Source organism: Equus asinus, chromosome 27, assembly GCF_041296235.1.
Source record: "Equus asinus isolate D_3611 breed Donkey chromosome 27, EquAss-T2T_v2, whole genome shotgun sequence".
Taxonomy (NCBI): domain Eukaryota; kingdom Metazoa; phylum Chordata; class Mammalia; order Perissodactyla; family Equidae; genus Equus; species Equus asinus.
Window position 1 is genome coordinate 32103212 of NC_091816.1, and position 138576 is coordinate 32241787.

Genomic DNA, 138576 nt, shown 5'->3' on the forward strand with positions numbered 1-138576 from the left:
AGAGGCTGTCATTTGCTGTTCCTAAGGAAATCATGATTTCAGAGCTATGTGACTTTTATCTATCTCAGTCAGAGCTTTCGCTCAATTCGACACTGGGGATAGCAGGTGACTTAGCTGATATCTGTGCCCACCCCTCCAGTGGTTCTCAAAAGTGGCCGCCCATTGGAATCACCCAGAGAGCTTTGAAGACGCCAGGGCCCAGGAAACAAGAAAGACACCCTCAGTGGGGATAACGTGGAGTAGGATTCAGGCATGCATATTTAGTCAGACTCTCCGCCTGAGTCCAGTGTGGATCTAAGGGACGAATCTACCAAAGACCCGCTTGGGCACTCTGTCACCATGCGTGTATTGATGCGGTGGGGCTGGGTGTGTCAGAGAGCCTGTACTGACTGGGAAGCATGGAAGACACCAAGCTTCCCTTGACTCAGTGAACTCAACTGGGATCAGGCCGTCCGCTTTTCCAAACCATCGACACGCTTAGCAAAGAAAATGGCAGGCACAGGGTCATATTTGAGAGAAGTTTATTAGGATTGAAAGAACATTTGAAAACACAACTTACACAGGACATTTGGCCACGAAAATGAACAAAGCCATGAGAATAGTCCCCATCAGAATTGGCACCGAAATCAACCCACAGAGTCAAGGCATCTCATCCCAGGACAGGGAACAGTTTAAAGTCTGCAAAGCACGGCTTTGAAATCGTTTCCCATTTTCCCCAAATTCCAAAATTAGTGGAGAAAGAGACTCAATTGCTAGTTTCCCATTCTCCTCTAGTTCAAAGTCAGCCCGCGATTGGACTCCATGAGATCCAATGGATTTCAATTGAAAGGAACTTCTCATTCCAGTGTGAGAAGTCCCCTGGGGAAGGCGCCTTCTACTACCATAAGGAAAGCAGGCAGCGTTGGCCTGCGTGTCCCCAAGGATCATGTGGGTTTGCAGAATCTGTGCAGCCAGCAGCTCTGGGGAGTGGCTGCTTCCCGAGCAATAGGCTGCTCCCTGGGACTCGTCCTCCTGACTCAACAGTCCCCTCCAGGTCTGCTGGGGCCAGAGGACAAGGCTTCATGGCCATGAGGTGTCTCCCTCCCAAACGCTCTCTTCAGAGGAAGAGGAAACCTGAAGGTCCTCGTAGAGGACACTCGGTGGGACCAGGGAACGCTGTCCCTCAGACTTCTGTAAGATGGGAGGGCTTTCCACAGGACGGCTTGTCTTCTCAGCAGGATGGAAGGAGGGAGCTGTCAGGAACCTGGAGCTCCACCAGCCCTTGTCTGATCTTGTGAAGAGCATTCTGAGGGGCTGGCCTGGAACGTGGTGCAGTGGTGGACGATGGGGCACCGTGCAGGGCTGCACAGCGCTCAGGGGAGGCGTGTTGTGGCCAGGCTGGAGGCCACTGCCTTGCAGGTCGCGAGGAGCCTTCCTGGCGACTTGGGGTGCCTCGTCCGCTGAACATGGGGGAGGCTGGAGAGTCTGGACAAGACCCTGATGTGGTCTCTGAGGGCTCCTCTGGGGGCTCTGGCAGCGACCGAGTCTCGGTTTCTTTGGGAGGTTCTGGCCAGTGTGAATGGGGAGCCGAGGACCTCTCTTGCCTGCTGCCTGGATGCTGATTTTGCAGTGCCGGTCCCAAAGATGGGCAGCAGGCTGTTGGCAGGGATGCGACTGGACATCCAGAGACCGGGCTTGTGCCTGGGTGTCGGGGGTGTGGCCCAGGCCTTGCGTCTTGCAGGCGGCCTGGGGTTCTTCCGGGGACAACCAACTGGGCGTCTCGTCTCTTAGCTGGACCATGACGGTAGGGTCCTGGGCCCAATGTGGGGACGCTCGGGGAGGGCTTGGAGGGACAGAAACTTCCCTTCCATGCTCAAGTCCTCGAGGGGAGAAGAGGCTCACTCCAGGACTTTGGATGGCAGATCCTGCACAGCCAGTGGACGTCCTGTCGGGTGTCCTCACAGGCAGCCTCCACAGGAGCTCGAGGCCCGGCTCGGTTTCCCTCTTGGTTGTGTGGACCGGCAGTGGCCTGTTTGCATGCTGGAAGACAACACAACACACAGAGACCACATATGAGAACTGGCTCCCCTTCAAAGACAAAGTCAAAGCAACCAAAGAGAAAGGCCAGAAGAAAGCCAAGCACTTATCCCGTTCAACCGAACAGGACAAGCTGTACAAGTGATCCGTTGCAACGGGATGAGGGACTCAGCCTCAGTGGTGCCCAGTAGAGAATGAAGGACAATATTCCCTTGCTACGGGTTGACGTCAGAGAGGAAACGAGAAAGCTTCCTCATCGCCAACGTCTCCACCTGAGGAAGCGGACAGGAGCTCTTTCACACACTGTTGTGGGGAACGGACAGAGAGCTAAGGCTGTGGGGGAGGCAGTTGGGTGACTGAGGTGTTTGCAGGCCCCATTTGGGGGTGTGTGCCAGCATTGGAAGATGCCTCTTCTTCCATCACGGGTTCCACCCCGGGGAAGCTTCTGATGAAAGTCCCTGCACATCCCCCACGGCAGAGGGTTGAGAGACTTGCAAGGAATGGTGTCCAACCAGAGAAAGCAAGAGCAGGGACATCTGAAGAGCATGCTGACTGATCCCCTTGGCGGGCACGGGAGGGAACAAGTCCCTCTCCCAGCAGGGGCTGGAGGCAGATTGGGGCTCCCCAGAAGAGCGCAAGAGGGGGCACCTGGGGACACTCACCCTCACGTAGTCACAGGACTCTGTCCCTTCCTTCCAGCTCGGCTGCTGCCTCCCTTGGGGTCTCCTGGGAAACCTCTGCACCAGAGCCTTCCTCCGCTGCTCGTCTTGCCTGCACAAGAAAGCACGTGAGCTGGGAGCAAGTTCCTTTTCCCATCCCGAGTTGGGCCAGACCTTGAGGCGGCCCAGACCGCCTCCATGTGGTATATGGAGACGGGGAGGGAAGCCCTGGGCCTTTGTCCCACCCCCGATTCGTCCCCCTACCCCAGACAGCTTTTCTGGAGGAGTCCTTTCCGTTAGAGCCCGTTGCTCTTCTGTGGCTCTTGGGCGAAATTCCCAAATGTTCCCCACCCCCCTTAGGGACCGAGCCGGAGGAGAACCAGCTGCTGAGTGTGGACCCTGGAGGAGAGGGAGCTCCTTTCCCTTTCTCTCCATGTCGCTCTGCTTGTCTGGAGTGGCCGGTGTGCCCGGGGTGCAGGCGGAGGGACACGTGTGTCTGCTTAGATTTCAGCCCAAAGCTTGCTTCCAAGCTCCCAGGGTGCTCACCTTTGTCTTTGCTCCCTCTCTCTCTCCGCCTGGCTGGAGGGCCGCGGGATGGGCGGGACCTGCTGAGGCCGTGGTTCCAGGTTCTCCTTCAGCTTTCTGGAGCCCAAGGGCTGGGGGGCAAGGGCCCCGTGCCAACGCTTCATGGGGCACCTCAGGCTTCTCGCGTGGTGCCCAAAGGCTCCGCAGTCTTTGCACTTCACCTGCGGGGGCAGAAGGACATGGTCACCGAGGCAAGAGAAATCACAGGCCGCTTTCAAAGCGGGCTTTGTCAGCACACATTTCGAGAGGAGGCTATTGGCTTGGGACAGGGGACTTGACCTATGGCAGTGGGCGTCAGGACGGGGAAGAGGGTGTGGTGCCTCCCAGAGCCTAGGGTCGGGAGGGACACGGCAGGGAGGACTGGAGGTCTCAGGGTGAGGACGAGGAGCCCGATGGAAAGACTGAGACCAACACCCAGCTGGACGTGACAGCAAATAGGAAGCGAGCTTGTTCCTCCAAGTCTCTGAATGGACCCGTGGGCTTGGTTTGGAGGACCCAAGACAGCGGGGCCTTGCCCGCCGAAGGACAACAGACTTATGGAGACACAATGGTCCCTGTCAGACCCTGCCCCTGGAGTCCAGGCCATGCCCGCTTCCCCACAGACCCAAGCCCCCACTTACCCTGGGATCCTCCTCCTCTGCCGGGGGAACCCTCGGCCCCGCTGCTCCCTTGGGTTGCTTCTTCCGTTTCTGGGCCTTGAGCAGGCTGGAAGGCCAGTGCCGTGTGGAAGGATCCGCCATCTGCCCCACCTGTGCGGAGCCTCACCTCCGTCTCCCCGAGGACTTGCTTTCCGGGGTTCCTGAGTCCAAAGAAAAAGAAAACGATCAGACACACACACGGAAAAAAGTCCCTCTCGCACCTCCGTCTCCGAGGCTGGGTGAAGGGACCTCTTTGATCACTGAGTCCAAACACATTCGTCGCAAAGGCATCTCTCCCTCCCACATATGTTCTCACTCTCACATGACTCCCTCCCGCCCGAATAGGACTCTGACCGAGACAAGACCCAGGAGGCATCCATGGTGACTTTGGAATGGCCTCCTTGAGAGACGGGTTTGAGAGACTCGCCTTGGGTGCTTCGCGATGCGGTGTGCTTGGACCAAGGAAGACAGGATTGCGCCAGGTGTGCACGAGAACAGAGGCTAGATTTCACGCCTGGGCACACGTATCGGAAGATCAAAAGCAACGTATGCCTTCCTCTTGAAGGTTTGAATCTCCGCATTGACATCAAGGGATGCGATTTGGCAATTGAAATTCACACGCAAAAAAGAGTTGCCCCGCCACTGGACGGGAAGCTTCACAAGGTCGGCAGGGCCCAACCCGTCTTCTTTTCTGTTTGGCCTTCGTGCCCCATTTCTAACTACTTTCCAAACCATGCCAAATGAGTACGTTTGCACTAAATAGGAACAAATCCATTCACGAGGCTTGAATTGCCCATCGCCCAAGCCCCGAGGTTTCCCTACCTTTTCCCTCCCGACCCCTCACTCCTCAGGGTCTGTTTGCTTTGGAACTGGAGAAATGGTGTATTTCCTCAGTGGCTGTTCACAAGACTCCTATGAAAATCCCACAATCCTTGCCCTAGTGCCTAGAGCCATAGCCCTCCCCATTTGAGGACCACATTGGTAAAGGAAACCCACCTGAAAGCGAGCTGTGCTCCTCGTTCCGTCCGTAGACTGTAGAAAGGTGGGTGCAGGACCAACTGCCCAGGCCGTGGGGCAGCTTCCCAGGGGCCTGCGGAAGGGGGAGTGTGGGAGGGTCCTTTGCGGTCAGGCTTTTATAGGGTTTCCAGGTCACGTGACCTTGTGAGGGGGATCTCAGTCGATCCGTCTAATCTACCCACCCCCGGTCGAAGCAAGTCCTGAGGCCATGACCTCTCCTCTGTCGCTTAGCCTTTGCAGGCATTGGAAAATTTCGGGCACGCAGGTGCCTAATTTGAAGACTCTCTCTTCTCTGTAAGAAGAGGAAACGTTTGTGCCCATTCCCGTTTCTCTGCGCGCTTTGCCGTTTTGTTATTGTGGTAGAGTTTGCCTTAGAGGATTTGACTCTTTCAAGACCGGGAGGCCTAGAGTTTCACGGCATTGAGTCCATGCACGTTGCTGTGCGAACGTCCCTGTCCTCCATCTCCCCAGCTTTGCATTCTCGCCACCTGGAAGGCGTTATCCAGGAAACCCTACCCCTTCCTTCCTCCCTCCCTGCACATCCTCCCTCCCCCATTCTCCTTTGGATCTCTGTGAGTTGGATGACTCTAGGAATTCACAGCCAAGACCTCCTTCTGCATCTGTCCTTCCGGCACTGGCTTCCGTCATGCGGGTTCCTGTGAGTCAAATCACTGTATTGCTAGCATTGCCGTGGATCACCTGGGGCGTCCTTTCTGAGTCACCTCGGTCAGTGGTGAATATTGGCCTTCTGTGCCCCATTGCTCATCCTCCAGGGGTCAGTCTCTGTAGAGGGTTAGGCAGGTGTCTGTGTTTTGATTCGGACCAGGGGACAGTTAGGAATGGAAATCCCCAATGATCTCTCCCGGGCCACTTCTCCCGGCTGCCAAGATACCATCTCCCGCTCCAAAGCAGGTCACCCAGGATGGCTCCCACTCAGCGGAGGGGAGGGTCTCCATCGGATCCTCTTGTGGGCACCCTGGGGATTTCCCACAGTTTGTGATTTGCATCCCTTTGCAGCTGTGTGGACTTTTCAACTGGCATTTCAGTAATAATTTATGAAAGTGCTCCAAGGACCTGGGTCCGGGGCCCTGTAGCCATGGCGTAGTGGTCCCATCCTGGTGCCCTTCCCCACGGGCAGCAGGGTCCCTGCCAAATCTCCCGCAGTAGCCTGGGGAATCCAGGTGGCCTCCTTGCATTCCAAGGAATGTGTGGTGCCCCATGACCCTCCACTGGCCTTTAGTGTCCTTCGGGCCCTCCTTCCATTAAACCAGGCTGGCACCTGATCTTCTCATGACAACTCTCCCAAGCCCCAAGAACTTGGATCCTTTCTAAGAAAAAAAAGATACTACCCCGTCCCTATCCCTGTCACACCTGTACCTCTACCATGTTCCATAGACTGCTTCTGCTCCTCTTGTTTCCGTGATTCAGTTTTCCATTGTGTCCTCCTCTTTAGGAGAAGGCCCCCTGGGATTTATCACGGCATGGAAGCATGCCCCGTTCATTAGAAGAGAAAGCACTTTGCTCCTTCTTGACAGATGCGTGATGCGTTAAGGAGCACTTCTTTCCATTTCTATGCCTTTCAAGGAGAGGCATTTATAGTTTTGCAGAAAACTCCACAAGGGTTTTCCTAGATTGAATATAGACCTCTATTGACTTTGGGACGCAGGGCTCCTGTCAGCAATGCCTCTTCTAAGTGGTGTTTTTTAAGGAAATTCGACACGAATGGTACGTCTTTTGTTAGTTGGATTTAGTAGTTCGCTGACGTTGTTGAAAGAGGCTGTCCATCCAGAGAGTTGCTCTAGGATGTTGCTCGGATGTGCCATGTAGACAACAGTATCACCGGCCAACACCAACTCTTTGGGGTTTTCTAGGCAATAGTGTCTCGGGCCACCACTTCTCCTGCATCCGGGCCCTCGCAGAGGGTACAGCGCAGTGTGGAGCAAAAATAGACAGCGTGGGCTCCTTCTTTGCTTCCCTGTGTTTAGAAGCATGCCGTTGATCTGAAAGTGTGGTGTTTGGTCTGAGAATGTCCAGTGTTTCATCCGTCTGTAATTCATGCAGAGGTTCCGTCCTTTCTTTGCCCTCCTCCTAGGTTGAGAGTTATTTTCAGGACGATAATGGTTCGGATTCGCCTCCCTCTGTCTTTTCTCATCCTTGTTCCCCTTGGGATTCACCAAGAGTTGTCCTGGTTCTCTCCAGCATCGTTCTGGCTTCTACTGGTTAGTCTTCATCCTGCACAGTGAACAGAGCTGCTCTCTGTCTTAAGACCGTCTGCTTGCCTGAGGGTGAGGGTTGAAGTTCCCCATGAGATAGACACAGGTATTGCAGGTCCCAGACTCTGGTTCTGTGGAGAAGAACCTTTGGTTCTGATGGCATATGGGAAAGATGTCTTGTCCCCCTTGGCGGCAGATATCATCTCTGGCTGCGAGCAGGGAACTGGGAAGCATGTCCTTGGCTGCTTGAGTCTCTGGGCCAATCTAGACAGACCTCAGAGGCCCAGGGGTGGCTTGCCAGGGACAGAAATGCCAGTGCGAGTGTCCTTACCCAGCTGGAATCAGGAAAAACTGCGGAGTGCCAATCCAAACACTTTGGATTGCGAGAAATGAGGAGCACTGCGGTTTTGGGTTTGTCAGACTCCCTAATGGGGCAGGCTTGTGGCCGGGAGACAAGGGCCAAGGGAAGCAGCTCTGACAGGGGCCCAGGAAGACGGGAACCGTTTCAGAAGGTACGTCAGCGCGCTGCATGGCATCTTCACCTTTCCCTTCTCTTCCATGACCTTGCGCCCTCAACCAGAGGCTGCTGTGCTCCTGAGGCACAGACTCCTGCATAATGAGGGAAGCCCCTCTCAAAGGGTGGCCAACAGAGGAGACAGAGGCTGTCATTTGCTGTTCCTAAGGAAATCATGATTTCAGAGCTATGTGACTTTTCTCTATCTCAGTCAGAGCTTTCGCTCAATTCGACACTGGGGATAGCAGGTGACTTAGCTGATATCTGTGCCCACCCCTCCAGTGGTTCTCAAAAGTGGCCGCCCATTGGAATCACCCAGAGAGCTTTGAAGACGCCAGGGCCCAGGAAACAAGAAAGACACCCTCAGTGGGGATAACGTGGAGTAGGATTCAGGCATGCATGTTTAGTCAGACTCTCCGCCTGAGTCCAGTGTGGATCTAAGGGACGAATCTACCAAAGACCCGCTTGGGCACTCTGTCACCATGCGTGTATTGATGCGGTGGGGCTGGGTGTGTCAGAGAGCCTGTACTGACTGGGAAGCATGGAAGACACCAAGCTTCCCTTGACTCAGTGAACTCAACTGGGATCAGGCCGTCCGCTTTTCCAAACCATCGACACGCTTAGCAAAGAAAATGGCAGGCACAGGGTCATATTTGAGAGAAGTTTATTAGGATTGAAAGAACATTTGAAAACACAACTTACACAGGACATTTGGCCACGAAAATGAACAAAGCCATGAGAATAGTCCCCATCAGAATTGGCACCGAAATCAACCCACAGAGTCAAGGCATCTCATCCCAGGACAGGGAACAGTTTAAAGTCTGCAAAGCACGGCTTTGAAATCGTTTCCCATTTTCCCCAAATTCCAAAATTAGTGGAGAAAGAGACTCAATTGCTAGTTTCCCATTCTCCTCTAGTTCAAAGTCAGCCCGCGATTGGACTCCATGAGATCCAATGGATTTCAATTGAAAGGAACTTCTCATTCCAGTGTGAGAAGTCCCCTGGGGAAGGCGCCTTCTACTACCATAAGGAAAGCAGGCAGCGTTGGCCTGCGTGTCCCCAAGGATCATGTGGGTTTGCAGAATCTGTGCAGCCAGCAGCTCTGGGGAGTGGCTGCTTCCCGAGCAATAGGCTGCTCCCTGGGACTCGTCCTCCTGACTCAACAGTCCCCTCCAGGTCTGCTGGGGCCAGAGGACAAGGCTTCATGGCCATGAGGTGTCTCCCTCCCAAACGCTCTCTTCAGAGGAAGAGGAAACCTGAAGGTCCTCGTAGAGGACACTCGGTGGGACCAGGGAACGCTGTCCCTCAGACTTCTGTAAGATGGGAGGGCTTTCCACAGGACGGCTTGTCTTCTCAGCAGGATGGAAGGAGGGAGCTGTCAGGAACCTGGAGCTCCACCAGCCCTTGTCTGATCTTGTGAAGAGCATTCTGAGGGGCTGGCCTGGAACGTGGTGCAGTGGTGGACGATGGGGCACCGTGCAGGGCTGCACAGCGCTCAGGGGAGGCGTGTTGTGGCCAGGCTGGAGGCCACTGCCTTGCAGGTCGCGAGGAGCCTTCCTGGCGACTTGGGGTGCCTCGTCCGCTGAACATGGGGGAGGCTGGAGAGTCTGGACAAGACCCTGATGTGGTCTCTGAGGGCTCCTCTGGGGGCTCTGGCAGCGACCGAGTCTCGGTTTCTTTGGGAGGTTCTGGCCAGTGTGAATGGGGAGCCGAGGACCTCTCTTGCCTGCTGCCTGGATGCTGATTTTGCAGTGCCGGTCCCAAAGATGGGCAGCAGGCTGTTGGCAGGGATGCGACTGGACATCCAGAGACCGGGCTTGTGCCTGGGTGTCGGGGGTGTGGCCCAGGCCTTGCGTCTTGCAGGCGGCCTGGGGTTCTTCCGGGGACAACCAACTGGGCGTCTCGTCTCTTAGCTGGACCATGACGGTAGGGTCCTGGGCCCAATGTGGGGACGCTCGGGGAGGGCTTGGAGGGACAGAAACTTCCCTTCCATGCTCAAGTCCTCGAGGGGAGAAGAGGCTCACTCCAGGACTTTGGATGGCAGATCCTGCACAGCCAGTGGACGTCCTGTCGGGTGTCCTCACAGGCAGCCTCCACAGGAGCTCGAGGCCCGGCTCGGTTTCCCTCTTGGTTGTGTGGACCGGCAGTGGCCTGTTTGCATGCTGGAAGACAACACAACACACAGAGACCACATATGAGAACTGGCTCCCCTTCAAAGACAAAGTCAAAGCAACCAAAGAGAAAGGCCAGAAGAAAGCCAAGCACTTATCCCGTTCAACCGAACAGGACAAGCTGTACAAGTGATCCGTTGCAACGGGATGAGGGACTCAGCCTCAGTGGTGCCCAGTAGAGAATGAAGGACAATATTCCCTTGCTACGGGTTGACGTCAGAGAGGAAACGAGAAAGCTTCCTCATCGCCAACGTCTCCACCTGAGGAAGCGGACAGGAGCTCTTTCACACACTGTTGTGGGGAACGGACAGAGAGCTAAGGCTGTGGGGGAGGCAGTTGGGTGACTGAGGTGTTTGCAGGCCCCATTTGGGGGTGTGTGCCAGCATTGGAAGATGCCTCTTCTTCCATCACGGGTTCCACCCCGGGGAAGCTTCTGATGAAAGTCCCTGCACATCCCCCACGGCAGAGGGTTGAGAGACTTGCAAGGAATGGTGTCCAACCAGAGAAAGCAAGAGCAGGGACATCTGAAGAGCATGCTGACTGATCCCCTTGGCGGGCACGGGAGGGAACAAGTCCCTCTCCCAGCAGGGGCTGGAGGCAGATTGGGGCTCCCCAGAAGAGCGCAAGAGGGGGCACCTGGGGACACTCACCCTCACGTAGTCACAGGACTCTGTCCCTTCCTTCCAGCTCGGCTGCTGCCTCCCTTGGGGTCTCCTGGGAAACCTCTGCACCAGAGCCTTCCTCCGCTGCTCGTCTTGCCTGCACAAGAAAGCACGTGAGCTGGGAGCAAGTTCCTTTTCCCATCCCGAGTTGGGCCAGACCTTGAGGCGGCCCAGACCGCCTCCATGTGGTATATGGAGACGGGGAGGGAAGCCCTGGGCCTTTGTCCCACCCCCGATTCGTCCCCCTACCCCAGACAGCTTTTCTGGAGGAGTCCTTTCCGTTAGAGCCCGTTGCTCTTCTGTGGCTCTTGGGCGAAATTCCCAAATGTTCCCCACCCCCCTTAGGGACCGAGCCGGAGGAGAACCAGCTGCTGAGTGTGGACCCTGGAGGAGAGGGAGCTCCTTTCCCTTTCTCTCCATGTCGCTCTGCTTGTCTGGAGTGGCCGGTGTGCCCGGGGTGCAGGCGGAGGGACACGTGTGTCTGCTTAGATTTCAGCCCAAAGCTTGCTTCCAAGCTCCCAGGGTGCTCACCTTTGTCTTTGCTCCCTCTCTCTCTCCGCCTGGCTGGAGGGCCGCGGGATGGGCGGGACCTGCTGAGGCCGTGGTTCCAGGTTCTCCTTCAGCTTTCTGGAGCCCAAGGGCTGGGGGGCAAGGGCCCCGTGCCAACGCTTCATGGGGCACCTCAGGCTTCTCGCGTGGTGCCCAAAGGCTCCGCAGTCTTTGCACTTCACCTGCGGGGGCAGAAGGACATGGTCACCGAGGCAAGAGAAATCACAGGCCGCTTTCAAAGCGGGCTTTGTCAGCACACATTTCGAGAGGAGGCTATTGGCTTGGGACAGGGGACTTGACCTATGGCAGTGGGCGTCAGGACGGGGAAGAGGGTGTGGTGCCTCCCAGAGCCTAGGGTCGGGAGGGACACGGCAGGGAGGACTGGAGGTCTCAGGGTGAGGACGAGGAGCCCGATGGAAAGACTGAGACCAACACCCAGCTGGACGTGACAGCAAATAGGAAGCGAGCTTGTTCCTCCAAGTCTCTGAATGGACCCGTGGGCTTGGTTTGGAGGACCCAAGACAGCGGGGCCTTGCCCGCCGAAGGACAACAGACTTATGGAGACACAATGGTCCCTGTCAGACCCTGCCCCTGGAGTCCAGGCCATGCCCGCTTCCCCACAGACCCAAGCCCCCACTTACCCTGGGATCCTCCTCCTCTGCCGGGGGAACCCTCGGCCCCGCTGCTCCCTTGGGTTGCTTCTTCCGTTTCTGGGCCTTGAGCAGGCTGGAAGGCCAGTGCCGTGTGGAAGGATCCGCCATCTGCCCCACCTGTGCGGAGCCTCACCTCCGTCTCCCCGAGGACTTGCTTTCCGGGGTTCCTGAGTCCAAAGAAAAAGAAAACGATCAGACACACACACGGAAAAAAGTCCCTCTCGCACCTCCGTCTCCGAGGCTGGGTGAAGGGACCTCTTTGATCACTGAGTCCAAACACATTCGTCGCAAAGGCATCTCTCCCTCCCACATATGTTCTCACTCTCACATGACTCCCTCCCGCCCGAATAGGACTCTGACCGAGACAAGACCCAGGAGGCATCCATGGTGACTTTGGAATGGCCTCCTTGAGAGACGGGTTTGAGAGACTCGCCTTGGGTGCTTCGCGATGCGGTGTGCTTGGACCAAGGAAGACAGGATTGCGCCAGGTGTGCACGAGAACAGAGGCTAGATTTCACGCCTGGGCACACGTATCGGAAGATCAAAAGCAACGTATGCCTTCCTCTTGAAAGTTTGAATCTCCGCATTGACATCAAGGGATGCGATTTGGCAATTGAAATTCACACGCAAAAAAGATTTGCCCCGCCACTGGACGGGAAGCTTCACAAGGTCGGCAGGGCCCAACCCGTCTTCTTTTCTCTTTGGCCTTCGTGCCCCATTTCTAACTACTTTCCAAACCATGCCAAATGAGTACGTTTGCACCAAATAGGAACAAATCCATTCACGAGGCTTGAATTGCCCATCGCCCAAGCCCCGAGGTTTCCCTACCTTTTCCCTCCCGACCCCTCACTCCTCAGGGTCTGTTTGCTTTGGAACTGGAGAAATGGTGTATTTCCTCAGTGGCTGTTCACAAGACTCCTATGAAAATCCCACAATCCTTGCCCTAGTGCCTAGAGCCATAGCCCTCCCCATTTGAGGACCACATTGGTAAAGGAAACCCACCTGAAAGCGAGCTGTGCTCCTCGTTCCGTCCGTAGACTGTAGAAAGGTGGGTGCAGGACCAACTGCCCAGGCCGTGGGGCAGCTTCCCAGGGGCCTGCGGAAGGGGGAGTGTGGGAGGGTCCTTTGCGGTCAGGCTTTTATAGGGTTTCCAGGTCACGTGACCTTGTGAGGGGGATCTCAGTCGATCCGTCTAATCTACCCACCCCCGGTCGAAGCAAGTCCTGAGGCCATGACCTCTCCTCTGTCGCTTAGCCTTTGCAGGCATTGGAAAATTTCGGGCACGCAGGTGCCTAATTTGAAGACTCTCTCTTCTCTGTAAGAAGAGGAAACGTTTGTGCCCATTCCCGTTTCTCTGCGCGCTTTGCCGTTTTGTTATTGTGGTAGAGTTTGCCTTAGAGGATTTGACTCTTTCAAGACCGGGAGGCCTAGAGTTTCACGGCACTGAGTCCATGCACGTTGCTGTGCGAACGTCCCTGTCCTCCATCTCCCCAGCTTTGCATTCTCGCCACCTGGAAGGCGTTATCCAGGAAACCCTACCCCTTCCTTCCTCCCTCCCTGCACATCCTCCCTCCCCCATTCTCCTTTGGATCTCTGTGAGTTGGATGACTCTAGGAATTCACAGCCAAGACCTCCTTCTGCATCTGTCCTTCCGGCACTGGCTTCCGTCATGCGGGTTCCTGTGAGTCAAATCACTGTATTGCTAGCATTGCCGTGGATCACCTGGGGCGTCCTTTCTGAGTCACCTCGGTCAGTGGTGAATATTGGCCTTCTGTGCCCCATTGCTCATCCTCCAGGGGTCAGTCTCTGTAGAGGGTTAGGCAGGTGTCTGTGTTTTGATTCGGACCAGGGGACAGTTAGGAATGGAAATCCCCAATGATCTCTCCCGGGCCACTTCTCCCGGCTGCCAAGATACCATCTCCCGCTCCAAAGCAGGTCACCCAGGATGGCTCCCACTCAGCGGAGGGGAGGGTCTCCATCGGATCCTCTTGTGGGCACCCTGGGGATTTCCCACAGTTTGTGATTTGCATCCCTTTGCAGCTGTGTGGACTTTTCAACTGGCATTTCAGTAATAATTTATGAAAGTGCTCCAAGGACCTGGGTCCGGGGCCCTGTAGCCATGGCGTAGTGGTCCCATCCTGGTGCCCTTCCCCACGGGCAGCAGGGTCCCTGCCAAATCTCCCGCAGTAGCCTGGGGAATCCAGGTGGCCTCCTTGCATTCCAAGGAATGTGTGGTGCCCCATGACCCTCCACTGGCCTTTAGTGTCCTTCGGGCCCTCCTTCCATTAAACCAGGCTGGCACCTGATCTTCTCATGACAACTCTCCCAAGCCCCAAGAACTTGGATCCTTTCTAAGAAAAAAAAGATACTACCCCGTCCCTATCCCTGTCACACCTGTACCTCTACCATGTTCCATAGACTGCTTCTGCTCCTCTTGTTTCCGTGATTCAGTTTTCCATTGTGTCCTCGTCTTTAGGAGAAGGCCCCCTGGGATTTATCACGGCATGGAAGCATGCCCCGTTCATTAGAAGAGAAAGCACTTTGCTCCTTCTTGAAAGATGCGTGATGCGTTAAGGAGCACTTCTTTCCATTTCTATGCCTTTCAAGGAGAGGCATTTATAGTTTTGCAGAAAACTCCACAAGGGTTTTCCTAGATTGAATATAGACCTCTATTGACTTTGGGACGCAGGGCTCCTGTCAGCAATGCCTCTTCTAAGTGGTGTTTTTTAAGGAAATTCGACACGAATGGTACGTCTTTTGTTAGTTGGATTTAGTAGTTCGCTGACGTTGTTGAAAGAGGCTGTCCATCCAGAGAGTTGCTCTAGGATGTTGCTCGGATGTGCCATGTAGACAACAGTATCACCGGCCAACACCAACTCTTTGGGGTTTTCTAGGCAATAGTGTCTCGGGCCACCACTTCTCCTGCATCCGGGCCCTCGCAGAGGGTACAGCGCAGTGTGGAGCAAAAATAGACAGCGTGGGCTCCTTCTTTGCTTCCCTGTGTTTAGAAGCATGCCGTTGATCTGAAAGTGTGGTGTTTGGTCTGAGAATGTCCAGTGTTTCATCCGTCTGTAATTCATGCAGAGGTTCCGTCCTTTCTTTGCCCTCCTCCTAGGTTGAGAGTTATTTTCAGGACGATAATGGTTCGGATTCGCCTCCCTCTGTCTTTTCTCATCCTTGTTCCCCTTGGGATTCACCAAGAGTTGTCCTGGTTCTCTCCAGCATCGTTCTGGCTTCTACTGGTTAGTCTTCATCCTGCACAGTGAACAGAGCTGCTCTCTGTCTTAAGACCGTCTGCTTGCCTGAGGGTGAGGGTTGAAGTTCCCCATGAGATAGACACAGGTATTGCAGGTCCCAGACTCTGGTTCTGTGGAGAAGAACCTTTGGTTCTGATGGCATATGGGAAAGATGTCTTGTCCCCCTTGGCGGCAGATATCATCTCTGGCTGCGAGCAGGGAACTGGGAAGCATGTCCTTGGCTGCTTGAGTCTCTGGGCCAATCTAGACAGACCTCAGAGGCCCAGGGGTGGCTTGCAAGGGACAGAAATGCCAGTGCGAGTGTCCTTACCCAGCTGGAATCAGGAAAAACTGCGGAGTGCCAATCCAAACACTTTGGATTGCGAGAAATGAGGAGCACTGCGGTTTTGGGTTTGTCAGACTCCCTAATGGGGCAGGCTTGTGGCCGGGAGACAAGGGCCAAGGGAAGCAGCTCTGACAGGGGCCCAGGAAGACGGGAACCGTTTCAGAAGGTACGTCAGCGCGCTGCATGGCATCTTCACCTTTCCCTTCTCTTCCATGACCTTGCGCCCTCAACCAGAGGCTGCTGTGCTCCTGAGGCACAGACTCCTGCATAATGAGGGAAGCCCCTCTCAAAGGGTGGCCAACAGAGGAGACAGAGGCTGTCATTTGCTGTTCCTAAGGAAATCATGATTTCAGAGCTATGTGACTTTTCTCTATCTCAGTCAGAGCTTTCGCTCAATTCGACACTGGGGATAGCAGGTGACTTAGCTGATATCTGTGCCCACCCCTCCAGTGGTTCTCAAAAGTGGCCGCCCATTGGAATCACCCAGAGAGCTTTGAAGACGCCAGGGCCCAGGAAACAAGAAAGACACCCTCAGTGGGGATAACGTGGAGTAGGATTCAGGCATGCATATTTAGTCAGACTCTCCGCCTGAGTCCGGTGTGGATCTAAGGGACGAATCTACCAAAGACCCGCTTGGGCACTCTGTCACCATGCGTGTATTGATGCGGTGGGGCTGGGTGTGTCAGAGAGCCTGTACTGACTGGGAAGCATGGAAGACACCAAGCTTCCCTTGACTCAGTGAACTCAACTGGGATCAGGCCGTCCGCTTTTCCAAACCATCGACACGCTTAGCAAAGAAAATGGCAGGCACAGGGTCATATTTGAGAGAAGTTTATTAGGATTGAAAGAACATTTGAAAACACAACTTACACAGGACATTTGGCCACGAAAATGAACAAAGCCATGAGAATAGTCCCCATCAGAATTGGCACCGAAATCAACCCACAGAGTCAAGGCATCTCATCCCAGGACAGGGAACAGTTTAAAGTCTGCAAAGCACGGCTTTGAAATCGTTTCCCATTTTCCCCAAATTCCAAAATTAGTGGAGAAAGAGACTCAATTGCTAGTTTCCCATTCTCCTCTAGTTCAAAGTCAGCCCGCGATTGGACTCCATGAGATCCAATGGATTTCAATTGAAAGGAACTTCTCATTCCAGTGTGAGAAGTCCCCTGGGGAAGGCGCCTTCTACTACCATAAGGAAAGCAGGCAGCGTTGGCCTGCGTGTCCCCAAGGATCATGTGGGTTTGCAGAATCTGTGCAGCCAGCAGCTCTGGGGAGTGGCTGCTTCCCGAGCAATAGGCTGCTCCCTGGGACTCGTCCTCCTGACTCAACAGTCCCCTCCAGGTCTGCTGGGGCCAGAGGACAAGGCTTCATGGCCATGAGGTGTCTCCCTCCCAAACGCTCTCTTCAGAGGAAGAGGAAACCTGAAGGTCCTCGTAGAGGACACTCGGTGGGACCAGGGAACGCTGTCCCTCAGACTTCTGTAAGATGGGAGGGCTTTCCACAGGACGGCTTGTCTTCTCAGCAGGATGGAAGGAGGGAGCTGTCAGGAACCTGGAGCTCCACCAGCCCTTGTCTGATCTTGTGAAGAGCATTCTGAGGGGCTGGCCTGGAACGTGGTGCAGTGGTGGACGATGGGGCACCGTGCAGGGCTGCACAGCGCTCAGGGGAGGCGTGTTGTGGCCAGGCTGGAGGCCACTGCCTTGCAGGTCGCGAGGAGCCTTCCTGGCGACTTGGGGTGCCTCGTCCGCTGAACATGGGGGAGGCTGGAGAGTCTGGACAAGACCCTGATGTGGTCTCTGAGGGCTCCTCTGGGGGCTCTGGCAGCGACCGAGTCTCGGTTTCTTTGGGAGGTTCTGGCCAGTGTGAATGGGGAGCCGAGGACCTCTCTTGCCTGCTGCCTGGATGCTGATTTTGCAGTGCCGGTCCCAAAGATGGGCAGCAGGCTGTTGGCAGGGATGCGACTGGACATCCAGAGACCGGGCTTGTGCCTGGGTGTCGGGGGTGTGGCCCAGGCCTTGCGTCTTGCAGGCGGCCTGGGGTTCTTCCGGGGACAACCAACTGGGCGTCTCGTCTCTTAGCTGGACCATGACGGTAGGGTCCTGGGCCCAATGTGGGGACGCTCGGGGAGGGCTTGGAGGGACAGAAACTTCCCTTCCATGCTCAAGTCCTCGAGGGGAGAAGAGGCTCACTCCAGGACTTTGGATGGCAGATCCTGCACAGCCAGTGGACGTCCTGTCGGGTGTCCTCACAGGCAGCCTCCACAGGAGCTCGAGGCCCGGCTCGGTTTCCCTCTTGGTTGTGTGGACCGGCAGTGGCCTGTTTGCATGCTGGAAGACAACACAACACACAGAGACCACATATGAGAACTGGCTCCCCTTCAAAGACAAAGTCAAAGCAACCAAAGAGAAAGGCCAGAAGAAAGCCAAGCACTTATCCCGTTCAACCGAACAGGACAAGCTGTACAAGTGATCCGTTGCAACGGGATGAGGGACTCAGCCTCAGTGGTGCCCAGTAGAGAATGAAGGACAATATTCCCTTGCTACGGGTTGACGTCAGAGAGGAAACGAGAAAGCTTCCTCATCGCCAACGTCTCCACCTGAGGAAGCGGACAGGAGCTCTTTCACACACTGTTGTGGGGAACGGACAGAGAGCTAAGGCTGTGGGGGAGGCAGTTGGGTGACTGAGGTGTTTGCAGGCCCCATTTGGGGGTGTGTGCCAGCATTGGAAGATGCCTCTTCTTCCATCACGGGTTCCACCCCGGGGAAGCTTCTGATGAAAGTCCCTGCACATCCCCCACGGCAGAGGGTTGAGAGACTTGCAAGGAATGGTGTCCAACCAGAGAAAGCAAGAGCAGGGACATCTGAAGAGCATGCTGACTGATCCCCTTGGCGGGCACGGGAGGGAACAAGTCCCTCTCCCAGCAGGGGCTGGAGGCAGATTGGGGCTCCCCAGAAGAGCGCAAGAGGGGGCACCTGGGGACACTCACCCTCACGTAGTCACAGGACTCTGTCCCTTCCTTCCAGCTCGGCTGCTGCCTCCCTTGGGGTCTCCTGGGAAACCTCTGCACCAGAGCCTTCCTCCGCTGCTCGTCTTGCCTGCACAAGAAAGCACGTGAGCTGGGAGCAAGTTCCTTTTCCCATCCCGAGTTGGGCCAGACCTTGAGGCGACCCAGACCGCCTCCATGTGGTATATGGAGACGGGGAGGGAAGCCCTGGGCCTTTGTCCCACCCCCGATTCGTCCCCCTACCCCAGACAGCTTTTCTGGAGGAGTCCTTTCCGTTAGAGCCCGTTGCTCTTCTGTGGCTCTTGGGCGAAATTCCCAAATGTTCCCCACCCCCCTTAGGGACCGAGCCGGAGGAGAACCAGCTGCTGAGTGTGGACCCTGGAGGAGAGGGAGCTCCTTTCCCTTTCTCTCCATGTCGCTCTGCTTGTCTGGAGTGGCCGGTGTGCCCGGGGTGCAGGCGGAGGGACACGTGTGTCTGCTTAGATTTCAGCCCAAAGCTTGCTTCCAAGCTCCCAGGGTGCTCACCTTTGTCTTTGCTCCCTCTCTCTCTCCGCCTGGCTGGAGGGCCGCGGGATGGGCGGGACCTGCTGAGGCCGTGGTTCCAGGTTCTCCTTCAGCTTTCTGGAGCCCAAGGGCTGGGGGGCAAGGGCCCCGTGCCAACGCTTCATGGGGCACCTCAGGCTTCTCGCGTGGTGCCCAAAGGCTCCGCAGTCTTTGCACTTCACCTGCGGGGGCAGAAGGACATGGTCACCGAGGCAAGAGAAATCACAGGCCGCTTTCAAAGCGGGCTTTGTCAGCACACATTTCGAGAGGAGGCTATTGGCTTGGGACAGGGGACTTGACCTATGGCAGTGGGCGTCAGGACGGGGAAGAGGGTGTGGTGCCTCCCAGAGCCTAGGGTCGGGAGGGACACGGCAGGGAGGACTGGAGGTCTCAGGGTGAGGACGAGGAGCCCGATGGAAAGACTGAGACCAACACCCAGCTGGACGTGACAGCAAATAGGAAGCGAGCTTGTTCCTCCAAGTCTCTGAATGGACCCGTGGGCTTGGTTTGGAGGACCCAAGACAGCGGGGCCTTGCCCGCCGAAGGACAACAGACTTATGGAGACACAATGGTCCCTGTCAGACCCTGCCCCTGGAGTCCAGGCCATGCCCGCTTCCCCACAGACCCAAGCCCCCACTTACCCTGGGATCCTCCTCCTCTGCCGGGGGAACCCTCGGCCCCGCTGCTCCCTTGGGTTGCTTCTTCCGTTTCTGGGCCTTGAGCAGGCTGGAAGGCCAGTGCCGTGTGGAAGGATCCGCCATCTGCCCCACCTGTGCGGAGCCTCACCTCCGTCTCCCCGAGGACTTGCTTTCCGGGGTTCCTGAGTCCAAAGAAAAAGAAAACGATCAGACACACACACGGAAAAAAGTCCCTCTCGCACCTCCGTCTCCGAGGCTGGGTGAAGGGACCTCTTTGATCACTGAGTCCAAACACATTCGTCGCAAAGGCATCTCTCCCTCCCACATATGTTCTCACTCTCACATGACTCCCTCCCGCCCGAATAGGACTCTGACCGAGACAAGACCCAGGAGGCATCCATGGTGACTTTGGAATGGCCTCCTTGAGAGACGGGTTTGAGAGACTCGCCTTGGGTGCTTCGCGATGCGGTGTGCTTGGACCAAGGAAGACAGGATTGCGCCAGGTGTGCACGAGAACAGAGGCTAGATTTCACGCCTGGGCACACGTATCGGAAGATCAAAAGCAACGTATGCCTTCCTCTTGAAAGTTTGAATCTCCGCATTGACATCAAGGGATGCGATTTGGCAATTGAAATTCACACGCAAAAAAGATTTGCCCCGCCACTGGACGGGAAGCTTCACAAGGTCGGCAGGGCCCAACCCGTCTTCTTTTCTCTTTGGCCTTCGTGCCCCATTTCTAACTACTTTCCAAACCATGCCAAATGAGTACGTTTGCACCAAATAGGAACAAATCCATTCACGAGGCTTGAATTGCCCATCGCCCAAGCCCCGAGGTTTCCCTACCTTTTCCCTCCCGACCCCTCACTCCTCAGGGTCTGTTTGCTTTGGAACTGGAGAAATGGTGTATTTCCTCAGTGGCTGTTCACAAGACTCCTATGAAAATCCCACAATCCTTGCCCTAGTGCCTAGAGCCATAGCCCTCCCCATTTGAGGACCACATTGGTAAAGGAAACCCACCTGAAAGCGAGCTGTGCTCCTCGTTCCGTCCGTAGACTGTAGAAAGGTGGGTGCAGGACCAACTGCCCAGGCCGTGGGGCAGCTTCCCAGGGGCCTGCGGAAGGGGGAGTGTGGGAGGGTCCTTTGCGGTCAGGCTTTTATAGGGTTTCCAGGTCACGTGACCTTGTGAGGGGGATCTCAGTCGATCCGTCTAATCTACCCACCCCCGGTCGAAGCAAGTCCTGAGGCCATGACCTCTCCTCTGTCGCTTAGCCTTTGCAGGCATTGGAAAATTTCGGGCACGCAGGTGCCTAATTTGAAGACTCTCTCTTCTCTGTAAGAAGAGGAAACGTTTGTGCCCATTCCCGTTTCTCTGCGCGCTTTGCCGTTTTGTTATTGTGGTAGAGTTTGCCTTAGAGGATTTGACTCTTTCAAGACCGGGAGGCCTAGAGTTTCACGGCACTGAGTCCATGCACGTTGCTGTGCGAACGTCCCTGTCCTCCATCTCCCCAGCTTTGCATTCTCGCCACCTGGAAGGCGTTATCCAGGAAACCCTACCCCTTCCTTCCTCCCTCCCTGCACATCCTCCCTCCCCCATTCTCCTTTGGATCTCTGTGAGTTGGATGACTCTAGGAATTCACAGCCAAGACCTCCTTCTGCATCTGTCCTTCCGGCACTGGCTTCCGTCATGCGGGTTCCTGTGAGTCAAATCACTGTATTGCTAGCATTGCCGTGGATCACCTGGGGCGTCCTTTCTGAGTCACCTCGGTCAGTGGTGAATATTGGCCTTCTGTGCCCCATTGCTCATCCTCCAGGGGTCAGTCTCTGTAGAGGGTTAGGCAGGTGTCTGTGTTTTGATTCGGACCAGGGGACAGTTAGGAATGGAAATCCCCAATGATCTCTCCCGGGCCACTTCTCCCGGCTGCCAAGATACCATCTCCCGCTCCAAAGCAGGTCACCCAGGATGGCTCCCACTCAGCGGAGGGGAGGGTCTCCATCGGATCCTCTTGTGGGCACCCTGGGGATTTCCCACAGTTTGTGATTTGCATCCCTTTGCAGCTGTGTGGACTTTTCAACTGGCATTTCAGTAATAATTTATGAAAGTGCTCCAAGGACCTGGGTCCGGGGCCCTGTAGCCATGGCGTAGTGGTCCCATCCTGGTGCCCTTCCCCACGGGCAGCAGGGTCCCTGCCAAATCTCCCGCAGTAGCCTGGGGAATCCAGGTGGCCTCCTTGCATTCCAAGGAATGTGTGGTGCCCCATGACCCTCCACTGGCCTTTAGTGTCCTTCGGGCCCTCCTTCCATTAAACCAGGCTGGCACCTGATCTTCTCATGACAACTCTCCCAAGCCCCAAGAACTTGGATCCTTTCTAAGAAAAAAAAGATACTACCCCGTCCCTATCCCTGTCACACCTGTACCTCTACCATGTTCCATAGACTGCTTCTGCTCCTCTTGTTTCCGTGATTCAGTTTTCCATTGTGTCCTCGTCTTTAGGAGAAGGCCCCCTGGGATTTATCACGGCATGGAAGCATGCCCCGTTCATTAGAAGAGAAAGCACTTTGCTCCTTCTTGAAAGATGCGTGATGCGTTAAGGAGCACTTCTTTCCATTTCTATGCCTTTCAAGGAGAGGCATTTATAGTTTTGCAGAAAACTCCACAAGGGTTTTCCTAGATTGAATATAGACCTCTATTGACTTTGGGACGCAGGGCTCCTGTCAGCAATGCCTCTTCTAAGTGGTGTTTTTTAAGGAAATTCGACACGAATGGTACGTCTTTTGTTAGTTGGATTTAGTAGTTCGCTGACGTTGTTGAAAGAGGCTGTCCATCCAGAGAGTTGCTCTAGGATGTTGCTCGGATGTGCCATGTAGACAACAGTATCACCGGCCAACACCAACTCTTTGGGGTTTTCTAGGCAATAGTGTCTCGGGCCACCACTTCTCCTGCATCCGGGCCCTCGCAGAGGGTACAGCGCAGTGTGGAGCAAAAATAGACAGCGTGGGCTCCTTCTTTGCTTCCCTGTGTTTAGAAGCATGCCGTTGATCTGAAAGTGTGGTGTTTGGTCTGAGAATGTCCAGTGTTTCATCCGTCTGTAATTCATGCAGAGGTTCCGTCCTTTCTTTGCCCTCCTCCTAGGTTGAGAGTTATTTTCAGGACGATAATGGTTCGGATTCGCCTCCCTCTGTCTTTTCTCATCCTTGTTCCCCTTGGGATTCACCAAGAGTTGTCCTGGTTCTCTCCAGCATCGTTCTGGCTTCTACTGGTTAGTCTTCATCCTGCACAGTGAACAGAGCTGCTCTCTGTCTTAAGACCGTCTGCTTGCCTGAGGGTGAGGGTTGAAGTTCCCCATGAGATAGACACAGGTATTGCAGGTCCCAGACTCTGGTTCTGTGGAGAAGAACCTTTGGTTCTGATGGCATATGGGAAAGATGTCTTGTCCCCCTTGGCGGCAGATATCATCTCTGGCTGCGAGCAGGGAACTGGGAAGCATGTCCTTGGCTGCTTGAGTCTCTGGGCCAATCTAGACAGACCTCAGAGGCCCAGGGGTGGCTTGCCAGGGACAGAAATGCCAGTGCGAGTGTCCTTACCCAGCTGGAATCAGGAAAAACTGTGGAGTGCCAATCCAAACACTTTGGATTGCGAGAAATGAGGAGCACTGCGGTTTTGGGTTTGTCAGACTCCCTAATGGGGCAGGCTTGTGGCCGGGAGACAAGGGCCAAGGGAAGCAGCTCTGACAGGGGCCCAGGAAGACGGGAACCGTTTCAGAAGGTACGTCAGCGCGCTGCATGGCATCTTCACCTTTCCCTTCTCTTCCATGACCTTGCGCCCTCAACCAGAGGCTGCTGTGCTCCTGAGGCACAGACTCCTGCATAATGAGGGAAGCCCCTCTCAAAGGGTGGCCAACAGAGGAGACAGAGGCTGTCATTTGCTGTTCCTAAGGAAATCATGATTTCAGAGCTATGTGACTTTTCTCTATCTCAGTCAGAGCTTTCGCTCAATTCGACACTGGGGATAGCAGGTGACTTAGCTGATATCTGTGCCCACCCCTCCAGTGGTTCTCAAAAGTGGCCGCCCATTGGAATCACCCAGAGAGCTTTGAAGACGCCAGGGCCCAGGAAACAAGAAAGACACCCTCAGTGGGGATAACGTGGAGTAGGATTCAGGCATGCATATTTAGTCAGACTCTCCGCCTGAGTCCAGTGTGGATCTAAGGGACGAATCTACCAAAGACCCGCTTGGGCACTCTGTCACCATGCGTGTATTGATGCGGTGGGGCTGGGTGTGTCAGAGAGCCTGTACTGACTGGGAAGCATGGAAGACACCAAGCTTCCCTTGACTCAGTGAACTCAACTGGGATCAGGCCGTCCGCTTTTCCAAACCATCGACACGCTTAGCAAAGAAAATGGCAGGCACAGGGTCATATTTGAGAGAAGTTTATTAGGATTGAAAGAACATTTGAAAACACAACTTACACAGGACATTTGGCCACGAAAATGAACAAAGCCATGAGAATAGTCCCCATCAGAATTGGCACCGAAATCAACCCACAGAGTCAAGGCATCTCATCCCAGGACAGGGAACAGTTTAAAGTCTGCAAAGCACGGCTTTGAAATCGTTTCCCATTTTCCCCAAATTCCAAAATTAGTGGAGAAAGAGACTCAATTGCTAGTTTCCCATTCTCCTCTAGTTCAAAGTCAGCCCGCGATTGGACTCCATGAGATCCAATGGATTTCAATTGAAAGGAACTTCTCATTCCAGTGTGAGAAGTCCCCTGGGGAAGGCGCCTTCTACTACCATAAGGAAAGCAGGCAGCGTTGGCCTGCGTGTCCCCAAGGATCATGTGGGTTTGCAGAATCTGTGCAGCCAGCAGCTCTGGGGAGTGGCTGCTTCCCGAGCAATAGGCTGCTCCCTGGGACTCGTCCTCCTGACTCAACAGTCCCCTCCAGGTCTGCTGGGGCCAGAGGACAAGGCTTCATGGCCATGAGGTGTCTCCCTCCCAAACGCTCTCTTCAGAGGAAGAGGAAACCTGAAGGTCCTCGTAGAGGACACTCGGTGGGACCAGGGAACGCTGTCCCTCAGACTTCTGTAAGATGGGAGGGCTTTCCACAGGACGGCTTGTCTTCTCAGCAGGATGGAAGGAGGGAGCTGTCAGGAACCTGGAGCTCCACCAGCCCTTGTCTGATCTTGTGAAGAGCATTCTGAGGGGCTGGCCTGGAACGTGGTGCAGTGGTGGACGATGGGGCACCGTGCAGGGCTGCACAGCGCTCAGGGGAGGCGTGTTGTGGCCAGGCTGGAGGCCACTGCCTTGCAGGTCGCGAGGAGCCTTCCTGGCGACTTGGGGTGCCTCGTCCGCTGAACATGGGGGAGGCTGGAGAGTCTGGACAAGACCCTGATGTGGTCTCTGAGGGCTCCTCTGGGGGCTCTGGCAGCGACCGAGTCTCGGTTTCTTTGGGAGGTTCTGGCCAGTGTGAATGGGGAGCCGAGGACCTCTCTTGCCTGCTGCCTGGATGCTGATTTTGCAGTGCCGGTCCCAAAGATGGGCAGCAGGCTGTTGGCAGGGATGCGACTGGACATCCAGAGACCGGGCTTGTGCCTGGGTGTCGGGGGTGTGGCCCAGGCCTTGCGTCTTGCAGGCGGCCTGGGGTTCTTCCGGGGACAACCAACTGGGCGTCTCGTCTCTTAGCTGGACCATGACGGTAGGGTCCTGGGCCCAATGTGGGGACGCTCGGGGAGGGCTTGGAGGGACAGAAACTTCCCTTCCATGCTCAAGTCCTCGAGGGGAGAAGAGGCTCACTCCAGGACTTTGGATGGCAGATCCTGCACAGCCAGTGGACGTCCTGTCGGGTGTCCTCACAGGCAGCCTCCACAGGAGCTCGAGGCCCGGCTCGGTTTCCCTCTTGGTTGTGTGGACCGGCAGTGGCCTGTTTGCATGCTGGAAGACAACACAACACACAGAGACCACATATGAGAACTGGCTCCCCTTCAAAGACAAAGTCAAAGCAACCAAAGAGAAAGGCCAGAAGAAAGCCAAGCACTTATCCCGTTCAACCGAACAGGACAAGCTGTACAAGTGATCCGTTGCAACGGGATGAGGGACTCAGCCTCAGTGGTGCCCAGTAGAGAATGAAGGACAATATTCCCTTGCTACGGGTTGACGTCAGAGAGGAAACGAGAAAGCTTCCTCATCGCCAACGTCTCCACCTGAGGAAGCGGACAGGAGCTCTTTCACACACTGTTGTGGGGAACGGACAGAGAGCTAAGGCTGTGGGGGAGGCAGTTGGGTGACTGAGGTGTTTGCAGGCCCCATTTGGGGGTGTGTGCCAGCATTGGAAGATGCCTCTTCTTCCATCACGGGTTCCACCCCGGGGAAGCTTCTGATGAAAGTCCCTGCACATCCCCCACGGCAGAGGGTTGAGAGACTTGCAAGGAATGGTGTCCAACCAGAGAAAGCAAGAGCAGGGACATCTGAAGAGCATGCTGACTGATCCCCTTGGCGGGCACGGGAGGGAACAAGTCCCTCTCCCAGCAGGGGCTGGAGGCAGATTGGGGCTCCCCAGAAGAGCGCAAGAGGGGGCACCTGGGGACACTCACCCTCACGTAGTCACAGGACTCTGTCCCTTCCTTCCAGCTCGGCTGCTGCCTCCCTTGGGGTCTCCTGGGAAACCTCTGCACCAGAGCCTTCCTCCGCTGCTCGTCTTGCCTGCACAAGAAAGCACGTGAGCTGGGAGCAAGTTCCTTTTCCCATCCCGAGTTGGGCCAGACCTTGAGGCGGCCCAGACCGCCTCCATGTGGTATATGGAGACGGGGAGGGAAGCCCTGGGCCTTTGTCCCACCCCCGATTCGTCCCCCTACCCCAGACAGCTTTTCTGGAGGAGTCCTTTCCGTTAGAGCCCGTTGCTCTTCTGTGGCTCTTGGGCGAAATTCCCAAATGTTCCCCACCCCCCTTAGGGACCGAGCCGGAGGAGAACCAGCTGCTGAGTGTGGACCCTGGAGGAGAGGGAGCTCCTTTCCCTTTCTCTCCATGTCGCTCTGCTTGTCTGGAGTGGCCGGTGTGCCCGGGGTGCAGGCGGAGGGACACGTGTGTCTGCTTAGATTTCAGCCCAAAGCTTGCTTCCAAGCTCCCAGGGTGCTCACCTTTGTCTTTGCTCCCTCTCTCTCTCCGCCTGGCTGGAGGGCCGCGGGATGGGCGGGACCTGCTGAGGCCGTGGTTCCAGGTTCTCCTTCAGCTTTCTGGAGCCCAAGGGCTGGGGGGCAAGGGCCCCGTGCCAACGCTTCATGGGGCACCTCAGGCTTCTCGCGTGGTGCCCAAAGGCTCCGCAGTCTTTGCACTTCACCTGCGGGGGCAGAAGGACATGGTCACCGAGGCAAGAGAAATCACAGGCCGCTTTCAAAGCGGGCTTTGTCAGCACACATTTCGAGAGGAGGCTATTGGCTTGGGACAGGGGACTTGACCTATGGCAGTGGGCGTCAGGACGGGGAAGAGGGTGTGGTGCCTCCCAGAGCCTAGGGTCGGGAGGGACACGGCAGGGAGGACTGGAGGTCTCAGGGTGAGGACGAGGAGCCCGATGGAAAGACTGAGACCAACACCCAGCTGGACGTGACAGCAAATAGGAAGCGAGCTTGTTCCTCCAAGTCTCTGAATGGACCCGTGGGCTTGGTTTGGAGGACCCAAGACAGCGGGGCCTTGCCCGCGGAAGGACAACAGACTTATGGAGACACAATGGTCCCTGTCAGACCCTGCCCCTGGAGTCCAGGCCATGCCCGCTTCCCCACAGACCCAAGCCCCCACTTACCCTGGGATCCTCCTCCTCTGCCGGGGGAACCCTCGGCCCCGCTGCTCCCTTGGGTTGCTTCTTCCGTTTCTGGGCCTTGAGCAGGCTGGAAGGCCAGTGCCGTGTGGAAGGATCCGCCATCTGCCCCACCTGTGCGGAGCCTCACCTCCGTCTCCCCGAGGACTTGCTTTCCGGGGTTCCTGAGTCCAAAGAAAAAGAAAACGATCAGACACACACACGGAAAAAAGTCCCTCTCGCACCTCCGTCTCCGAGGCTGGGTGAAGGGACCTCTTTGATCACTGAGTCCAAACACATTCGTCGCAAAGGCATCTCTCCCTCCCACATATGTTCTCACTCTCACATGACTCCCTCCCGCCCGAATAGGACTCTGACCAAGACAAGACCCAGGAGGCATCCATGGTGACTTTGGAATGGCCTCCTTGAGAGACGGGTTTGAGAGACTCGCCTTGGGTGCTTCGCGATGCGGTGTGCTTGGACCAAGGAAGACAGGATTGCGCCAGGTGTGCACGAGAACAGAGGCTAGATTTCACGCCTGGGCACACGTATCGGAAGATCAAAAGCAACGTATGCCTTCCTCTTGAAAGTTTGAATCTCCGCATTGACATCAAGGGATGCGATTTGGCAATTGAAATTCACACGCAAAAAAGATTTGCCCCGCCACTGGACGGGAAGCTTCACAAGGTCGGCAGGGCCCAACCCGTCTTCTTTTCTCTTTGGCCTTCGTGCCCCATTTCTAACTACTTTCCAAACCATGCCAAATGAGTACGTTTGCACCAAATAGGAACAAATCCATTCACGAGGCTTGAATTGCCCATCGCCCAAGCCCCGAGGTTTCCCTACCTTTTCCCTCCCGACCCCTCACTCCTCAGGGTCTGTTTGCTTTGGAACTGGAGAAATGGTGTATTTCCTCAGTGGCTGTTCACAAGACTCCTATGAAAATCCCACAATCCTTGCCCTAGTGCCTAAAGCCATAGCCCTCCCCATTTGAGGACCACATTGGTAAAGGAAACCCACCTGAAAGCGAGCTGTGCTCCTCGTTCCGTCCGTAGACTGTAGAAAGGTGGGTGCAGGACCAACTGCCCAGGCCGTGGGGCAGCTTCCCAGGGGCCTGCGGAAGGGGGAGTGTGGGAGGGTCCTTTGCGGTCAGGCTTTTATAGGGTTTCCAGGTCACGTGACCTTGTGAGGGGGATCTCAGTCGATCCGTCTAATCTACCCACCCCCGGTCGAAGCAAGTCCTGAGGCCATGACCTCTCCTCTGTCGCTTAGCCTTTGCAGGCATTGGAAAATTTCGGGCACGCAGGTGCCTAATTTGAAGACTCTCTCTTCTCTGTAAGAAGAGGAAACGTTTGTGCCCATTCCCGTTTCTCTGCGCGCTTTGCCGTTTTGTTATTGTGGTAGAGTTTGCCTTAGAGGATTTGACTCTTTCAAGACCGGGAGGCCTAGAGTTTCACGGCACTGAGTCCATGCACGTTGCTGTGCGAACGTCCCTGTCCTCCATCTCCCCAGCTTTGCATTCTCGCCACCTGGAAGGCGTTATCCAGGAAACCCTACCCCTTCCTTCCTCCCTCCCTGCACATCCTCCCTCCCCCATTCTCCTTTGGATCTCTGTGAGTTGGATGACTCTAGGAATTCACAGCCAAGACCTCCTTCTGCATCTGTCCTTCCGGCACTGGCTTCCGTCATGCGGGTTCCTGTGAGTCAAATCACTGTATTGCTAGCATTGCCGTGGATCACCTGGGGCGTCCTTTCTGAGTCACCTCGGTCAGTGGTGAATATTGGCCTTCTGTGCCCCATTGCTCATCCTCCAGGGGTCAGTCTCTGTAGAGGGTTAGGCAGGTGTCTGTGTTTTGATTCGGACCAGGGGACAGTTAGGAATGGAAATCCCCAATGATCTCTCCCGGGCCACTTCTCCCGGCTGCCAAGATACCATCTCCCGCTCCAAAGCAGGTCACCCAGGATGGCTCCCACTCAGCGGAGGGGAGGGTCTCCATCGGATCCTCTTGTGGGCACCCTGGGGATTTCCCACAGTTTGTGATTTGCATCCCTTTGCAGCTGTGTGGACTTTTCAACTGGCATTTCAGTAATAATTTATGAAAGTGCTCCAAGGACCTGGGTCCGGGGCCCTGTAGCCATGGCGTAGTGGTCCCATCCTGGTGCCCTTCCCCACGGGCAGCAGGGTCCCTGCCAAATCTCCCGCAGTAGCCTGGGGAATCCAGGTGGCCTCCTTGCATTCCAAGGAATGTGTGGTGCCCCATGACCCTCCACTGGCCTTTAGTGTCCTTCGGGCCCTCCTTCCATTAAACCAGGCTGGCACCTGATCTTCTCATGACAACTCTCCCAAGCCCCAAGAACTTGGATCCTTTCTAAGAAAAAAAAGATACTACCCCGTCCCTATCCCTGTCACACCTGTACCTCTACAATGTTCCATAGACTGCTTCTGCTCCTCTTGTTTCCGTGATTCAGTTTTCCATTGTGTCCTCGTCTTTAGGAGAAGGCCCCCTGGGATTTATCACGGCATGGAAGCATGCCCCGTTCATTAGAAGAGAAAGCACTTTGCTCCTTCTTGAAAGATGCGTGATGCGTTAAGGAGCACTTCTTTCCATTTCTATGCCTTTCAAGGAGAGGCATTTATAGTTTTGCAGAAAACTCCACAAGGGTTTTCCTAGATTGAATATAGACCTCTATTGACTTTGGGACGCAGGGCTCCTGTCAGCAATGCCTCTTCTAAGTGGTGTTTTTTAAGGAAATTCGACACGAATGGTACGTCTTTTGTTAGTTGGATTTAGTAGTTCGCTGACGTTGTTGAAAGAGGCTGTCCATCCAGAGAGTTGCTCTAGGATGTTGCTCGGATGTGCCATGTAGACAACAGTATCACCGGCCAACACCAACTCTTTGGGGTTTTCTAGGCAATAGTGTCTCGGGCCACCACTTCTCCTGCATCCGGGCCCTCGCAGAGGGTACAGCGCAGTGTGGAGCAAAAATAGACAGCGTGGGCTCCTTCTTTGCTTCCCTGTGTTTAGAAGCATGCCGTTGATCTGAAAGTGTGGTGTTTGGTCTGAGAATGTCCAGTGTTTCATCCGTCTGTAATTCATGCAGAGGTTCCGTCCTTTCTTTGCCCTCCTCCTAGGTTGAGAGTTATTTTCAGGACGATAATGGTTCGGATTCGCCTCCCTCTGTCTTTTCTCATCCTTGTTCCCCTTGGGATTCACCAAGAGTTGTCCTGGTTCTCTCCAGCATCGTTCTGGCTTCTACTGGTTAGTCTTCATCCTGCACAGTGAACAGAGCTGCTCTCTGTCTTAAGACCGTCTGCTTGCCTGAGGGTGAGGGTTGAAGTTCCCCATGAGATAGACACAGGTATTGCAGGTCCCAGACTCTGGTTCTGTGGAGAAGAACCTTTGGTTCTGATGGCATATGGGAAAGATGTCTTGTCCCCCTTGGCGGCAGATATCATCTCTGGCTGCGAGCAGGGAACTGGGAAGCATGTCCTTGGCTGCTTGAGTCTCTGGGCCAATCTAGACAGACCTCAGAGGCCCAGGGGTGGCTTGCCAGGGACAGAAATGCCAGTGCGAGTGTCCTTACCCAGCTGGAATCAGGAAAAACTGTGGAGTGCCAATCCAAACACTTTGGATTGCGAGAAATGAGGAGCACTGCGGTTTTGGGTTTGTCAGACTCCCTAATGGGGCAGGCTTGTGGCCGGGAGACAAGGGCCAAGGGAAGCAGCTCTGACAGGGGCCCAGGAAGACGGGAACCGTTTCAGAAGGTACGTCAGCGCGCTGCATGGCATCTTCACCTTTCCCTTCTCTTCCATGACCTTGCGCCCTCAACCAGAGGCTGCTGTGCTCCTGAGGCACAGACTCCTGCATAATGAGGGAAGCCCCTCTCAAAGGGTGGCCAACAGAGGAGACAGAGGCTGTCATTTGCTGTTCCTAAGGAAATCATGATTTCAGAGCTATGTGACTTTTCTCTATCTCAGTCAGAGCTTTCGCTCAATTCGACACTGGGGATAGCAGGTGACTTAGCTGATATCTGTGCCCACCCCTCCAGTGGTTCTCAAAAGTGGCCGCCCATTGGAATCACCCAGAGAGCTTTGAAGATGCCAGGGCCCAGGAAACAAGAAAGACACCCTCAGTGGGGATAACGTGGAGTAGGATTCAGGCATGCATATTTAGTCAGACTCTCCGCCTGAGTCCAGTGTGGATCTAAGGGACGAATCTACCAAAGACCCGCTTGGGCACTCTGTCACCATGCGTGTATTGATGCGGTGGGGCTGGGTGTGTCAGAGAGCCTGTACTGACTGGGAAGCATGGAAGACACCAAGCTTCCCTTGACTCAGTGAACTCAACTGGGATCAGGCCGTCCGCTTTTCCAAACCATCGACACGCTTAGCAGAGAAAATGGCAGGCACAGGGTCATATTTGAGAGAAGTTTATTAGGATTGAAAGAACATTTGAAAACACAACTTACACAGGACATTTGGCCACGAAAATGAACAAAGCCATGAGAATAGTCCCCATCAGAATTGGCACCGAAATCAACCCACAGAGTCAAGGCATCTCATCCCAGGACAGGGAACAGTTTAAAGTCTGCAAAGCACGGCTTTGAAATCGTTTCCCATTTTCCCCAAATTCCAAAATTAGTGGAGAAAGAGACTCAATTGCTAGTTTCCCATTCTCCTCTAGTTCAAAGTCAGCCCGCGATTGGACTCCATGAGATCCAATGGATTTCAATTGAAAGGAACTTCTCATTCCAGTGTGAGAAGTCCCCTGGGGAAGGCGCCTTCTACTACCATAAGGAAAGCAGGCAGCGTTGGCCTGCGTGTCCCCAAGGATCATGTGGGTTTGCAGAATCTGTGCAGCCAGCAGCTCTGGGGAGTGGCTGCTTCCCGAGCAATAGGCTGCTCCCTGGGACTCGTCCTCCTGACTCAACAGTCCCCTCCAGGTCTGCTGGGGCCAGAGGACAAGGCTTCATGGCCATGAGGTGTCTCCCTCCCAAACGCTCTCTTCAGAGGAAGAGGAAACCTGAAGGTCCTCGTAGAGGACACTCGGTGGGACCAGGGAACGCTGTCCCTCAGACTTCTGTAAGATGGGAGGGCTTTCCACAGGACGGCTTGTCTTCTCAGCAGGATGGAAGGAGGGAGCTGTCAGGAACCTGGAGCTCCACCAGCCCTTGTCTGATCTTGTGAAGAGCATTCTGAGGGGCTGGCCTGGAACGTGGTGCAGTGGTGGACGATGGGGCACCGTGCAGGGCTGCACAGCGCTCAGGGGAGGCGTGTTGTGGCCAGGCTGGAGGCCACTGCCTTGCAGGTCGCGAGGAGCCTTCCTGGCGACTTGGGGTGCCTCGTCCGCTGAACATGGGGGAGGCTGGAGAGTCTGGACAAGACCCTGATGTGGTCTCTGAGGGCTCCTCTGGGGGCTCTGGCAGCGACCGAGTCTCGGTTTCTTTGGGAGGTTCTGGCCAGTGTGAATGGGGAGCCGAGGACCTCTCTTGCCTGCTGCCTGGATGCTGATTTTGCAGTGCCGGTCCCAAAGATGGGCAGCAGGCTGTTGGCAGGGATGCGACTGGACATCCAGAGACCGGGCTTGTGCCTGGGTGTCGGGGGTGTGGCCCAGGCCTTGCGTCTTGCAGGCGGCCTGGGGTTCTTCCGGGGACAACCAACTGGGCGTCTCGTCTCTTAGCTGGACCATGACGGTAGGGTCCTGGGCCCAATGTGGGGACGCTCGGGGAGGGCTTGGAGGGACAGAAACTTCCCTTCCACGCTCAAGTCCTCGAGGGGAGAAGAGGCTCACTCCAGGACTTTGGATGGCAGATCCTGCACAGCCAGTGGACGTCCTGTCGGGTGTCCTCACAGGCAGCCTCCACAGGAGCTCGAGGCCCGGCTCGGTTTCCCTCTTGGTTGTGTGGACCGGCAGTGGCCTGTTTGCATGCTGGAAGACAACACAACACACAGAGACCACATATGAGAACTGGCTCCCCTCCAAAGACAAAGTCAAAGCAACCAAAGAGAAAGGCCAGAAGAAAGCCAAGCACTTATCCCGTTCAACCGAACAGGACAAGCTGTACAAGTGATCCGTTGCAACGGGATGAGGGACTCAGCCTCAGTGGTGCCCAGTAGAGAATGAAGGACAATATTCCCTTGCTACGGGTTGACGTCAGAGAGGAAACGAGAAAGCTTCCTCATCGCCAACGTCTCCACCTGAGGAAGCGGACAGGAGCTCTTTCACACACTGTTGTGGGGAACGGACAGAGAGCTAAGGCTGTGGGGGAGGCAGTTGGGTGACTGAGGTGTTTGCAGGCCCCATTTGGGGGTGTGTGCCAGCATTGGAAGATGCCTCTTCTTCCATCACGGGTTCCACCCCGGGGAAGCTTCTGATGAAAGTCCCTGCACATCCCCCACGGCAGAGGGTTGAGAGACTTGCAAGGAATGGTGTCCAACCAGAGAAAGCAAGAGCAGGGACATCTGAAGAGCATGCTGACTGATCCCCTTGGCGGGCACGGGAGGGAACAAGTCCCTCTCCCAGCAGGGGCTGGAGGCAGATTGGGGCTCCCCAGAAGAGCGCAAGAGGGGGCACCTGGGGACACTCACCCTCACGTAGTCACAGGACTCTGTCCCTTCCTTCCAGCTCGGCTGCTGCCTCCCTTGGGGTCTCCTGGGAAACCTCTGCACCAGAGCCTTCCTCCGCTGCTCGTCTTGCCTGCACAAGAAAGCACGTGAGCTGGGAGCAAGTTCCTTTTCCCATCCCGAGTTGGGCCAGACCTTGAGGCGGCCCAGACCGCCTCCATGTGGTATATGGAGACGGGGAGGGAAGCCCTGGGCCTTTGTCCCACCCCCGATTCGTCCCCCTACCCCAGACAGCTTTTCTGGAGGAGTCCTTTCCGTTAGAGCCCGTTGCTCTTCTGTGGCTCTTGGGCGAAATTCCCAAATGTTCCCCACCCCCCTTAGGGACCGAGCCGGAGGAGAACCAGCTGCTGAGTGTGGACCCTGGAGGAGAGGGAGCTCCTTTCCCTTTCTCTCCATGTCGCTCTGCTTGTCTGGAGTGGCCGGTGTGCCCGGGGTGCAGGCGGAGGGACACGTGTGTCTGCTTAGATTTCAGCCCAAAGCTTGCTTCCAAGCTCCCAGGGTGCTCACCTTTGTCTTTGCTCCCTCTCTCTCTCCGCCTGGCTGGAGGGCCGCGGGATGGGCGGGACCTGCTGAGGCCGTGGTTCCAGGTTCTCCTTCAGCTTTCTGGAGCCCAAGGGCTGGGGGGCAAGGGCCCCGTGCCAACGCTTCATGGGGCACCTCAGGCTTCTCGCGTGGTGCCCAAAGGCTCCGCAGTCTTTGCACTTCACCTGCGGGGGCAGAAGGACATGGTCACCGAGGCAAGAGAAATCACAGGCCGCTTTCAAAGCGGGCTTTGTCAGCACACATTTCGAGAGGAGGCTATTGGCTTGGGACAGGGGACTTGACCTATGGCAGTGGGCGTCAGGACGGGGAAGAGGGTGTGGTGCCTCCCAGAGCCTAGGGTCGGGAGGGACACGGCAGGGAGGACTGGAGGTCTCAGGGTGAGGACGAGGAGCCCGATGGAAAGACTGAGACCAACACCCAGCTGGACGTGACAGCAAATAGGAAGCGAGCTTGTTCCTCCAAGTCTCTGAATGGACCCGTGGGCTTGGTTTGGAGGACCCAAGACAGCGGGGCCTTGCCCGCCGAAGGACAACAGACTTATGGAGACACAATGGTCCCTGTCAGACCCTGCCCCTGGAGTCCAGGCCATGCCCGCTTCCCCACAGACCCAAGCCCCCACTTACCCTGGGATCCTCCTCCTCTGCCGGGGGAACCCTCGGCCCCGCTGCTCCCTTGGGTTGCTTCTTCCGTTTCTGGGCCTTGAGCAGGCTGGAAGGCCAGTGCCGTGTGGAAGGATCCGCCATCTGCCCCACCTGTGCGGAGCCTCACCTCCGTCTCCCCGAGGACTTGCTTTCCGGGGTTCCTGAGTCCAAAGAAAAAGAAAACGATCAGACACACACACGGAAAAAAGTCCCTCTCGCACCTCCGTCTCCGAGGCTGGGTGAAGGGACCTCTTTGATCACTGAGTCCAAACACATTCGTCGCAAAGGCATCTCTCCCTCCCACATATGTTCTCACTCTCACATGACTCCCTCCCGCCCGAATAGGACTCTGACCAAGACAAGACCCAGGAGGCATCCATGGTGACTTTGGAATGGCCTCCTTGAGAGACGGGTTTGAGAGACTCGCCTTGGGTGCTTCGCGATGCGGTGTGCTTGGACCAAGGAAGACAGGATTGCGCCAGGTGTGCACGAGAACAGAGGCTAGATTTCACGCCTGGGCACACGTATCGGAAGATCAAAAGCAACGTATGCCTTCCTCTTGAAAGTTTGAATCTCCGCATTGACATCAAGGGATGCGATTTGGCAATTGAAATTCACACGCAAAAAAGATTTGCCCCGCCACTGGACGGGAAGCTTCACAAGGTCGGCAGGGCCCAACCCGTCTTCTTTTCTCTTTGGCCTTCGTGCCCCATTTCTAACTACTTTCCAAACCATGCCAAATGAGTACGTTTGCACCAAATAGGAACAAATCCATTCACGAGGCTTGAATTGCCCATCGCCCAAGCCCCGAGGTTTCCCTACCTTTTCCCTCCCGACCCCTCACTCCTCAGGGTCTGTTTGCTTTGGAACTGGAGAAATGGTGTATTTCCTCAGTGGCTGTTCACAAGACTCCTATGAAAATCCCACAATCCTTGCCCTAGTGCCTAAAGCCATAGCCCTCCCCATTTGAGGACCACATTGGTAAAGGAAACCCACCTGAAAGCGAGCTGTGCTCCTCGTTCCGTCCGTAGACTGTAGAAAGGTGGGTGCAGGACCAACTGCCCAGGCCGTGGGGCAGCTTCCCAGGGGCCTGCGGAAGGGGGAGTGTGGGAGGGTCCTTTGCGGTCAGGCTTTTATAGGGTTTCCAGGTCACGTGACCTTGTGAGGGGGATCTCAGTCGATCCGTCTAATCTACCCACCCCCGGTCGAAGCAAGTCCTGAGGCCATGACCTCTCCTCTGTCGCTTAGCCTTTGCAGGCATTGGAAAATTTCGGGCACGCAGGTGCCTAATTTGAAGACTCTCTCTTCTCTGTAAGAAGAGGAAACGTTTGTGCCCATTCCCGTTTCTCTGCGCGCTTTGCCGTTTTGTTATTGTGGTAGAGTTTGCCTTAGAGGATTTGACTCTTTCAAGACCGGGAGGCCTAGAGTTTCACGGCATTGAGTCCATGCACGTTGCTGTGCGAACGTCCCTGTCCTCCATCTCCCCAGCTTTGCATTCTCGCCACCTGGAAGGCGTTATCCAGGAAACCCTACCCCTTCCTTCCTCCCTCCCTGCACATCCTCCCTCCCCCATTCTCCTTTGGATCTCTGTGAGTTGGATGACTCTAGGAATTCACAGCCAAGACCTCCTTCTGCATCTGTCCTTCCGGCACTGGCTTCCGTCATGCGGGTTCCTGTGAGTCAAATCACTGTATTGCTAGCATTGCCGTGGATCACCTGGGGCGTCCTTTCTGAGTCACCTCGGTCAGTGGTGAATATTGGCCTTCTGTGCCCCATTGCTCATCCTCCAGGGGTCAGTCTCTGTAGAGGGTTAGGCAGGTGTCTGTGTTTTGATTCGGACCAGGGGACAGTTAGGAATGGAAATCCCCAATGATCTCTCCCGGGCCACTTCTCCCGGCTGCCAAGATACCATCTCCCGCTCCAAAGCAGGTCACCCAGGATGGCTCCCACTCAGCGGAGGGGAGGGTCTCCATCGGATCCTCTTGTGGGCACCCTGGGGATTTCCCACAGTTTGTGATTTGCATCCCTTTGCAGCTGTGTGGACTTTTCAACTGGCATTTCAGTAATAATTTATGAAAGTGCTCCAAGGACCTGGGTCCGGGGCCCTGTAGCCATGGCGTAGTGGTCCCATCCTGGTGCCCTTCCCCACGGGCAGCAGGGTCCCTGCCAAATCTCCCGCAGTAGCCTGGGGAATCCAGGTGGCCTCCTTGCATTCCAAGGAATGTGTGGTGCCCCATGACCCTCCACTGGCCTTTAGTGTCCTTCGGGCCCTCCTTCCATTAAACCAGGCTGGCACCTGATCTTCTCATGACAACTCTCCCAAGCCCCAAGAACTTGGATCCTTTCTAAGAAAAAAAAGATACTACCCCGTCCCTATCCCTGTCACACCTGTACCTCTACAATGTTCCATAGACTGCTTCTGCTCCTCTTGTTTCCGTGATTCAGTTTTCCATTGTGTCCTCGTCTTTAGGAGAAGGCCCCCTGGGATTTATCACGGCATGGAAGCATGCCCCGTTCATTAGAAGAGAAAGCACTTTGCTCCTTCTTGAAAGATGCGTGATGCGTTAAGGAGCACTTCTTTCCATTTCTATGCCTTTCAAGGAGAGGCATTTATAGTTTTGCAGAAAACTCCACAAGGGTTTTCCTAGATTGAATATAGACCTCTATTGACTTTGGGACGCAGGGCTCCTGTCAGCAATGCCTCTTCTAAGTGGTGTTTTTTAAGGAAATTCGACACGAATGGTACGTCTTTTGTTAGTTGGATTTAGTAGTTCGCTGACGTTGTTGAAAGAGGCTGTCCATCCAGAGAGTTGCTCTAGGATGTTGCTCGGATGTGCCATGTAGACAACAGTATCACCGGCCAACACCAACTCTTTGGGGTTTTCTAGGCAATAGTGTCTCGGGCCACCACTTCTCCTGCATCCGGGCCCTCGCAGAGGGTACAGCGCAGTGTGGAGCAAAAATAGACAGCGTGGGCTCCTTCTTTGCTTCCCTGTGTTTAGAAGCATGCCGTTGATCTGAAAGTGTGGTGTTTGGTCTGAGAATGTCCAGTGTTTCATCCGTCTGTAATTCATGCAGAGGTTCCGTCCTTTCTTTGCCCTCCTCCTAGGTTGAGAGTTATTTTCAGGACGATAATGGTTCGGATTCGCCTCCCTCTGTCTTTTCTCATCCTTGTTCCCCTTGGGATTCACCAAGAGTTGTCCTGGTTCTCTCCAGCATCGTTCTGGCTTCTACTGGTTAGTCTTCATCCTGCACAGTGAACAGAGCTGCTCTCTGTCTTAAGACCGTCTGCTTGCCTGAGGGTGAGGGTTGAAGTTCCCCATGAGATAGACACAGGTATTGCAGGTCCCAGACTCTGGTTCTGTGGAGAAGAACCTTTGGTTCTGATGGCATATGGGAAAGATGTCTTGTCCCCCTTGGCGGCAGATATCATCTCTGGCTGCGAGCAGGGAACTGGGAAGCATGTCCTTGGCTGCTTGAGTCTCTGGGCCAATCTAGACAGACCTCAGAGGCCCAGGGGTGGCTTGCCAGGGACAGAAATGCCAGTGCGAGTGTCCTTACCCAGCTGGAATCAGGAAAAACTGTGGAGTGCCAATCCAAACACTTTGGATTGCGAGAAATGAGGAGCACTGCGGTTTTGGGTTTGTCAGACTCCCTAATGGGGCAGGCTTGTGGCCGGGAGACAAGGGCCAAGGGAAGCAGCTCTGACAGGGGCCCAGGAAGACGGGAACCGTTTCAGAAGGTACGTCAGCGCGCTGCATGGCATCTTCACCTTTCCCTTCTCTTCCATGACCTTGCGCCCTCAACCAGAGGCTGCTGTGCTCCTGAGGCACAGACTCCTGCATAATGAGGGAAGCCCCTCTCAAAGGGTGGCCAACAGAGGAGACAGAGGCTGTCATTTGCTGTTCCTAAGGAAATCATGATTTCAGAGCTATGTGACTTTTCTCTATCTCAGTCAGAGCTTTCGCTCAATTCGACACTGGGGATAGCAGGTGACTTAGCTGATATCTGTGCCCACCCCTCCAGTGGTTCTCAAAAGTGGCCGCCCATTGGAATCACCCAGAGAGCTTTGAAGACGCCAGGGCCCAGGAAACAAGAAAGACACCCTCAGTGGGGATAACGTGGAGTAGGATTCAGGCATGCATGTTTAGTCAGACTCTCCGCCTGAGTCCAGTGTGGATCTAAGGGACGAATCTACCAAAGACCCGCTTGGGCACTCTGTCACCATGCGTGTATTGATGCGGTGGGGCTGGGTGTGTCAGAGAGCCTGTACTGACTGGGAAGCATGGAAGACACCAAGCTTCCCTTGACTCAGTGAACTCAACTGGGATCAGGCCGTCCGCTTTTCCAAACCATCGACACGCTTAGCAAAGAAAATGGCAGGCACAGGGTCATATTTGAGAGAAGTTTATTAGGATTGAAAGAACATTTGAAAACACAACTTACACAGGACATTTGGCCACGAAAATGAACAAAGCCATGAGAATAGTCCCCATCAGAATTGGCACCGAAATCAACCCACAGAGTCAAGGCATCTCATCCCAGGACAGGGAACAGTTTAAAGTCTGCAAAGCACGGCTTTGAAATCGTTTCCCATTTTCCCCAAATTCCAAAATTAGTGGAGAAAGAGACTCAATTGCTAGTTTCCCATTCTCCTCTAGTTCAAAGTCAGCCCGCGATTGGACTCCATGAGATCCAATGGATTTCAATTGAAAGGAACTTCTCATTCCAGTGTGAGAAGTCCCCTGGGGAAGGCGCCTTCTACTACCATAAGGAAAGCAGGCAGCGTTGGCCTGCGTGTCCCCAAGGATCATGTGGGTTTGCAGAATCTGTGCAGCCAGCAGCTCTGGGGAGTGGCTGCTTCCCGAGCAATAGGCTGCTCCCTGGGACTCGTCCTCCTGACTCAACAGTCCCCTCCAGGTCTGCTGGGGCCAGAGGACAAGGCTTCATGGCCATGAGGTGTCTCCCTCCCAAACGCTCTCTTCAGAGGAAGAGGAAACCTGAAGGTCCTCGTAGAGGACACTCGGTGGGACCAGGGAACGCTGTCCCTCAGACTTCTGTAAGATGGGAGGGCTTTCCACAGGACGGCTTGTCTTCTCAGCAGGATGGAAGGAGGGAGCTGTCAGGAACCTGGAGCTCCACCAGCCCTTGTCTGATCTTGTGAAGAGCATTCTGAGGGGCTGGCCTGGAACGTGGTGCAGTGGTGGACGATGGGGCACCGTGCAGGGCTGCACAGCGCTCAGGGGAGGCGTGTTGTGGCCAGGCTGGAGGCCACTGCCTTGCAGGTCGCGAGGAGCCTTCCTGGCGACTTGGGGTGCCTCGTCCGCTGAACATGGGGGAGGCTGGAGAGTCTGGACAAGACCCTGATGTGGTCTCTGAGGGCTCCTCTGGGGGCTCTGGCAGCGACCGAGTCTCGGTTTCTTTGGGAGGTTCTGGCCAGTGTGAATGGGGAGCCGAGGACCTCTCTTGCCTGCTGCCTGGATGCTGATTTTGCAGTGCCGGTCCCAAAGATGGGCAGCAGGCTGTTGGCAGGGATGCGACTGGACATCCAGAGACCGGGCTTGTGCCTGGGTGTCGGGGGTGTGGCCCAGGCCTTGCGTCTTGCAGGCGGCCTGGGGTTCTTCCGGGGACAACCAACTGGGCGTCTCGTCTCTTAGCTGGACCATGACGGTAGGGTCCTGGGCCCAATGTGGGGACGCTCGGGGAGGGCTTGGAGGGACAGAAACTTCCCTTCCACGCTCAAGTCCTCGAGGGGAGAAGAGGCTCACTCCAGGACTTTGGATGGCAGATCCTGCACAGCCAGTGGACGTCCTGTCGGGTGTCCTCACAGGCAGCCTCCACAGGAGCTCGAGGCCCGGCTCGGTTTCCCTCTTGGTTGTGTGGACCGGCAGTGGCCTGTTTGCATGCTGGAAGACAACACAACACACAGAGACCACATATGAGAACTGGCTCCCCTCCAAAGACAAAGTCAAAGCAACCAAAGAGAAAGGCCAGAAGAAAGCCAAGCACTTATCCCGTTCAACCGAACAGGACAAGCTGTACAAGTGATCCGTTGCAACGGGATGAGGGACTCAGCCTCAGTGGTGCCCAGTAGAGAATGAAGGACAATATTCCCTTGCTACGGGTTGACGTCAGAGAGGAAACGAGAAAGCTTCCTCATCGCCAACGTCTCCACCTGAGGAAGCGGACAGGAGCTCTTTCACACACTGTTGTGGGGAACGGACAGAGAGCTAAGGCTGTGGGGGAGGCAGTTGGGTGACTGAGGTGTTTGCAGGCCCCATTTGGGGGTGTGTGCCAGCATTGGAAGATGCCTCTTCTTCCATCACGGGTTCCACCCCGGGGAAGCTTCTGATGAAAGTCCCTGCACATCCCCCACGGCAGAGGGTTGAGAGACTTGCAAGGAATGGTGTCCAACCAGAGAAAGCAAGAGCAGGGACATCTGAAGAGCATGCTGACTGATCCCCTTGGCGGGCACGGGAGGGAACAAGTCCCTCTCCCAGCAGGGGCTGGAGGCAGATTGGGGCTCCCCAGAAGAGCGCAAGAGGGGGCACCTGGGGACACTCACCCTCACGTAGTCACAGGACTCTGTCCCTTCCTTCCAGCTCGGCTGCTGCCTCCCTTGGGGTCTCCTGGGAAACCTCTGCACCAGAGCCTTCCTCCGCTGCTCGTCTTGCCTGCACAAGAAAGCACGTGAGCTGGGAGCAAGTTCCTTTTCCCATCCCGAGTTGGGCCAGACCTTGAGGCGGCCCAGACCGCCTCCATGTGGTATATGGAGACGGGGAGGGAAGCCCTGGGCCTTTGTCCCACCCCCGATTCGTCCCCCTACCCCAGACAGCTTTTCTGGAGGAGTCCTTTCCGTTAGAGCCCGTTGCTCTTCTGTGGCTCTTGGGCGAAATTCCCAAATGTTCCCCACCCCCCTTAGGGACCGAGCCGGAGGAGAACCAGCTGCTGAGTGTGGACCCTGGAGGAGAGGGAGCTCCTTTCCCTTTCTCTCCATGTCGCTCTGCTTGTCTGGAGTGGCCGGTGTGCCCGGGGTGCAGGCGGAGGGACACGTGTGTCTGCTTAGATTTCAGCCCAAAGCTTGCTTCCAAGCTCCCAGGGTGCTCACCTTTGTCTTTGCTCCCTCTCTCTCTCCGCCTGGCTGGAGGGCCGCGGGATGGGCGGGACCTGCTGAGGCCGTGGTTCCAGGTTCTCCTTCAGCTTTCTGGAGCCCAAGGGCTGGGGGGCAAGGGCCCCGTGCCAACGCTTCATGGGGCACCTCAGGCTTCTCGCGTGGTGCCCAAAGGCTCCGCAGTCTTTGCACTTCACCTGCGGGGGCAGAAGGACATGGTCACCGAGGCAAGAGAAATCACAGGCCGCTTTCAAAGCGGGCTTTGTCAGCACACATTTCGAGAGGAGGCTATTGGCTTGGGACAGGGGACTTGACCTATGGCAGTGGGCGTCAGGACGGGGAAGAGGGTGTGGTGCCTCCCAGAGCCTAGGGTCGGGAGGGACACGGCAGGGAGGACTGGAGGTCTCAGGGTGAGGACGAGGAGCCCGATGGAAAGACTGAGACCAACACCCAGCTGGACGTGACAGCAAATAGGAAGCGAGCTTGTTCCTCCAAGTCTCTGAATGGACCCGTGGGCTTGGTTTGGAGGACCCAAGACAGCGGGGCCTTGCCCGCGGAAGGACAACAGACTTATGGAGACACAATGGTCCCTGTCAGACCCTGCCCCTGGAGTCCAGGCCATGCCCGCTTCCCCACAGACCCAAGCCCCCACTTACCCTGGGATCCTCCTCCTCTGCCGGGGGAACCCTCGGCCCCGCTGCTCCCTTGGGTTGCTTCTTCCGTTTCTGGGCCTTGAGCAGGCTGGAAGGCCAGTGCCGTGTGGAAGGATCCGCCATCTGCCCCACCTGTGCGGAGCCTCACCTCCGTCTCCCCGAGGACTTGCTTTCCGGGGTTCCTGAGTCCAAAGAAAAAGAAAACGATCAGACACACACACGGAAAAAAGTCCCTCTCGCACCTCCGTCTCCGAGGCTGGGTGAAGGGACCTCTTTGATCACTGAGTCCAAACACATTCGTCGCAAAGGCATCTCTCCCTCCCACATATGTTCTCACTCTCACATGACTCCCTCCCGCCCGAATAGGACTCTGACCAAGACAAGACCCAGGAGGCATCCATGGTGACTTTGGAATGGCCTCCTTGAGAGACGGGTTTGAGAGACTCGCCTTGGGTGCTTCGCGATGCGGTGTGCTTGGACCAAGGAAGACAGGATTGCGCCAGGTGTGCACGAGAACAGAGGCTAGATTTCACGCCTGGGCACACGTATCGGAAGATCAAAAGCAACGTATGCCTTCCTCTTGAAGGTTTGAATCTCCGCATTGACATCAAGGGATGCGATTTGGCAATTGAAATTCACACGCAAAAAAGAGTTGCCCCGCCACTGGACGGGAAGCTTCACAAGGTCGGCAGGGCCCAACCCGTCTTCTTTTCTGTTTGGCCTTCGTGCCCCATTTCTAACTACTTTCCAAACCATGCCAAATGAGTACGTTTGCACTAAATAGGAACAAATCCATTCACGAGGCTTGAATTGCCCATCGCCCAAGCCCCGAGGTTTCCCTACCTTTTCCCTCCCGACCCCTCACTCCTCAGGGTCTGTTTGCTTTGGAACTGGAGAAATGGTGTATTTCCTCAGTGGCTGTTCACAAGATTCCTATGAAAATCCCACAATCCTTGCCCTAGTGCCTAAAGCCATAGCCCTCCCCATTTGAGGACCACATTGGTAAAGGAAACCCACCTGAAAGCGAGCTGTGCTCCTCGTTCCGTCCGTAGACTGTAGAAAGGTGGGTGCAGGACCAACTGCCCAGGCCGTGGGGCAGCTTCCCAGGGGCCTGCGGAAGGGGGAGTGTGGGAGGGTCCTTTGCGGTCAGGCTTTTATAGGGTTTCCAGGTCACGTGACCTTGTGAGGGGGATCTCAGTCGATCCGTCTAATCTACCCACCCCCGGTCGAAGCAAGTCCTGAGGCCATGACCTCTCCTCTGTCGCTTAGCCTTTGCAGGCATTGGAAAATTTCGGGCACGCAGGTGCCTAATTTGAAGACTCTCTCTTCTCTGTAAGAAGAGGAAACGTTTGTGCCCATTCCCGTTTCTCTGCGCGCTTTGCCGTTTTGTTATTGTGGTAGAGTTTGCCTTAGAGGATTTGACTCTTTCAAGACCGGGAGGCCTAGAGTTTCACGGCATTGAGTCCATGCACGTTGCTGTGCGAACGTCCCTGTCCTCCATCTCCCCAGCTTTGCATTCTCGCCACCTGGAAGGCGTTATCCAGGAAACCCTACCCCTTCCTTCCTCCCTCCCTGCACATCCTCCCTCCCCCATTCTCCTTTGGATCTCTGTGAGTTGGATGACTCTAGGAATTCACAGCCAAGACCTCCTTCTGCATCTGTCCTTCCGGCACTGGCTTCCGTCATGCGGGTTCCTGTGAGTCAAATCACTGTATTGCTAGCATTGCCGTGGATCACCTGGGGCGTCCTTTCTGAGTCACCTCGGTCAGTGGTGAATATTGGCCTTCTGTGCCCCATTGCTCATCCTCCAGGGGTCAGTCTCTGTAGAGGGTTAGGCAGGTGTCTGTGTTTTGATTCGGACCAGGGGACAGTTAGGAATGGAAATCCCCAATGATCTCTCCCGGGCCACTTCTCCCGGCTGCCAAGATACCATCTCCCGCTCCAAAGCAGGTCACCCAGGATGGCTCCCACTCAGCGGAGGGGAGGGTCTCCATCGGATCCTCTTGTGGGCACCCTGGGGATTTCCCACAGTTTGTGATTTGCATCCCTTTGCAGCTGTGTGGACTTTTCAACTGGCATTTCAGTAATAATTTATGAAAGTGCTCCAAGGACCTGGGTCCGGGGCCCTGTAGCCATGGCGTAGTGGTCCCATCCTGGTGCCCTTCCCCACGGGCAGCAGGGTCCCTGCCAAATCTCCCGCAGTAGCCTGGGGAATCCAGGTGGCCTCCTTGCATTCCAAGGAATGTGTGGTGCCCCATGACCCTCCACTGGCCTTTAGTGTCCTTCGGGCCCTCCTTCCATTAAACCAGGCTGGCACCTGATCTTCTCATGACAACTCTCCCAAGCCCCAAGAACTTGGATCCTTTCTAAGAAAAAAAAGATACTACCCCGTCCCTATCCCTGTCACACCTGTACCTCTACAATGTTCCATAGACTGCTTCTGCTCCTCTTGTTTCCGTGATTCAGTTTTCCATTGTGTCCTCGTCTTTAGGAGAAGGCCCCCTGGGATTTATCACGGCATGGAAGCATGCCCCGTTCATTAGAAGAGAAAGCACTTTGCTCCTTCTTGACAGATGCGTGATGCGTTAAGGAGCACTTCTTTCCATTTCTATGCCTTTCAAGGAGAGGCATTTATAGTTTTGCAGAAAACTCCACAAGGGTTTTCCTAGATTGAATATAGACCTCTATTGACTTTGGGACGCAGGGCTCCTGTCAGCAATGCCTCTTCTAAGTGGTGTTTTTTAAGGAAATTCGACACGAATGGTACGTCTTTTGTTAGTTGGATTTAGTAGTTCGCTGACGTTGTTGAAAGAGGCTGTCCATCCAGAGAGTTGCTCTAGGATGTTGCTCGGATGTGCCATGTAGACAACAGTATCACCGGCCAACACCAACTCTTTGGGGTTTTCTAGGCAATAGTGTCTCGGGCCACCACTTCTCCTGCATCCGGGCCCTCGCAGAGGGTACAGCGCAGTGTGGAGCAAAAATAGACAGCGTGGGCTCCTTCTTTGCTTCCCTGTGTTTAGAAGCATGCCGTTGATCTGAAAGTGTGGTGTTTGGTCTGAGAATGTCCAGTGTTTCATCCGTCTGTAATTCATGCAGAGGTTCCGTCCTTTCTTTGCCCTCCTCCTAGGTTGAGAGTTATTTTCAGGACGATAATGGTTCGGATTCGCCTCCCTCTGTCTTTTCTCATCCTTGTTCCCCTTGGGATTCACCAAGAGTTGTCCTGGTTCTCTCCAGCATCGTTCTGGCTTCTACTGGTTAGTCTTCATCCTGCACAGTGAACAGAGCTGCTCTCTGTCTTAAGACCGTCTGCTTGCCTGAGGGTGAGGGTTGAAGTTCCCCATGAGATAGACACAGGTATTGCAGGTCCCAGACTCTGGTTCTGTGGAGAAGAACCTTTGGTTCTGATGGCATATGGGAAAGATGTCTTGTCCCCCTTGGCGGCAGATATCATCTCTGGCTGCGAGCAGGGAACTGGGAAGCATGTCCTTGGCTGCTTGAGTCTCTGGGCCAATCTAGACAGACCTCAGAGGCCCAGGGGTGGCTTGCCAGGGACAGAAATGCCAGTGCGAGTGTCCTTACCCAGCTGGAATCAGGAAAAACTGTGGAGTGCCAATCCAAACACTTTGGATTGCGAGAAATGAGGAGCACTGCGGTTTTGGGTTTGTCAGACTCCCTAATGGGGCAGGCTTGTGGCCGGGAGACAAGGGCCAAGGGAAGCAGCTCTGACAGGGGCCCAGGAAGACGGGAACCGTTTCAGAAGGTACGTCAGCGCGCTGCATGGCATCTTCACCTTTCCCTTCTCTTCCATGACCTTGCGCCCTCAACCAGAGGCTGCTGTGCTCCTGAGGCACAGACTCCTGCATAATGAGGGAAGCCCCTCTCAAAGGGTGGCCAACAGAGGAGACAGAGGCTGTCATTTGCTGTTCCTAAGGAAATCATGATTTCAGAGCTATGTGACTTTTCTCTATCTCAGTCAGAGCTTTCGCTCAATTCGACACTGGGGATAGCAGGTGACTTAGCTGATATCTGTGCCCACCCCTCCAGTGGTTCTCAAAAGTGGCCGCCCATTGGAATCACCCAGAGAGCTTTGAAGACGCCAGGGCCCAGGAAACAAGAAAGACACCCTCAGTGGGGATAACGTGGAGTAGGATTCAGGCATGCATGTTTAGTCAGACTCTCCGCCTGAGTCCAGTGTGGATCTAAGGGACGAATCTACCAAAGACCCGCTTGGGCACTCTGTCACCATGCGTGTATTGATGCGGTGGGGCTGGGTGTGTCAGAGAGCCTGTACTGACTGGGAAGCATGGAAGACACCAAGCTTCCCTTGACTCAGTGAACTCAACTGGGATCAGGCCGTCCGCTTTTCCAAACCATCGACACGCTTAGCAAAGAAAATGGCAGGCACAGGGTCATATTTGAGAGAAGTTTATTAGGATTGAAAGAACATTTGAAAACACAACTTACACAGGACATTTGGCCACGAAAATGAACAAAGCCATGAGAATAGTCCCCATCAGAATTGGCACCGAAATCAACCCACAGAGTCAAGGCATCTCATCCCAGGACAGGGAACAGTTTAAAGTCTGCAAAGCACGGCTTTGAAATCGTTTCCCATTTTCCCCAAATTCCAAAATTAGTGGAGAAAGAGACTCAATTGCTAGTTTCCCATTCTCCTCTAGTTCAAAGTCAGCCCGCGATTGGACTCCATGAGATCCAATGGATTTCAATTGAAAGGAACTTCTCATTCCAGTGTGAGAAGTCCCCTGGGGAAGGCGCCTTCTACTACCATAAGGAAAGCAGGCAGCGTTGGCCTGCGTGTCCCCAAGGATCATGTGGGTTTGCAGAATCTGTGCAGCCAGCAGCTCTGGGGAGTGGCTGCTTCCCGAGCAATAGGCTGCTCCCTGGGACTCGTCCTCCTGACTCAACAGTCCCCTCCAGGTCTGCTGGGGCCAGAGGACAAGGCTTCATGGCCATGAGGTGTCTCCCTCCCAAACGCTCTCTTCAGAGGAAGAGGAAACCTGAAGGTCCTCGTAGAGGACACTCGGTGGGACCAGGGAACGCTGTCCCTCAGACTTCTGTAAGATGGGAGGGCTTTCCACAGGACGGCTTGTCTTCTCAGCAGGATGGAAGGAGGGAGCTGTCAGGAACCTGGAGCTCCACCAGCCCTTGTCTGATCTTGTGAAGAGCATTCTGAGGGGCTGGCCTGGAACGTGGTGCAGTGGTGGACGATGGGGCACCGTGCAGGGCTGCACAGCGCTCAGGGGAGGCGTGTTGTGGCCAGGCTGGAGGCCACTGCCTTGCAGGTCGCGAGGAGCCTTCCTGGCGACTTGGGGTGCCTCGTCCGCTGAACATGGGGGAGGCTGGAGAGTCTGGACAAGACCCTGATGTGGTCTCTGAGGGCTCCTCTGGGGGCTCTGGCAGCGACCGAGTCTCGGTTTCTTTGGGAGGTTCTGGCCAGTGTGAATGGGGAGCCGAGGACCTCTCTTGCCTGCTGCCTGGATGCTGATTTTGCAGTGCCGGTCCCAAAGATGGGCAGCAGGCTGTTGGCAGGGATGCGACTGGACATCCAGAGACCGGGCTTGTGCCTGGGTGTCGGGGGTGTGGCCCAGGCCTTGCGTCTTGCAGGCGGCCTGGGGTTCTTCCGGGGACAACCAACTGGGCGTCTCGTCTCTTAGCTGGACCATGACGGTAGGGTCCTGGGCCCAATGTGGGGACGCTCGGGGAGGGCTTGGAGGGACAGAAACTTCCCTTCCACGCTCAAGTCCTCGAGGGGAGAAGAGGCTCACTCCAGGACTTTGGATGGCAGATCCTGCACAGCCAGTGGACGTCCTGTCGGGTGTCCTCACAGGCAGCCTCCACAGGAGCTCGAGGCCCGGCTCGGTTTCCCTCTTGGTTGTGTGGACCGGCAGTGGCCTGTTTGCATGCTGGAAGACAACACAACACACAGAGACCACATATGAGAACTGGCTCCCCTCCAAAGACAAAGTCAAAGCAACCAAAGAGAAAGGCCAGAAGAAAGCCAAGCACTTATCCCGTTCAACCGAACAGGACAAGCTGTACAAGTGATCCGTTGCAACGGGATGAGGGACTCAGCCTCAGTGGTGCCCAGTAGAGAATGAAGGACAATATTCCCTTGCTACGGGTTGACGTCAGAGAGGAAACGAGAAAGCTTCCTCATCGCCAACGTCTCCACCTGAGGAAGCGGACAGGAGCTCTTTCACACACTGTTGTGGGGAACGGACAGAGAGCTAAGGCTGTGGGGGAGGCAGTTGGGTGACTGAGGTGTTTGCAGGCCCCATTTGGGGGTGTGTGCCAGCATTGGAAGATGCCTCTTCTTCCATCACGGGTTCCACCCCGGGGAAGCTTCTGATGAAAGTCCCTGCACATCCCCCACGGCAGAGGGTTGAGAGACTTGCAAGGAATGGTGTCCAACCAGAGAAAGCAAGAGCAGGGACATCTGAAGAGCATGCTGACTGATCCCCTTGGCGGGCACGGGAGGGAACAAGTCCCTCTCCCAGCAGGGGCTGGAGGCAGATTGGGGCTCCCCAGAAGAGCGCAAGAGGGGGCACCTGGGGACACTCACCCTCACGTAGTCACAGGACTCTGTCCCTTCCTTCCAGCTCGGCTGCTGCCTCCCTTGGGGTCTCCTGGGAAACCTCTGCACCAGAGCCTTCCTCCGCTGCTCGTCTTGCCTGCACAAGAAAGCACGTGAGCTGGGAGCAAGTTCCTTTTCCCATCCCGAGTTGGGCCAGACCTTGAGGCGGCCCAGACCGCCTCCATGTGGTATATGGAGACGGGGAGGGAAGCCCTGGGCCTTTGTCCCACCCCCGATTCGTCCCCCTACCCCAGACAGCTTTTCTGGAGGAGTCCTTTCCGTTAGAGCCCGTTGCTCTTCTGTGGCTCTTGGGCGAAATTCCCAAATGTTCCCCACCCCCCTTAGGGACCGAGCCGGAGGAGAACCAGCTGCTGAGTGTGGACCCTGGAGGAGAGGGAGCTCCTTTCCCTTTCTCTCCATGTCGCTCTGCTTGTCTGGAGTGGCCGGTGTGCCCGGGGTGCAGGCGGAGGGACACGTGTGTCTGCTTAGATTTCAGCCCAAAGCTTGCTTCCAAGCTCCCAGGGTGCTCACCTTTGTCTTTGCTCCCTCTCTCTCTCCGCCTGGCTGGAGGGCCGCGGGATGGGCGGGACCTGCTGAGGCCGTGGTTCCAGGTTCTCCTTCAGCTTTCTGGAGCCCAAGGGCTGGGGGGCAAGGGCCCCGTGCCAACGCTTCATGGGGCACCTCAGGCTTCTCGCGTGGTGCCCAAAGGCTCCGCAGTCTTTGCACTTCACCTGCGGGGGCAGAAGGACATGGTCACCGAGGCAAGAGAAATCACAGGCCGCTTTCAAAGCGGGCTTTGTCAGCACACATTTCGAGAGGAGGCTATTGGCTTGGGACAGGGGACTTGACCTATGGCAGTGGGCGTCAGGACGGGGAAGAGGGTGTGGTGCCTCCCAGAGCCTAGGGTCGGGAGGGACACGGCAGGGAGGACTGGAGGTCTCAGGGTGAGGACGAGGAGCCCGATGGAAAGACTGAGACCAACACCCAGCTGGACGTGACAGCAAATAGGAAGCGAGCTTGTTCCTCCAAGTCTCTGAATGGACCCGTGGGCTTGGTTTGGAGGACCCAAGACAGCGGGGCCTTGCCCGCGGAAGGACAACAGACTTATGGAGACACAATGGTCCCTGTCAGACCCTGCCCCTGGAGTCCAGGCCATGCCCGCTTCCCCACAGACCCAAGCCCCCACTTACCCTGGGATCCTCCTCCTCTGCCGGGGGAACCCTCGGCCCCGCTGCTCCCTTGGGTTGCTTCTTCCGTTTCTGGGCCTTGAGCAGGCTGGAAGGCCAGTGCCGTGTGGAAGGATCCGCCATCTGCCCCACCTGTGCGGAGCCTCACCTCCGTCTCCCCGAGGACTTGCTTTCCGGGGTTCCTGAGTCCAAAGAAAAAGAAAACGATCAGACACACACACGGAAAAAAGTCCCTCTCGCACCTCCGTCTCCGAGGCTGGGTGAAGGGACCTCTTTGATCACTGAGTCCAAACACATTCGTCGCAAAGGCATCTCTCCCTCCCACATATGTTCTCACTCTCACATGACTCCCTCCCGCCCGAATAGGACTCTGACCAAGACAAGACCCAGGAGGCATCCATGGTGACTTTGGAATGGCCTCCTTGAGAGACGGGTTTGAGAGACTCGCCTTGGGTGCTTCGCGATGCGGTGTGCTTGGACCAAGGAAGACAGGATTGCGCCAGGTGTGCACGAGAACAGAGGCTAGATTTCACGCCTGGGCACACGTATCGGAAGATCAAAAGCAACGTATGCCTTCCTCTTGAAGGTTTGAATCTCCGCATTGACATCAAGGGATGCGATTTGGCAATTGAAATTCACACGCAAAAAAGAGTTGCCCCGCCACTGGACGGGAAGCTTCACAAGGTCGGCAGGGCCCAACCCGTCTTCTTTTCTGTTTGGCCTTCGTGCCCCATTTCTAACTACTTTCCAAACCATGCCAAATGAGTACGTTTGCACTAAATAGGAACAAATCCATTCACGAGGCTTGAATTGCCCATCGCCCAAGCCCCGAGGTTTCCCTACCTTTTCCCTCCCGACCCCTCACTCCTCAGGGTCTGTTTGCTTTGGAACTGGAGAAATGGTGTATTTCCTCAGTGGCTGTTCACAAGATTCCTATGAAAATCCCACAATCCTTGCCCTAGTGCCTAAAGCCATAGCCCTCCCCATTTGAGGACCACATTGGTAAAGGAAACCCACCTGAAAGCGAGCTGTGCTCCTCGTTCCGTCCGTAGACTGTAGAAAGGTGGGTGCAGGACCAACTGCCCAGGCCGTGGGGCAGCTTCCCAGGGGCCTGCGGAAGGGGGAGTGTGGGAGGGTCCTTTGCGGTCAGGCTTTTATAGGGTTTCCAGGTCACGTGACCTTGTGAGGGGGATCTCAGTCGATCCGTCTAATCTACCCACCCCCGGTCGAAGCAAGTCCTGAGGCCATGACCTCTCCTCTGTCGCTTAGCCTTTGCAGGCATTGGAAAATTTCGGGCACGCAGGTGCCTAATTTGAAGACTCTCTCTTCTCTGTAAGAAGAGGAAACGTTTGTGCCCATTCCCGTTTCTCTGCGCGCTTTGCCGTTTTGTTATTGTGGTAGAGTTTGCCTTAGAGGATTTGACTCTTTCAAGACCGGGAGGCCTAGAGTTTCACGGCACTCAGTCCATGCACGTTGCTGTGCGAACGTCCCTGTCCTCCATCTCCCCAGCTTTGCATTCTCGCCACCTGGAAGGCGTTATCCAGGAAACCCTACCCCTTCCTTCCTCCCTCCCTGCACATCCTCCCTCCCCCATTCTCCTTTGGATCTCTGTGAGTTGGATGACTCTAGGAATTCACAGCCAAGACCTCCTTCTGCATCTGTCCTTCCGGCACTGGCTTCCGTCATGCGGGTTCCTGTGAGTCAAATCACTGTATTGCTAGCATTGCCGTGGATCACCTGGGGCGTCCTTTCTGAGTCACCTCGGTCAGTGGTGAATATTGGCCTTCTGTGCCCCATTGCTCATCCTCCAGGGGTCAGTCTCTGTAGAGGGTTAGGCAGGTGTCTGTGTTTTGATTCGGACCAGGGGACAGTTAGGAATGGAAATCCCCAATGATCTCTCCCGGGCCACTTCTCCCGGCTGCCAAGATACCATCTCCCGCTCCAAAGCAGGTCACCCAGGATGGCTCCCACTCAGCGGAGGGGAGGGTCTCCATCGGATCCTCTTGTGGGCACCCTGGGGATTTCCCACAGTTTGTGATTTGCATCCCTTTGCAGCTGTGTGGACTTTTCAACTGGCATTTCAGTAATAATTTATGAAAGTGCTCCAAGGACCTGGGTCCGGGGCCCTGTAGCCATGGCGTAGTGGTCCCATCCTGGTGCCCTTCCCCACGGGCAGCAGGGTCCCTGCCAAATCTCCCGCAGTAGCCTGGGGAATCCAGGTGGCCTCCTTGCATTCCAAGGAATGTGTGGTGCCCCATGACCCTCCACTGGCCTTTAGTGTCCTTCGGGCCCTCCTTCCATTAAACCAGGCTGGCACCTGATCTTCTCATGACAACTCTCCCAAGCCCCAAGAACTTGGATCCTTTCTAAGAAAAAAAAGATACTACCCCGTCCCTATCCCTGTCACACCTGTACCTCTACAATGTTCCATAGACTGCTTCTGCTCCTCTTGTTTCCGTGATTCAGTTTTCCATTGTGTCCTCGTCTTTAGGAGAAGGCCCCCTGGGATTTATCACGGCATGGAAGCATGCCCCGTTCATTAGAAGAGAAAGCACTTTGCTCCTTCTTGAAAGATGCGTGATGCGTTAAGGAGCACTTCTTTCCATTTCTATGCCTTTCAAGGAGAGGCATTTATAGTTTTGCAGAAAACTCCACAAGGGTTTTCCTAGATTGAATATAGACCTCTATTGACTTTGGGACGCAGGGCTCCTGTCAGCAATGCCTCTTCTAAGTGGTGTTTTTTAAGGAAATTCGACACGAATGGTACGTCTTTTGTTAGTTGGATTTAGTAGTTCGCTGACGTTGTTGAAAGAGGCTGTCCATCCAGAGAGTTGCTCTAGGATGTTGCTCGGATGTGCCATGTAGACAACAGTATCACCGGCCAACACCAACTCTTTGGGGTTTTCTAGGCAATAGTGTCTCGGGCCACCACTTCTCCTGCATCCGGGCCCTCGCAGAGGGTACAGCGCAGTGTGGAGCAAAAATAGACAGCGTGGGCTCCTTCTTTGCTTCCCTGTGTTTAGAAGCATGCCGTTGATCTGAAAGTGTGGTGTTTGGTCTGAGAATGTCCAGTGTTTCATCCGTCTGTAATTCATGCAGAGGTTCCGTCCTTTCTTTGCCCTCCTCCTAGGTTGAGAGTTATTTTCAGGACGATAATGGTTCGGATTCGCCTCCCTCTGTCTTTTCTCATCCTTGTTCCCCTTGGGATTCACCAAGAGTTGTCCTGGTTCTCTCCAGCATCGTTCTGGCTTCTACTGGTTAGTCTTCATCCTGCACAGTGAACAGAGCTGCTCTCTGTCTTAAGACCGTCTGCTTGCCTGAGGGTGAGGGTTGAAGTTCCCCATGAGATAGACACAGGTATTGCAGGTCCCAGACTCTGGTTCTGTGGAGAAGAACCTTTGGTTCTGATGGCATATGGGAAAGATGTCTTGTCCCCCTTGGCGGCAGATATCATCTCTGGCTGCGAGCAGGGAACTGGGAAGCATGTCCTTGGCTGCTTGAGTCTCTGGGCCAATCTAGACAGACCTCAGAGGCCCAGGGGTGGCTTGCCAGGGACAGAAATGCCAGTGCGAGTGTCCTTACCCAGCTGGAATCAGGAAAAACTGTGGAGTGCCAATCCAAACACTTTGGATTGCGAGAAATGAGGAGCACTGCGGTTTTGGGTTTGTCAGACTCCCTAATGGGGCAGGCTTGTGGCCGGGAGACAAGGGCCAAGGGAAGCAGCTCTGACAGGGGCCCAGGAAGACGGGAACCGTTTCAGAAGGTACGTCAGCGCGCTGCATGGCATCTTCACCTTTCCCTTCTCTTCCATGACCTTGCGCCCTCAACCAGAGGCTGCTGTGCTCCTGAGGCACAGACTCCTGCATAATGAGGGAAGCCCCTCTCAAAGGGTGGCCAACAGAGGAGACAGAGGCTGTCATTTGCTGTTCCTAAGGAAATCATGATTTCAGAGCTATGTGACTTTTCTCTATCTCAGTCAGAGCTTTCGCTCAATTCGACACTGGGGATAGCAGGTGACTTAGCTGATATCTGTGCCCACCCCTCCAGTGGTTCTCAAAAGTGGCCGCCCATTGGAATCACCCAGAGAGCTTTGAAGACGCCAGGGCCCAGGAAACAAGAAAGACACCCTCAGTGGGGATAACGTGGAGTAGGATTCAGGCATGCATGTTTAGTCAGACTCTCCGCCTGAGTCCAGTGTGGATCTAAGGGACGAATCTACCAAAGACCCGCTTGGGCACTCTGTCACCATGCGTGTATTGATGCGGTGGGGCTGGGTGTGTCAGAGAGCCTGTACTGACTGGGAAGCATGGAAGACACCAAGCTTCCCTTGACTCAGTGAACTCAACTGGGATCAGGCCGTCCGCTTTTCCAAACCATCGACACGCTTAGCAAAGAAAATGGCAGGCACAGGGTCATATTTGAGAGAAGTTTATTAGGATTGAAAGAACATTTGAAAACACAACTTACACAGGACATTTGGCCACGAAAATGAACAAAGCCATGAGAATAGTCCCCATCAGAATTGGCACCGAAATCAACCCACAGAGTCAAGGCATCTCATCCCAGGACAGGGAACAGTTTAAAGTCTGCAAAGCACGGCTTTGAAATCGTTTCCCATTTTCCCCAAATTCCAAAATTAGTGGAGAAAGAGACTCAATTGCTAGTTTCCCATTCTCCTCTAGTTCAAAGTCAGCCCGCGATTGGACTCCATGAGATCCAATGGATTTCAATTGAAAGGAACTTCTCATTCCAGTGTGAGAAGTCCCCTGGGGAAGGCGCCTTCTACTACCATAAGGAAAGCAGGCAGCGTTGGCCTGCGTGTCCCCAAGGATCATGTGGGTTTGCAGAATCTGTGCAGCCAGCAGCTCTGGGGAGTGGCTGCTTCCCGAGCAATAGGCTGCTCCCTGGGACTCGTCCTCCTGACTCAACAGTCCCCTCCAGGTCTGCTGGGGCCAGAGGACAAGGCTTCATGGCCATGAGGTGTCTCCCTCCCAAACGCTCTCTTCAGAGGAAGAGGAAACCTGAAGGTCCTCGTAGAGGACACTCGGTGGGACCAGGGAACGCTGTCCCTCAGACTTCTGTAAGATGGGAGGGCTTTCCACAGGACGGCTTGTCTTCTCAGCAGGATGGAAGGAGGGAGCTGTCAGGAACCTGGAGCTCCACCAGCCCTTGTCTGATCTTGTGAAGAGCATTCTGAGGGGCTGGCCTGGAACGTGGTGCAGTGGTGGACGATGGGGCACCGTGCAGGGCTGCACAGCGCTCAGGGGAGGCGTGTTGTGGCCAGGCTGGAGGCCACTGCCTTGCAGGTCGCGAGGAGCCTTCCTGGCGACTTGGGGTGCCTCGTCCGCTGAACATGGGGGAGGCTGGAGAGTCTGGACAAGACCCTGATGTGGTCTCTGAGGGCTCCTCTGGGGGCTCTGGCAGCGACCGAGTCTCGGTTTCTTTGGGAGGTTCTGGCCAGTGTGAATGGGGAGCCGAGGACCTCTCTTGCCTGCTGCCTGGATGCTGATTTTGCAGTGCCGGTCCCAAAGATGGGCAGCAGGCTGTTGGCAGGGATGCGACTGGACATCCAGAGACCGGGCTTGTGCCTGGGTGTCGGGGGTGTGGCCCAGGCCTTGCGTCTTGCAGGCGGCCTGGGGTTCTTCCGGGGACAACCAACTGGGCGTCTCGTCTCTTAGCTGGACCATGACGGTAGGGTCCTGGGCCCAATGTGGGGACGCTCGGGGAGGGCTTGGAGGGACAGAAACTTCCCTTCCACGCTCAAGTCCTCGAGGGGAGAAGAGGCTCACTCCAGGACTTTGGATGGCAGATCCTGCACAGCCAGTGGACGTCCTGTCGGGTGTCCTCACAGGCAGCCTCCACAGGAGCTCGAGGCCCGGCTCGGTTTCCCTCTTGGTTGTGTGGACCGGCAGTGGCCTGTTTGCATGCTGGAAGACAACACAACACACAGAGACCACATATGAGAACTGGCTCCCCTCCAAAGACAAAGTCAAAGCAACCAAAGAGAAAGGCCAGAAGAAAGCCAAGCACTTATCCCGTTCAACCGAACAGGACAAGCTGTACAAGTGATCCGTTGCAACGGGATGAGGGACTCAGCCTCAGTGGTGCCCAGTAGAGAATGAAGGACAATATTCCCTTGCTACGGGTTGACGTCAGAGAGGAAACGAGAAAGCTTCCTCATCGCCAACGTCTCCACCTGAGGAAGCGGACAGGAGCTCTTTCACACACTGTTGTGGGGAACGGACAGAGAGCTAAGGCTGTGGGGGAGGCAGTTGGGTGACTGAGGTGTTTGCAGGCCCCATTTGGGGGTGTGTGCCAGCATTGGAAGATGCCTCTTCTTCCATCACGGGTTCCACCCCGGGGAAGCTTCTGATGAAAGTCCCTGCACATCCCCCACGGCAGAGGGTTGAGAGACTTGCAAGGAATGGTGTCCAACCAGAGAAAGCAAGAGCAGGGACATCTGAAGAGCATGCTGACTGATCCCCTTGGCGGGCACGGGAGGGAACAAGTCCCTCTCCCAGCAGGGGCTGGAGGCAGATTGGGGCTCCCCAGAAGAGCGCAAGAGGGGGCACCTGGGGACACTCACCCTCACGTAGTCACAGGACTCTGTCCCTTCCTTCCAGCTCGGCTGCTGCCTCCCTTGGGGTCTCCTGGGAAACCTCTGCACCAGAGCCTTCCTCCGCTGCTCGTCTTGCCTGCACAAGAAAGCACGTGAGCTGGGAGCAAGTTCCTTTTCCCATCCCGAGTTGGGCCAGACCTTGAGGCGGCCCAGACCGCCTCCATGTGGTATATGGAGACGGGGAGGGAAGCCCTGGGCCTTTGTCCCACCCCCGATTCGTCCCCCTACCCCAGACAGCTTTTCTGGAGGAGTCCTTTCCGTTAGAGCCCGTTGCTCTTCTGTGGCTCTTGGGCGAAATTCCCAAATGTTCCCCACCCCCCTTAGGGACCGAGCCGGAGGAGAACCAGCTGCTGAGTGTGGACCCTGGAGGAGAGGGAGCTCCTTTCCCTTTCTCTCCATGTCGCTCTGCTTGTCTGGAGTGGCCGGTGTGCCCGGGGTGCAGGCGGAGGGACACGTGTGTCTGCTTAGATTTCAGCCCAAAGCTTGCTTCCAAGCTCCCAGGGTGCTCACCTTTGTCTTTGCTCCCTCTCTCTCTCCGCCTGGCTGGAGGGCCGCGGGATGGGCGGGACCTGCTGAGGCCGTGGTTCCAGGTTCTCCTTCAGCTTTCTGGAGCCCAAGGGCTGGGGGGCAAGGGCCCCGTGCCAACGCTTCATGGGGCACCTCAGGCTTCTCGCGTGGTGCCCAAAGGCTCCGCAGTCTTTGCACTTCACCTGCGGGGGCAGAAGGACATGGTCACCGAGGCAAGAGAAATCACAGGCCGCTTTCAAAGCGGGCTTTGTCAGCACACATTTCGAGAGGAGGCTATTGGCTTGGGACAGGGGACTTGACCTATGGCAGTGGGCGTCAGGACGGGGAAGAGGGTGTGGTGCCTCCCAGAGCCTAGGGTCGGGAGGGACACGGCAGGGAGGACTGGAGGTCTCAGGGTGAGGACGAGGAGCCCGATGGAAAGACTGAGACCAACACCCAGCTGGACGTGACAGCAAATAGGAAGCGAGCTTGTTCCTCCAAGTCTCTGAATGGACCCGTGGGCTTGGTTTGGAGGACCCAAGACAGCGGGGCCTTGCCCGCGGAAGGACAACAGACTTATGGAGACACAATGGTCCCTGTCAGACCCTGCCCCTGGAGTCCAGGCCATGCCCGCTTCCCCACAGACCCAAGCCCCCACTTACCCTGGGATCCTCCTCCTCTGCCGGGGGAACCCTCGGCCCCGCTGCTCCCTTGGGTTGCTTCTTCCGTTTCTGGGCCTTGAGCAGGCTGGAAGGCCAGTGCCGTGTGGAAGGATCCGCCATCTGCCCCACCTGTGCGGAGCCTCACCTCCGTCTCCCCGAGGACTTGCTTTCCGGGGTTCCTGAGTCCAAAGAAAAAGAAAACGATCAGACACACACACGGAAAAAAGTCCCTCTCGCACCTCCGTCTCCGAGGCTGGGTGAAGGGACCTCTTTGATCACTGAGTCCAAACACATTCGTCGCAAAGGCATCTCTCCCTCCCACATATGTTCTCACTCTCACATGACTCCCTCCCGCCCGAATAGGACTCTGACCAAGACAAGACCCAGGAGGCATCCATGGTGACTTTGGAATGGCCTCCTTGAGAGACGGGTTTGAGAGACTCGCCTTGGGTGCTTCGCGATGCGGTGTGCTTGGACCAAGGAAGACAGGATTGCGCCAGGTGTGCACGAGAACAGAGGCTAGATTTCACGCCTGGGCACACGTATCGGAAGATCAAAAGCAACGTATGCCTTCCTCTTGAAGGTTTGAATCTCCGCATTGACATCAAGGGATGCGATTTGGCAATTGAAATTCACACGCAAAAAAGAGTTGCCCCGCCACTGGACGGGAAGCTTCACAAGGTCGGCAGGGCCCAACCCGTCTTCTTTTCTGTTTGGCCTTCGTGCCCCATTTCTAACTACTTTCCAAACCATGCCAAATGAGTACGTTTGCACTAAATAGGAACAAATCCATTCACGAGGCTTGAATTGCCCATCGCCCAAGCCCCGAGGTTTCCCTACCTTTTCCCTCCCGACCCCTCACTCCTCAGGGTCTGTTTGCTTTGGAACTGGAGAAATGGTGTATTTCCTCAGTGGCTGTTCACAAGATTCCTATGAAAATCCCACAATCCTTGCCCTAGTGCCTAAAGCCATAGCCCTCCCCATTTGAGGACCACATTGGTAAAGGAAACCCACCTGAAAGCGAGCTGTGCTCCTCGTTCCGTCCGTAGACTGTAGAAAGGTGGGTGCAGGACCAACTGCCCAGGCCGTGGGGCAGCTTCCCAGGGGCCTGCGGAAGGGGGAGTGTGGGAGGGTCCTTTGCGGTCAGGCTTTTATAGGGTTTCCAGGTCACGTGACCTTGTGAGGGGGATCTCAGTCGATCCGTCTAATCTACCCACCCCCGGTCGAAGCAAGTCCTGAGGCCATGACCTCTCCTCTGTCGCTTAGCCTTTGCAGGCATTGGAAAATTTCGGGCACGCAGGTGCCTAATTTGAAGACTCTCTCTTCTCTGTAAGAAGAGGAAACGTTTGTGCCCATTCCCGTTTCTCTGCGCGCTTTGCCGTTTTGTTATTGTGGTAGAGTTTGCCTTAGAGGATTTGACTCTTTCAAGACCGGGAGGCCTAGAGTTTCACGGCACTGAGTCCATGCACGTTGCTGTGCGAACGTCCCTGTCCTCCATCTCCCCAGCTTTGCATTCTCGCCACCTGGAAGGCGTTATCCAGGAAACCCTACCCCTTCCTTCCTCCCTCCCTGCACATCCTCCCTCCCCCATTCTCCTTTGGATCTCTGTGAGTTGGATGACTCTAGGAATTCACAGCCAAGACCTCCTTCTGCATCTGTCCTTCCGGCACTGGCTTCCGTCATGCGGGTTCCTGTGAGTCAAATCACTGTATTGCTAGCATTGCCGTGGATCACCTGGGGCGTCCTTTCTGAGTCACCTCGGTCAGTGGTGAATATTGGCCTTCTGTGCCCCATTGCTCATCCTCCAGGGGTCAGTCTCTGTAGAGGGTTAGGCAGGTGTCTGTGTTTTGATTCGGACCAGGGGACAGTTAGGAATGGAAATCCCCAATGATCTCTCCCGGACCACTTCTCCCGGCTGCCAAGATACCATCTCCCGCTCCAAAGCAGGTCACCCAGGATGGCTCCCACTCAGCGGAGGGGAGGGTCTCCATCGGATCCTCTTGTGGGCACCCTGGGGATTTCCCACAGTTTGTGATTTGCATCCCTTTGCAGCTGTGTGGACTTTTCAACTGGCATTTCAGTAATAATTTATGAAAGTGCTCCAAGGACCTGGGTCCGGGGCCCTGTAGCCATGGCGTAGTGGTCCCATCCTGGTGCCCTTCCCCACGGGCAGCAGGGTCCCTGCCAAATCTCCCGCAGTAGCCTGGGGAATCCAGGTGGCCTCCTTGCATTCCAAGGAATGTGTGGTGCCCCATGACCCTCCACTGGCCTTTAGTGTCCTTCGGGCCCTCCTTCCATTAAACCAGGCTGGCACCTGATCTTCTCATGACAACTCTCCCAAGCCCCAAGAACTTGGATCCTTTCTAAGAAAAAAAAGATACTACCCCGTCCCTATCCCTGTCACACCTGTACCTCTACAATGTTCCATAGACTGCTTCTGCTCCTCTTGTTTCCGTGATTCAGTTTTCCATTGTGTCCTCGTCTTTAGGAGAAGGCCCCCTGGGATTTATCACGGCATGGAAGCATGCCCCGTTCATTAGAAGAGAAAGCACTTTGCTCCTTCTTGACAGATGCGTGATGCGTTAAGGAGCACTTCTTTCCATTTCTATGCCTTTCAAGGAGAGGCATTTATAGTTTTGCAGAAAACTCCACAAGGGTTTTCCTAGATTGAATATAGACCTCTATTGACTTTGGGACGCAGGGCTCCTGTCAGCAATGCCTCTTCTAAGTGGTGTTTTTTAAGGAAATTCGACACGAATGGTACGTCTTTTGTTAGTTGGATTTAGTAGTTCGCTGACGTTGTTGAAAGAGGCTGTCCATCCAGAGAGTTGCTCTAGGATGTTGCTCGGATGTGCCATGTAGACAACAGTATCACCGGCCAACACCAACTCTTTGGGGTTTTCTAGGCAATAGTGTCTCGGGCCACCACTTCTCCTGCATCCGGGCCCTCGCAGAGGGTACAGCGCAGTGTGGAGCAAAAATAGACAGCGTGGGCTCCTTCTTTGCTTCCCTGTGTTTAGAAGCATGCCGTTGATCTGAAAGTGTGGTGTTTGGTCTGAGAATGTCCAGTGTTTCATCCGTCTGTAATTCATGCAGAGGTTCCGTCCTTTCTTTGCCCTCCTCCTAGGTTGAGAGTTATTTTCAGGACGATAATGGTTCGGATTCGCCTCCCTCTGTCTTTTCTCATCCTTGTTCCCCTTGGGATTCACCAAGAGTTGTCCTGGTTCTCTCCAGCATGGTTATGGCTCGTATTGGTGGGTATTCATCCTACACAGTGAACAGAGCTGCTCTCTGTGTAAGACCATCTGCTTGCCTGAGGGTGTGGGTTGAAGTTCCCTATGAGATTGACAAAGGCATTGCAGGTCCCAGACTCTGGCTCTATGGAGAAGAACCTTTGGTTCTGATGCCATATGGGAAAGATGTCTTGTCCCCCTTCGTGGCAGAGGTCATCTCTGGCTGGGATCAGGGAACCGGGAAGCGTGTCCTTGGATGCTTGAGTCTCTGGGCTAATCTCAACAGACCTCAGAGACCCAGGGGTGGCTCGCAGAGGACAGAAATGCCAGTGCGAGTGTCCTTACCCAGCTGGAGTCAGGAAAAACTGTGGAGTTCCTCTCCAAACACTTTGGATTGCCAGAAATGAGGAGCAATGCAATTTTGCTCTGTAGACAGCATGTCAGTTGTCCTCACAGGCAGCTCACACGTAAGACTGAAGCCCAGGCCAGTTTCCCTCTTGGTTGTGTGGACTGGCATCTGCCTGTTTGCATGCTGGAAGATATCACAACACACAGAGACAACATATTAGAATTTCCTCACCTTCAAAGAGAAATTCAAAGGAATCAGACAAAAAAATCGGAAGAAAGCCAAGAACTTATGATAGTAAATTGAACAGTTCAACACATCCAAGTGATCCATTTCAATAGGGTGATGGACTCAACCTCAGTTGTGATCAGGATGAAATCAATTACAATATCCCCTTGACACAGGTTTACACCAGATATATGAATAGAACCATTTCTTAACACAAACAGCTCTTGTTAATGAATTGGACAGGAACTCTTTCACATGCTCTTTTGGGGAATGTATACAACTACAGCTATTTTGGAGGCAGTTTGATGGCTAAGGACTTTTGAGGAACAATTTGGGGCTGCCTCGTCTTACATCACAGATTCCACCTTGGGGAAACATCTGATGAAATCCCTTGTACATCCCCCAGCAGCATAGTGTTGGCAGACGTGCAAGGAATGGTGTCGAATCAAAGAAAGCAAGAGAAGTGACACCTGAAAAGCACACTGACTGATCCCCTTGGGTGGCATAGGAGGGAACAATTCCCTCTCATGGCATCTGATTGACTCAGATTTGGGTTCCCCCGAGGCATACAAGAGGAGGAACCAGGGGAGACTCACCGTAGTGTAGTTACAGAACTCTGTTAATTCCCTCCAATTCATCCGCTGCTCCCTTGGGGTCTCCTGGGAAATCTCTGCAAGGGAGCCTTCCTCTGCTGCTCTTCTTGCTGCACAAGGAGCTATGCTACATGGAAGTGATTCAATTTCCTGCCTCCAGTTGGGACAGACATTCCTGTGGTCCTTGCCCCTGCAGTGTTTGTGTCAGAGACAGGTAGTAAAGTTCTGGGCCTTTGCCGCGTCTCCTCTTACCCTTATCTCAGATAATTGCCCCAACTCCAGAGAGCCTTCCAGTGTTTGTCATGAGGTATTTTCGTTTAGACTCCATTGTTTTCTGCCTATCGTGTGCTGATTCCAATGTGTCCCACATCCCCTTAGGGGCCGTCCCAGAGTAGAATGAGCTGCTGAGTGTGGACTCTGGAAGAAAGGAGCTCCTTTCACTCTCCCTCCATGTCCCTTTCCTTGCCTGGAGATGCCTGTGTACCCAGTGTCCAGGTGGAGTGACACCTTTATTTCCTTATGTTTCAGCCCAAAGATTGTTTGCAACCTCCCGTGTTCCTTACCTTTTCCTTCTCCTCCTGTCTTTTCCCTTTGCTGAATGGACCTTGGTGGGGCAGGACCTCTTCATTCTGTCATTCCAAGTTCTCCTTCATCCTATTCATGCCCAAACCTGGGGAACCAGGGCCCCTTGCCAACACTTCATGGGCCACCTGATACTTCTGGCGTTCTGCCCACAAGCTCCGCAGTCCTTGCACTTCACATGGAGTTGGAGGAGGAGGTGGTCACTGAGTCAGCAGTAATCTCAGACAGATTTCAAAGCGGAATGGAAGGACAGTGTTTGAAAGTTGAATATTGGTTTTGGAGAAGGGACATAACATATGGCAATAGCCGTCAGGATATTGAAGACAATATGGTACTTCACAAAACCTCTGTTAGTGAAGGACACAGGAGGAAAAATCGGAGGTCTCAGGGTGACTAGAATCAGCCAGATTTAAAGGTGTAGATGAAAATCAGGCTAGACATGACACATGTAAGAAGTGAGGTTGTTCCTCCCAGTCTCTTAATGGAACCATGTGCTTGATGACATGTCATGAATCCTTGCATGGGAAAGGACAACGGAGTTATGGACACAGACGTGTCCATGTCCAAACCTTATCTCTGGATTCTGTGCCATCCCATGGTTCCCCACAAATCCAAGCCTCCGCTTACCCCAGGACCCTCCTCCTCAGATGGTGGAGTGCTCTGCACCACTCGTCCTTTTTGTACTTCTTCATTGTCTGGTGTTTTTAAAGTTTTTTTATGAGGAAGCTTGGCTCTGAGCTAACATCAGTTGCCAATCTTCCTCTTTTTGCTTGGGGAATATTTGTCCTGAGCTAGCATCTGTGCCAATCTTCCTCTATATTATTGGGTCTGTGGGTCACTGCCGGGGCATGGCTGCTAACAGAGCAGTGTAGGTCTGTGCCCCGGAACTGAACCTAGGCTGCTGAAGTGGAGCATGCTAACCTTAAGCAGCAGGCCTCAGGGGCAGCCCAACTGGTTTTAGAATGTCTATAGTGCACTACTGCGTGTACTGACCTTCCATCTGCCTCTCCTCCTTGGAATCTCAGTACAGTCTTCCCCAGGAATTGATTTTTGGATCTCCTGAGTCAAAGGAAAAAGGAAACTTTCAGATTCACACCCAGAAAAAGTCTCTCATGCACCCCCTTCTCCTAGTCAGGATGAGTGACCTCCAGACCACTCAGTTGAAACACATTTCTCACAAGAGCATCTCTCCCTCCCAGATGTGTTCTACTTCTCACATGACTACCTCCCCCCAGAATAGGACTCTGACCAAGACAAGACACGGGGCACATCCATGGTGACCTCGGAATTGCGTCCTCAAAAGACTGATTGCAGAGACTCTACTTAGGTGTATCACAGTGCAGTGTGTTTGGACAAAGACAGACAGGATTTCCCCAGGTGTGCCCAAGAATCCATGCTGAATTTCATGCCTGGGCACACATATTTGAAAATCAAATATAAAATATAGTTTCCTCTTGAAAATTTGAATTTCCTCTTTGTCATCAGTGTAGACAATTTCCAAATTAAAATGAACATAGAAAACACATTTTCTCCTCTACTGGACCAGAATATTCACAGGATCAGCAGAGTCAGAACTGTCTTATTTTCTTTTTTCTTTCTTTCTTTCTTTTTTTGGTGAGGAAGATTGGCCCTGAGCTAACCTCAGTGGCCAATTTGCCTCTTATTTTTGCTTGAGGAAGATTGTGGCTCAGCTAACATCCATGACAATCTTCCTCTATTTTGTATGTGGGTCATTGCCACAGCATGGCTTGATGAGCAGTGTGCAGGTCTGCACCTGAGACCTGGACCTGCAAACCCCAGGCCACCGAAGCAGAGTGTGAGAAATTAACCACTATGCCAGCGGGCTGACTCCTGTTTTATTTTTTATCTTCATGCCCCATTTTTAGCTAATTTCCAACAAAGGTGAAATGAATATGTTTGAACTCAGTATGAACAAGCAAATTATTTAGGCTTTAAATGCCCAAAGTCAAACCCACCACCTTTTTCCATAACTGCTCACTCACTGCCCCATACATATCAGGTGCCGGGGTCGATTTCCTCTGCAATTTGAACCTAACATAATCATTAGCATTGACATTGATGTATTTTATCAGTTTCTGTTCTCAGACTAACTATTAAAACTAAAGAGTCTTACTCCATTGCCTAAAGCCACATTGCTCCCTATTTTTCTACTGTCCTCTTTCTCAGGGGGATAACGTGAGAACCAGATTTGTAAAGGAAACCCACCTGAAATCCAGCTGTGCTCTTCGGGTCTGTCAGTGGATTCTAGAAAGGTGGGTGCAATTGCACTGGAGGTGATGCAGCTTCCAGTGTGCCTGTGGAAGTGCCACTGGAGAATGTCCTTTCTTAGAAGGGTTTTGTGTACTGTTTAAAGGTAACATGACGTTGTTAAGGGGCAATGTCAATCAATCTATCTAATTTACTCACCCTTGATCGAAGCAGGTCTTGAAGCTATGAACTCTTCTGTGGTGTTTATCATTCTCAGGCATTTCAAAATGCCAAGTGCACGTGTGCATACTTTCCTGAGGGATCAACCAGTTATGGACAAGTCAGGGTTCAAATTAGCTGGAAGTTGGTACAAAAACTAGGGCCTCCAATACACGGAAGATAAATGGATTACAATTAAAGGAAAGACGTATAATGAAAACAAGAACTGCCTTGGAGAGGAGGATTTCCAAAAAGCCATAAACATTAGCATCTCTGGTCCTGTAGTTCAAGCCAAAAGGGGGTATTTTTAAACGTTCAAGCCAGACTTTCATATCTGAATAGGTAATAAGTAAATAGTTATTCTTAGATATGTTTTATAAACAACATTGTGCTAATGAAATGTGGAAAGAGCTATGGAAACTGATAAAATTTGTGTTACATTGAACACTGAAGAAAAATACACAGAAATTTAATTTATCAATAAAAGACAAAATTCATGACAAAGATGCAAAGCAAACAAAATAAATAAATATCCATGAATATAAGAGTACATAAATGCCTGCTATCTAAATGCAAATTTGCAGTGGAATATTCACCAAGACACATCAAGAAGTTATCATGTCACAAGTAGAATATACAAGCATGTACTGGGGTTTGAGGAGAAGGGAAAAAAAGAGGAAAACTGGCAACAGATGTTAGCTCAGAGCAAATATTTCCCAGGGGGAAAAAAAAGAGAAATTGTCTTCTCTCTTCTGGATATACAGACCTCTTTTAAATATTGTTTATATTTGATTTCTCTAAAGAGAAATAAATTCTGATTATCCTCCTGCCCAGAAGCCTGAATGACTAAATTCAAATGCATCTTCTCATCTTTTCCCATAAAGTCGTATAGTTACAAATGAAATAAAAAAAAAGAGAACTTCTGAAGAGAAAAATAGAAATTACAACAATTTCTCAACAGAAATAAAAGCAGAAGCTTATGGGTGACCAGTAGGCTTCTCAAAAAAGAGATTTACATGACAGAATTCCATAGTTAGTGAAAATATCCTTTAAAAACAGAATTAATGACTTTTTCATATAAGAACAAGTTTACAGTATTTTTTACAAAATACACTTTTCACATAAATAAAGGTGATCACAAATGACAGAAGCCTGAAGATATAGGAAACGGTAAAGAACAACAAAAAGAGTAAATTTTCATGTAAGTAAAAATAATCAAGTATCGTATAGCGCTGTTTATTTTTTAAAAGTTATGTATGACACATACATCTATATCTATATCTGTGTACGTATACGTTTAACTCGACCAGTATACTACTATTCAAGTGAAAAATAGAGTTAAAGCCCCAAAAGCAATGAAATGCTAGTTCATACTTCATATTTGTCTTTAATAAGTCAAGGACGTAAACTTTTTCCTTATGAATAATTACTTCAAATATAAATAAATTAAACTCCCAAGCTAAAGACACAGAACAGCAGAATGGATTACAAATCTAAAACGAAACAAAAGAAAACCAGGAATAACAAAAGAACCACGTCCAACTATATACTGTCTACAAGAAACTCCCTATGGATATAAAAACATAAATAGGTTAAAAGGTAAAGGATGAAAACTTAGACCATGCAAACCGTCACCAAGCGAGAGCTGGGACAGATATTCTAATATCTATCAGATGTTAAGTCAAAAACTGTTGCAACAGAAAAAAGGACATTATATATTGATAAAATGTTCTATTCTCCAAGAAGATATAACAATTATAATCAAATATTAGAATCCCAAAATATATGAGGCAGCATTGACAGAAATGAAGGAGGGGAAAGGAGTAGTTCTGCAATAATAGATGGATACGTCAATACTCTACTTTCTATAATGGATGGAACCACCAGACAGAAGATCCATGATGAAAGAGAGGACTTAGACAGCAGCATATCATTAGTCCGAGCACACATATACAGAAAACTCCATCCAACAGCAGCACAAAAATATTCTTCCCAAGTGCATGTGGAACATTCTCCAGAATAGACCATATGTTTGCCCATAAAAAATTCTTTAAAAAAATTTAAAAGATTAAAATCATACAAAGTATCTTTTCTTATGACAATGGAAATGAGGTAGAAATCAATAACAGAAAAAAAAAGGAAAAATAGAAAATATGTGCAAGTAAAACAACATATTCCTAAGGAAACAATGAATCAAAGAGGAAATCAGAAGAGATAAGAGAACACACCTCGAGACAAATGAAAACAAAAACACAATGTTCCGAAAATTGTGGGATGCCATGAAAACAGCGCTGAGAGGGGAATTCGTATATGTAAACACATTAAAAACGAAGAAAGATCTAAATCTGTAATCCAATAACTTAACTCTACACCTTATGAAATAGAAAAAGAGCAACCTGAATGTAAAGGTAGAAGAAGGAAGAATAATATAGATTAGAGTGGAGAAAAATAAACTCCAGTATAGAAAAACAATATAGAAAACTTTCGAAAAACATTTGTTCTTTAGAAAGAAAAACAAAATAGAAAACTTTTAGATAGATTGCTTGTTAAAAAACAGAAAAAATTCTCAATTATTAAAATTAGAAATGAAAGAGGGGATGCTACTGGTGAAGTCACAGAAGTAAAAAAATTGTTATAAGAATAATATGTATATTTGTATGCTAACAAATTGGATAACCCAGATAAAATAGACAAATTCCTATAAACATACAATCTACTAACAATTGAATAACCTTTCCCCACATGAGTTAGTTCTGCCCAAGAAACTCCTGTATGTAACCTTTTTCCTATTGGAAAGTCATTTCCAAGTTCCACCATAAGACTCCAGAAATATGCATGTCCATGAGAGAGATCTTTGTGTTTGAGATCAGCACTGCAGGCATAGAAGAGCCCTCTTTCTGGGAGGGAAGCAGAGGGCATGAACAGCGTCTTGCAGGCACACACAGCCAGCTGTGGCTCTTACAAGCTGCACAGCCCTGGGTAGATTATCAAATTCCTCTCTGAGCCACTGTTACCTTACTTCTAGAGCAGGATGATCATAATTGACGTGCACAATTCTGAAAGTCAGAGATAAGACAGGAAAGTTCTGTAGAACGTCTCTGAAGATTCACCGTTTTTACATAGGTGGAAATGGATTTTCTGCCTGAGTTTACTTCACTTCAGTGAAAATAATCTGTCAGTCCCTTAAACATACTAGATGGTCTGCATTCTTTGCTTTGAATTCTGCTGCTCTCAACTCCCGTATCAACTTTCTTTGGAAATTCCTCAGAGCATAAACTTCATTATCTATGAAATGGGAATAATATTGGTTTTATGAGATCATTTTGAGAATTACCAGAGAGTTTAAATAAAGGATCTGACAAAATACATGGTACATAATCCAAGTGCATCTTCATACAGAGACTGCAAATGTTTTTGCAACTAACCCATTGTGGTATGATAGTTTGAACAATGTGGAATAATGTAATGAAGCTCTCCAATGGGACATCCTGATATTACATAAAGCCACATGCTGTTAGAATGCCTACCCATTGGTTATTACAGATAAGAGCAAGTAGCTTTGATAGTATGTAGATGAATATAGAAATTTTACAAGACATTTTATATATTTTCCAAATCTGAAAGTAAACAAAAGAGAAAAATAAAGATACTTAAAATGTGTGAATCCTTAGATAATAGTATCTATTACTTTAGGAAACATATATAAAAATTAAGATATTTGAGGCATACTAATATCAGCTTTGAAAAGGAGATATGCACAATCCAAATAGGTGGAATAATGTCATCAAAAATGTGGGTATGAGAACTCCAAAACACCATCCTTCAACCACAGTAATGATTAATCTGTCAGAAACTATCAGAGTCATCTTTTTCAGAACTCTGGAGACTAATAAAAACTTACGAAACTTGGGGACACTCTTAATGCAGAAAGAAGGTGCTGTGTTTCAGGAAAACAACCTTGTGATGCTTTAACTTGCCCACCTACGGCGCCCCACTTCCCAGCGCTGTGGCAGCCATGAGGACAGAGCCTTCCATCCCCGGTGCAGTGTGCTGGTGCTGATGCAATACACTGTTCTCAGGGAATTGTGGTTGTCGGTTCCGACGTCTGGTGGCTCCAAGAGGGACGGAGTCAGGGGCTTTCCTTTGTTTCATGGGTGGTATCGGCAAGAACATTTCTATGAAATAGACAAGATCCAACCACCTGGCACAAGGGATTAACAAGTGTGGCCAGAGGCAGACAGACTAAAAGCCCTGGGAAGGAAGATGATGAGGAGGGAGTTAATTGGGGAAAGAATGGCACTGAAGAGGTTACCCGTGCGCTGTGGAATCTAGAAGGCCATGCTAATGCCCAAGGCTGGACACATGCTCAGAAAACACCTCAGAAGACCATGTGAGTTCACCTTCAGATGGGTACAAGCAGCAGGTGAAGGAGAAGACAGTTGTAAATTTCCTGGCTAAGCCCTGAAGAAGAGCACTGACACAGAGACAGTCTCCATATACTGGCAGAGTAATTTGTGTTTTTTTTTACTCCAGTCGTTTAAAGAGATGTCTCTCAAGTCACAGGCTAAGTACTGAGTTAATAGAACAGAGACTTTGGGGCACTCATCACAGAAATCCTGTACAAAAAAAGTTCAGAAAGTTTGTAAACAAACACATGAAACCCACAAAAACCCTGGAAACGAAAAATATTCTAATCTATGGTGTTATCACATTAAAATGTGCAAAATGTCCAGTACTCAACAACCAAAACATGAGTTACATGAAGAAATAAAGTACAATCAATTCTGACAAGGGGTAAAAAAGAGACTGAGGATACTGTTTCTGAGGAAGCACAGACATTGCACTTAGTACATAAAAGGCCTGAAAACAAGTGTCTCTAGGATGCTCAAAAAACTAAAGGAAACTGGGAGAATGGTGTTTCACCAAATCAAGAGTTTCAATAAAGAGAGAGAAATTATAAAAAATGGAGTGAAATAGAAATTCTGGAGCTGAGAAGTAGAATAGCTGAAATGAAAAAATCTAAGAGAGGATTCCGACCTCCGATTTGATCAGGAGAAAAAATAATCAGTGAACATGTGCATAAATCATTTGTGATGATCAGTCCATGGTTTATAGATGAGCCAAAGAGAGTCCCTGTATATTGAGCCAATGCTGCTTATTTCTCCACAGCAGACAGGGCCCTTAGCTCGCAGGTCCACTGGTGCCGAATTCAAATTCGTACTCACTGAGTTGTTTTAAACACAGTCCAAGTGAGTGTGTGTGAAGCAATTTATAGGCTTCCTACTGTGCACACCCGGTGATACGTCACCCAACACCCGCTAGCCGTAGAGAAGATAAACCGTGAACTACAAACATCTCTGAACCCCTGCTGTCCACCAGTAGTCCTCTGACTCAGAGACTCCTCTTATTGCTGTGGAGACGTTATCTTGACAAGTGGTCTCCTCTCCAACCCCTCTCCTCTTGGAAGTTTCTTTGCCATCCTAGCTTTCTGGGCGGCAGCTCCACACTGTTACCACTGGAAGATGTCATCCAGTGAGGGACTTCCCGACTCTGTCAAGTTGCCAATGTGCCATCGAAATAAATCCTGTGTGATTCTGTGACCCTATGGTCATAATTGTAGGTGAGCAGTGCTGAAATCCCTTGGTCTCACTACAACTGCCCAATATGCAAACATGTGTCAATGAAGATAAATCCCACTGGGAGGTGAGCTCCTCTGAGAAAGGAGTGTATGGATTCCTGCGGGGGGGGGGGGGGGTGTCACAGCACTAGCACAGGCTTCACCTCCAGCAGGCACCAGGACCTGACTCTTCCCTCCTGGAGACATATGAGGGCAGACATGGTGATTCCTGGATAAGCCACCAGATAGGTCTCAAATAAGGTGGTTACCCAGAATCGTGCCTAAAGTCAGCAAGGAGTAGAACATGTATTGTCTTAGGCAGACAATACAAGTGGTTACTTACCCTCTTAACCCATGACTTGACAGTTTTCACCCTGAAAATACAGTAGAGTCACTTGTGGGCATTTTTTTTCTCCCCAAATCCCCCCCGCTCATAGTTGTATATATTTTAGTTGTGGGTCCTTCTAGTTGTGGCATGTGGGGCACTTCCTCAACATGGCCTGACAAGCATGCCATGTCCGCATCCAGGACCAAAACCGGTGAAACCCTGGGCTGCCAAAGTGGAGCACGTGAACTTAACCACTCGGCCACAAGGCCAGCCCCACTTGTGGGGATTTTTAAAACTAACAATGTACCAGTTTGAATCAGAGACATTTTTTTCATTTAGTTGCACTCAGTTAAGCCTGTGGTTTTGAATTGTGCTAGTTTGGCAAGAGCACAAGTCATCTCAGTGTGTATCTTGGGAGCATTTCCCCTTGATGTTTTCATTCAATATTGGTGTTTGGTGAAAGACTAACATTTCCAAGGCCTTTGGACAGAGTGGGAGATCCTTTTGATGAGAACATTCGTTCTGCTTGGGGAAGAGTATTTTGCATTAATTTTTTAAACAAGAGGTCTTATGTGGTGGCTGGCATTTTGAGGGCTCTGATCTTACTGGAGGTTTATTTTCTGGGCTGCTATGTGGGGTGAACACAGCAATGGTTCTATCTGGGGTGACTGGTAGTAGAATAAATCAGGAATCACCTAAATAACACAGAGAGTGTGGTCATGGAGTTAATTCTTGCCCCCACTTAGCTCAACTCAGGAGTTCTGAGATAAAATCCAGGAGCTTTCTGCAGACTGGGAGGACAGAGCTGCCTGTCTCTCTGGCCCCAGGCTGCCCCCAGCATCAGAGACAGAGGTTGTAGGTCCATCAAAGATTTTAAACTACCTGTCTTTGCTACTTCCCCCCGACCTGCCTGAGCAGGGTCGTGGTATGCTGAGAAATCAGGCAAGTGGGGCAGAAGTTCACAGATGGGTCACCACCAGGGCTTGAAGAGACACAGATGGTGTTGAAGGGAAGATGGAACAAAGGAGCTAAGGTGTGAGGAAAGAGCTGTTGGAAAAAAGACAGACCCAGAGAGGGGTCCACTTGCCAAGGCAGGCAGACCTGAATCTGTGTATTTAGAACTTCACAAAGGAAATTAGAAAATAGACAATTAGCTTCTTTAGCAACAAGTTTTATTGTTTATTTGCAAGTAATGAACTCTTTAGAAATTTTGATAACTTACAAGCTTCTTCATTCAGTATTTCCAGATCATGTCACTTTCCATTTTATGCCACATTTTCAAAAATAGGTATTGTCTCAATGTCTAAATTATTGGCTGAATTGTGATAAAGGATTCTATTAGAGGTTTCCCCACGACACACCCACCCGTCCCACCCCTACACACACACAAACCTATGTGTGATATCAAATCTAGCTGAAGTTTTCTCCACTTTGATTTTAGGATTGCTGTCTCCTCAGTGTGAGGATCCTAAAGTTGACTAAGAAATAAGTGATCACTAAATACTCCCCTTCATTCGTGACACAGAGTAGGTTTGGCACAGTCTGAATGCATACTACACCACAAGTACTGATCTGTGAATAAAGGATTTCCTATGATTTGACAACGAATGATTTCTCCACTCAGAATTACTTGTAAGAATTATTTGGGATTCCTCAAGAACCTTCATCTTCTTATTTCCTGTTTTAGTGTTTATTCCATCACTGAGTTTTCTTGTGCACACCAAGCCTGCTTGTTTGTTGAATGTTTGCCCACACTGGTTACAGACCTAGGAGTTCTCCCATGTGGAGTTTGCTCACATTTAACAATAATCATTAACAACAAACTTAACTTAGTTACATTCTTAAAAAAGATTAGGAGTTTTTCTCTGCGCAAGTTTACTAGTGACTTTAAAATTTAGAGCTGTTGCTGAGAGCATGTACCTCATTCTACTGAGTGTGAGTTCTGCCATGTTATCTAAGGTCATGCCAATGACTAAAGGCTTTATCATGTTAATGTCATACATATGGATCTATTTCCATCTGAAAATGAGTATCTTGTGTAAGGAGTAGAAAGAATGAAGGATTTCAATATTGTTTACAGAGAGTATTTCTTTACTGTGTTAGTCCTTTGGTGTGTTTAAATGTTAAAGCTGTGATCGATGTTTCTTCCACCTCCATTACATTTATAATACCATGTCATATTTACTGAAAGCATTCACGATTTTCTCTTCAGTGCTGGGTCTCCTCATGTCGTCTAAGGGAAGAACGATGACTGAAGAATTTCCTGCATAGCTGGCATTCATATGGCTGCTCTCCAGTGTGGGTTCTCTCATGTCGTCTAAGATTAGAATATTGGCTGAAGGCATTCCCACACTGATGACATTCATATGGTTTCTCTCCTGTGTGTGTTCTGTTATGCCGTGTAAGTTCAGAACTTTGACAGAAGTCCTTCCCACATAGAATACATATATATGGTTTCTCTCCTGTGTGGATTCTCTTGTGTTGGCTCAGGCCAGATCTTTGACTAAAGGCTTTCCCACACTGAACACATTCATAACGTTTATCTCCAGGATGAATTCTCTCATGTTTTCTAAGGTAAGAACGCTGGGAGAAAGCTTTCTTACATACATGGCATTCATATGGCTTCTCCCCTGTGTGAGTTTTCTCATGTTGTGTTAAGTAAGAATTTTGACTGAAGACTTTCCCACACAGATGACATTTATATGGTTTTTCTCCAGTGTGGGTTCGACTGTGGTTTCTAAGGTCAGAGCTTTGCACAAAGCCATTCCCACATAGTTGACATTTATGTGGTTTCTCTCCAGTGTGAATCATCTTGTGTCGTCTAAGGCTAAAACAATTACTAAAGGCTTTCCCACATAGATGACATTCACAAGATCTACCCCTAGCATTAATTTGATCATGTTGATTATGGGGTGAGTCTTTACGAAGTGATTTTCCGCACTGTTTGCTGACATCACATTTCCTTCCCATGGGAATTGACAATTGTTGAGTGGACACAGATCTATGAGCAAATTCATCAACCATATCAATACATTCAATAGGATCCACATGAGTGTGAGACATCTGCATTGGGGAAGGAGATGAAAGACTGTCAATAGTTTGCCCACAAAAATCCATACATTCATTCCTCTACATGTAAAGCTGAGAATATGTCAGTAATATTCTCCTATTACAAATATTTCCAATATTAGTTGCACACACATGTTGTATTATTCTACTGGAGGCATAAATATTTTCTCTTTTGTAGTATCCCAACTGCAGAGTTATCAGACTAATTTTGAAGACTTCAGTATGTTTTAAAAGCTAGGTAATGAGCTTTATTTTTCTTTTTAAGATCTCAGTTAATTGTTTTGAGCTCATGTTCATTTCTTAACTGATTTGATTTTAAACTATCCAAAATTTTTTGCCTAGAAAGTACTTAATCCCAACTTAATTACATTCAGGGGAATGTGCTCAATAACTAACTCATCTCATTGCAAGGTCTTTAATTTGAATGACTTGGGTTCACACTCATGAAACTTACCATTGGCATGGTGGGAGTTATTTTATTCTTGCTTTTATATTTCACTGATATAATTTCTTGTTTTCTAAGAGGACTTTTGCTGCCTAAAGTAACTGAAGAAAACATAATTTGTTAGAATGGCATTAGGGGAATCAAAACTCAGAAAAACACCAAGGTCCATTTGAATGTTTCAAAAATGGCACTTAGATTGGGAAAGGTGTCAATGAATTACTCTAGGTAGTAGAAACATGTTAATGTCATAGTCAATTAGAAAAAATCAAGATTGAAATATGAAAAATGAAAATTGACTAAGAGATGTTGGGTCAGGAAATAGTGGGGAAATTTCCAAATGGATAAATCAGGACTAGAATTTCTATGAAAAAGTTTAACTGCAATAAGTACATAAATATCTTTTTCCCTAAAGGAAAAGAAAATGGTAGGAAGACACCAATTATGATTTAAATAAGCAAGGAATTATGACAAAATGAGGACCAATGTCCTCATTTACTTTTTAGTATGTACCACGCACTTCACAAAATATTCAGAAGGCATTTCCAAGAACATACTCACTCACTGACCAGGACCCCTTGGCACTGAATTATGACAAAATGAGGACCAATGTCCTCATTTACTTTTTAGTATATACCACGCACTTCACAAAATATTCAGAAGGCATTTCCAAGAACATACTCACTCACTGACCAGGACCCCTTGGCACTGAATTATGACAAAATGAGGACCAATGTCCTCATTTACTTTTTAGTATACACCACGCACTTCACAAAATATTCAGAAGGCATTTCCAAGAACATACTCACTCACTGACCAGGACCTCTTGGCAGTGAAGCACAGGTCCCTGATGCTAACCTGGACTCTGGCCTTGGCGAAATCCATCTCCTTCACTCCATAGCTCTTTTCCTTGCTCCAACTGGAAAATCACATCAGATTTAAAGATCTGATACCCTGTTTGAGGAAAAAAACTGTGGACTTTGAATTCTGTGATAATTAATTATTACTTCTACCAAGACCAGCACAAGCTGCTGAGGAAGAATAAAGAGGTGATCAAAGGCCAGCCTGTGTAACAATATCTTCAACAGAGAAAACATTGAAGGGCCTTCACCAGACCAGGAAGAAAACCAGACTGGTGACAAAAACAGTGGGAACCTCTAGATGCTGATAGCAGGATCAAAGAAAGAATGCAGAATCCTGTCTTTCCAAAATGGGAGAGATTAAATGTCTTGACAGTGGGTTGAATATTATTTTTAAACATCATCCTATAAACATAAGCTCCACAAGCATAACCAGAATTATGTTATATTCACTACTCTGGTCTCAAGCATCCATGTATTGACCAGAACAGAATAATTATTTTTAAAAAATTTAATAAATTACTTATGCATTAAAAATATCCATTGACTTCCTAGTTCTGTTCTGAGTGCTGGAGACTAAGTAGAAAGAAAAACACAATGTTGAGGTCAAGATTATACTCTAGTGTGATGATGAAAAGTAAAGTGTAAAGAAACATCTTTCTTTTAAGTAGTTATGAAGGTTGTGAAAGAATCAGGGCAGTGATTGGAGTGGGGTGTGGAGGAGCTCTTCTAGATACTTGTTCAGTGAGTGAATGAATGGACACACAGACACACGCATGTTGACAGACTCACCAATGGAGACCAGATGATCGATACTCTCCAGCATCACATCTCTGTACAGCTTTCTCTGGGATGTGTCCAGCAGGGCCCACTCTTCCTGGGTGAAGTCTATAGCTACATCTTCAAACGTCACTGATTCCTAAAACATGGATATACTGGTTTAGACAGAGCAATCCCTACCAATGCCCAGGGTAGGTGGGTTGAGATGACAGAACAGAGGAAGTGTTGGGGAGCTGGGTATATAGAAAGATCAATCTGTCTTTTGAGGCCCACTCAGTTTACTGTCATTGCTGAGTTGGTATCTGCCTTTCAGGTATATTCACAGAGACCTTCACCCTGTGACTTCATAATACATGATTTTAAAGAAATATCACATGAAGTGTAGTTTAATACAACCTTGAAGTGTTTCAATAATCAGGTAATTACAGCTTCCAGACAAGTGATTATAAAATATTCACTTGAATCCCACAACTAGAAGGACCTGCAACTAAGATATACAACTATGTACCAGGGGGGTTTGGGAAATAAATCAGAAAAAAAATAAAATAAAATATTCACTTGAAAATTCATAACTAAAACTCTCTTCCCCATTAATTTCAAGCAACTCTACAGCTTCACCACAAGACAAATGATAACCATAATGTGCTGTTTTTAAACCACAGCCATTGGTTTAAATTATGTCCCTAGATGAACTTCTGGTTCCTCATCCATGAACTGGTTTAATAACTTGTTATACATGTTGAAAGTTGCAATGTGTTAACGTACGGTGTTTTATGTAGGACAAACCTGCATTAAATAAAACATAGGACTCTGTTTATCGTAAAAATATTGGAGAACCTTCATGGAATCTCCAGCGTTCCTCAGAACTGACGTGCATGTTGTCTCTCTTGCTACAGGACGCAGGTGTTCATAACAAACTATGAGGTCAGATGGTTCTCCAGCAAAAGCCAGAGACCTCTGAGATGGCTGTACTGAAGGAGAGTCCTAGCCTGACCACTCCTGTCCAATGAGGGCACCCATTCTCAGATTTCTCAAGGACCTCAAACACCAGTTACCACTGTTTCTCTTGTACCTTTATCTCGCCTCCATGCTCGAGGATAAAAGAAGCCTCATTCTCTCTGTATCTATCCAGTTTTTCTCCTTTATGTGTAGCACAATTAATAAAATACTACTCCCTACACATTCCTTCCAGTTATCAAATATGAATAAGAGGTTAACTACTGGGCTGGCCCTGTGGCACAGCAGTTAAGTTCACACATTCCGCTTCTCGGTGGCCCGGAGTTCGCTGGTTCAGGATCCCGGGTGCGGACATGGCACTGCTTGGCACGCCATGCTGTGGTAGGCGCCCCACATATAAAAAAAGTAGAGGAAGACGGGCACGGATGTTAGCTCAGGGCCAGTCTTCCTCAGCAAAAAGAGAAAGATTGGCACTAGTTAGCTCAGGGTTGATCTTCCTCAAAGAACAAAAGGTTAACTACTTAGAGGTAAAATGTGTGACTGGGGACAAGAATGATAATGATAATTTTAATTCCAGTTTTTAGACATTTTCATAAGTGTAACTATATTCTAGTAGTTGCAAGAGGTTTAAAATTAAGAATAAAATAACATAATTCCTCATTCCTTCCAAACCTCTCTCCTGCTCTTCTCAACACTGTACTACCCTCATACCAGGTCTTCTAACACTGGTTTGATTATACTCAAGTGCAGAAACTTCTTGCTCCTGAATGACTATAATGTTCTGCTTCCCATTCAACTCCATCACTTGCAATCATCACCATCCCAAGCCCATTACATCCAAAACCATGGTTGATGAGTTAATTACTTGTCCACGAGGCCAATGGCTGGGTGAGAGAAAGAGAATTCCTCTTATTTTGTGTATAAATACACAAGCTTAATGGAGGCAATTGTAAATATGTGTAATGTTAGGAAAGAGCTTAGTTATCGATGAGTTCCTGACCCAGGATAACTATCCAGGCCCTAGACAAACTTAACTGGAGCTCAGATGCCTGAATGCCACCTTATTTCACTTAGAAGATTCATGCCAATAGGAAACATTTGCTCATCTAATGGCACCAGGGGTGTAATTTCTGTAGTAAGAAGCATTCTTTACTCACCAGTGGCTGCATTGTCAATAACTCAGTTACCAGGTGTCTTTCTCTTGATTTTCACTCACACAGTCCAAGCGCTAAGGAGGCAAATCTGAGGATGGAGAAAGAAGACATAAGACTCCAGTCCTGTGCCCAATATACAGTCCCACCTGTCATGAAGCCCCAAACCTTCAAGTGAGTGTGACCCCCAGCCCCACAAAGGGAAACAAATGGTTCGCTCTAACACTAACACACAGAGGTCTCTCCTCTCTCAGGGTCAAATGTAGTAAGATCAAAATACAGATATCTTAAAAATAAGAACATGGTAAGCACTGAATTTTCCACGTTAATTAGCCAATGGCATCCAGAATTATTCAATTCCATCCCTGATTCTAAAGCACAGCTATCCCTAACTCATCCCACACAGATTTTGGTTTCCGACTGAAGCTAAACACAGTGGAATTTCTCAGGTTTCATTATTTTTACCTTACGCACCAACAATGGTCCTCCAGAATCCATGGCAGCCCTCTGGACCCTCACTCTCTTCCTGCTCTCCCTCAACCCTGACTTTTAGATCTGTCCACCATGGGCTTGGCTATCAAGCAACTAAGAATCTGTTTTAAGATGGAGTTAATCAATACAAGGACGTATTCCACTTGGAGGGGTCAATGGCACCCGCCCTGCCTGTCCAGTCATAAAATCCCCTGCATGAGAGATTAGCAGGAGTACCTGAGTCATAACATTGCTCTCACCTAGGTCTCAATCCTCTGGGTCAAGGATGCCCAGCTAATATGGAATGGCTGGAGTTTACAAGAAAATCTAGATCCTTAACCTGATAGTTTACTCAAGTAGTAGCTGAAATCCTCCAAATCTTGTTCTATATTAGTCTTCATTAGCTGAAGCATCCCTTCTTCTAATTATAGACACAGATAGGTATGCGTATACGTACGTGCAAATATATATATATATATACACACATACCCATACAAATGCCTGTGTGAGAGAGAAAAAGTATTCATAAACTATAATTTCTCCACTAACATAACAATAATATTTAAATGTATTCCATGGACAAGTCATGAATATGCACCATAAACAGAGGGATAATTAACTCACTCATTTGTACCTGAGAACCAGAAAAAAAAAAATCGTTTGTATTAAGTTAACTATGTACTAGCTGATTTACACATATTTGCTCATTTAATCCCCACAATAATGATAGTAATTATACTTTATTTACCAATTTAACAAATAATATAAGCAGAGCTTCCAAAAATTTTAGTAATATGAGAAAGTCACAGAGCTAGAAAATGGAACAGCTGTTGTTTAATTTGGCTCAGTCTATCGCCTGAGGTCAAATTCCTTTAGGATAAAACAGCACACCTAGGTGTTACCTGGAATAGTACCTCTAACAAAAATAATCAGAAGCAGGCTGTGTCATCTTCTTTGCCTTCCTGCATGTTCACAAAAGTACTCCTTCTAGCCAGGTTCTCTGCCATGTGGGAACCTCCAGCATATTGGCACCACATCCCAAACATCATAATCTCTCTTCATATTTATTTCCCAGTTTAATGCACAATTACTCATTCCAACACACATTTACCAAAACCAACCGTTTCTTTATCCCTTAGACTATTTATCACATCATCTCAAGACCCCATAGCAGATGCCTCTTGCATGAGTAACCAGACAGCACGCAACTAAGAGATTGGTCCCAATCTAAACAAATAATCACCACCCCAAGTGGCTTTCAAAGATATCTGGCAATTATACCATGCGTTGCTAAAAATAATAATAATTCTTCCACTACCAGTGACTGGGCAGCTTAAACAACAGAAAGTTCTTTTTTCATCATTCTGGAGGCGACAAGCCTGAGATTCAGATATATGCAGGTTTGGTTCCTTCTGAGGCCTCTCTCCTGGGCTTGTAGATGGCTTTCTTCTCCCTACCTTCTCCATGTGTCTGTGCCCTAATTTCCTCTTTGAGTGACAGCACCAGTCATATTAGCTTAGGGCCCTCCCTTAATTACCTCTTTTTAAATTACTTACCCCTTTAAAGAACCTAAGTCCAAATAAAGTTAGGTTCTGATGTACTGGGGGTGAAGACTGCAACATAGGAATTTGGGGGACACACAGCTCAGCCCATGACACAGAGGAATTACAGAATATGACAAAGTAACTCAGTTTATCCCTATAATATCTGCCAATATTCCTGCATTCATACCCATTGGTTACCCCTTTTCTCCCGTCAAATTCAAAGTCATGCCACCCCTGGCAATGTCTACTGTTGAATCCCTCTCTCCCTTTTTGTTGGGACCTACATTATTGGTTTAAATTAAATCTCTTTTAAGAGAAACCTCTCCATCTATTCACAGCCAAACCCCTCATTGTGTCTCTTCTTTCTTGAAACAGAGATCTCCTCTGAGGACATTTTCTCTTAAGTTCCTGCTGTCCTTCACAATCAAACTGAAAGTGCAGTTCTCAGTTTCACTCAGACATAAAAGAGAAGCCCTGGATTAATGCAAGGGTCTGATAACCACAGAATGTATCCCTCATGCAGGAGAACTCAAGGTGCCCAAGAGAGACTCAAGAAATGCTGGCTAGTGATTGAATTATCCAGAGCACACACGAGTATCCAAGAAAGAGGGAAGATTTAGGAAAAGTAATCAAGAATTGACCATGGGATTGTGTTTTCTTTGATTTTAAGACAAATTCAGAATGAAATGGAACATTAATTTTGACTCTTAGAATTTTTCTTCTACAGAAAGATTGGAATATGTAAATTCTTATTTGGCATCCAGGGAACCCCTATGCATGTGCAACACGGCAGCCCTATGAGTAGAAAGAAAGAAGGTAGCCAGGCATCCCTGTGCTATGTCCGTGCTTCCCAGGAGCGGGTGTCAGAGGAGGTCACTGAGGGGGTGAGAACTGGTGCATAATGGCAGACTCTCAGGAGCTGATCTTTCTTGGATTATGGAAAATCCCAACCACGTTCCTCAAACTCTCAGTATATCCTGTGTTTAATAGCTATTATTCTGAGACAGATATTTCCTGCTATAGCACAATACTGACATGTATTTATCTCCAAAATATTACCATGAATTTATGCTGTTTAAGGAGAACCAACTTGAATGATACTGACTTGAAAGACAATAACAAATGCAATTACCATTAAAAAGGCTAAGTATAAAATACCAGCAGTGAAAAAGTAACTGAAGAGTGATATTCAAGGACGCTTTGCCTTTGAGCAGAGGAATATCACTTTAATTATCCAATATTGTTAGGAATGAACTGATTACAAATTATTAAAAAAAACTTAATTAGACTTCAAATCAGAGTTAGGAGAATGAAAGTGAGAGATTTTAAGCCAAAAGAATGACAGTAAGAGAAATGAAGACAAGAGGAGGAAGAAAAATGACATGGCATAGCTTAAAACTTCCAAGAGTAAAATGAAACTACTTAAGACAAGAGGCCATATTGGGAGATGAAAGGAGGAAAAATACACCCTGCTCAGTAGTCACTCACATCTGTTGATGACAGGCCTTAAAAGGAGCAAGAAAAAACATTGTGTATAAACTGTTGAAAGGATTAAAGAGACCTGAAAGCTGTAAAAGACAAGCCTAGTGTTTGCAAAGATTTATATGAAACAATAAACATTTTAAAAACTCTCCCGTAGAGCCTATATTTAAAGTTGAAGAATTATTTGAAGATCATTAAACAAACTCACAGAAAATATGTGACTGTCTTAACAAACAGAGATATTGGGGAATGCCTACAAAGCCCTCAGGGAGACAGCTGTGATCCTTAATCTTATGACCAAGGAATCTCTTCCTCAAATACCACAACTAGAGATGGATTTAGAGAAGTCTTGTTTGTAAGGACAACTCACAGATGAAACAAAAATTTAACTGGTCACATAGAGACTGTGCCAGGAACAGAAAAGGACACAGGAGAAGTCAAAGCAAACCTATTTCATAATGGACTCCAGTGTGGAGAGATTAGAAGCTATCTCAGGAAGTGGGGATTAAATGCATTTCAAACATCTTAGAAATGCAAGCGACTTTTAGAAGAACTAACAAAATCTACTGAATGATTCTGAATTATTCACTAATTTATGCAAAATATTGACCAGCTTCTCACTAAAGCAGGAATAGTGACTTAGGTCACTGGTGACTTCAGGATCAGTGATGGCTCAGCTTAGGCTCTTCCTCCAGCTCTCTTAAAGAGCTGCCTGGAAGGAGGCATTCTGCTTTACTGTTGACTTAATATTGAGGGCATTGCTGGCCATTAAGTGGTAGAATTGCTATTTTTTAGTCATTCCAGGGCTATTTGGACACTCCTGCTTACTTCTGGGGTGCAGCTTGTGGGACCTTGGTTTCCCTAACCAAAACCAGGTCTCCCACAGATCTGTCCATAAAAATCATTGATATCTATATCTACTCACTCACCTTTTCCCTTTCTTTCAATTCACAACAACAGTCCACAAAAGGGATGTTATTAAGTGAACTCTCTCAAATTTCAACACCAATGATTGGCTTGGTGCTATTCCAGGTGCTGAGGATATAGCAGGTGACATAACTGAAAGAGTTTTGCCTTCTTGCCTCTTACATTCTAGAAATTTACAGACTAGATAGCACAGATCAAACAAGAAAATGCCTTTAAATATGAAGAAAGTAAGAAACCAAAACAAATGCACATCAAATTAATACTGAAAATGGAAGAAATATAGCATCTCAGAGTGGATAACAAATCAAAGCTCAATTTTCATGATATTCAACTTCCTATATATCCAAGCAATTCAGGATCGGTGAAATTAGAATTAAGTTTACCATTATCCGGGAATTTTATGTACGAAAGCAGCATACCCTAAAACAGAAGGTCTATTTCGAGGTGCATAATGGATCCTGCATACAAATAGTTTGGACAAGGATGGAGGAAAATCCCATATATTTAAAAAGAGGAAAATGAAAAAGCCCCATAAAAAATGAAATAAAACCAGAAAATAATGATGACCATAGAAGACACAATCTGTCAAGTGAAAATTAAGGGCAACAGGCATCTTTTAAATGGAGTTGGCACAAAAGTTTTTAAAGTGTAATAACACTTGAATACAGTAACATGAGTATAAGTAAAAATGGAACAAAGCTAAAATGATAGTCAAGGAAATTATCTGCCTTAAATATCTACTAAGTTATTAAATGAATAAAATAAATACGAGCACCTATCTCAAGATGTTTAAGAAATAAGGTAAAGAAAATAACTTGATGAAACCCATAAAAGGAAACTAATTCAGAGAAACAGAAAATGATTTACAAGAGCAAAAAATAATAAAAACAGAAGATGGAGATAAACATGCCAATGGGACTTTCCAAAATGAAGGAAGTGCTCCATATCTGCATTGTACCACATAGTCACTGCCAGACACACGTGCTTACAGAATACTTGAACTTTGGCTAGTACTACTGAGGATCTGAAGTTTAGCTATTTTATTCATTTAAATTTTTTAGCCACATGTGGCTGGTAGTTATTTTATTGGACAGCACAGATCTAGGATCCTAGAGTAGGCAGTTTAAATAATTACACTTAAGACAAAAGTGGAAAAAGGGCACAGATAGTCCAAACAGGAAATGAGAGTGGTGAAATAAATGTTGACACAATAAGACAAAGATGTAAGAATCTGCTTTGATATGACAAATCTCTAAAGAGAGAACCTCTCTAATTTCAAGAGAATGAGGCCAGCTTCCATCTCACTGTCTGGAGAACTCACCAGCACCCAAAATTGGAGGAGATGGTGAAGCCAAATCGATTCTGAGGCAAGTTCCACAGACAAGAAGCCAATTCTTCTTCTTCCAATGTTGTGAACTGTGCAGTGTCTTCTTCTCTGGGTAAGTCAGTCCTCTGTTTGACTTCCCTATATATAGGGAGAACAGTTAATAAACCTAATCAAGGCTACATTCCAGGGACACACCCTAATTGACACCAATCAGGGCTTCACTCTTGGTGGGATACACCCTATTCAGTTTGATTAGATTTTCCAGACTATTACAAAATTGTAACCATCACAAGGAGTTGGAGAACAAAGATGTAAGGGCATTGTGAAGGGATAGTAGCAAGATTCATTGATTCCTTTGTTCATCATAGATACATTCTAGTGCATTCTATGTTCCAGGAGTCATTCCGTGTCTTGGAAACAAGCAGAGCATCAGACACAATGGGATTCTATGCACATGAAGCTGGAATTCCTTGGAGGAAATAAGGACTTAAAAATAAAATGAAAAATGTTGCAGTGAACATAGGGGTTTATATGTCTTTTAAAATAAGTGATCTCCTGTCTTCGGATAAATTCTCAGTAGTAGAATAGCTGGATCATATGGTATTTCTATTTTTCACTTTTTGAGAAATCTCCATACTGTTTTCTGTGGGAGCGGCTGCAGCTTGCATTCTCACCAGCAGCGTATGACGGTTTCCTTTTCTCCACATCCTCTCCAACACTTGTTATTTCTTATCTTATTAATTATAGCCATTCTGAGGGGTGTGAGGTGAAATCTCATCGCAGTTTTGATTTGCGTTTCCCTAATAATTAGTGACGTTGAACATATTTTCACATGCCTTTGGCCATCTGTATATCTTGTTTGGAAAAATTTCTCTTCATAACCTCTGCACCCCTGTGTTCATCACGGGAGTATTCACGATAGCCAAGACTTGGGAGCAACCCAAGTGCCCATCAACAGATGAATGGATAAAGAAGATGTGGTATATATACACAATAGCATACTACTCAGTCCCTGAAAAAGACAAAATTGTGCCATTTTCAACAACATGTATAGACCTTGAGGATATGTTGCTAAGTGAAATTTACACAATGTTATAGGTCAATGTGACCTCATTAAAATAATAACTAAAACAAAATGAAAGATGAAGAAATGTGAAAATTTGAAATATAAATTTCACAAATTTATAACGTCATAATTGAAATGTCATAAATTTTGATTGACAACAAGAAGATATGGTCCTAGGATGGAGAGCTTGATCTTTAGGGTACTGACCACACTGAACTTTCAATAACATGTTAAGAATTTATTAACTATCCGAAGAAAATGGTAAGATAATTTTACACTTTATTTCTTAGTTACCAGTGAAATAAATAAAAATATTACTCCATACTAAAATATGGTAAATGACTGTGCTTCCACGTCATTCACAGTTGATTTATACATTTGAGTGGAATTTTTACAGCTGTGAAAATATGTTCTTCTGACTTAAAATTCCTGATTCTCAGCAGGAAATAATTAATCAGGGGACATAGTGAGTGTTCCTGTAGTAAGCGTTCCAAAAAGTGTATCTGCAGACATTTTGGTTATTTGTGTAAAAATGCCTGGCAATTCTATGAGGTCATGCATGCAGACTCCTTTCCCAATGCTCATTAAAGAGTATTTCAGACCTCGGCTATTACAATTCAATCTCCACAGACACATCTTTTCTCTCACATTTATCTGAGGGTTTGTAAACTCGTTGACAAATGAAATGGACAATTTTGAATGTAGATACTTTCAACCACTAGATTTAAAGCATTTCTGCAGGCTCGCTCACTGTGTATGCACCTCCCTCCTAACAGGAGAAGAATTACCTTTAATCTCAGCTACGTCATCTATTTCGACATGTGTGTTTGATTCTTATTCCTCCCTGCCATACCTTGAATTTTATATTATAATTAAAAATGTACACACCGTATCTTAAACTTCTCCCTCTCATTCTGATCCATCCACTCAGCCTTTAAAGATGTTTGTGTATCACTCAACCTGAAATTTGAATTGAAAAAAAAAACCCCTGAATTCCTTTTATTTCCAGTTTCTGCCTTCTCCTCTCCTTTTTAATCCAGGCGGAGGGTAGACTCCACGCGTAAGTGAACATAAATGAGGCCATTCTGTTACAATAAATGACCCCAGGCCCCAGTCTGTGTGACTACTGGCTGCTGTGCAATGCGCTCTAAAATAATTCACGTACGCTCCTGATTTATGCCCTCCGCTTAGGTATGTACTCCCCTATAGCTTGATAGATTAAAACTTTGTTCTATGAGTTTCTCTCCAGGAACAGGCTGATCACAGGCGGGAAACACACGTGCAAGATATTCATCATCACTGGCAGAAGAAATGAACCAGGAAAGACCCTGGAGTCCCCCATGCCTGAGGACTGACATTTCTAAACCCCCTCCTTACTGCCCGGTTTCCCTATATAAGTACCTCAAGATTCTGTAATCCTGAAGATGGGTTTTTTGAGACATTAGTCACCCCCTTCTGATTATGCCAGCTAATCAAATTAAAGCTTCCTTTCTCAGTGCCTAACTGGTTGTGATTAATTGGCTCAGATCTCAGTGAAAAGAGTGAGTCTATCGCTCAGTAACACATTTATCAGCATTTCTTCTCATTCCAGGTCAGTCTGATTTTTTGCCCCGTTAACTCATGAACCTCATTCTTGACAACAGTAGTAATTTTCTGGTAAAAAAAAAAAGTCTCATGAGGTGTGTTAGGTGTCTATGTTATTTTCAGTCTCACCAGAATTTTGTTCCTTCTGCTTAGGAGCCCTATTTTTCCCAGTATCTTTTCACTGTTATCAAAGTCTCAGTTCCCAGTATGCAAACGAGATGAAGTTTAGTGTGCTCGACGTTTATTAGGCAGCCATCTTGAGATGAACATCTTGGGAAAGGATGGAGAAGAAGAAACACATGCAGAGGGGAAATCTAGCTGCAATGCCATGTTACAACGCTAGACAACCCCACAGGTTGACATAGAACCAGGATGTCCCATCACATTTGTCTGAAATTGAGGGAGAGTGGCCAGGTATATATACTCCTACCTCTATTAATCATTTTTTTGTCAGCCACTCTGGGGAGGGTGTTACTTTCAGACAGGTGGCTCTTTGAAGCTGAGTCAACCCCTGCGTGTGCTGACAATCAAAGTACCCAGGGTGCCCTAGCATGGGTCAGCCATCCTGTGTCACCCTCTCTAGATCAGACAGTAACGAGGATGATGTCTGACAATAACTCTGACCCAGAGAGGGAAACCTAGACGTCTGAACCTGTGGGCCTGGTAAGTGCAGATGGCAGAAATGCAGCCAATGTATGACAGGTGACATAATACTGGGAACTAAATGTTCGCACTAAGTGGTGCTTCTGGGCCCCAAGTGTGGATCAGAGCATGTAGCTGCCTGCCTTGCATGTAGCTGCACCCTCTCAACCAGCTGTCCTCACTCCTGGAAGCTGTTGGGTGTCTTATGGGGGTCCTTCTACATTTGACCATAGTCTCTACTTCCATGGTTGGCATACGAGTTCTCGAGTTCCCTGTGCCATCCACTGGTTGGATTTCTTTTCCTTCCTGCTGATAGGCTTTGCCCTCGTGGAACATATTTCCCTGTTAAATCTAGAATGCTAACTCCAACCAACACATGAGAACTGATGTCAGCACCTTGTCACCCACTCAGGGAAACCCGTCCTGTGGTCTCCCATCTCTAGGTTTATCATTATAATTAATATAATAATTATAATTTCCTCACTATGTTCATCGTGATTGCTATTGTTGTTCATTGTTATTTTCATTATTATCTTACTTATTATGAATTACTTTTGTGGTTGTTGGTACACAATATTGATTAGAGTTTGTCTATAAGGAAGTGTTTTCTGTTGTACCACGTGATATTCCTTCTCCTGAGGAGCATCCTGAAATATTCCAAATTGGCCTGCAGGAGCTGAACCAGCCCATGATAGTATGGGAGCCTCTTGAATTGTGTCCTTTTCATGTATATGTCATTGTTAAAATTTTAAATCCCCTGCAGGGCCCACCAGCCACTTACGCCAGCTTAGAACCCCGGAGAGGTTGTCCTTGGACCAACTGAACCACCACCAAATTATTTTAGTCAAATCAGTGGCCCCAGAGCCACTCTTGATTTATTGGAAAGGTGGGAGATGATGTCTCTGCCCATTTGAACATCCGAGCAATTTTTCTACACCCAATAAGGAGCCCTGGAACCACCTTAGCTAAAAATGAAGGTGCCAGGATGGCTTCCTAGACTGGCCCAAGTCTCTGAAAATAATCTGAGTCCCTCAGGTCCCCAGGATAAGCTTGTACAGTTCAGGAAGGCACAGAGAGTGATCTTTCTGCAAGAGCAACTGTAAAATTTTCTAAGTTTTCTGGGGACCCGGGAATGCTTATGGCAGAAGGAGTGTTCCTCCCACAGCAGAGCCTTGTGATGTTGTCTATATGAGCTCAGGAGCACTCTGGAGCCTTTCCAGTATTTATAAGCATCTCCAAGAACCAGGGAACTGCTCCTGGCTTCCCGTCTAGCCCTTGAGTGTACTGGAAGCGCCATGCATGGCAAGGAGGGACGAATTCAGTCACCTGCCAACAGCCTCACACTCAAAAGCACAATCTTACAAGTCCTGACCTGAAGGTGGTAGGGAAGAACAGATGGCAGGAAAGTTCAGCAAGGCTGTGAGGGCTAAGAAAGTGCTGTAGGCTCAACCTCAAAGCATAGTGGTCTTCAGAGGAGCAGGGTGGTGTCGCTGTGTCTGCCCTTCTTTCAAGGAGACCCATCTCCCTGGAAGACACACACACACACACACACCCCTGAATGAACTAATATTAAGAGTTCTCCCCGGATGGATGACAGTTAATTTTCTGGATGTATTTTCACATCCCATTACTTTTCCACGTTAGTATTTCAGTATTTTGGAACAAACAACACATGAAATATAAATCTATTTAACTTACTTTTGCATAAAAGAAAACAAGGTCATGATTTCTATGACATAATTGAAGATTATTAAAGAAATCTAAATGGCCACCTATCCTAGAACATATCTTTTTCAATAAGCAAAGTAAACAGTCAAAAAAGAATGCACCATTTTGTAAACCAAAATGCAATTAAAATTCAGGCAAGAAGAGTTGTATATGTTAAAATTTGGTGTTTCCCATACATCATGCAGGCTGTAGGACAGAAAATAGGGGTTCAGTGAGAATTCTTGCTATCCCTCAATGCATCTGTTTCTAATGAATGCTGCTAAATAAGATAGCAATATTGTCTTAACAAACATTCTAATACTCATCATAAACTTAAAAAACAATCTTTGTCATGCCTGTGATCTTTCATAGTATCTCAGATAAGTTATTAAGCATTTCATAGATATTATCTCTTGAAGAGGAGCCCCATAAAATTGGTAGTTTATTTCCATTTTAAAGATATTGAGGGGCTGGCTCCGTGCTGAGTGGTTAAGTTCGCACGCTCCGCTGCGGCTGCCCAGGGTTAGGGATCCTGGACACAGACATGGCACCGCTCGTCAGGCCACGTTGAGGTGGCATCCCACATCCCACAACTAGAAGGACATGCAACTAAGATATACAACTGTGTATGGGGGGGGTTGGGGAGATAAAGCAGGAAAAAAAAAAAAGATTGACAATAGTTGTTAGCTCAGGTGCTAATCTTTAAAAAAAAAAAAATGATATTGAAAAGGGTAAGTGAGGTTAACCATATACCAAACATACAACAAAACATTAAAAGAAGAAAAACGGATATTATGAATCCCTAGCAAAAATTAAAATGAAAAATAGGACATTCAAGGGGCTGGCCTGGTGGCATAGTGGTTAAGTTTTCACGTTCTGCTTCAGCGGCTCAGGTTTTACTGGTTCAGATCCCAGGTATGGACCTATCCACCACTTATCAAGCCATGCTGTGGCTGGCATCCCACATATAAAATAGAGAAAGATGGGCATGGATGTTAGCTCAGGGCCAGTCTTCCTCAGCAAAAAGAGAAGGAGAGGTGGAAGACGTTAGCTCAGGGATAATCTTCCTCAAAAAAAAAAAAAAGAATAGCACATTCAAAAATTCATATGTATCTCAAAAATTAGTAGCGTAAATATACATGAATAGAAACATAGAAATTCAAAAAGAATTGCTGAATCCATAAAATTGAAAGGGAGCTTTAATAACAAAGTGCTCTGAAATAATGATGTCTATCACTCAATACTAGGTGTTAATATACAAATATATACAAACTAGTAAATACAAATTGAACCTTTTAGCAAACGTAAAGACTTTTTATTCCTCTTCAGCACACCCACTGCATCCATCAAATACGACTGTGTCTCACCAGGCACAGAGAAAATTTCAGCTAATTGCAAAAGAAGGTTACATTGCATAGGTCACAAGTGATTCCCACAGTAAAATTAAAATGAAGCTAAGCAATAAGCAGGTAGTCCAAACAAAACTAAATAATCGAAAGACTAAGTGTAAACAATAGGGTTACAGTTCAATCAAAGGAGTGTCATGAAGACAATGAAGAATGAAAGTCATCGAACCAAGGGATAGGTTCAGTTCTTATCTTGAGGATATGTGCAACTTTAAAAATGCTTATTTGACATGAGAGTGCTTGAAAAAAATGAATCAACTGTTATGGTCTGAATTGTGCCCACCTCCAATTCATATGGTGACTCAAACATTAAGTACATTACAAGATGACTGACTTTGGAGATAGGGCAATTAAAGCTGTGATTAAGTTAAAGTGATGCACTTAAGGTGGGGCCTAATCCAACCTGATTAGCATCCTTATAAGAAGAGGAAGAGACCCAGGATCCTGAGCTCAGAGGAAAGGCCATATGAAGACACACAGACAGAGGGCAACCATTGGCAAGCCAAGAAGAGAGGCCTCAATAAAAATCAAACATACAACACCTTATCTTGGAACTTCTAGGCTCTAAATCATGGAAAATAAATTCCCTCCTATTTAAGCTACCCAGTCAGTAGGGTTATGTTATGGCAGCACTAGAAACCTATATAGAAACTTAACAAATTTGTAGAATGTTAAAAAAAGAAACAACAGGCCCAAAACAGAGTCCCTTGTGCTAAGCCCCAGGCAGCAAATCAAGACTTAATACCTAATCTAATTGCAGTTTCAGCCTCCCCCAGCCATGGAATCTCAAACCAGCTAATCTGGAATGCTCTGGTCAGTACTAGTGATGTAATCTGCTTATTAGACTCTGCCATACCTGGCCCCTAAGAGGGGGTGACCTTGCCTGAAACAATTTCTATTCACTTCCTTGTCCCACCCCTTCTACCTATAAAAGATTTCCATTTTGTACAGGTCCTTGGAACTCCTTTCTATTTGATTGATGGATGCAGCCCAATTCATGAATTATTTGAACACAGCAAATTAGATCTTCAGCTTTATTCAGTTGAATTTTTTTTAACAAAACAAAGAGAAATAAATAGAAAACAGGAATAAATCGACATTCCAAGTTGTTACATATTAATTAAATTTAGTAATAAAAGTTAAAAAAATAATTAGAACCATTAATAAAGTTAATAAAAACAAACAAAAATAAAAGACTAACAATGGAAGGGGTAGGTTTCAGCCAGTTTTCGTAGGGGTTGGGCTCACGTGCTCTGCTCCAGTAGCATGGGGCACAGGGGTGTGGATCCTGGTTGCAGACTCAGTGCTGCTTGGCAAGCCACACTGTAGCAGCATCCTACGTACAAAATGGAAGAAGATGGGCACAGACGTTAGCTCAGCCACAGTCTTCCTCAAGCAAAAAGAGGAAGATTGGCAACCGATGTTTACTCAAGGCCAATTGTCCCCACAAAAAAAGAAAGAAATAAAATATTAACAACTGAAAAGAAGAAACATTTTATTTGATGGGCAAGGCAGGACCTGGTAAACAGATTAGAACTGGCTAATTTAAATAAATTTATAGGGCTTTGGGCTGTGAGGGTGGTCCCTAGTTGTCTAGCACCTGACCATGGAATGATTAAGGTAGAGAAATACTGAATCCTAGGGTGTACTGGCCAGACAGAGGAGGTCTGGCTCTGGATTGGTTAGTTTGCATATCACAGACATGCTCCCAGCTGAGAGCATCCCAATGTCTAAGGTCAGCTAGCCCAGGGAGGGGCAGTTTCTGCACAGTCAGAAAGGTTTGAAAGATGTCAAAACATCATAATATGAATAAAAATAAAATATTTACAATACCTACTTGCAAATAAGGAGAAAAATCTGATTAACCAATTTTAATATATAAGTTCATTGTGGAAGTCTCATTTTAAAACTAACTTTGGCCAGATCAGAGGTGTCAAGATGGCTGTGAGTGTAGACTCTGAACTCACCTCCTCCAATGGGCACAACCAATTTACAACAACTACTCTGCAAACAATTACCCCTGAGAGAGAACTGGAAACTGGAGAAAAAGCATCCCTTCAATATGTGACAGTCCTAGCAATATAGGCCTATGTCAATAAACAAAAAGAAATCTTAAATAAAAAATCTAACAGTACACATAAAGGAATTGGAAAAATAAGAACAAACAAAGCCCAAAATCGGTAGTAGGAAGGAAATTATAGAAATCAGAGCAGAAATAAATTTAAATAGAGAATACAAAAGCTATAGAAAAAAAAAATCAATGAAACCAAGAGCTGATTTTTGAAAAGATAAACAAAATTGAAAAGCTTTAGCCGCACCCACCAGGAAAAGAAAAGAGAAGGCTCAAATAAATAAAACCAGAAATGAAACAGGAGAAACTACAACAGACACCTCAGAAATACAAAAGGTTATAAAAGAATACTATGAAAAGCTATTGGCCAAAAAAATTGGAAGATGTAGAAGAAATGGGTAAACTCTTAGAATCATGCAACCTTGCAAAAGTGACTCAAGAAGAAATAGAGAATCTGAATAGACCAATCACTAGTAGGGAGATTGAAACAGTAATCCAAAACCACCCAAAAAATAAAGCTTCCCTGGTAAATTCTACCAAACATTTAAAAAGACAGTAGCTATTCTTTTCAAACTCTTCCAAAAAATTGAAGAGGAGGGGAAGCTTCCTAACTCATTCTAGGCAGTTAACATTACCCTGATACCAAAACCAGACAGGAATAACACACAAAAAAGGAAATTACAGAACAACATTGATGCAAAAATCCTCACCAAAATAATAGCAAATCAAATACAACAGTACATTGAAAGATCATACATCATGTTCAAGTGGGATGTATTCCAGTGATGCAGGGATGGCTTAACATCTGCACATCAATCAGTGTGATACACCACATTAACAAAATGAAGAATACAGATCACAAGATCACCTCAATAAATGCAGAGACAGCATTTGACAAGATACAGCATCCACTTATGATAAAAACTCTGAATAAAATGGTTATAGAAGGAAAGCACCTCAATGTAATAAAGGGCATATATGACAATCCCACAGTTAATATCATTCTCAATGGAGAAAAACTGAAAGCTATCCCTCTAAGAACAGGAAGCAGACAAGGATGCCCAATTTCACGACTCTTATTTAACACAGTATTGGGAGTCCTGGCCAGAGAAATCAGGCAAGAAAAAGAAATAATAAGGATCCAAATTGGAAAGGAAAAGTGAAACTGCCACTATCTGCGGAAGATATAGTTTTATATGTAGAAAACCCTAAATAATCCAGCAAAAAAACTTTTAGAAAAAATAAATAAATACGGTAAAGTTGGAGGATACAAAATTAACATACAAAAATCACTTGTGTTTCTATATATTAACAATGAAGTAGAAGAAAGAGAAATTAAGAATACGACCCCATTAACATTTGCAACAAAAAGAATAAAATACCTAGAAATAAACCTAACCAAAGAGTGAAAGATCTGTACACTAACGGTCCTCTTAGATTGGAAGAATTAACATAGTTAAAATGCCTATACTTCCTAAAGCAATCTGCAGTTTCACTGCAATCCCTATCAAAGTTCCAACAATATGTTTCACAAAAATAGAACAAAGAATCCTAAAATTTATGTGGAACAACAAAAGACCCTGAATAATGAAAGGAACCCTGAGAAAAAAGAATGAAGTTGGAGCTATCACACCCCCTGATTTAAAATATTCTACCAAGCTATAATAACCAAAATAGCATTGTATTGGCACAAAAAGAGACACATAGATCAATGGAACAGAATCAAGAGCCCAGAAATAAACCCACACATCTACAGACAGCTAACTTTCAACACGGGAGCCAAGAACACACAGTAGAGAAAGGAAAGTCTGTTCAATAAATGATGTTGGGAAAACTGGACAGCTACATGCAAAAGAATGAAAGTAGACTATTATCTTACACCATGCACAAAAGTTAACTCAAAATGTATTAAAGACTTGAGTGTAAGAAAGACCTGAAACCATGAAACTTCCAGAAGAAAACATAGGCAGTATGCTCTTCAACATTGGTCTTAGCAGCATATTTTCAAGTACCGTGCCTGACTGGGCCAGGGAAACAACAGAAAAAGTAAGGAAATGGGACTACATCAAACTAAAATCTTCTGCACAGCAAAGGAAACCATCAACAAAATGAAAAGAAAATCTAACAATTGGGAGAAGATATCTGCAAACCATATATCTGATAAGGGGTTAAAATATATAAAGAACTCATATATCTTAACAAGAAAAAAACTAACACCCCAATTAAAAAATGGGCAAAAGATCTGAACAGACATTTACCCAAAGAAGATATTCAGATGACCAACAAGAACATGAAAGGATGCTCAACATCAGTAACTATCAGGGAAATGCAAATCAAAACTACAGTGAGCTATCACCTCATGCCTGTCAGAATGGCTATAATTAACACGTCAGGGAACAACAAGTGTTGGAGAGGAGAGAGAAGGGAGGTATCTGTCTATCTATCTGTCTATCTATCTATAGATATATATACAGTATTTACTGTGTGTGTATATATATACATATATATACTTCCACATATATATTAGATATACTATATAGTAAATATAAATATAAATATATATATATAGTATTTACTTCTTTAGTCTCTTATATTAAATGCTTCCAAAACTAGAGAAAATATTTCCCCAGCTTCATTAAGACGGCCATTGACAAGTAGACTTGTATACATTGAAGGTGAAGAATGTGATGATCTGATACACATGTATGAAAATGCTCATCATGATCAAGTGAATTAACACATCCCACACTTCACCTCACCTTTCTGTGTGTGCTGTGATGAGAGCACCTAGGATCTACCGTTTTACCAAATTTCAGGTATAAGAATAGAAAGTCCGTTCATGTAGTTGACAGTATGACAAACTTATAGGGGAAATATGATGAAATTAAGAGATGTAGAGCTTTATATATTGATGAAGTTAATCATGAATAGTAAAAAAGAAATAGAAAAATAGATGATGGGATACCTGTAGATTCTTATACCAAACAGGGTGTTTTCAGGTCAACTTTATGCCTTTAAAGACAGAGAAACAGATAAGCAGCCCACAGTGTTTACTTCTTTCCCACGCTGTGCCGCACATTCTGCCAGGGCCCTGACACAAGAGAAATGACGACATCGTTCACTCTTGCAAATAAAACCCCAACCTATTGGGTATTGGCTGGTGGTGATATGACAGTCTCCACAGCACAAAGAAAAACCCTTTCAATTAACAGCTGCTTTCGACAAAATAGTCAAACTACCAAATCAGCCTGCCCGAATATGGAGCGTTCATGTATGATTTCCATCCATTAGAATTTAATTGAGAAGAAGAATTACTGGCAATACCCCTCCTTCCTGAAATAATCGATCCGCACAATAGGTCTAGGTAAACTTGTGTAGATTTTTATGAAAAAAATATAAATCTCTCTTTGAAATGATGTGGCCTATAAGTAAGTGAACAGTTTGGAAAAGACGTTAAAACAACACATTCTCTTCTAATTAATTCCTAATTCAAACAATTCCATTCAAAATCCCAACAGATCTTACCTAAAAAGAAGAAAGAGCAATTGAAAAAATAATAATTAAAAGAATGGGACCAAAAATAGTGTACATTTACAACAGTAAACAGATTTTTATTTTTCCCACAGGATCCAGTCTATTTTGCCTGAGAGGGTTGTCCTAAGAGTGGCAGGTGCTACCCTGTCCCAGTGGAGAGAGGGCCCCAGGGCAACTTAAGTCCAGTGGTGGGAAATTCAGGGGTGCACACAGTCCTTGGAATGCAGGGAGGCCAGGAGGGGGCCCCAGGCAGCTGTGGGAGATCCCGGCAGGGCCTCTGTTGCCCAGGGTGGAGGGCACCAGGCTAGGATGAGGTCTTGGCTACAGGATGTGGGACCAGGTCTTGCAGGCTCATCCAAAAATAATAAATGAAATGCATAATTAAAAGTCTATACCACAGCAAATGTATGCAAATAACAAGTTGTGGAACCTCCCCAAGTGCCAACAATATGGACAAATGGACACATTCCAATGATGTTGGTAGGGATGGTACACATTGACCTGTGTGAAGGACAAGATAGTCCATTGGACTAAATGAGAAATTGCCCAGAAGAGATGATTCAGAATTTCTATTCCTATCTCTTACTAAAAACACAGATATGTGGGGCCAGCCTGGGGCATAGTGCTTAAGTTTGCACCCTCTGCTTTGGTAGGCTGGGGATCACCATTTCCCAGCCAGGGCCTGGACCTACACACCGCTCATCGAGCCGTGCTTTGGCGGCATCTCACTTACAAAATAGAGGAAGATTGGTGCAGATGTTAGCTCAGTGGCAATATTCCTCAAGGGAAAAAGAGGAAGATCAGGAACAGACGTTATCTCAGAAACAATCTTCTTTGCCACAAGAAAAAAGAAAAAAAACACAGTCATGTACCTAACACTCTCTGTGGCCTGAGTGCTAGAGGAACAGAAACAGTGAAACTAACACAAATAACCAATAAGATATGGGGCTAAAAAGAATGTCCCAGGTTATCTACCTAAATACACAGTAAAGGACTCTGAGGCTGAGTGAACTAGAGCCACACGTCCACATGGAGACTTCTCAAGAATGATGATTTGAATCACAAGACAAAGTCCAAAGGAAGCCAGTTCAAGAAGGACAGATATAACATGATGGCCTTTCTTTGAATTTCTCGAGACTTTCATAGAAACAGAAAGGATAATGGTGGTGGAAGGGTCTGCTGGGAGGGAAAAATCAAGAATTAGTGTTTAATAGATACAGACTTTCATTTGGAGAAAATTAAAAGCTGGGAGGATGGGTGACAGTGATGGCTGCACAGCACCGTGAAAGTACTCTATGCCACAGACTCTACACTTCAGTGTCTAGAAATAGTAAATATTCTGTTGTACATACATTGCCACAATAAAAAAAATGCGAAGTGAGAAAGAAACAGGCATACACGCAAATGTTTATTTTTCTTACAGAATATACACATTCTTAAAAGTAGGCACACGTGCACATGGAATTTTGAAATGCCTGAGAATGGTAAACAACACAGGAGAGTTCAGAGCTTCAAGAACTGCTTCGATCAAGGGTGGATAAATTAGATAGATTGAGTGACATTGCCCCTTAACAACGTCATGTTACCGTGAAACTGTACACAAAAGCCTTCTAAGAAAGGACATTCCCCAGTGACACTTCTGTAGGCACACTGGAAGCTGCATCCCCTCCAGTGCAATTGCTCCTGCACCCACCTTTCTAGAATCCACTGACAGACCCGAAGAGCACAGCTGGATTTCAGGTGGGTTTCCTTTACAAATCTGGTTCTCACATTATCCCTCTGAGAAAGACGGAAGTAGAAAAATAGGGAGTGATGTGGCTTTAGGCAATGGAGTAAGACTCTTTAGTTTCAATAGTTATTCTGAGAACAGAAAGTGACAAAATGCATCAATGTCAATGCTAATGATTATGTTAGGTTCAAATTGCAGAGGAAATCGACCCCGGCACCTGATATGTATGGGGCAGTGAGTGAGCAGTTATGGAAAAAGGTGGTGGGTTTGACTTTGGGCATTTAAAGCCTAAATAATTTGTTTGTTCATACTGAGTTCAAACATATTCATTTCACCTTTGTCGGAAATTAGTTAAAAACAGGGCTTGAAGATAAAAAACAAAACAGGAGTCAGCCCGATGGCATAGTGGTTAATTTCTCACACTCTGCTTCCGTGGCCTGGGGCTTGTGAGTCCAGGTCTCAGGTGCAGACCTGCACACTGCTCATCAAGCCATGCTGTGTCAAAGACCCACATACAAAATAGGGGAAGATTGGCACAGATGTTAGATGAGCCACCATCTTCCTCAAGCAAAAATAAGAGAAAGATTGGCAACAAAGTTTAGCTCAGGGCCAGTATTTCTGAAAGAATGAAAGAAAGAAAGAAGGAAAGAAAGAAAAGAAAGAAAGGAAGGCAGGAAGGGAGGAAGGAAGGAAGGAAGAAAAAAGAAAATAAGACAGTTCTGACCCTGTGAAGCTTCCGGTCCAGTAGAGGAGAAAACATTTTTCCTATGTGCATTTTAATTTGAAAATTGCCTACACTTATGTCAAACAGGAGATACATATTTTCAAGAGGAAAGTACACTTTATGTTTGATTTTCAAATATGTGTGCCCAGGCATGAAATTCGGCATGGATTCTTGGGCACACCTGGGGAAACCCTGCCTGTCTTTGTCCAAATACACTGCATTGTGATACACCTAAGCAGAGTCTCTGCAATCAGTCTTTTGAGGATGCAATTCCGGGGTCACCATGGATGCCTCCTGTGTCTTATCTCGGTCAGAATCCTATTACGGCAGGAGGTAGACATGTGAGAAGGAGAACACATCTGGGAGGTAGAGATGCCCTTGTAAGAAATGTGTTTGAACTCAGTGGTCAGGAGGTCCCTTCATTCACACTAGGAGACAGAGGGGCCTGAGGGACTTTTTTTTCTCTGTGTGAATCTGAAAGTTTTCTTTTTCCTTTGACTCAGGAGATCCAAAAATCAATAGACACCTGCCCAACACTCCCCGGGGCCTGACCGTTAGAGAAAGAGCAATGGTGAAAGGAACACAAATATCAACCACTTGGAGAGGTGACTCAAAAAGAAAGTCCTAGGTCCTCAACATCAAAACTATCAAGACAGTGATGTGACTCACGAGAACAAGCTTCCAGGCTCACGGCTTTGTTCATTTTGGTTCCTAAATGTCCTCCAGAAGTTGTGCTTTTAAATGTTCTTTCAATCCTAATAAACTTCTCTCAAATATGACCCTGTGTCCGCGATTTTCTTTACTAAGCGTGTCGATGGTTTGGAAAAGCGGATGGACTCATCCCAGTTGAGTTCACTGAGTCAAGGGAAGCTTGGTGTCTTATATGCTTCCCAGTCAGTACAGGCTCTCTGGCACACCCAGCCCCAGTGCATCAATACACGCATGGCGACGGCGTGCCCAAGCGGGACTTCGGGAGATTCGTCCCTTAGATCCACACTGGTCTCAGGCGGGGAGTCTGACTAAACATGCATGCCTGAATCCTACTCCATGAGATCCCCATTGAGGGTGTCTTTCTTGTTGCCTAGGCCCTGGCATCTTCAAAGCTCTCTGGGTGGTTCCAGTGGGTGGCCACTTTTGAGAACCACTGGAGGGGTGGGCACAGATATCACCTATCACCTGCTATCCCCAGTGTCAAATTGAGCGAAAGCTCTGACTGGGATGGAGAAAAGTCACATAGCTCTGAAACCATGATTTCCTTAGGAACAGCAAATGACAGCACCTGTCTCCCTGTGGGCCACCCGTCGGGAGGGCCTTCCCTCATTCTGCAGGAGTCTGTGCCTCAGGAGCACAGCAGCCCCTGGTTGAGGGCGCAAGGTCATGGAAGAGAAGGGAAAGGTGAAGATGCCATGCAGCGCGCTGACGTACCTTCTGAAACGGTTCCCGTCTTCCTGGGCCCCTGTCAGAGCTGCTTCCCTTGGCCCTTGTCTCCCGGCCACAAGCCTGCCCCAGTAGGGAGTCTGACAAACCCAAAACCGCAGTGCTCCTCATTTCTCGCAATCCAAAGTGTTTGCACAGGCACTGCACAGTATCTCCTGACTCCAGCTGGCTAAGGACAATCACATTGGCGTTTCTGTCCCCTACAAGCCACCCCTGGGCCTCTGAGGTCTGTCTAGATTGGCCCAGAGACTCAAGCAGCCAAGGACATGCTTCCCGGTTCCCTGCTGCCAGAAAGAGATTACCTCTGCCGCAAAGGGGACAAGACATCTTTCCCATATGCCATCAGAACCAAAGGTTCTTCTCCACAGAACCAGAGTCTGGGACCTGCAATACCTGTGTCTATCTCATGGGGAACTTCAACCCTCACCCTCAGGCAAGCAGACGGTCTTAAGACAGAGAGCAGCTCTGTTCACTGTGCAGGATGAAGACTAACCAGTAGAAGCCAGAACCATGCCGGAGAGAACCAGGACAACTCTTGGTGAATCCCAAGGGGAACAAGGATGAGAAAAGACAGAGGGAGGCGAATCCGAACCATTATCGTCCTGAAAATAACTCTCAACCTAGGAGGAGGGCAAAGAAAGGACGGAACCTCTGCATGAATTACAGACGGATGAAACACTGGACATTCTCAGACCAAACACCACACTTTCAGATCAACGGCATGCCTCTGAACGCAGAGAAGCAGCTAAGGAGCCCACACTGTCTATCTCTGCTCCACACTGCGCTGCACCCACTGCGAGGGCCCGGATGCAGGAGAAGTGGTGGCCCGAGGCACTATTGCCTAGAAAAAACAAAGAGTTGGTATTGGCCGGTGATACCGTTGTCTACATGGCACATCCAAGCAACATCCTAGAGCAACTCTCTGGATGGACAGCCTCTTTCAACAACGTCAGGGAGCTACTAAATCCAACTAACAAAAGACGTACCATTCGTGTCGAATTTCCTTAAAAAACACCACTTAGAAGAGGCATTGCTGACAGGAGCCCTGCGTCCCAAAGTCAATAGAGGTCTATATTCAATCTAGGAAAACCCTTGTGGAGTTTTCTGCAAAACTATAAATGCCTCTCCTTGAAAGGCATAGAAATGGAAAGAAGTGCTCCTTAACGCATCACGCATCTGTCAAGAAGGAGCAAAGTGCTTTCTCTTCTAATGAACGGGGCATGCTTCCATGCCGTGATAAATCCCAGGGGGCCTTCTCCTAAAGACGAGGACACAATGGAAAACTGAATCACGGAAACAAGAGGAGCAGAAGCAGTCTATGGAACATTGTAGAGGTACAGGTGTGACAGGGATAGGGACGGGGTAGTATCTTTTTTTTCTTAGAAAGGATCCAAGTTCTTGGGGCTTGGGAGAGTTGTCATGAGAAGATCAGGTGCCAGCCTGGTTTAATGGAAGGAGGGCCCGAAGGACACTAAAGGCCAGTGGAGGGTCATGGGGCACCACACATTCCTTGGAATGCAAGGAGGCCACCTGGATTCCCCAGGCTACTGCGGGAGATTTGGCAGGGACCCTGCTGCCCGTGGGGAAGGGCACCAGGATGGGACCACTACGCCATGGCTACAGGGCCCCGGACCCAGGTCCTTGGAGCACTTTCATAAATTATTACTGAAATGCCAGTTGAAAAGTCCACACAGCTGCAAAGGGATGCAAATCACAAACTGTGGGAAATCCCCAGGGTGCCCACAAGAGGATCCGATGGAGACCCTCCCCTCCGCTGAGTGGGAGCCATCCTGGGTGACCTGCTTTGGAGCGGGAGATGGTATCTTGGCAGCCGGGAGAAGTGGCCCGGGAGAGATCATTGGGGATTTCCATTCCTAACTGTCCCCTGGTCCGAATCAAAACACAGACACCTGCCTAACCCTCTCCAGAGACTGACCCCTGGAGGATGAGCAATGGGGCACAGAAGGCCAATATTCACCACTGACCGAGGTGACTCAGAAAGGACGCCCCAGGTGATCCACGGCAATGCTAGCAATACAGTGATTTGACTCACAGGAACCCGCATGACGGAAGCCAGTGCCGGAAGGACAGATGCAGAAGGAGGTCTTGGCTGTGAATTCCTAGAGTCGTCCAACTCACAGAGATCCAAAGGAGAATGGGGGAGGGAGGATGTGCAGGGAGGGAGGAAGGAAGGGGTAGGGTTTCCTGGATAACGCCTTCCAGGTGGCGAGAATGCAAAGCTGGGGAGATGGAGGACAGGGACGTTCGCACAGCAACGTGCATGGACTCAGTGCCGTGAAACTCTAGGCCTCCCGGTCTTGAAAGAGTCAAATCCTCTAAGGCAAACTCTACCACAATAACAAAACGGCAAAGCGCGCAGAGAAACGGGAATGGGCACAAACGTTTCCTCTTCTTACAGAGAAGAGAGAGTCTTCAAATTAGGCACCTGCGTGCCCGAAATTTTCCAATGCCTGCAAAGGCTAAGCGACAGAGGAGAGGTCATGGCCTCAGGACTTGCTTCGACCGGGGGTGGGTAGATTAGACGGATCGACTGAGATCCCCCTCACAAGGTCACGTGACCTGGAAACCCTATAAAAGCCTGACCGCAAAGGACCCTCCCACACTCCCCCTTCCGCAGGCCCCTGGGAAGCTGCCCCACGGCCTGGGCAGTTGGTCCTGCACCCACCTTTCCACAGTCTACGGACGGAACGAGGAGCACAGCTCGCTTTCAGGTGGGTTTCCTTTACCAATGTGGTCCTCAAATGGGGAGGGCTATGGCTTTAGGCACTAGGGCAAGGATTGTGGGATTTTCATAGGAATCTTGTGAACAGCCACTGAGGAAATACACCATTTCTCCAGTTCCAAAGCAAACAGACCCTGAGGAGTGAGGGGTCGGGAGGGAAAAGGTAGGGAAACCTCGGGGCTTGGGCGATGGGCAATTCAAGCCTCGTGAATGGATTTGTTCCTATTTGGTGCAAACGTACTCATTTGGCATGGTTTGGAAAGTAGTTAGAAATGGGGCACGAAGGCCAAAGAGAAAAGAAGACGGGTTGGGCCCTGCCGACCTTGTGAAGCTTCCCGTCCAGTGGCGGGGCAAATCTTTTTTGCGTGTGAATTTCAATTGCCAAATCGCATCCCTTGATGTCAATGCGGAGATTCAAACTTTCAAGAGGAAGGCATACGTTGCTTTTGATCTTCCGATACGTGTGCCCAAGCGTGAAATCTAGCCTCTGTTCTCGTGCACACCTGGCGCAATCCTGTCTTCCTTGGTCCAAGCACACCGCATCGCGAAGCACCCAAGGCGAGTCTCTCAAACCCGTCTCTCAAGGAGGCCATTCCAAAGTCACCATGGATGCCTCCTGGGTCTTGTCTTGGTCAGAGTCCTATTCGGGCGGGAGGGAGTCATGTGAGAGTGAGAACATATGTGGGAGGGAGAGATGCCTTTGCGACGAATGTGTTTGGACTCAGTGATCAAAGAGGTCCCTTCACCCAGCCTCGGAGACGGAGGTGCGAGAGGGACTTTTTTCCGTGTGTGTGTCTGATCGTTTTCTTTTTCTTTGGACTCAGGAACCCCGGAAAGCAAGTCCTCGGGGAGACGGAGGTGAGGCTCCGCACAGGTGGGGCAGATGGCGGATCCTTCCACACGGCACTGGCCTTCCAGCCTGCTCAAGGCCCAGAAACGGAAGAAGCAACCCAAGGGAGCAGCGGGGCCGAGGGTTCCCCCGGCAGAGGAGGAGGATCCCAGGGTAAGTGGGGGCTTGGGTCTGTGGGGAAGCGGGCATGGCCTGGACTCCAGGGGCAGGGTCTGACGGGGACCATTGTGTCTCCATAAGTCTGTTGTCCTTCCGCGGGCAAGGCCCCGCTGTCTTGGGTCCTCCAAACCAAGCCCACGGGTCCATTCAGAGACTTGGAGGAACAAGCTCGCTTCCTATTTGCTGTCACGTCCAGCTGGGTGTTGGTCTCAGTCTTTCCATCGGGCTCCTCGTCCTCACCCTGAGACCTCCAGTCCTCCCTGCTGTGTCCCTCCCGACCCTAGGCTCTGGGAGGCACCACACCCTCTTCCCCGTCCTGACGCCCACTGCCATAGGTCAAGTCCCCTGTCCCAAGCCAATAGCCTCCTCTCGAAATGTGTGCTGACAAAGCCCGCTTTGAAAGCGGCCTGTGATTTCTCTTGCCTCGGTGACCATGTCCTTCTGCCCCCGCAGGTGAAGTGCAAAGACTGCGGAGCCTTTGGGCACCACGCGAGAAGCCTGAGGTGCCCCATGAAGCGTTGGCACGGGGCCCTTGCCCCCCAGCCCTTGGGCTCCAGAAAGCTGAAGGAGAACCTGGAACCACGGCCTCAGCAGGTCCCGCCCATCCCGCGGCCCTCCAGCCAGGCGGAGAGAGAGAGGGAGCAAAGACAAAGGTGAGCACCCTGGGAGCTTGGAAGCAAGCTTTGGGCTGAAATCTAAGCAGACACACGTGTCCCTCCGCCTGCACCCCGGGCACACCGGCCACTCCAGACAAGCAGAGCGACATGGAGAGAAAGGGAAAGGAGCTCCCTCTCCTCCAGGGTCCACACTCAGCAGCTGGTTCTCCTCCGGCTCGGTCCCTAAGGGGGGTGGGGAACATTTGGGAATTTCGCCCAAGAGCCACAGAAGAGCAACGGGCTCTAACGGAAAGGACTCCTCCAGAAAAGCTGTCTGGGGTAGGGGGACGAATCGGGGGTGGGACAAAGGCCCAGGGCTTCCCTCCCCGTCTCCATATACCACATGGAGGCGGTCTGGGCCGCCTCAAGGTCTGGCCCAACTCGGGATGGGAAAAGGAACTTGCTCCCAGCTCACGTGCTTTCTTGTGCAGGCAAGACGAGCAGCGGAGGAAGGCTCTGGTGCAGAGGTTTCCCAGGAGACCCCAAGGGAGGCAGCAGCCGAGCTGGAAGGAAGGGACAGAGTCCTGTGACTACGTGAGGGTGAGTGTCCCCAGGTGCCCCCTCTTGCGCTCTTCTGGGGAGCCCCAATCTGCCTCCAGCCCCTGCTGGGAGAGGGACTTGTTCCCTCCCGTGCCCGCCAAGGGGATCAGTCAGCATGCTCTTCAGATGTCCCTGCTCTTGCTTTCTCTGGTTGGACACCATTCCTTGCAAGTCTCTCAACCCTCTGCCGTGGGGGATGTGCAGGGACTTTCATCAGAAGCTTCCCCGGGGTGGAACCCGTGATGGAAGAAGAGGCATCTTCCAATGCTGGCACACACCCCCAAATGGGGCCTGCAAACACCTCAGTCACCCAACTGCCTCCCCCACAGCCTTAGCTCTCTGTCCGTTCCCCACAACAGTGTGTGAAAGAGCTCCTGTCCGCTTCCTCAGGTGGAGACGTTGGCGATGAGGAAGCTTTCTCGTTTCCTCTCTGACGTCAACCCGTAGCAAGGGAATATTGTCCTTCATTCTCTACTGGGCACCACTGAGGCTGAGTCCCTCATCCCGTTGCAACGGATCACTTGTACAGCTTGTCCTGTTCGGTTGAACGGGATAAGTGCTTGGCTTTCTTCTGGCCTTTCTCTTTGGTTGCTTTGACTTTGTCTTTGAAGGGGAGCCAGTTCTCATATGTGGTCTCTGTGTGTTGTGTTGTCTTCCAGCATGCAAACAGGCCACTGCCGGTCCACACAACCAAGAGGGAAACCGAGCCGGGCCTCGAGCTCCTGTGGAGGCTGCCTGTGAGGACACCCGACAGGACGTCCACTGGCTGTGCAGGATCTGCCATCCAAAGTCCTGGAGTGAGCCTCTTCTCCCCTCGAGGACTTGAGCATGGAAGGGAAGTTTCTGTCCCTCCAAGCCCTCCCCGAGCGTCCCCACATTGGGCCCAGGACCCTACCGTCATGGTCCAGCTAAGAGACGAGACGCCCAGTTGGTTGTCCCCGGAAGAACCCCAGGCCGCCTGCAAGACGCAAGGCCTGGGCCACACCCCCGACACCCAGGCACAAGCCCGGTCTCTGGATGTCCAGTCGCATCCCTGCCAACAGCCTGCTGCCCATCTTTGGGACCGGCACTGCAAAATCAGCATCCAGGCAGCAGGCAAGAGAGGTCCTCGGCTCCCCATTCACACTGGCCAGAACCTCCCAAAGAAACCGAGACTCGGTCGCTGCCAGAGCCCCCAGAGGAGCCCTCAGAGACCACATCAGGGTCTTGTCCAGACTCTCCAGCCTCCCCCATGTTCAGCGGACGAGGCACCCCAAGTCGCCAGGAAGGCTCCTCGCGACCTGCAAGGCAGTGGCCTCCAGCCTGGCCACAACACGCCTCCCCTGAGCGCTGTGCAGCCCTGCACGGTGCCCCATCGTCCACCACTGCACCACGTTCCAGGCCAGCCCCTCAGAATGCTCTTCACAAGATCAGACAAGGGCTGGTGGAGCTCCAGGTTCCTGACAGCTCCCTCCTTCCATCCTGCTGAGAAGACAAGCCGTCCTGTGGAAAGCCCTCCCATCTTACAGAAGTCTGAGGGACAGCGTTCCCTGGTCCCACCGAGTGTCCTCTACGAGGACCTTCAGGTTTCCTCTTCCTCTGAAGAGAGCGTTTGGGAGGGAGACACCTCATGGCCATGAAGCCTTGTCCTCTGGCCCCAGCAGACCTGGAGGGGACTGTTGAGTCAGGAGGACGAGTCCCAGGGAGCAGCCTATTGCTCGGGAAGCAGCCACTCCCCAGAGCTGCTGGCTGCACAGATTCTGCAAACCCACATGATCCTTGGGGACACGCAGGCCAACGCTGCCTGCTTTCCTTATGGTAGTAGAAGGCGCCTTCCCCAGGGGACTTCTCACACTGGAATGAGAAGTTCCTTTCAATTGAAACCCATTGGATCTCATGGAGTCCAATCGCGGGCTGACTTTGAACTAGAGGAGAATGGGAAACTAGCAATTGAGTCTCTTTCTCCACTAATTTTGGAATTTGGGGAAAATGGGAAACGATTTCAAAGCCGTGCTTTGCAGACTTTAAACTGTTCCCTGTCCTGGGATGAGATGCCTTGACTCTGTGGGTTGATTTCGGTGCCAATTCTGATGGGGACTATTCTCATGGCTTTGTTCATTTTCGTGGCCAAATGTCCTGTGTAAGTTGTGTTTTCAAATGTTCTTTCAATCCTAATAAACTTCTCTCAAATATGACCCTGTGCCTGCCATTTTCTTTGCTAAGCGTGTCGATGGTTTGGAAAAGCGGACGGCCTGATCCCAGTTGAGTTCACTGAGTCAAGGGAAGCTTGGTGTCTTCCATGCTTCCCAGTCAGTACAGGCTCTCTGACACACCCAGCCCCACCGCATCAATACACGCATGGTGACAGAGTGCCCAAGCGGGTCTTTGGTAGATTCGTCCCTTAGATCCACACCGGACTCAGGCGGAGAGTCTGACTAAATATGCATGCCTGAATCCTACTCCACGTTATCCCCACTGAGGGTGTCTTTCTTGTTTCCTGGGCCCTGGCGTCTTCAAAGCTCTCTGGGTGATTCCAATGGGCGGCCACTTTTGAGAACCACTGGAGGGGTGGGCACAGATATCAGCTAAGTCACCTGCTATCCCCAGTGTCGAATTGAGCGAAAGCTCTGACTGAGATAGAGAAAAGTCACATAGCTCTGAAATCATGATTTCCTTAGGAACAGCAAATGACAGCCTCTGTCTCCTCTGTTGGCCACCCTTTGAGAGGGGCTTCCCTCATTATGCAGGAGTCTGTGCCTCAGGAGCACAGCAGCCTCTGGTTGAGGGCGCAAGGTCATGGAAGAGAAGGGAAAGGTGAAGATGCCATGCAGCGCGCTGACGTACCTTCTGAAACGGTTCCCGTCTTCCTGGGCCCCTGTCAGAGCTGCTTCCCTTGGCCCTTGTCTCCCGGCCACAAGCCTGCCCCATTAGGGAGTCTGACAAACCCAAAACCGCAGTGCTCCTCATTTCTCGCAATCCAAAGTGTTTGGATTGGCACTCCGCAGTTTTTCCTGATTCCAGCTGGGTAAGGACACTCGCACTGGCATTTCTGTCCCTTGCAAGCCACCCCTGGGCCTCTGAGGTCTGTCTAGATTGGCCCAGAGACTCAAGCAGCCAAGGACATGCTTCCCAGTTCCCTGCTCGCAGCCAGAGATGATATCTGCCGCCAAGGGGGACAAGACATCTTTCCCATATGCCATCAGAACCAAAGGTTCTTCTCCACAGAACCAGAGTCTGGGACCTGCAATACCTGTGTCTATCTCATGGGGAACTTCAACCCTCACCCTCAGGCAAGCAGACGGTCTTAAGACAGAGAGCAGCTCTGTTCACTGTGCAGGATGAAGACTAACCAGTAGAAGCCAGAACGATGCTGGAGAGAACCAGGACAACTCTTGGTGAATCCCAAGGGGAACAAGGATGAGAAAAGACAGAGGGAGGCGAATCCGAACCATTATCGTCCTGAAAATAACTCTCAACCTAGGAGGAGGGCAAAGAAAGGACGGAACCTCTGCATGAATTACAGACGGATGAAACACTGGACATTCTCAGACCAAACACCACACTTTCAGATCAACGGCATGCTTCTAAACACAGGGAAGCAAAGAAGGAGCCCACGCTGTCTATTTTTGCTCCACACTGCGCTGTACCCTCTGCGAGGGCCCGGATGCAGGAGAAGTGGTGGCCCGAGACACTATTGCCTAGAAAACCCCAAAGAGTTGGTGTTGGCCGGTGATACTGTTGTCTACATGGCACATCCGAGCAACATCCTAGAGCAACTCTCTGGATGGACAGCCTCTTTCAACAACGTCAGCGAACTACTAAATCCAACTAACAAAAGACGTACCATTCGTGTCGAATTTCCTTAAAAAACACCACTTAGAAGAGGCATTGCTGACAGGAGCCCTGCGTCCCAAAGTCAATAGAGGTCTATATTCAATCTAGGAAAACCCTTGTGGAGTTTTCTGCAAAACTATAAATGCCTCTCCTTGAAAGGCATAGAAATGGAAAGAAGTGCTCCTTAACGCATCACGCATCTTTCAAGAAGGAGCAAAGTGCTTTCTCTTCTAATGAACGGGGCATGCTTCCATGCCGTGATAAATCCCAGGGGGCCTTCTCCTAAAGACGAGGACACAATGGAAAACTGAATCACGGAAACAAGAGGAGCAGAAGCAGTCTATGGAACATTGTAGAGGTACAGGTGTGACAGGGATAGGGACGGGGTAGTATCTTTTTTTTCTTAGAAAGGATCCAAGTTCTTGGGGCTTGGGAGAGTTGTCATGAGAAGATCAGGTGCCAGCCTGGTTTAATGGAAGGAGGGCCCGAAGGACACTAAAGGCCAGTGGAGGGTCATGGGGCACCACACATTCCTTGGAATGCAAGGAGGCCACCTGGATTCCCCGGGCTACTGCGGGAGATTTGTCAGGGACCCTGCTGCCCGTGGGGAAGGGCACCAGGATGGGACCACTACGCCATGGCTACAGGGCCCCGGACCCAGGTCCTTGGAGCACTTTCATAAATTATTACTGAAATGCCAGTTGAAAAGTCCACACAGCTGCAAAGGGATGCAAATCACAAACTGTGGGAAATCCCCAGGGTGCCCACAAGAGGATCCGATGGAGACCCTCCCCTCCGCTGAGTGGGAGCCATCCTGGGTGACCTGCTTTGGAGCGGGAGATGGTATCTTGGCAGCCGGGAGAAGTGGCCCGGGAGAGATCATTGGGGATTTCCATTCCTAACTGTCCCCTGGTCCGAATCAAAACACAGACACCTGCCTAACCCTCTACAGAGACTGACCCCTGGAGGATGAGCAATGGGGCACAGAAGGCCAATATTCACCACTGACCGAGGTGACTCAGAAAGGACGCCCCAGGTGATCCACGGCAATGCTAGCAATACAGTGATTTGACTCACAGGAACCCGCATGACGGAAGCCAGTGCCGGAAGGACAGATGCAGAAGGAGGTCTTGGCTGTGAATTCCTAGAGTCATCCAACTCACAGAGATCCAAAGGAGAATGGGGGAGGGAGGATGTGCAGGGAGGGAGGAAGGAAGGGGTAGGGTTTCCTGGATAACGCCTTCCAGGTGGCGAGAATGCAAAGCTGGGGAGATGGAGGACAGGGACGTTCGCACAGCAACGTGCATGGACTCAGTGCCGTGAAACTCTAGGCCTCCCGGTCTTGAAAGAGTCAAATCCTCTAAGGCAAACTCTACCACAATAACAAAACGGCAAAGCGCGCAGAGAAACGGGAATGGGCACAAACGTTTCCTCTTCTTACAGAGAAGAGAGAGTCTTCAAATTAGGCACCTGCGTGCCCGAAATTTTCCAATGCCTGCAAAGGCTAAGCGACAGAGGAGAGGTCATGGCCTCAGGACTTGCTTCGACCGGGGGTGGGTAGATTAGACGGATCGACTGAGATCCCCCTCACAAGGTCACGTGACCTGGAAACCCTATAAAAGCCTGACCGCAAAGGACCCTCCCACACTCCCCCTTCCGCAGGCCCCTGGGAAGCTGCCCCACGGCCTGGGCAGTTGGTCCTGCACCCACCTTTCTACAGTCTACGGACGGAACGAGGAGCACAGCTCGCTTTCAGGTGGGTTTCCTTTACCAACGTGGTCCTCAAATGGGGAGGGCTATGGCTTTAGGCACTAGGGCAAGGATTGTGGGATTTTCATAGGAGTCTTGTGAACAGCCACTGAGGAAATACACCATTTCTCCAGTTCCAAAGCAAACAGACCCTGAGGAGTGAGGGGTCGGGAGGGAAAAGGTAGGGAAACCTCGGGGCTTGGGCGATGGGCAATTCAAGCCTCGTGAATGGATTTGTTCCTATTTGGTGCAAACGTACTCATTTGGCATGGTTTGGAAAGTAGTTAGAAATGGGGCACGAAGGCCAAACAGAAAAGAAGACGGGTTGGGCCCTGCCGACCTTGTGAAGCTTCCCGTCCAGTGGCGGGGCAAATCTTTTTTGCGTGTGAATTTCAATTGCCAAATCGCATCCCTTGATGTCAATGCGGAGATTCAAACTTTCAAGAGGAAGGCATACGTTGCTTTTGATCTTCCGATACGTGTGCCCAGGCGTGAAATCTAGCCTCTGTTCTCGTGCACACCTGGCGCAATCCTGTCTTCCTTGGTCCAAGCACACCGCATCGCGAAGCACCCAAGGCGAGTCTCTCAAACCCGTCTCTCAAGGAGGCCATTCCAAAGTCACCATGGATGCCTCCTGGGTCTTGTCTTGGTCAGAGTCCTATTCGGGCGGGAGGGAGTCATGTGAGAGTGAGAACATATGTGGGAGGGAGAGATGCCTTTGCGACGAATGTGTTTGGACTCAGTGATCAAAGAGGTCCCTTCACCCAGCCTCGGAGACGGAGGTGCGAGAGGGACTTTTTTCCGTGTGTGTGTCTGATCGTTTTCTTTTTCTTTGGACTCAGGAACCCCGGAAAGCAAGTCCTCGGGGAGACGGAGGTGAGGCTCCGCACAGGTGGGGCAGATGGCGGATCCTTCCACACGGCACTGGCCTTCCAGCCTGCTCAAGGCCCAGAAACGGAAGAAGCAACCCAAGGGAGCAGCGGGGCCGAGGGTTCCCCCGGCAGAGGAGGAGGATCCCAGGGTAAGTGGGGGCTTGGGTCTGTGGGGAAGCGGGCATGGCCTGGACTCCAGGGGCAGGGTCTGACAGGGACCATTGTGTCTCCATAAGTCTGTTGTCCTTCCGCGGGCAAGGCCCCGCTGTCTTGGGTCCTCCAAACCAAGCCCACGGGTCCATTCAGAGACTTGGAGGAACAAGCTCGCTTCCTATTTGCTGTCACGTCCAGCTGGGTGTTGGTCTCAGTCTTTCCATCGGGCTCCTCGTCCTCACCCTGAGACCTCCAGTCCTCCCTGCCGTGTCCCTCCCGACCCTAGGCTCTGGGAGGCACCACACCCTCTTCCCCGTCCTGACGCCCACTGCCATAGGTCAAGTCCCCTGTCCCAAGCCAATAGCCTCCTCTCGAAATGTGTGCTGACAAAGCCCGCTTTGAAAGCGGCCTGTGATTTCTCTTGCCTCGGTGACCATGTCCTTCTGCCCCCGCAGGTGAAGTGCAAAGACTGCGGAGCCTTTGGGCACCACGCGAGAAGCCTGAGGTGCCCCATGAAGCGTTGGCACGGGGCCCTTGCCCCCCAGCCCTTGGGCTCCAGAAAGCTGAAGGAGAACCTGGAACCACGGCCTCAGCAGGTCCCGCCCATCCCGCGGCCCTCCAGCCAGGCGGAGAGAGAGAGGGAGCAAAGACAAAGGTGAGCACCCTGGGAGCTTGGAAGCAAGCTTTGGGCTGAAATCTAAGCAGACACACGTGTCCCTCCGCCTGCACCCCGGGCACACCGGCCACTCCAGACAAGCAGAGCGACATGGAGAGAAAGGGAAAGGAGCTCCCTCTCCTCCAGGGTCCACACTCAGCAGCTGGTTCTCCTCCGGCTCGGTCCCTAAGGGGGGTGGGGAACATTTGGGAATTTCGCCCAAGAGCCACAGAAGAGCAACGGGCTCTAACGGAAAGGACTCCTCCAGAAAAGCTGTCTGGGGTAGGGGGACGAATCGGGGGTGGGACAAAGGCCCAGGGCTTCCCTCCCCGTCTCCATATACCACATGGAGGCGGTCTGGGCCGCCTCAAGGTCTGGCCCAACTCGGGATGGGAAAAGGAACTTGCTCCCAGCTCACGTGCTTTCTTGTGCAGGCAAGACGAGCAGCGGAGGAAGGCTCTGGTGCAGAGGTTTCCCAGGAGACCCCAAGGGAGGCAGCAGCCGAGCTGGAAGGAAGGGACAGAGTCCTGTGACTACGTGAGGGTGAGTGTCCCCAGGTGCCCCCTCTTGCGCTCTTCTGGGGAGCCCCAATCTGCCTCCAGCCCCTGCTGGGAGAGGGACTTGTTCCCTCCCGTGCCCGCCAAGGGGATCAGTCAGCATGCTCTTCAGATGTCCCTGCTCTTGCTTTCTCTGGTTGGACACCATTCCTTGCAAGTCTCTCAACCCTCTGCCGTGGGGGATGTGCAGGGACTTTCATCAGAAGCTTCCCCGGGGTGGAACCCGTGATGGAAGAAGAGGCATCTTCCAATGCTGGCACACACCCCCAAATGGGGCCTGCAAACACCTCAGTCACCCAACTGCCTCCCCCACAGCCTTAGCTCTCTGTCCGTTCCCCACAACAGTGTGTGAAAGAGCTCCTGTCCGCTTCCTCAGGTGGAGACGTTGGCGATGAGGAAGCTTTCTCGTTTCCTCTCTGACGTCAACCCGTAGCAAGGGAATATTGTCCTTCATTCTCTACTGGGCACCACTGAGGCTGAGTCCCTCATCCCGTTGCAACGGATCACTTGTACAGCTTGTCCTGTTCGGTTGAACGGGATAAGTGCTTGGCTTTCTTCTGGCCTTTCTCTTTGGTTGCTTTGACTTTGTCTTTGAAGGGGAGCCAGTTCTCATATGTGGTCTCTGTGTGTTGTGTTGTCTTCCAGCATGCAAACAGGCCACTGCCGGTCCACACAACCAAGAGGGAAACCGAGCCGGGCCTCGAGCTCCTGTGGAGGCTGCCTGTGAGGACACCCGACAGGACGTCCACTGGCTGTGCAGGATCTGCCATCCAAAGTCCTGGAGTGAGCCTCTTCTCCCCTCGAGGACTTGAGCATGGAAGGGAAGTTTCTGTCCCTCCAAGCCCTCCCCGAGCGTCCCCACATTGGGCCCAGGACCCTACCGTCATGGTCCAGCTAAGAGACGAGACGCCCAGTTGGTTGTCCCCGGAAGAACCCCAGGCCGCCTGCAAGACGCAAGGCCTGGGCCACACCCCCGACACCCAGGCACAAGCCCGGTCTCTGGATGTCCAGTCGCATCCCTGCCAACAGCCTGCTGCCCATCTTTGGGACCGGCACTGCAAAATCAGCATCCAGGCAGCAGGCAAGAGAGGTCCTCGGCTCCCCATTCACACTGGCCAGAACCTCCCAAAGAAACCGAGACTCGGTCGCTGCCAGAGCCCCCAGAGGAGCCCTCAGAGACCACATCAGGGTCTTGTCCAGACTCTCCAGCCTCCCCCATGTTCAGCGGACGAGGCACCCCAAGTCGCCAGGAAGGCTCCTCGCGACCTGCAAGGCAGTGGCCTCCAGCCTGGCCACAACACGCCTCCCCTGAGCGCTGTGCAGCCCTGCACGGTGCCCCATCGTCCACCACTGCACCACGTTCCAGGCCAGCCCCTCAGAATGCTCTTCACAAGATCAGACAAGGGCTGGTGGAGCTCCAGGTTCCTGACAGCTCCCTCCTTCCATCCTGCTGAGAAGACAAGCCGTCCTGTGGAAAGCCCTCCCATCTTACAGAAGTCTGAGGGACAGCGTTCCCTGGTCCCACCGAGTGTCCTCTACGAGGACCTTCAGGTTTCCTCTTCCTCTGAAGAGAGCGTTTGGGAGGGAGACACCTCATGGCCATGAAGCCTTGTCCTCTGGCCCCAGCAGACCTGGAGGGGACTGTTGAGTCAGGAGGACGAGTCCCAGGGAGCAGCCTATTGCTCGGGAAGCAGCCACTCCCCAGAGCTGCTGGCTGCACAGATTCTGCAAACCCACATGATCCTTGGGGACACGCAGGCCAACGCTGCCTGCTTTCCTTATGGTAGTAGAAGGCGCCTTCCCCAGGGGACTTCTCACACTGGAATGAGAAGTTCCTTTCAATTGAAATCCATTGGATCTCATGGAGTCCAATCGCGGGCTGACTTTGAACTAGAGGAGAATGGGAAACTAGCAATTGAGTCTCTTTCTCCACTAATTTTGGAATTTGGGGAAAATGGGAAACGATTTCAAAGCCGTGCTTTGCAGACTTTAAACTGTTCCCTGTCCTGGGATGAGATGCCTTGACTCTGTGGGTTGATTTCGGTGCCAATTCTGATGGGGACTATTCTCATGGCTTTGTTCATTTTCGTGGCCAAATGTCCTGTGTAAGTTGTGTTTTCAAATGTTCTTTCAATCCTAATAAACTTCTCTCAAATATGACCCTGTGCCTGCCATTTTCTTTGCTAAGCGTGTCGATGGTTTGGAAAAGCGGACGGCCTGATCCCAGTTGAGTTCACTGAGTCAAGGGAAGCTTGGTGTCTTCCATGCTTCCCAGTCAGTACAGGCTCTCTGACACACCCAGCCCCACCGCATCAATACACGCATGGTGACAGAGTGCCCAAGCGGGTCTTTGGTAGATTCGTCCCTTAGATCCACACCGGACTCAGGCGGAGAGTCTGACTAAATATGCATGCCTGAATCCTACTCCACGTTATCCCCACTGAGGGTGTCTTTCTTGTTTCCTGGGCCCTGGCGTCTTCAAAGCTCTCTGGGTGATTCCAATGGGCGGCCACTTTTGAGAACCACTGGAGGGGTGGGCACAGATATCAGCTAAGTCACCTGCTATCCCCAGTGTCGAATTGAGCGAAAGCTCTGACTGAGATAGAGAAAAGTCACATAGCTCTGAAATCATGATTTCCTTAGGAACAGCAAATGACAGCCTCTGTCTCCTCTGTTGGCCACCCTTTGAGAGGGGCTTCCCTCATTATGCAGGAGTCTGTGCCTCAGGAGCACAGCAGCCTCTGGTTGAGGGCGCAAGGTCATGGAAGAGAAGGGAAAGGTGAAGATGCCATGCAGCGCGCTGACGTACCTTCTGAAACGGTTCCCGTCTTCCTGGGCCCCTGTCAGAGCTGCTTCCCTTGGCCCTTGTCTCCCGGCCACAAGCCTGCCCCATTAGGGAGTCTGACAAACCCAAAACCGCAGTGCTCCTCATTTCTCGCAATCCAAAGTGTTTGGATTGGCACTCCACAGTTTTTCCTGATTCCAGCTGGGTAAGGACACTCGCACTGGCATTTCTGTCCCTTGCAAGCCACCCCTGGGCCTCTGAGGTCTGTCTAGATTGGCCCAGAGACTCAAGCAGCCAAGGACATGCTTCCCAGTTCCCTGCTCGCAGCCAGAGATGATATCTGCCGCCAAGGGGGACAAGACATCTTTCCCATATGCCATCAGAACCAAAGGTTCTTCTCCACAGAACCAGAGTCTGGGACCTGCAATACCTGTGTCTATCTCATGGGGAACTTCAACCCTCACCCTCAGGCAAGCAGACGGTCTTAAGACAGAGAGCAGCTCTGTTCACTGTGCAGGATGAAGACTAACCAGTAGAAGCCAGAACGATGCTGGAGAGAACCAGGACAACTCTTGGTGAATCCCAAGGGGAACAAGGATGAGAAAAGACAGAGGGAGGCGAATCCGAACCATTATCGTCCTGAAAATAACTCTCAACCTAGGAGGAGGGCAAAGAAAGGACGGAACCTCTGCATGAATTACAGACGGATGAAACACTGGACATTCTCAGACCAAACACCACACTTTCAGATCAACGGCATGCTTCTAAACACAGGGAAGCAAAGAAGGAGCCCACGCTGTCTATTTTTGCTCCACACTGCGCTGTACCCTCTGCGAGGGCCCGGATGCAGGAGAAGTGGTGGCCCGAGACACTATTGCCTAGAAAACCCCAAAGAGTTGGTGTTGGCCGGTGATACTGTTGTCTACATGGCACATCCGAGCAACATCCTAGAGCAACTCTCTGGATGGACAGCCTCTTTCAACAACGTCAGCGAACTACTAAATCCAACTAACAAAAGACGTACCATTCGTGTCGAATTTCCTTAAAAAACACCACTTAGAAGAGGCATTGCTGACAGGAGCCCTGCGTCCCAAAGTCAATAGAGGTCTATATTCAATCTAGGAAAACCCTTGTGGAGTTTTCTGCAAAACTATAAATGCCTCTCCTTGAAAGGCATAGAAATGGAAAGAAGTGCTCCTTAACGCATCACGCATCTGTCAAGAAGGAGCAAAGTGCTTTCTCTTCTAATGAACGGGGCATGCTTCCATGCCGTGATAAATCCCAGGGGGCCTTCTCCTAAAGACGAGGACACAATGGAAAACTGAATCACGGAAACAAGAGGAGCAGAAGCAGTCTATGGAACATGGTAGAGGTACAGGTGTGACAGGGATAGGGACGGGGTAGTATCTTTTTTTTCTTAGAAAGGATCCAAGTTCTTGGGGCTTGGGAGAGTTGTCATGAGAAGATCAGGTGCCAGCCTGGTTTAATGGAAGGAGGGCCCGAAGGACACTAAAGGCCAGTGGAGGGTCATGGGGCACCACACATTCCTTGGAATGCAAGGAGGCCACCTGGATTCCCCAGGCTACTGCGGGAGATTTGGCAGGGACCCTGCTGCCCGTGGGGAAGGGCACCAGGATGGGACCACTACGCCATGGCTACAGGGCCCCGGACCCAGGTCCTTGGAGCACTTTCATAAATTATTACTGAAATGCCAGTTGAAAAGTCCACACAGCTGCAAAGGGATGCAAATCACAAACTGTGGGAAATCCCCAGGGTGCCCACAAGAGGATCCGATGGAGACCCTCCCCTCCGCTGAGTGGGAGCCATCCTGGGTGACCTGCTTTGGAGCGGGAGATGGTATCTTGGCAGCCGGGAGAAGTGGCCCGGGAGAGATCATTGGGGATTTCCATTCCTAACTGTCCCCTGGTCCGAATCAAAACACAGACACCTGCCTAACCCTCTCCAGAGACTGACCCCTGGAGGATGAGCAATGGGGCACAGAAGGCCAATATTCACCACTGACCGAGGTGACTCAGAAAGGACGCCCCAGGTGATCCACGGCAATGCTAGCAATACAGTGATTTGACTCACAGGAACCCGCATGACGGAAGCCAGTGCCGGAAGGACAGATGCAGAAGGAGGTCTTGGCTGTGAATTCCTAGAGTCATCCAACTCACAGAGATCCAAAGGAGAATGGGGGAGGGAGGATGTGCAGGGAGGGAGGAAGGAAGTGGTAGGGTTTCCTGGATAACGCCTTCCAGGTGGCGAGAATGCAAAGCTGGGGAGATGGAGGACAGGGACGTTCGCACAGCAACGTGCATGGACTCAGTGCCGTGAAACTCTAGGCCTCCCGGTCTTGAAAGAGTCAAATCCTCTAAGGCAAACTCTACCACAATAACAAAACGGCAAAGCGCGCAGAGAAACGGGAATGGGCACAAACGTTTCCTCTTCTTACAGAGAAGAGAGAGTCTTCAAATTAGGCACCTGCGTGCCCGAAATTTTCCAATGCCTGCAAAGGCTAAGCGACAGAGGAGAGGTCATGGCCTCAGGACTTGCTTCGACCGGGGGTGGGTAGATTAGACGGATCGACTGAGATCCCCCTCACAAGGTCACGTGACCTGGAAACCCTATAAAAGCCTGACCGCAAAGGACCCTCCCACACTCCCCCTTCCGCAGGCCCCTGGGAAGCTGCCCCACGGCCTGGGCAGTTGGTCCTGCACCCACCTTTCCACAGTCTACGGACGGAACGAGGAGCACAGCTCGCTTTCAGGTGGGTTTCCTTTACCAATGTGGTCCTCAAATGGGGAGGGCTATGGCTTTAGGCACTAGGGCAAGGATTGTGGGATTTTCATAGGAGTCTTGTGAACAGCCACTGAGGAAATACACCATTTCTCCAGTTCCAAAGCAAACAGACCCTGAGGAGTGAGGGGTCGGGAGGGAAAAGGTAGGGAAACCTCGGGGCTTGGGCGATGGGCAATTCAAGCCTCGTGAATGGATTTGTTCCTATTTGGTGCAAACGTACTCATTTGGCATGGTTTGGAAAGTAGTTAGAAATGGGGCACGAAGGCCAAAGAGAAAAGAAGACGGGTTGGGCCCTGCCGACCTTGTGAAGCTTCCCGTCCAGTGGCGGGGCAACTCTTTTTTGCGTGTGAATTTCAATTGCCAAATCGCATCCCTTGATGTCAATGCGGAGATTCAAACTTTCAAGAGGAAGGCATACGTTGCTTTTGATCTTCCGATACGTGTGCCCAAGCGTGAAATCTAGCCTCTGTTCTCGTGCACACCTGGCGCAATCCTGTCTTCCTTGGTCCAAGCACACCGCATCGCGAAGCACCCAAGGCGAGTCTCTCAAACCCGTCTCTCAAGGAGGCCATTCCAAAGTCACCATGGATGCCTCCTGGGTCTTGTCTTGGTCAGAGTCCTATTCGGGCGGGAGGGAGTCATGTGAGAGTGAGAACATATGTGGGAGGGAGAGATGCCTTTGCGACGAATGTGTTTGGACTCAGTGATCAAAGAGGTCCCTTCACCCAGCCTCGGAGACGGAGGTGCGAGAGGGACTTTTTTCCGTGTGTGTGTCTGATCGTTTTCTTTTTCTTTGGACTCAGGAACCCCGGAAAGCAAGTCCTCGGGGAGACGGAGGTGAGGCTCCGCACAGGTGGGGCAGATGGCGGATCCTTCCACACGGCACTGGCCTTCCAGCCTGCTCAAGGCCCAGAAACGGAAGAAGCAACCCAAGGGAGCAGCGGGGCCGAGGGTTCCCCCGGCAGAGGAGGAGGATCCCAGGGTAAGTGGGGGCTTGGGTCTGTGGGGAAGCGGGCATGGCCTGGACTCCAGGGGCAGGGTCTGACAGGGACCATTGTGTCTCCATAAGTCTGTTGTCCTTCGGCGGGCAAGGCCCCGCTGTCTTGGGTCCTCCAAACCAAGCCCACGGGTCCATTCAGAGACTTGGAGGAACAAGCTCGCTTCCTATTTGCTGTCACGTCCAGCTGGGTGTTGGTCTCAGTCTTTCCATCGGGCTCCTCGTCCTCACCCTGAGACCTCCAGTCCTCCCTGCCGTGTCCCTCCCGACCCTAGGCTCTGGGAGGCACCACACCCTCTTCCCCGTCCTGACGCCCACTGCCATAGGTCAAGTCCCCTGTCCCAAGCCAATAGCCTCCTCTCGAAATGTGTGCTGACAAAGCCCGCTTTGAAAGCGGCCTGTGATTTCTCTTGCCTCGGTGACCATGTCCTTCTGCCCCCGCAGGTGAAGTGCAAAGACTGCGGAGCCTTTGGGCACCACGCGAGAAGCCTGAGGTGCCCCATGAAGCGTTGGCACGGGGCCCTTGCCCCCCAGCCCTTGGGCTCCAGAAAGCTGAAGGAGAACCTGGAACCACGGCCTCAGCAGGTCCCGCCCATCCCGCGGCCCTCCAGCCAGGCGGAGAGAGAGAGGGAGCAAAGACAAAGGTGAGCACCCTGGGAGCTTGGAAGCAAGCTTTGGGCTGAAATCTAAGCAGACACACGTGTCCCTCCGCCTGCACCCCGGGCACACCGGCCACTCCAGACAAGCAGAGCGACATGGAGAGAAAGGGAAAGGAGCTCCCTCTCCTCCAGGGTCCACACTCAGCAGCTGGTTCTCCTCCGGCTCGGTCCCTAAGGGGGGTGGGGAACATTTGGGAATTTCGCCCAAGAGCCACAGAAGAGCAACGGGCTCTAACGGAAAGGACTCCTCCAGAAAAGCTGTCTGGGGTAGGGGGACGAATCGGGGGTGGGACAAAGGCCCAGGGCTTCCCTCCCCGTCTCCATATACCACATGGAGGCGGTCTGGGCCGCCTCAAGGTCTGGCCCAACTCGGGATGGGAAAAGGAACTTGCTCCCAGCTCACGTGCTTTCTTGTGCAGGCAAGACGAGCAGCGGAGGAAGGCTCTGGTGCAGAGGTTTCCCAGGAGACCCCAAGGGAGGCAGCAGCCGAGCTGGAAGGAAGGGACAGAGTCCTGTGACTACGTGAGGGTGAGTGTCCCCAGGTGCCCCCTCTTGCGCTCTTCTGGGGAGCCCCAATCTGCCTCCAGCCCCTGCTGGGAGAGGGACTTGTTCCCTCCCGTGCCCGCCAAGGGGATCAGTCAGCATGCTCTTCAGATGTCCCTGCTCTTGCTTTCTCTGGTTGGACACCATTCCTTGCAAGTCTCTCAACCCTCTGCCGTGGGGGATGTGCAGGGACTTTCATCAGAAGCTTCCCCGGGGTGGAACCCGTGATGGAAGAAGAGGCATCTTCCAATGCTGGCACACACCCCCAAATGGGGCCTGCAAACACCTCAGTCACCCAACTGCCTCCCCCACAGCCTTAGCTCTCTGTCCGTTCCCCACAACAGTGTGTGAAAGAGCTCCTGTCCGCTTCCTCAGGTGGAGACGTTGGCGATGAGGAAGCTTTCTCGTTTCCTCTCTGACGTCAACCCGTAGCAAGGGAATATTGTCCTTCATTCTCTACTGGGCACCACTGAGGCTGAGTCCCTCATCCCGTTGCAACGGATCACTTGTACAGCTTGTCCTGTTCGGTTGAACGGGATAAGTGCTTGGCTTTCTTCTGGCCTTTCTCTTTGGTTGCTTTGACTTTGTCTTTGAAGGGGAGCCAGTTCTCATATGTGGTCTCTGTGTGTTGTGTTGTCTTCCAGCATGCAAACAGGCCACTGCCGGTCCACACAACCAAGAGGGAAACCGAGCCGGGCCTCGAGCTCCTGTGGAGGCTGCCTGTGAGGACACCCGACAGGACGTCCACTGGCTGTGCAGGATCTGCCATCCAAAGTCCTGGAGTGAGCCTCTTCTCCCCTCGAGGACTTGAGCATGGAAGGGAAGTTTCTGTCCCTCCAAGCCCTCCCCGAGCGTCCCCACATTGGGCCCAGGACCCTACCGTCATGGTCCAGCTAAGAGACGAGACGCCCAGTTGGTTGTCCCCGGAAGAACCCCAGGCCGCCTGCAAGACGCAAGGCCTGGGCCACACCCCCGACACCCAGGCACAAGCCCGGTCTCTGGATGTCCAGTCGCATCCCTGCCAACAGCCTGCTGCCCATCTTTGGGACCGGCACTGCAAAATCAGCATCCAGGCAGCAGGCAAGAGAGGTCCTCGGCTCCCCATTCACACTGGCCAGAACCTCCCAAAGAAACCGAGACTCGGTCGCTGCCAGAGCCCCCAGAGGAGCCCTCAGAGACCACATCAGGGTCTTGTCCAGACTCTCCAGCCTCCCCCATGTTCAGCGGACGAGGCACCCCAAGTCGCCAGGAAGGCTCCTCGCGACCTGCAAGGCAGTGGCCTCCAGCCTGGCCACAACACGCCTCCCCTGAGCGCTGTGCAGCCCTGCACGGTGCCCCATCGTCCACCACTGCACCACGTTCCAGGCCAGCCCCTCAGAATGCTCTTCACAAGATCAGACAAGGGCTGGTGGAGCTCCAGGTTCCTGACAGCTCCCTCCTTCCATCCTGCTGAGAAGACAAGCCGTCCTGTGGAAAGCCCTCCCATCTTACAGAAGTCTGAGGGACAGCGTTCCCTGGTCCCACCGAGTGTCCTCTACGAGGACCTTCAGGTTTCCTCTTCCTCTGAAGAGAGCGTTTGGGAGGGAGACACCTCATGGCCATGAAGCCTTGTCCTCTGGCCCCAGCAGACCTGGAGGGGACTGTTGAGTCAGGAGGACGAGTCCCAGGGAGCAGCCTATTGCTCGGGAAGCAGCCACTCCCCAGAGCTGCTGGCTGCACAGATTCTGCAAACCCACATGATCCTTGGGGACACGCAGGCCAACGCTGCCTGCTTTCCTTATGGTAGTAGAAGGCGCCTTCCCCAGGGGACTTCTCACACTGGAATGAGAAGTTCCTTTCAATTGAAATCCATTGGATCTCATGGAGTCCAATCGCGGGCTGACTTTGAACTAGAGGAGAATGGGAAACTAGCAATTGAGTCTCTTTCTCCACTAATTTTGGAATTTGGGGAAAATGGGAAACGATTTCAAAGCCGTGCTTTGCAGACTTTAAACTGTTCCCTGTCCTGGGATGAGATGCCTTGACTCTGTGGGTTGATTTCGGTGCCAATTCTGATGGGGACTATTCTCATGGCTTTGTTCATTTTCGTGGCCAAATGTCCTGTGTAAGTTGTGTTTTCAAATGTTCTTTCAATCCTAATAAACTTCTCTCAAATATGACCCTGTGCCTGCCATTTTCTTTGCTAAGCGTGTCGATGGTTTGGAAAAGCGGACGGCCTGATCCCAGTTGAGTTCACTGAGTCAAGGGAAGCTTGGTGTCTTCCATGCTTCCCAGTCAGTACAGGCTCTCTGACACACCCAGCCCCACCGCATCAATACACGCATGGTGACAGAGTGCCCAAGCGGGTCTTTGGTAGATTCGTCCCTTAGATCCACACTGGACTCAGGCGGAGAGTCTGACTAAACATGCATGCCTGAATCCTACTCCACGTTATCCCCACTGAGGGTGTCTTTCTTGTTTCCTGGGCCCTGGCGTCTTCAAAGCTCTCTGGGTGATTCCAATGGGCGGCCACTTTTGAGAACCACTGGAGGGGTGGGCACAGATATCAGCTAAGTCACCTGCTATCCCCAGTGTCGAATTGAGCGAAAGCTCTGACTGAGATAGAGAAAAGTCACATAGCTCTGAAATCATGATTTCCTTAGGAACAGCAAATGACAGCCTCTGTCTCCTCTGTTGGCCACCCTTTGAGAGGGGCTTCCCTCATTATGCAGGAGTCTGTGCCTCAGGAGCACAGCAGCCTCTGGTTGAGGGCGCAAGGTCATGGAAGAGAAGGGAAAGGTGAAGATGCCATGCAGCGCGCTGACGTACCTTCTGAAACGGTTCCCGTCTTCCTGGGCCCCTGTCAGAGCTGCTTCCCTTGGCCCTTGTCTCCCGGCCACAAGCCTGCCCCATTAGGGAGTCTGACAAACCCAAAACCGCAGTGCTCCTCATTTCTCGCAATCCAAAGTGTTTGGATTGGCACTCCGCAGTTTTTCCTGATTCCAGCTGGGTAAGGACACTCGCACTGGCATTTCTGTCCCTGGCAAGCCACCCCTGGGCCTCTGAGGTCTGTCTAGATTGGCCCAGAGACTCAAGCAGCCAAGGACATGCTTCCCAGTTCCCTGCTCGCAGCCAGAGATGATATCTGCCGCCAAGGGGGACAAGACATCTTTCCCATATGCCATCAGAACCAAAGGTTCTTCTCCACAGAACCAGAGTCTGGGACCTGCAATACCTGTGTCTATCTCATGGGGAACTTCAACCCTCACCCTCAGGCAAGCAGACGGTCTTAAGACAGAGAGCAGCTCTGTTCACTGTGCAGGATGAAGACTAACCAGTAGAAGCCAGAACGATGCTGGAGAGAACCAGGACAACTCTTGGTGAATCCCAAGGGGAACAAGGATGAGAAAAGACAGAGGGAGGCGAATCCGAACCATTATCGTCCTGAAAATAACTCTCAACCTAGGAGGAGGGCAAAGAAAGGACGGAACCTCTGCATGAATTACAGACGGATGAAACACTGGACATTCTCAGACCAAACACCACACTTTCAGATCAACGGCATGCTTCTAAACACAGGGAAGCAAAGAAGGAGCCCACGCTGTCTATTTTTGCTCCACACTGCGCTGTACCCTCTGCGAGGGCCCGGATGCAGGAGAAGTGGTGGCCCGAGACACTATTGCCTAGAAAACCCCAAAGAGTTGGTGTTGGCCGGTGATACTGTTGTCTACATGGCACATCCGAGCAACATCCTAGAGCAACTCTCTGGATGGACAGCCTCTTTCAACAACGTCAGCGAACTACTAAATCCAACTAACAAAAGACGTACCATTCGTGTCGAATTTCCTTAAAAAACACCACTTAGAAGAGGCATTGCTGACAGGAGCCCTGCGTCCCAAAGTCAATAGAGGTCTATATTCAATCTAGGAAAACCCTTGTGGAGTTTTCTGCAAAACTATAAATGCCTCTCCTTGAAAGGCATAGAAATGGAAAGAAGTGCTCCTTAACGCATCACGCATCTGTCAAGAAGGAGCAAAGTGCTTTCTCTTCTAATGAACGGGGCATGCTTCCATGCCGTGATAAATCCCAGGGGGCCTTCTCCTAAAGACGAGGACACAATGGAAAACTGAATCACGGAAACAAGAGGAGCAGAAGCAGTCTATGGAACATGGTAGAGGTACAGGTGTGACAGGGATAGGGACGGGGTAGTATCTTTTTTTTCTTAGAAAGGATCCAAGTTCTTGGGGCTTGGGAGAGTTGTCATGAGAAGATCAGGTGCCAGCCTGGTTTAATGGAAGGAGGGCCCGAAGGACACTAAAGGCCAGTGGAGGGTCATGGGGCACCACACATTCCTTGGAATGCAAGGAGGCCACCTGGATTCCCCGGGCTACTGCGGGAGATTTGGCAGGGACCCTGCTGCCCGTGGGGAAGGGCACCAGGATGGGACCACTACGCCATGGCTACAGGGCCCCGGACCCAGGTCCTTGGAGCACTTTCATAAATTATTACTGAAATGCCAGTTGAAAAGTCCACACAGCTGCAAAGGGATGCAAATCACAAACTGTGGGAAATCCCCAGGGTGCCCACAAGAGGATCCGATGGAGACCCTCCCCTCCGCTGAGTGGGAGCCATCCTGGGTGACCTGCTTTGGAGCGGGAGATGGTATCTTGGCAGCCGGGAGAAGTGGCCCGGGAGAGATCATTGGGGATTTCCATTCCTAACTGTCCCCTGGTCCGAATCAAAACACAGACACCTGCCTAACCCTCTACAGAGACTGACCCCTGGAGGATGAGCAATGGGGCACAGAAGGCCAATATTCACCACTGACCGAGGTGACTCAGAAAGGACGCCCCAGGTGATCCACGGCAATGCTAGCAATACAGTGATTTGACTCACAGGAACCCGCATGACGGAAGCCAGTGCCGGAAGGACAGATGCAGAAGGAGGTCTTGGCTGTGAATTCCTAGAGTCATCCAACTCACAGAGATCCAAAGGAGAATGGGGGAGGGAGGATGTGCAGGGAGGGAGGAAGGAAGGGGTAGGGTTTCCTGGATAACGCCTTCCAGGTGGCGAGAATGCAAAGCTGGGGAGATGGAGGACAGGGACGTTCGCACAGCAACGTGCATGGACTCAGTGCCGTGAAACTCTAGGCCTCCCGGTCTTGAAAGAGTCAAATCCTCTAAGGCAAACTCTACCACAATAACAAAACGGCAAAGCGCGCAGAGAAACGGGAATGGGCACAAACGTTTCCTCTTCTTACAGAGAAGAGAGAGTCTTCAAATTAGGCACCTGCGTGCCCGAAATTTTCCAATGCCTGCAAAGGCTAAGCGACAGAGGAGAGGTCATGGCCTCAGGACTTGCTTCGACCGGGGGTGGGTAGATTAGACGGATCGACTGAGATCCCCCTCACAAGGTCACGTGACCTGGAAACCCTATAAAAGCCTGACCGCAAAGGACCCTCCCACACTCCCCCTTCCGCAGGCCCCTGGGAAGCTGCCCCACGGCCTGGGCAGTTGGTCCTGCACCCACCTTTCTACAGTCTACGGACGGAACGAGGAGCACAGCTCGCTTTCAGGTGGGTTTCCTTTACCAATGTGGTCCTCAAATGGGGAGGGCTATGGCTCTAGGCACTAGGGCAAGGATTGTGGGATTTTCATAGGAGTCTTGTGAACAGCCACTGAGGAAATACACCATTTCTCCAGTTCCAAAGCAAACAGACCCTGAGGAGTGAGGGGTCGGGAGGGAAAAGGTAGGGAAACCTCGGGGCTTGGGCGATGGGCAATTCAAGCCTCGTGAATGGATTTGTTCCTATTTAGTGCAAACGTACTCATTTGGCATGGTTTGGAAAGTAGTTAGAAATGGGGCACGAAGGCCAAACAGAAAAGAAGACGGGTTGGGCCCTGCCGACCTTGTGAAGCTTCCCGTCCAGTGGCGGGGCAACTCTTTTTTGCGTGTGAATTTCAATTGCCAAATCGCATCCCTTGATGTCAATGCGGAGATTCAAACCTTCAAGAGGAAGGCATACGTTGCTTTTGATCTTCCGATACGTGTGCCCAGGCGTGAAATCTAGCCTCTGTTCTCGTGCACACCTGGCGCAATCCTGTCTTCCTTGGTCCAAGCACACCGCATCGCGAAGCACCCAAGGCGAGTCTCTCAAACCCGTCTCTCAAGGAGGCCATTCCAAAGTCACCATGGATGCCTCCTGGGTCTTGTCTCGGTCAGAGTCCTATTCGGGCGGGAGGGAGTCATGTGAGAGTGAGAACATATGTGGGAGGGAGAGATGCCTTTGCGACGAATGTGTTTGGACTCAGTGATCAAAGAGGTCCCTTCACCCAGCCTCGGAGACGGAGGTGCGAGAGGGACTTTTTTCCGTGTGTGTGTCTGATCGTTTTCTTTTTCTTTGGACTCAGGAACCCCGGAAAGCAAGTCCTCGGGGAGACGGAGGTGAGGCTCCGCACAGGTGGGGCAGATGGCGGATCCTTCCACACGGCACTGGCCTTCCAGCCTGCTCAAGGCCCAGAAACGGAAGAAGCAACCCAAGGGAGCAGCGGGGCCGAGGGTTCCCCCGGCAGAGGAGGAGGATCCCAGGGTAAGTGGGGGCTTGGGTCTGTGGGGAAGCGGGCATGGCCTGGACTCCAGGGGCAGGGTCTGACAGGGACCATTGTGTCTCCATAAGTCTGTTGTCCTTCGGCGGGCAAGGCCCCGCTGTCTTGGGTCCTCCAAACCAAGCCCACGGGTCCATTCAGAGACTTGGAGGAACAAGCTCGCTTCCTATTTGCTGTCACGTCCAGCTGGGTGTTGGTCTCAGTCTTTCCATCGGGCTCCTCGTCCTCACCCTGAGACCTCCAGTCCTCCCTGCCGTGTCCCTCCCGACCCTAGGCTCTGGGAGGCACCACACCCTCTTCCCCGTCCTGACGCCCACTGCCATAGGTCAAGTCCCCTGTCCCAAGCCAATAGCCTCCTCTCGAAATGTGTGCTGACAAAGCCCGCTTTGAAAGCGGCCTGTGATTTCTCTTGCCTCGGTGACCATGTCCTTCTGCCCCCGCAGGTGAAGTGCAAAGACTGCGGAGCCTTTGGGCACCACGCGAGAAGCCTGAGGTGCCCCATGAAGCGTTGGCACGGGGCCCTTGCCCCCCAGCCCTTGGGCTCCAGAAAGCTGAAGGAGAACCTGGAACCACGGCCTCAGCAGGTCCCGCCCATCCCGCGGCCCTCCAGCCAGGCGGAGAGAGAGAGGGAGCAAAGACAAAGGTGAGCACCCTGGGAGCTTGGAAGCAAGCTTTGGGCTGAAATCTAAGCAGACACACGTGTCCCTCCGCCTGCACCCCGGGCACACCGGCCACTCCAGACAAGCAGAGCGACATGGAGAGAAAGGGAAAGGAGCTCCCTCTCCTCCAGGGTCCACACTCAGCAGCTGGTTCTCCTCCGGCTCGGTCCCTAAGGGGGGTGGGGAACATTTGGGAATTTCGCCCAAGAGCCACAGAAGAGCAACGGGCTCTAACGGAAAGGACTCCTCCAGAAAAGCTGTCTGGGGTAGGGGGACGAATCGGGGGTGGGACAAAGGCCCAGGGCTTCCCTCCCCGTCTCCATATACCACATGGAGGCGGTCTGGGCCGCCTCAAGGTCTGGCCCAACTCGGGATGGGAAAAGGAACTTGCTCCCAGCTCACGTGCTTTCTTGTGCAGGCAAGACGAGCAGCGGAGGAAGGCTCTGGTGCAGAGGTTTCCCAGGAGACCCCAAGGGAGGCAGCAGCCGAGCTGGAAGGAAGGGACAGAGTCCTGTGACTACGTGAGGGTGAGTGTCCCCAGGTGCCCCCTCTTGCGCTCTTCTGGGGAGCCCCAATCTGCCTCCAGCCCCTGCTGGGAGAGGGACTTGTTCCCTCCCGTGCCCGCCAAGGGGATCAGTCAGCATGCTCTTCAGATGTCCCTGCTCTTGCTTTCTCTGGTTGGACACCATTCCTTGCAAGTCTCTCAACCCTCTGCCGTGGGGGATGTGCAGGGACTTTCATCAGAAGCTTCCCCGGGGTGGAACCCGTGATGGAAGAAGAGGCATCTTCCAATGCTGGCACACACCCCCAAATGGGGCCTGCAAACACCTCAGTCACCCAACTGCCTCCCCCACAGCCTTAGCTCTCTGTCCGTTCCCCACAACAGTGTGTGAAAGAGCTCCTGTCCGCTTCCTCAGGTGGAGACGTTGGCGATGAGGAAGCTTTCTCGTTTCCTCTCTGACGTCAACCCGTAGCAAGGGAATATTGTCCTTCATTCTCTACTGGGCACCACTGAGGCTGAGTCCCTCATCCCGTTGCAACGGATCACTTGTACAGCTTGTCCTGTTCGGTTGAACGGGATAAGTGCTTGGCTTTCTTCTGGCCTTTCTCTTTGGTTGCTTTGACTTTGTCTTTGAAGGGGAGCCAGTTCTCATATGTGGTCTCTGTGTGTTGTGTTGTCTTCCAGCATGCAAACAGGCCACTGCCGGTCCACACAACCAAGAGGGAAACCGAGCCGGGCCTCGAGCTCCTGTGGAGGCTGCCTGTGAGGACACCCGACAGGACGTCCACTGGCTGTGCAGGATCTGCCATCCAAAGTCCTGGAGTGAGCCTCTTCTCCCCTCGAGGACTTGAGCATGGAAGGGAAGTTTCTGTCCCTCCAAGCCCTCCCCGAGCGTCCCCACATTGGGCCCAGGACCCTACCGTCATGGTCCAGCTAAGAGACGAGACGCCCAGTTGGTTGTCCCCGGAAGAACCCCAGGCCGCCTGCAAGACGCAAGGCCTGGGCCACACCCCCGACACCCAGGCACAAGCCCGGTCTCTGGATGTCCAGTCGCATCCCTGCCAACAGCCTGCTGCCCATCTTTGGGACCGGCACTGCAAAATCAGCATCCAGGCAGCAGGCAAGAGAGGTCCTCGGCTCCCCATTCACACTGGCCAGAACCTCCCAAAGAAACCGAGACTCGGTCGCTGCCAGAGCCCCCAGAGGAGCCCTCAGAGACCACATCAGGGTCTTGTCCAGACTCTCCAGCCTCCCCCATGTTCAGCGGACGAGGCACCCCAAGTCGCCAGGAAGGCTCCTCGCGACCTGCAAGGCAGTGGCCTCCAGCCTGGCCACAACACGCCTCCCCTGAGCGCTGTGCAGCCCTGCACGGTGCCCCATCGTCCACCACTGCACCACGTTCCAGGCCAGCCCCTCAGAATGCTCTTCACAAGATCAGACAAGGGCTGGTGGAGCTCCAGGTTCCTGACAGCTCCCTCCTTCCATCCTGCTGAGAAGACAAGCCGTCCTGTGGAAAGCCCTCCCATCTTACAGAAGTCTGAGGGACAGCGTTCCCTGGTCCCACCGAGTGTCCTCTACGAGGACCTTCAGGTTTCCTCTTCCTCTGAAGAGAGCGTTTGGGAGGGAGACACCTCATGGCCATGAAGCCTTGTCCTCTGGCCCCAGCAGACCTGGAGGGGACTGTTGAGTCAGGAGGACGAGTCCCAGGGAGCAGCCTATTGCTCGGGAAGCAGCCACTCCCCAGAGCTGCTGGCTGCACAGATTCTGCAAACCCACATGATCCTTGGGGACACGCAGGCCAACGCTGCCTGCTTTCCTTATGGTAGTAGAAGGCGCCTTCCCCAGGGGACTTCTCACACTGGAATGAGAAGTTCCTTTCAATTGAAATCCATTGGATCTCATGGAGTCCAATCGCGGGCTGACTTTGAACTAGAGGAGAATGGGAAACTAGCAATTGAGTCTCTTTCTCCACTAATTTTGGAATTTGGGGAAAATGGGAAACGATTTCAAAGCCGTGCTTTGCAGACTTTAAACTGTTCCCTGTCCTGGGATGAGATGCCTTGACTCTGTGGGTTGATTTCGGTGCCAATTCTGATGGGGACTATTCTCATGGCTTTGTTCATTTTCGTGGCCAAATGTCCTGTGTAAGTTGTGTTTTCAAATGTTCTTTCAATCCTAATAAACTTCTCTCAAATATGACCCTGTGCCTGCCATTTTCTTTGCTAAGCGTGTCGATGGTTTGGAAAAGCGGACGGCCTGATCCCAGTTGAGTTCACTGAGTCAAGGGAAGCTTGGTGTCTTCCATGCTTCCCAGTCAGTACAGGCTCTCTGACACACCCAGCCCCACCGCATCAATACACGCATGGTGACAGAGTGCCCAAGCGGGTCTTTGGTAGATTCGTCCCTTAGATCCACACCGGACTCAGGCGGAGAGTCTGACTAAATATGCATGCCTGAATCCTACTCCACGTTATCCCCACTGAGGGTGTCTTTCTTGTTTCCTGGGCCCTGGCGTCTTCAAAGCTCTCTGGGTGATTCCAATGGGCGGCCACTTTTGAGAACCACTGGAGGGGTGGGCACAGATATCAGCTAAGTCACCTGCTATCCCCAGTGTCGAATTGAGCGAAAGCTCTGACTGAGATAGAGAAAAGTCACATAGCTCTGAAATCATGATTTCCTTAGGAACAGCAAATGACAGCCTCTGTCTCCTCTGTTGGCCACCCTTTGAGAGGGGCTTCCCTCATTATGCAGGAGTCTGTGCCTCAGGAGCACAGCAGCCTCTGGTTGAGGGCGCAAGGTCATGGAAGAGAAGGGAAAGGTGAAGATGCCATGCAGCGCGCTGACGTACCTTCTGAAACGGTTCCCGTCTTCCTGGGCCCCTGTCAGAGCTGCTTCCCTTGGCCCTTGTCTCCCGGCCACAAGCCTGCCCCATTAGGGAGTCTGACAAACCCAAAACCGCAGTGCTCCTCATTTCTCGCAATCCAAAGTGTTTGGATTGGCACTCCACAGTTTTTCCTGATTCCAGCTGGGTAAGGACACTCGCACTGGCATTTCTGTCCCTTGCAAGCCACCCCTGGGCCTCTGAGGTCTGTCTAGATTGGCCCAGAGACTCAAGCAGCCAAGGACATGCTTCCCAGTTCCCTGCTCGCAGCCAGAGATGATATCTGCCGCCAAGGGGGACAAGACATCTTTCCCATATGCCATCAGAACCAAAGGTTCTTCTCCACAGAACCAGAGTCTGGGACCTGCAATACCTGTGTCTATCTCATGGGGAACTTCAACCCTCACCCTCAGGCAAGCAGACGGTCTTAAGACAGAGAGCAGCTCTGTTCACTGTGCAGGATGAAGACTAACCAGTAGAAGCCAGAGCGATGCTGGAGAGAACCAGGACAACTCTTGGTGAATCCCAAGGGGAACAAGGATGAGAAAAGACAGAGGGAGGCGAATCCGAACCATTATCGTCCTGAAAATAACTCTCAACCTAGGAGGAGGGCAAAGAAAGGACGGAACCTCTGCATGAATTACAGACGGATGAAACACTGGACATTCTCAGACCAAACACCACACTTTCAGATCAACGGCATGCTTCTAAACACAGGGAAGCAAAGAAGGAGCCCACGCTGTCTATTTTTGCTCCACACTGCGCTGTACCCTCTGCGAGGGCCCGGATGCAGGAGAAGTGGTGGCCCGAGACACTATTGCCTAGAAAACCCCAAAGAGTTGGTGTTGGCCGGTGATACTGTTGTCTACATGGCACATCCGAGCAACATCCTAGAGCAACTCTCTGGATGGACAGCCTCTTTCAACAACGTCAGCGAACTACTAAATCCAACTAACAAAAGACGTACCATTCGTGTCGAATTTCCTTAAAAAACACCACTTAGAAGAGGCATTGCTGACAGGAGCCCTGCGTCCCAAAGTCAATAGAGGTCTATATTCAATCTAGGAAAACCCTTGTGGAGTTTTCTGCAAAACTATAAATGCCTCTCCTTGAAAGGCATAGAAATGGAAAGAAGTGCTCCTTAACGCATCACGCATCTTTCAAGAAGGAGCAAAGTGCTTTCTCTTCTAATGAACGGGGCATGCTTCCATGCCGTGATAAATCCCAGGGGGCCTTCTCCTAAAGACGAGGACACAATGGAAAACTGAATCACGGAAACAAGAGGAGCAGAAGCAGTCTATGGAACATTGTAGAGGTACAGGTGTGACAGGGATAGGGACGGGGTAGTATCTTTTTTTTCTTAGAAAGGATCCAAGTTCTTGGGGCTTGGGAGAGTTGTCATGAGAAGATCAGGTGCCAGCCTGGTTTAATGGAAGGAGGGCCCGAAGGACACTAAAGGCCAGTGGAGGGTCATGGGGCACCACACATTCCTTGGAATGCAAGGAGGCCACCTGGATTCCCCGGGCTACTGCGGGAGATTTGGCAGGGACCCTGCTGCCCGTGGGGAAGGGCACCAGGATGGGACCACTACGCCATGGCTACAGGGCCCCGGACCCAGGTCCTTGGAGCACTTTCATAAATTATTACTGAAATGCCAGTTGAAAAGTCCACACAGCTGCAAAGGGATGCAAATCACAAACTGTGGGAAATCCCCAGGGTGCCCACAAGAGGATCCGATGGAGACCCTCCCCTCCGCTGAGTGGGAGCCATCCTGGGTGACCTGCTTTGGAGCGGGAGATGGTATCTTGGCAGCCGGGAGAAGTGGCCCGGGAGAGATCATTGGGGATTTCCATTCCTAACTGTCCCCTGGTCCGAATCAAAACACAGACACCTGCCTAACCCTCTACAGAGACTGACCCCTGGAGGATGAGCAATGGGGCACAGAAGGCCAATATTCACCACTGACCGAGGTGACTCAGAAAGGACGCCCCAGGTGATCCACGGCAATGCTAGCAATACAGTGATTTGACTCACAGGAACCCGCATGACGGAAGCCAGTGCCGGAAGGACAGATGCAGAAGGAGGTCTTGGCTGTGAATTCCTAGAGTCATCCAACTCACAGAGATCCAAAGGAGAATGGGGGAGGGAGGATGTGCAGGGAGGGAGGAAGGAAGGGGTAGGGTTTCCTGGATAACGCCTTCCAGGTGGCGAGAATGCAAAGCTGGGGAGATGGAGGACAGGGACGTTCGCACAGCAACGTGCATGGACTCAGTGCCGTGAAACTCTAGGCCTCCCGGTCTTGAAAGAGTCAAATCCTCTAAGGCAAACTCTACCACAATAACAAAACGGCAAAGCGCGCAGAGAAACGGGAATGGGCACAAACGTTTCCTCTTCTTACAGAGAAGAGAGAGTCTTCAAATTAGGCACCTGCGTGCCCGAAATTTTCCAATGCCTGCAAAGGCTAAGCGACAGAGGAGAGGTCATGGCCTCAGGACTTGCTTCGACCGGGGGTGGGTAGATTAGACGGATCGACTGAGATCCCCCTCACAAGGTCACGTGACCTGGAAACCCTATAAAAGCCTGACCGCAAAGGACCCTCCCACACTCCCCCTTCCGCAGGCCCCTGGGAAGCTGCCCCACGGCCTGGGCAGTTGGTCCTGCACCCACCTTTCTACAGTCTACGGACGGAACGAGGAGCACAGCTCGCTTTCAGGTGGGTTTCCTTTACCAATGTGGTCCTCAAATGGGGAGGGCTATGGCTTTAGGCACTAGGGCAAGGATTGTGGGATTTTCATAGGAGTCTTGTGAACAGCCACTGAGGAAATACACCATTTCTCCAGTTCCAAAGCAAACAGACCCTGAGGAGTGAGGGGTCGGGAGGGAAAAGGTAGGGAAACCTCGGGGCTTGGGCGATGGGCAATTCAAGCCTCGTGAATGGATTTGTTCCTATTTAGTGCAAACGTACTCATTTGGCATGGTTTGGAAAGTAGTTAGAAATGGGGCACGAAGGCCAAACAGAAAAGAAGACGGGTTGGGCCCTGCCGACCTTGTGAAGCTTCCCGTCCAGTGGCGGGGCAAATCTTTTTTGCGTGTGAATTTCAATTGCCAAATCGCATCCCTTGATGTCAATGCGGAGATTCAAACTTTCAAGAGGAAGGCATACGTTGCTTTTGATCTTCCGATACGTGTGCCCAAGCGTGAAATCTAGCCTCTGTTCTCGTGCACACCTGGCGCAATCCTGTCTTCCTTGGTCCAAGCACACCGCATCGCGAAGCACCCAAGGCGAGTCTCTCAAACCCGTCTCTCAAGGAGGCCATTCCAAAGTCACCATGGATGCCTCCTGGGTCTTGTCTTGGTCAGAGTCCTATTCGGGCGGGAGGGAGTCATGTGAGAGTGAGAACATATGTGGGAGGGAGAGATGCCTTTGCGACGAATGTGTTTGGACTCAGTGATCAAAGAGGTCCCTTCACCCAGCCTCGGAGACGGAGGTGCGAGAGGGACTTTTTTCCGTGTGTGTGTCTGATCGTTTTCTTTTTCTTTGGACTCAGGAACCCCGGAAAGCAAGTCCTCGGGGAGACGGAGGTGAGGCTCCGCACAGGTGGGGCAGATGGCGGATCCTTCCACACGGCACTGGCCTTCCAGCCTGCTCAAGGCCCAGAAACGGAAGAAGCAACCCAAGGGAGCAGCGGGGCCGAGGGTTCCCCCGGCAGAGGAGGAGGATCCCAGGGTAAGTGGGGGCTTGGGTCTGTGGGGAAGCGGGCATGGCCTGGACTCCAGGGGCAGGGTCTGACAGGGACCATTGTGTCTCCATAAGTCTGTTGTCCTTCGGCGGGCAAGGCCCCGCTGTCTTGGGTCCTCCAAACCAAGCCCACGGGTCCATTCAGAGACTTGGAGGAACAAGCTCGCTTCCTATTTGCTGTCACGTCCAGCTGGGTGTTGGTCTCAGTCTTTCCATCGGGCTCCTCGTCCTCACCCTGAGACCTCCAGTCCTCCCTGCCGTGTCCCTCCCGACCCTAGGCTCTGGGAGGCACCACACCCTCTTCCCCGTCCTGACGCCCACTGCCATAGGTCAAGTCCCCTGTCCCAAGCCAATAGCCTCCTCTCGAAATGTGTGCTGACAAAGCCCGCTTTGAAAGCGGCCTGTGATTTCTCTTGCCTCGGTGACCATGTCCTTCTGCCCCCGCAGGTGAAGTGCAAAGACTGCGGAGCCTTTGGGCACCACGCGAGAAGCCTGAGGTGCCCCATGAAGCGTTGGCACGGGGCCCTTGCCCCCCAGCCCTTGGGCTCCAGAAAGCTGAAGGAGAACCTGGAACCACGGCCTCAGCAGGTCCCGCCCATCCCGCGGCCCTCCAGCCAGGCGGAGAGAGAGAGGGAGCAAAGACAAAGGTGAGCACCCTGGGAGCTTGGAAGCAAGCTTTGGGCTGAAATCTAAGCAGACACACGTGTCCCTCCGCCTGCACCCCGGGCACACCGGCCACTCCAGACAAGCAGAGCGACATGGAGAGAAAGGGAAAGGAGCTCCCTCTCCTCCAGGGTCCACACTCAGCAGCTGGTTCTCCTCCGGCTCGGTCCCTAAGGGGGGTGGGGAACATTTGGGAATTTCGCCCAAGAGCCACAGAAGAGCAACGGGCTCTAACGGAAAGGACTCCTCCAGAAAAGCTGTCTGGGGTAGGGGGACGAATCGGGGGTGGGACAAAGGCCCAGGGCTTCCCTCCCCGTCTCCATATACCACATGGAGGCGGTCTGGGCCGCCTCAAGGTCTGGCCCAACTCGGGATGGGAAAAGGAACTTGCTCCCAGCTCACGTGCTTTCTTGTGCAGGCAAGACGAGCAGCGGAGGAAGGCTCTGGTGCAGAGGTTTCCCAGGAGACCCCAAGGGAGGCAGCAGCCGAGCTGGAAGGAAGGGACAGAGTCCTGTGACTACGTGAGGGTGAGTGTCCCCAGGTGCCCCCTCTTGCGCTCTTCTGGGGAGCCCCAATCTGCCTCCAGCCCCTGCTGGGAGAGGGACTTGTTCCCTCCCGTGCCCGCCAAGGGGATCAGTCAGCATGCTCTTCAGATGTCCCTGCTCTTGCTTTCTCTGGTTGGACACCATTCCTTGCAAGTCTCTCAACCCTCTGCCGTGGGGGATGTGCAGGGACTTTCATCAGAAGCTTCCCCGGGGTGGAACCCGTGATGGAAGAAGAGGCATCTTCCAATGCTGGCACACACCCCCAAATGGGGCCTGCAAACACCTCAGTCACCCAACTGCCTCCCCCACAGCCTTAGCTCTCTGTCCGTTCCCCACAACAGTGTGTGAAAGAGCTCCTGTCCGCTTCCTCAGGTGGAGACGTTGGCGATGAGGAAGCTTTCTCGTTTCCTCTCTGACGTCAACCCGTAGCAAGGGAATATTGTCCTTCATTCTCTACTGGGCACCACTGAGGCTGAGTCCCTCATCCCGTTGCAACGGATCACTTGTACAGCTTGTCCTGTTCGGTTGAACGGGATAAGTGCTTGGCTTTCTTCTGGCCTTTCTCTTTGGTTGCTTTGACTTTGTCTTTGAAGGGGAGCCAGTTCTCATATGTGGTCTCTGTGTGTTGTGTTGTCTTCCAGCATGCAAACAGGCCACTGCCGGTCCACACAACCAAGAGGGAAACCGAGCCGGGCCTCGAGCTCCTGTGGAGGCTGCCTGTGAGGACACCCGACAGGACGTCCACTGGCTGTGCAGGATCTGCCATCCAAAGTCCTGGAGTGAGCCTCTTCTCCCCTCGAGGACTTGAGCATGGAAGGGAAGTTTCTGTCCCTCCAAGCCCTCCCCGAGCGTCCCCACATTGGGCCCAGGACCCTACCGTCATGGTCCAGCTAAGAGACGAGACGCCCAGTTGGTTGTCCCCGGAAGAACCCCAGGCCGCCTGCAAGACGCAAGGCCTGGGCCACACCCCCGACACCCAGGCACAAGCCCGGTCTCTGGATGTCCAGTCGCATCCCTGCCAACAGCCTGCTGCCCATCTTTGGGACCGGCACTGCAAAATCAGCATCCAGGCAGCAGGCAAGAGAGGTCCTCGGCTCCCCATTCACACTGGCCAGAACCTCCCAAAGAAACCGAGACTCGGTCGCTGCCAGAGCCCCCAGAGGAGCCCTCAGAGACCACATCAGGGTCTTGTCCAGACTCTCCAGCCTCCCCCATGTTCAGCGGACGAGGCACCCCAAGTCGCCAGGAAGGCTCCTCGCGACCTGCAAGGCAGTGGCCTCCAGCCTGGCCACAACACGCCTCCCCTGAGCGCTGTGCAGCCCTGCACGGTGCCCCATCGTCCACCACTGCACCACGTTCCAGGCCAGCCCCTCAGAATGCTCTTCACAAGATCAGACAAGGGCTGGTGGAGCTCCAGGTTCCTGACAGCTCCCTCCTTCCATCCTGCTGAGAAGACAAGCCGTCCTGTGGAAAGCCCTCCCATCTTACAGAAGTCTGAGGGACAGCGTTCCCTGGTCCCACCGAGTGTCCTCTACGAGGACCTTCAGGTTTCCTCTTCCTCTGAAGAGAGCGTTTGGGAGGGAGACACCTCATGGCCATGAAGCCTTGTCCTCTGGCCCCAGCAGACCTGGAGGGGACTGTTGAGTCAGGAGGACGAGTCCCAGGGAGCAGCCTATTGCTCGGGAAGCAGCCACTCCCCAGAGCTGCTGGCTGCACAGATTCTGCAAACCCACATGATCCTTGGGGACACGCAGGCCAACGCTGCCTGCTTTCCTTATGGTAGTAGAAGGCGCCTTCCCCAGGGGACTTCTCACACTGGAATGAGAAGTTC

The 138576-nt window shown here is 51.1% G+C and overlaps 8 protein-coding genes across 8 annotated transcripts; all 8 read right to left on the minus strand.

Moving 5' to 3' along the window:
• Window positions 1–1059: 1059 nt before the first annotated feature.
• LOC123281371 (putative protein FAM90A9) lies at window positions 1060–4000 on the minus strand. The gene is made up of 4 exons (XM_070499964.1): window positions 3881–4000; window positions 3222–3421; window positions 2679–2787; window positions 1060–2019 (listed from the first exon to the last, which is right to left on the minus strand). Exons 1-4 carry the CDS (start codon window positions 3998–4000, stop codon window positions 1060–1062), a joined length of 1389 nt encoding a protein of 462 aa, XP_070356065.1.
• Window positions 4001–4021: 21 nt separating this feature from the next.
• Window positions 4022–11785, minus strand: LOC123277566 (putative protein FAM90A9). The gene is made up of 6 exons (XM_044749145.2): window positions 11666–11785; window positions 11007–11206; window positions 10464–10572; window positions 8899–9804; window positions 4895–4988; window positions 4022–4059 (listed from the first exon to the last, which is right to left on the minus strand). The coding sequence occupies exons 1-6, from the start codon at window positions 11783–11785 to the stop codon at window positions 4022–4024; spliced, it is 1467 nt and encodes a 488-aa protein (XP_044605080.2).
• A 21-nt stretch (window positions 11786–11806) lies between these two features.
• LOC139042287 (putative protein FAM90A9) lies at window positions 11807–19570 on the minus strand. The gene is made up of 6 exons (XM_070499966.1): window positions 19451–19570; window positions 18792–18991; window positions 18249–18357; window positions 16684–17589; window positions 12680–12773; window positions 11807–11844 (listed from the first exon to the last, which is right to left on the minus strand). The coding sequence occupies exons 1-6, from the start codon at window positions 19568–19570 to the stop codon at window positions 11807–11809; spliced, it is 1467 nt and encodes a 488-aa protein (XP_070356067.1).
• A 21-nt stretch (window positions 19571–19591) lies between these two features.
• Window positions 19592–27355, minus strand: LOC139042288 (putative protein FAM90A9). Its single transcript, XM_070499967.1, has 6 exons — window positions 27236–27355; window positions 26577–26776; window positions 26034–26142; window positions 24469–25374; window positions 20465–20558; window positions 19592–19629 (listed from the first exon to the last, which is right to left on the minus strand). Exons 1-6 carry the CDS (start codon window positions 27353–27355, stop codon window positions 19592–19594), a joined length of 1467 nt encoding a protein of 488 aa, XP_070356068.1.
• Window positions 27356–27376: 21 nt separating this feature from the next.
• Window positions 27377–35140, minus strand: LOC139042289 (putative protein FAM90A9). Its single transcript, XM_070499968.1, has 6 exons — window positions 35021–35140; window positions 34362–34561; window positions 33819–33927; window positions 32254–33159; window positions 28250–28343; window positions 27377–27414 (listed from the first exon to the last, which is right to left on the minus strand). The coding sequence occupies exons 1-6, from the start codon at window positions 35138–35140 to the stop codon at window positions 27377–27379; spliced, it is 1467 nt and encodes a 488-aa protein (XP_070356069.1).
• Window positions 35141–35161: 21 nt separating this feature from the next.
• LOC139042290 (putative protein FAM90A9) lies at window positions 35162–42925 on the minus strand. The gene is made up of 6 exons (XM_070499969.1): window positions 42806–42925; window positions 42147–42346; window positions 41604–41712; window positions 40039–40944; window positions 36035–36128; window positions 35162–35199 (listed from the first exon to the last, which is right to left on the minus strand). Exons 1-6 carry the CDS (start codon window positions 42923–42925, stop codon window positions 35162–35164), a joined length of 1467 nt encoding a protein of 488 aa, XP_070356070.1.
• A 21-nt stretch (window positions 42926–42946) lies between these two features.
• Window positions 42947–50710, minus strand: LOC123278408 (putative protein FAM90A9). Its single transcript, XM_070499970.1, has 6 exons — window positions 50591–50710; window positions 49932–50131; window positions 49389–49497; window positions 47824–48729; window positions 43820–43913; window positions 42947–42984 (listed from the first exon to the last, which is right to left on the minus strand). Exons 1-6 carry the CDS (start codon window positions 50708–50710, stop codon window positions 42947–42949), a joined length of 1467 nt encoding a protein of 488 aa, XP_070356071.1.
• Window positions 50711–56726: 6016 nt separating this feature from the next.
• LOC106823816 (zinc finger protein 705A-like) lies at window positions 56727–102704 on the minus strand. Its single transcript, XM_070499971.1, has 10 exons — window positions 102693–102704; window positions 76893–77019; window positions 76099–76194; window positions 75253–75335; window positions 74538–74792; window positions 74128–74453; window positions 58376–58460; window positions 57717–57916; window positions 57174–57282; window positions 56727–56783 (listed from the first exon to the last, which is right to left on the minus strand). Exons 1-10 carry the CDS (start codon window positions 102702–102704, stop codon window positions 56727–56729), a joined length of 1350 nt encoding a protein of 449 aa, XP_070356072.1.
• Between the last annotated feature and the right edge of the window lie 35872 nt (window positions 102705–138576).

What these genes read in the sequence shown, in the direction of transcription:
- LOC123281371 (XM_070499964.1), bottom strand. Translation starts at nt 4,000, where the DNA reads ATGGCGGATCCTTCCACACGGCACTGGCCTTCCAGCCTGCTCAAGGCC. An exon ending in GAGAGGGAGCAAAGACAAAG is followed by an intron (nt 2,788 to 3,221) that starts GTGAGCACCCTG and finishes TTTCTTGTGCAG; the next exon opens with GCAAGACGAGCAGCGGAGGA. An exon ending in AGTCCTGTGACTACGTGAGG is followed by an intron (nt 2,020 to 2,678) that starts GTGAGTGTCCCC and finishes GTTGTCTTCCAG; the next exon opens with CATGCAAACAGGCCACTGCC.
- LOC123277566 (XM_044749145.2), bottom strand. Translation starts at nt 11,785, where the DNA reads ATGGCGGATCCTTCCACACGGCACTGGCCTTCCAGCCTGCTCAAGGCC. An exon ending in GAGAGGGAGCAAAGACAAAG is followed by an intron (nt 10,573 to 11,006) that starts GTGAGCACCCTG and finishes TTTCTTGTGCAG; the next exon opens with GCAAGACGAGCAGCGGAGGA. An exon ending in GGAGCACAGCTCGCTTTCAG is followed by an intron (nt 4,060 to 4,894) that starts GTGGGTTTCCTT and finishes CTTTGGACTCAG; the next exon opens with GAACCCCGGAAAGCAAGTCC.
- LOC139042287 (XM_070499966.1), bottom strand. Translation starts at nt 19,570, where the DNA reads ATGGCGGATCCTTCCACACGGCACTGGCCTTCCAGCCTGCTCAAGGCC. An exon ending in GAGAGGGAGCAAAGACAAAG is followed by an intron (nt 18,358 to 18,791) that starts GTGAGCACCCTG and finishes TTTCTTGTGCAG; the next exon opens with GCAAGACGAGCAGCGGAGGA. An exon ending in AGTCCTGTGACTACGTGAGG is followed by an intron (nt 17,590 to 18,248) that starts GTGAGTGTCCCC and finishes GTTGTCTTCCAG; the next exon opens with CATGCAAACAGGCCACTGCC.
- LOC139042288 (XM_070499967.1), bottom strand. Translation starts at nt 27,355, where the DNA reads ATGGCGGATCCTTCCACACGGCACTGGCCTTCCAGCCTGCTCAAGGCC. An exon ending in TCCTCTACGAGGACCTTCAG is followed by an intron (nt 20,559 to 24,468) that starts GTTTCCTCTTCC and finishes CCCCTTCCGCAG; the next exon opens with GCCCCTGGGAAGCTGCCCCA. An exon ending in GGAGCACAGCTCGCTTTCAG is followed by an intron (nt 19,630 to 20,464) that starts GTGGGTTTCCTT and finishes CTTTGGACTCAG; the next exon opens with GAACCCCGGAAAGCAAGTCC.
- LOC139042289 (XM_070499968.1), bottom strand. Translation starts at nt 35,140, where the DNA reads ATGGCGGATCCTTCCACACGGCACTGGCCTTCCAGCCTGCTCAAGGCC. An exon ending in AGTCCTGTGACTACGTGAGG is followed by an intron (nt 33,160 to 33,818) that starts GTGAGTGTCCCC and finishes GTTGTCTTCCAG; the next exon opens with CATGCAAACAGGCCACTGCC. An exon ending in GGAGCACAGCTCGCTTTCAG is followed by an intron (nt 27,415 to 28,249) that starts GTGGGTTTCCTT and finishes CTTTGGACTCAG; the next exon opens with GAACCCCGGAAAGCAAGTCC.
- LOC139042290 (XM_070499969.1), bottom strand. Translation starts at nt 42,925, where the DNA reads ATGGCGGATCCTTCCACACGGCACTGGCCTTCCAGCCTGCTCAAGGCC. An exon ending in TCCTCTACGAGGACCTTCAG is followed by an intron (nt 36,129 to 40,038) that starts GTTTCCTCTTCC and finishes CCCCTTCCGCAG; the next exon opens with GCCCCTGGGAAGCTGCCCCA. An exon ending in GGAGCACAGCTCGCTTTCAG is followed by an intron (nt 35,200 to 36,034) that starts GTGGGTTTCCTT and finishes CTTTGGACTCAG; the next exon opens with GAACCCCGGAAAGCAAGTCC.
- LOC123278408 (XM_070499970.1), bottom strand. Translation starts at nt 50,710, where the DNA reads ATGGCGGATCCTTCCACACGGCACTGGCCTTCCAGCCTGCTCAAGGCC. An exon ending in CAGAGGAGGAGGATCCCAGG is followed by an intron (nt 50,132 to 50,590) that starts GTAAGTGGGGGC and finishes CTGCCCCCGCAG; the next exon opens with GTGAAGTGCAAAGACTGCGG. An exon ending in GAGAGGGAGCAAAGACAAAG is followed by an intron (nt 49,498 to 49,931) that starts GTGAGCACCCTG and finishes TTTCTTGTGCAG; the next exon opens with GCAAGACGAGCAGCGGAGGA.
- LOC106823816 (XM_070499971.1), bottom strand. An exon ending in TCGCCAAGGCCAGAGTCCAG is followed by an intron (nt 75,336 to 76,098) that starts GTTAGCATCAGG and finishes CAGTTACTTTAG; the next exon opens with GCAGCAAAAGTCCTCTTAGA. An exon ending in CAAAGTTCTGAACTTACACG is followed by an intron (nt 58,461 to 74,127) that starts GCATAACAGAAC and finishes CTGGCCTTCCAG; the next exon opens with CCTGCTCAAGGCCCAGAAAC.